The following is a 144,179-nucleotide window of genomic DNA, read 5'->3' as shown; positions in this document are numbered from 1 at the left end:
TTTGTGTTGAGTGTTGAGGCTAGGATGTTATGATATGGTGCTTAGTTTGTTTTAAATATTGTTGGCATGATGTGTTAGGGAGGTTGTCTGATAAAAAGGTCGTCTCTATGTGAAGTGCAGTTTGATTGCTCGAGGATGAGCAATGGTTTAAGTGTGAGGTGTTGATGGTAGGCTAGAATCTCATATTTTAGTCCTAGTTTGCACTCTAATTACTGCATTTTACTTGTGTTTGATCTTAAATGATGGTGATTTATACTTATTACATGTTTTATGCTTTGTAAGAGATGATTTCGAATTAAAAAGCTAAATTGAAGCTAAATAGAATAATCTCGAGCTTTAAAGTCTGAGTAAAAGCCAAAAAATTAAACCGAGATCGCGTCTAGGGCCCGTGGATCTGTGTTGCATACAGAAGTTGGAAGAAAGCATAAGGGTTATCACATTTGTACTAATGTTTTGCATAATCCGTAGCACAGTGTGTCGCATCAGTGCAAATGTGCGTCAGAAATTTGAGAAGTTCGGAGACTTGTAGTTTTTGGGTCTGACAGAAAAATACACTAATAAATAGGCATAGTGCATGGCATAGTGCGTATCAGTACAAAATTTTGTCACACAAGCTAAGTTCAAAGAGTTTACAACTGAGCAAATTGCACTAATGATACGCACCCTGCGTTTCATAGTAGGATGCATGAAGTGTAAAAAGTTTGTAGGTTTTTCCACTTCGGTTTAAAGAGGGTAGTTTCGTCCGGGTTAGTTCCTACTTAGTATAAATACACGAGAAACACATTATTTATGGGACTGTTTGACATACTTTCGATCGAAGGAAGCTAAGGAGGAGTTGAAAGAACACAAACACAAGGATTTCATCATTCCTTCCTCACTCAAGACCCAAGTTTGGATCAAATCTATATTTTCATATACTTTAATTATATTTGTGATAAATTTCTCCACGTCTATGGAGTAGTTCCTTTTAGGGTTTGATGAATTTATTGTATTGATGATTGTTTGTAAATTACAACTCTAGTTTTATGTATTGAATTAATTTGGAAGATTTAATTATTGCAGCTATATTCACAACTTTAGTTTTATGGTGGATGAGTTCATAGATTCTTCTAAGTAATCGAAAGAGGCTAGTTGAATCATTGATTAAACCTAGTTAGGAGAATAATCAAAAGATGTTTTCCTAAGGACTAATCCAGTACGCATTCTTGCATATCTTCACAGTGCTTAATTTGGTTCATCTCGTGAGATTGAGACTTAATCGAGAGAGGAGTTTCTGCTGAATGTTTGAACTAATAATTGAGTGAATTCGAGAGACTCACTTGAACATTAGAAGTGAATTATGTACAGTTAGAGCTCGAATAATTATCTTGCACATATCATGTCAAAACCCTATGTTCTCCCACTGATAACCTTATTTGCTTATTCCTTGTCTCGATAGTCACTAGTCAATAACTTTAGATTCTTAGTTAATTTTAATTATTAATCATATAAATCTCAATTATTGATCCTCCTGAAAAACAATAAAGCTTGAAACTACGAGAATACTGTTTAAATCTAATCCTTGTGGATACGATATTATACTATACTATCTTTCATTAGCGAGTATAATTTAAGTGTGTGGTTTTCCCTCGTTAGAAGGTAAAATTTCAAACTCTAAGGGCTGATTTTGATGTTTAAAACATAAAAGAATCCGAATGCATTTCGGATTATTGTTCAAAATTGAAGGTTGTTGTGAATAAATTAAGAAGATACGGTGAGGATATAGAAGTTGTCTGTATGGTAGAAAATATCCTTCACACTTTAACACCTAAATTTTATTTTGTGGTGTGTGCTATTGAGGAGTCTAAAGATTTAGACTTTATGATAGTGGATGAAGAGCGCAAAACACACACTTAAGTTGTGCTCGCTAGTCAAAAATAGTATTAGATTAATTATCATCTCAACAGGGATTGGAATTAAACAGTGTTTGAATAATCTTAAGTTGATTACTATCTAGAAAAATTAACACTTGATTGGATATCTATTACTACGATTAACTATTTAAGTTCAAGCAAATAACAATTTATCACTAAAAAGAGCAAGTGAGCACGAAGAAATATTTATGAGAAAAATACGGGTAATTGACTAGATAGGTGCATTATAATTGACTCGAGATCCAAGTCTTGAGTTAATCCACTCTATAGTATGATCGATTCTTACGAATTTAATCGATTATCAGATTACACTTGAAGCTAATATTCCTCTTTCGATTAAACACTAGTTTCAGTAATTAACCCAATTGAAACATGGTAAACAATTGCAAGAATAAAAATGATGTTTATGATCTAACGGATAATTTCTCACGAATATTCCCTAATTTCTCGTTCAATCAACAATTCAAGAGGCTCCTTCGATTACCTATTTGAATCATGAATTTAAACTAGAGCATAAGATGTGCAGAAATTTAATATCAAACTTCTCTTTCAATTAAGCAAAATACTAAATAACTCCACAATACAAATCAAGCTCCATCAATTAATTCTAGCAAGTATCAAGAATCGAATCCCTAATCAAGTTATTGAAACACCATATATATCAACACCCAAATGGAAATTACTCCATAACAATGGAGTAGGATATCTCAAATAAGTTTAAGAACAAAGAAACCATCAACTCTAAAGATTTGAAACAAACTCTCATATTGCACTGATTGTAGATTGAAATCTTGATGAATTCTTGAGTCTTCTCCCTCGGTGGCTCTCCAATCTTCCCTGGGTCAAAAGATACTGAAAAGGGGTATTTTTGGTGCATTTAAGTCAAACCCCCAACAACCCCAGGACAAAACTACCCTTATTTAGCGTAAATAGAAAGTAGTCTAAATATTTTGGGCTATTGCGCCGCACGCCAACCTCCTCGCTGGCTACTAGAGGCAGCTTCTGAGGAACCTGTGTTAGAACGTTTGCTAGGGTGTCGAGACATTGTACCTAACGGGAACGTGCATATGGTCTTCTCAATATCTTTTGGGCAACGGGTATCTGATTGTAGCCTGAGTACCTATCCAAGAAGCAGTACCATCCATGTCCAGCCACTTTCTCTAGCATTTGATCAATAAAGGGGAGTGGGAAGTGGTCCTTCCTTGTTGCATCATTCAGCCTTCTATAGTCAATGCACACTCTCCACCCAGTGACTGTTCTTGTAGGGATCAATTCATTATCTTCATTTCTCACCACTGTCATGTCGCCCTTCTTAGGTACAACTTGTACTGGACTAATCCACTAGCTATCAGAGATGGGAAAAATCACTCCCACATCTAGCAATTTGATAATCTCCTTATGCACTACCTCCTCCAAATTTTTGTTCAGCTTACGTTGGGACTACAAAACTAGTTTGCTATTTTCTTCCAATAGAATTTTCTGCATGCAAATTGTTGTACTGATTCCTTGAATATCTACTATACTCCAGCCAATGGCTTTCTTGTGGTTCTTTAGTAGCTCCACCAGCTATCGCTCCTGTGTACCTGTCAAATCAGCAGAAATAATCATAGAAAAATTGTGAGTTTCAAGAAAAATATATTTTAAGTGAGTGGGGAGGACTTTCAGTTCCACATTAGGTTTAGACGCCTCATCTTTTAATTTCTCCTCATCAACCACTTGATTCTCAATATCAAGAGTTTCAACCTCTCTCTTTATTTCTGTATCATCATCCTCCACTTTGCTAGACTAAGTAATACACCTCTCTAAAGTATCCTCCACAACCTTATCAAACTTGTAATTTTCAGCCAATTCTTCAACCACATCCAGCTTGAAACACGAGTAGGCGGACGCCTCATCACTGGGGTATTTCATCATCCTATTCATCTGAAATACCACTTTTTTACTACCAACTCTGAGCATAAGCTGCCATTCATAGATATCAAGGATAGCTCTGCCTGTACATAAGAATGGCTTCCCCATGATTAGAGGCACTTCCTTGTTCACCTCCATATCTACCACAATAATGTCTACGGGGAAAACCAATTTGTCCACCCGCACTAAAATATCCTCAATGATTCCCTCAGGCAAAATGGTGGTCTAGTTAGCCAGTTGTAGAGATACTGATATTTATTTAATCACTCCAAGCCCACCTTCCAGTTTTCTGAATACAGATAGAGGCATGAGGTTTATAGACGCACCAGAATCGCAGAGGGCCTTATCGAATTTTTCACTCCCCAACGAGCATGGTATGGTGAAGCATCCTGGGTCCCCACACTTTTGGAGAATTTTATTTTGTAATATGGCACTGCAGTGGGCATTCAACATGACAAAGGTTTTCTCTTCCAATTTTTTCTTGCTAGATAAGATTTCCTTCAAGAACTTTGTATAATCAGGCATTTGAGTGAGTACTTCCGTGAAGGGAATGTTCACATGGGGTTGCTTGAGCATTTCCAAGAATTGCCCAAAACATTTGTCAAGTTTTTCCCGCGTCATCCTTTAGGGGAATGGAAGAGCTGGCATATGTCTACTTTCTTCAATCTCCCTTTGTACCCCACTACTATGGCCTTTATTCTCTTCACCTATTTTCTACACTGGTGTTTCCGCCTGCTTGCTCACAATCTCGGGCCTATCCTTCACCACTAGATCAGCCAATGTTTTGCCACATCTCATAGATACAACTTTGATTGTTTCTTTTGGATTCTTTTCAGTGTCAGAGGGCAAAGTCCCAGGAGTCCTCTCAGATAACATATTTGCAATATGTGCCAAATGTCTTTCTAAATTCCGAATGGTCGTGACCTGCTCTCGAATGGTTGTCCCCTAAATTTCAAATTTTTCATCTGATTTGTTGATGAATGCCTTCATGAGATCTTCCATACTAGACTGATTTGGTTATTGTGGCAGGTATTGCTGCCTCTGCTGGTTTTGGAAACCTAGTGGTCCTTGACCTTGGGGCCTGGGATTATTTTGCTGCCATGAATTCAAGCTTTCACTTGGTGAACTCCACGAAAAATCTGGATGTCTTTGACCCATAGAATTATAGGTGTTCCCACCTTGGTAGTTTTCTCTATTAAAGTTCCCCACTGCGTTGACTTCCTCAGTTGTTGCTTGACAATCATGTGTAGGGTGTCCCAATCCACAGAAGTCACATTCTGTTTGTGTCTCACTTTGTACCTTAGTTAATGTCAATTTTCTTATCTCCTTAGCCATTATGTCTAAATGGCTTGTATAGATGTGTTAGAGTCCACCTAGTGAACCCCAACTGGTTTACTTCTGTCATTACTCTCGGTCGGCCACTGCTTAGCATCCTCAGATAATTCATCAAGGATTAAGACAACCTCCTCTGGCGTTTTCTTCATTAGTGGACCCCCACATGTCGTATTCAGAGTTCGTCATGAGGACGGTGTCAGTCCATCCCAAAATCCTGGAGTTGCATCCATAAATCAATTCCATTGTGCTGACACTTTTTTGACTATTTCCTTGAATGTTCCCAAGCTTCAAAAACCATTTTTGTCTCCTTCTGGCATAAATTATGGATTTCCCTTCTGAACTTTCCTGTTTTTGCAGCCGAAAAGTACTTATCAAAAAACTTGTTGGTCATATCTTCCCATGTCCTGATAGAACCTGCGGGAAAGCTACGAAGCCATTGCTTCACATCATCTTTCAGTGAAAAGGGAAATGCCCTTAAGTAGACAAAATCCTTTGATACTCCATTATATTGAAAGGTGTTCATTATATCGTCTAAGACCATCAAGTGAGTATTAGGATCTTCGTTCATCTTCCCACTAAAAGTGCAGTTGTTTTGGATAGTTTGAAGCAAGCCTTGCTTCAATTTGAAGTTGTTTGCTGCTAAGGGTGGGGGTCTGACACTTGACAATCCTTGATTATATATGGGCCTAACATAGTCACCTAATGATCTCCTAGTCCTAGGTGCTGCATTCTCGAACTGATCTTCAACCAAGGGTCGATTTAGATTAAATCTTAGAACCCATCATCGTTGACAGTCTCATCAGTGATTCTACGAGCTTCTTCTTGTTGTGGTGCTTCTCGTGCAGCTAAGTCTACTCCCTCGTTCTCTCGGTTTGCCATGTTATCTTGATTCAAAGGTTGAACCAAGAATTCTTCTGTTAAGTCTCTTTCTTTTGCCAGTTGTCGCAGCCGTCTTTCCAACTCTGGTTCATAGGGTATCAATTCCTTTGAAGAGGATCGCGTCATACACTAGATAAATCAACTTGTATCCTGCACAAAAGTGAGAAACACGTGAAGAACGAATTAAAAGTAAAAACAACAAAAAATTAAATTAAATTCCTGAATTAGCACTACAAACTATTTCAAACACTATTGATTATCAATCCCCGACAACGACTCCAAAATTTGACGAGCGCAAAACACACACTTAAGTTATGCTCGCTAGTCAAAGATAGTATAGATTAATTATCGTCTCCACGGGGATTGGAATTAAACAGTGTTTGAATAATCTTCAGTTGATTACTATCTAGAAACATTAATACTTGATTGGATATCTATTACTACGATCAACTAATTGTGTTCAAGCAAATAACAATTTATCACTAAAAAGAGCAAGTGAGCACGAAGAAATATTTATGAGAAAAATAAGGGTAATTGACTAGATAGGTGCACGATAACTAACTTGGGATCCAATTCTAGAGTTAATTCACTCTATAATACGATTGATTCTTACGAATTCAACCGATTATCAGATTACACTTGAAGCTAATATTCCTCTTTCGATTAAATACTAGTTTCAGTAATTAACCCAATTGATACATGGTAAACAATTGCAAGAATAAAAATGATGTTTATGATCTAAAGGATAATTTCTCACGAATATTCCCTAATTTCTCGTTCAATCTACAATTCAAGAGGCTCCTTCAATTACCTATTTGAGTCATGAATTTAAATTAGAGCATAAGATGTACAGAAATTTAATATCAAACTTCTCTTTCGATTAAGCAAAATACTAAATAACTCCACAATACAAATCAAGCTCCATCAATTAATTCTATCAAGTATAAAGAAGCGAATACCTAATCAAGTTATTGAAACACCATATCTATCAACACCCAAATGGAAATTACTCCAGAACAATGGAGTAGGATATCTCAAATAAGTTTAAGAACAAAGAAAACATCAATTCTAAAGATTTTGATACAAACTCTCGTATTGCATCGATTGTAGATTGAAATCTTGATAATTCTTGAGACTACTCCCTTGGTGGATCTCCAATTTTCCCTTGGTCAAAAGATACTGAAAAGGGGTGTTTTTGGTGCATTTAAGTCGAACCCCCGGATGAAACTACCCTTATTTAGCGGAAATAGAAAGTACTCTAAATATTTTGGGCTACCGCGCTGCGCCATGTGGTGCACTTATAACAGTTTCAACAACAAGTTGAAATTTCGATTTTGGGCATATTTTGCACTGTCGTGCCGCGCCTTGCAGCGCCCCATGCGGTGCGGCTGTGAATGTTTCTCCGAGTGATTCTGTTTTCTCCAATTTATTACATTCAGACTTGGTCTTCGACCCCGAACGTGATCCCGGCTCAGTTGTTTCGTCTTCTACTCACAGTTCAAAGCTCCAATTAGCTCTAATTAGCTCCACAATATCTACATAACTCGGAATCACTCCTATAAGGCATAAAACAAACAATAAGTACAAAAATACTACCAATTAAAGTTCAACACAAGTAAAATGCAGCAAATTTGAGTGCAATACTATGGATAAAACACGAGTTTCTAGCCTACCATCAGTGGAGAAATTTGAGGGTTCTTTATAAGCACATGAAGAAAAGATCAAGAGGAGACAAGAAGTGTCGTTAGAGAAACTTCTTAAAACTCAGGCATCCTTTAAGGAGTATGGAGGTGAAAAAAGCTATCGAGGAACAGACGAGGAGGAGGACGTGGCGGTCATGGAAGAGGGAGAAGTAACTGTAACAAATTTAACAATGAAGTTAAAATACACCAAACATTCAGAGATCGTGGTCATGAACAAAGAGGATGAAGAGGACGTGGCTACTACCAAGAAAATAATAGACAAAGGTATGACAAATAATAAGTTGAGTGATATAATTGTCATAAATTTGGCCATTACTCTTGGAAAAGTCATAGCAATGTTGAAGAAAAAGCTAACCTTGTTGACGGAAAGAAAGAAGAAGATGAGTCAACGTTATTGATGGCACTCAAGGAAGAAGGTAGGGATGATTGTAGCTCGTGGTATTTGGAAAATAGAGCAAGCAATCATATGTGTGAATGCAAAGAGAAGTTTTTGGAGATCAATAAAACGGTGAGAGGATATGTGTCTTTTGGAGAAACCTCAAAGATTCAAATTGAATGGATATGTATGATTATGATCTCCTGTAAAAACGGTGGCCACAAGTTAATTCAAGATGTTTATACTGTGCCAAAATTAAAAAGTAATATTTTGAGTTTGGGGACAACTTCTTGAAAAGGAATATGACATTCACATGAAAAATATGCATCTTTGGCTTAGAGATTCAAGTGGAATTCTAATTGCTAAAGTGCATATAATAAAGAATAGATTATTTTCTCTGAATCTTAAGACAATTTATGCAAAGTGTTTGAAGGCTAATGTGCAGGATGAATCATGGTGTTGGAACATGTAATTTGGGCACTTGAATTTTGAAGCACTCAAATCAATGGGATAAAAGAACATGGTGCATGGAATACCATCAATCAACCATCCCAATCAAATGTCTGAAGCTTGCCTTCTTGGAAAACATAAAGGAGGAGTTTTCCAAAGGAGGCCATGTCAAGATCAACCAGGCCGCTCCAGCTTGTTCACACTGATGTGTGTCGACCAATAAATCCACCTTCCTTTGGTAAAAGTAAATATTTTCTTCTCTTCATTGATGAAAATTTGAAGCTTTTGCTGCTTTTAAAATTTTCAAAGTACTTGTAGAAAAAGAAAGTAACTATGAAACAAAAGCTTTGAGGTCTGATAGAGGAGGCGAATTCACTTCAAACGAATTTAATGACTTTAGTCAGTCTCATGGAATTCATTGTCCTCTAACGGTACCTTATTCACCCCAACAAAATAGAACTGCAGAGAGAAAGAATCAAACGATTCTTAATATGGCTAGATGTATGTTAAAAGCTAAAGGTATGCCCAAGGATTTTTGTGACAAAGCTATTTCTTGTGCAGTTTATTTGAACAACAGATCTCCAACAAGAAATGTTAGAGATCAAACCCCTCAAGAAGCATGGAGTGAAATAAATTCAAGTGTCAAGCATTTGAGAATCTTTAGGAGCATAGCCTATGCTCATGTGCCACAACAAGGGAGAGCGTAGCTGTACGATCGAAGTGTCAAGCATGTGTTTCTTGGCTATGGTACGAGTTCAAAAGTCTACAAGTTTTACAACCCAAACAGAGGCAAGGTGGTGGTAAGTCGCGTTGTTGAATTTGATGAAGCATTTTCATGGAATTGGGAAGCTCAGGAATAAACTTCATATGATTTTCTTCCATACTTTGGTGATAAAGAAGAACCAGAGACCGTGGAACCTGAAGAAAGTTCAAATAAACAGCTGGAAAGGACACGAAGTCTTCAAGAGCTCTATGAGGACACAAAAGAAGTTACTAATTTTGATTTTTTATATTGTCTCTTTGCTGACAGTGAACCAATGAACTTTGATAAAGATGTTACAGAAAAAGGTAGATACAAGCCATGGAGGAGGAGATCGAGTCAATAGAGAAGAACAACACTCGGGAGTTAATAACTCTTCCCAAGGGCCATCGAGCAATTGGAGTGAAATGGGTATACAAGACAAAGAAGAATGTTGATAGAAATGTGGAGAGATACAGGGCACGACTTGTGGCTAAAGGCTACAATTAAAGACAAGGCATTGACAATGAAGAAGTCAACGCTAAAAAAATCAGGTTTTAGTGACGGACAAATTCTGTTGCTAAACAGAAAAATCCGTCGCTAATCTCATTTAGCGACGGATTAGTAATGTATTATCAAGAAATTGTGCTAGTTACGAGCATTTTAGCGATAGATTAGCGACGACGTTCATAGCTAATTCCAGTTTTTTTTGTAGTGAGTCACCTGTTGCTCGCATGGAGACGATTCATTTGCTGATCTCTTTGGCGACGCAAATGAAGTGGAATATCCATCAACTAGATGTCAAGTCAGCCTTATTGAATGGATATCTTAAAGAAGAAGTCTATGTTGAACAAACATTGGGATTCGTGGTCCAAAACCATGAAGATAAAGTGTTGAAGTTGAACAAAGCTTTATATGGATTGAAGCAAGCCCCGCGAGCGTGGAATAGTTGCATCGACAAGTATTTTCAAGAAAATGGGTTTACTCGTTGTCTCCATGAATATGCTCTTTACCTTAAAGTTCATATTAATGGAGATATCTTGCTTGTTTGTCTTTATATTGACGATCTTAGTTTCACGAGTAATAACCCAAGTTGGTTTGAAGCTTTTAAGAAAGATATGTCCCGTGAGTTCAAGATGACGGATGTAAGGCTCATATCATACTACCTGGGCCTAGAAGTAAAGCAGATGGAGGATGGAATTTTTATATCTCAAGAAAGCTATACAAAAGAGAAATTGAAGAAGTTCAATATGCTCAATTGCAACCCCGTGAACACACCGATGGAGAGTGTGACAAAATTGTCCAAGTTTGATGAAGGAGAAACCGTGGATCCCACAATTTTCAAAGGTCTTGTGGGGCATTTGGGGTACTTGTAACGACTCCACTTATCATTTTAAGTATTTACAACTCATTTAATGACTTAAGGTCTCGAGCAGCTTCGTAATATGAATTATGACCCGCGAGTGTGGTCGAGTTTGATTTTCGGAAGATTCAAAATTTAATTAAAAGAACAATTCTCATTTTTGAAGCTTAAATGAAAAATAATTGATCGGAGATTTGAATTATGTGTAAACGACCTCAGAATCGAATTTTGATAATGTCAATAGCTCTGTATGGTGATTTTGGACTTAGGAGCGTGTCCGAAAAATTATTTGGAGGTCCGTAGTGGAATTAAGCTTGAAATGCCTAAAGTTGAATATTTGGGAAGTTTTAGCGGGGGTGACTTTTTGATATCGAGGTCGGAATTCGATTATGGAAATTGAAATAGCTTTGTTATGTCATTTATAACTTGTGTGCATAATTTTAAGTCATTCTGTATTGATTTGATGTATTTCGGCACAAGATATAGAATTTGAAAGTTCATAGTTTATTAGGCTTGAATTAAGGTGTGATTCGTGGTTTTAGCGTTGTTTGATGTGATTCGAGGCTTCGACTAAGTTCGTATGATGTTTTAGGACTTGTTGGTATATTTGGTTGAGGTCCCAAGGGGCTCGGGTGAGTTTCGGACTATTTCTAGGCCATTTTAAATTGCTGGTTTCTGCCTACAGAGGTGTGCATCGCGATCGCAAACTTTTGGTCGTGTTCGCGAAGAGAAAACATCAGTTTGGGGCCTTGCGAATCGCGATCGCGGAAGCTCCTTCGCGATCGCGTAGAATAAATCTCCGTTGCACTGACCCGAATTTGGAAGCTTATATCTCGCAATCTATAAGGAATTTGGAGATGATCCAAAAACAACAGTTGTAGCCCTTGATGTCTCATTTTCAGAAAAGTAAACCATTTGTCATTTGGAGCTGTATAGCAAAAGTTATGGTAAATACACTGTAGGCTATCTAGGAAGAGTTTGGAAATCTCTTTTGCACATGGTTGACTTTGGAAGCTTATATCTAGAAATCTATAAGGAATTGGGAGATGAGCAACAAATGAAAGTTATAGCCCTTGGTGTCTAGTTTGCATAAAGTTAAACCATTTGCAATATGGAGTTTTGTATAAAAAGGTATGACCATTATACTAGACGTTGTCTGGAAGAGTTGGGGGAGTTTGTTCTTCGCGATCGCAATTGGTTTTCCGCGATCGCGAAGAGCAATTTTGGGGTAGAAAAGTTTTGCAGTAGCAATATTTTGAGGTATCAGCCATTTTTGACATATTTGGAGCTATGGAGCTCGAATTGAATTGATTTTTGAGGCGATTTTCACCATATGGATTAGGATAAGTGTTCTATATCCTAAAGTATTTATATTTCATGAATCTATGATTATATTCATCGTTTAATTCGGATTGTAATGGAAGAAATCAAGATTATTTTAAAATCTTTCAAAAATGAAAATTTAAGATTTGGAGGTCGAGTTGTTATTGGAATTCAATAAAATTGGTATGGTTGAACTCGTTTCGGAATGGGTGTTCTTATTTCATGAAAATTATGTAGGGTTCCGAGGGGCGGGTCCCGCGTTGACTTTTGTTGACTTTTTGAAATAAATTTTTAAGTCGACATATTATTATCCGAAATTATTTCCGACGAATTTTAATGCAGCTATACAATTAATTTGGATAGATTTGAGATGTCCGGAGGTCAATTCAAGAAAGAAGACTATTTTGGAATATCGGCCTAACTTTAAAAAGGTAAGTGTCTTGCTTAACCTCGAGTTGGGGAGTTACCCCTTAGGCATTGAGTCTTATGTGTCATTTGTGAAATGTGAAAAAGCCGTGTAGGTGAGATGACGAGTACGTACTCAGGCTTATACGTGTAAAATTCATTGACTTAAAGTCTTAGGCATTATTGTGTAGTAAATTGCAAAATTGTGGAAAAGTATTAAATCATCTGTTTGCCATGCCTAAATCCTTATTGTTGAATTTATGTTTATATGATAATTTGATGTGATTGTTACTTGTTACTTGAAATATTGGTTTAATATTTCTTGGAAATTAATTCCAATATGAATTTTCTTATGCAAATAATTAATTTAAGCGAGCTTAAGAATAAGTGTTAATATAAATATCTAAATTTGCATTAATGAAGGTTTTACTTTATGCTGAGTAATTTCTATCTCTATTGATTGTTTTTGGGTGTTATATACATTCTATGGAGCCTTGGGCTATTTATTGTGAAATTAATTAATTTTTGTTATATCTTTGGAATTTGGTTGTCGCCATTGGGTAAATTATGATATGAATTGATTTGATTATGTTGCCGTGTTTATTAGGTAAATTGTTGTGTTGTGTGAGTTGTTATTTTAGGGAGATAATGTGATGACCCAAAAGGTCATCTTATGATTTAGAACTCGAATTTGCGCTCTTAAGCCTTAAAAATCTTATTTTCTTTATCCTCCTCGATTTGTGTGCACAGTCTGGGCAGGTTTCTGGAAAGCTTTTATGTCGAAAACTAATGAAAATAAGAATTTTTGCCTTAAAAGTTGATTTTAGTTGACTTCGGTCAACATTTTTGGTAAACGGGCCCGGATCCGTGCTTTAATGGTCCCGGTAGGTCCGTATCGAATTATGGGACCTGGGCATATGCCCGGAATCGAAATTGGAGGTCCATAGCTTGAGTTATGAAGTTTTGATGAAAATTAAAAGTTTGGAAATTATTTGCTTTTAAGAATTGATTGATATTTGGCATTGTTAGTATCGGGTCTATATTTTGGTTCCGGAGCTCGGTACATGTTCATTATGATATTTAAGACATGTATGTGAAATTTGGTGAGAAATGGAGTTGATTTGAAGTGATTCGGACGTCTAGTTGAGAAATTAGAAGTTTTAAAGTGTTTTTGAGAATTTCATTTGATTTGGTGCTAAATTTAGAGTTATAGGTGTTATTTTAGTGATTTGATCGCGCGAGCAGGTCCGTATGATATATTTAGACTTGCGTGCATATCCAGTTGGCCCATTCCTTCTCTGTAGAAGCGCATATCTAGTCCGCACATGCGGATGCGCAGGTGAGATCAAAGCACTGCAGGTGCGAAGGTCGCTGGGCAGTGAGCATTTATTTCGTACTCCAGCCATATTTCTTCTTGTTTTCAAAAGGATAGGAGGCCTAGGGCGATTGTTCAAAGACATTTTCTTCCCTAAATCATAGGTAAGTGTTCCTTTACTCGTTTCTTTCAATCGTTTACTTCATTTTACTAGAATTCAACCTAAAAATCTAGAGTTTCATGGTAGAATTAGGGGTTAGGGTAGAAACTAGGGATTTCAGGAATTTGGAGATTTAGATCTCAATTAAAGGTCGGATTCCAAAACTAATTACATATTCGGGCTCGGGGGTGAATTGGTAAAAAGATTTTGGTCCGAATCTCGGGTTTTGACCAAGCGGACCCGGGGTCGATTTTTTGACTTTTTGGAGGAAAATTTGGAAAATTTAATTTATTCAATATAATTGATTCCTTTAGAAATATTTGATATTGTTGAGTCATTTCTGAACAGATACGAGTGGTTTGGAGGTGAATTCCAAAGGAAACGTTGTGATCGAGAATTAAGTGGCCTTTGGAGCGAGGTAAGTATTGTGTCTAACCCTGACTTGAGGGAATTAGGAGCCTTAGATTTCTTGCTAAGTGAAATCCATGTGAGCGGCATATATGTGAGGTGACGAGTACTTATGTGCCGCCAAATTTACCTATTTTTTTCCATGTTTCTCTATTTTTTCTTATATTGTCATTTCCTATGTCAAATTGATACGTGTTATGCTAGTATTGTTCAATTTATCGTTCTTATTATGTTTACGGATTTTTTAGGGATAATTGAGTTCTTATTTCAAGTTGAGATTGATATTATGGAACCAGGTATTGAAGTAAAGTGTGTAGTTATTATTCTGTCTCCCTGTTGTTATCTATGCATTGCATTATGGTAAGGGAAAGTGTTAATGCACGAAGGGTGATGTCGTGCCATATTGTGAGTGTTAATGCACGAAAGGTGATGCCGTGCCACATTGTGAGTATTAATGCACGAAGGGTGAGGTTGTGCCATGATATGAGAGTAAAAGCACGAAGGGTGATGCCGTGCCGTTTTTATTAATTTTATGGTGAGATTGAGAGTAATAGAATGAAGGGTGATGCCGTGCATTTTTTCTTACTGTATTCACTATTTCTGTTGATGCATGGTATATTGACTGCACCGGTGATCATTCTATTGTAGTTCTTTATCTTGTATTCCCCTCAGTATGTTCCACTCCCGACATTTCCTGTTTAGTTCTTCATTTCTGTTATTTGTATATACATTGTTGAATTGTACAGGTTGATTTGTAGGTGCCTTGCCTTAGCCTCGTCACTACATCTTCAAGGTTAGGCTCGACACTTACCAGTACATAGGGTCGGTTGTACTAATAATCCACTCTACACTTTCTATGCAGATTTTGATACCGGCTCTGGTTGATCGAGATTTTGCTATTGGTCCGCTGTCCGGAGACTCAAGGTAGATCTGTCGGCGTCCACAGACCTTGAAATCCCCGACTAACATTTCTGTTCTACTGTTTCTTTTATTCAGACAGTTATATTTCTTTCAGACTATTACTTGTAGTAAATTCTAGAATGCTCGTGAATTGTGACTCCAAATCCAGATGGTAGTAATTAATACAGTTTTATGATATTCCGCACATATTATTTTTTATTTGAGTTAATTATTGTTATTTACTGAATCGAAATAAGGAAATGGTTTAATGATTCTCTAACGTTGGCTTGCCTGGCAAGTGAAATGTTAGGCGCCATCACGGTCCCGTCGGTGGGAAATTTTGGGTCGTGACTGATAAGGGTGGCATTTCACCGTTGATATTATATGGGTATAAGGGTGGCATTTTACTGTTGTTGTGGTTGTTAGAATATTGTATGGTGGGAGCGATAAGGGTGGCTATAGGAGCGATAATGGTGGCAATAGGAGCAATACGGGTGGCTATTGATATTGTCTGGGCGGAGCGATAAGGGTAGCTATTATCAGGAATGATATGTGATGATGTGGGGTTGTGTTGTTGATAATTTTCATGTGATGTTGTGATTTTCTTGTGTTTACTTTTATACCTTGTGCAATTTGTCTTGTTATTGGTAAATTGATAACAATCTGATTTATGTTGAAATTGAGAGCATGTGGCTATTGCCAGGTAGATTATAAATTGAAATGTGGGCACGAGGTGCCGTGAGTAAATAATGAGGATATTTGGCACGTGAATTGTCCGTGCAGTTGTGATATGAAATATGGGCACGAGGTGCTGTGATGAAATGATGATGATAATTGGTACGTGAATTGTCCGTGCAGTTGTGAAATGATTTAATTATGGGCACGAGGTGCCGTGGAAATATAAAAATGGGTTGAGACCCGTGTTTACGAAAAATATGAAAATGGGCTGAGACCCATATTTTTTATGATTATGAAATGAGGTGTCACGTGGTGACTTTTTAATTGAAAGAATTATATTCGAAATATTTATTTGGAAGGATTTTCATTTAAAAATAATTATATGAAAGAATTGTATTTGAAAGATAATTATTTGAGGAAATTGTATTTGAAAAGATTTATTGAAAGAATTATGTTTGAAAAATAATTATTTGAGAAAACTACATTTGAAAGAGAGTTATTTGGAAGAATTTTATGTGAAGGATATTATTTTGAAAAACTTGAATTAATTGGGCGTAGATGTATTATTAATTGTTGAGTGATGTTTATGGTATTCTTGTTGTCTTGCTGCGCATACCACTGGCTGTTTTATCCTGCCCTTATTGCTATATGTTTCCTAGTATTTTGTATATTATATTGCACAGGTTATTAGACTAGTGAGTGTCTTGATTGTACCTCGTCTCTACTCCGTTGAGGTTAGTCTTGATACTTACTGGGTACCGACCGTGGCGTACTCATACTACACTTCTGTACATTTTTGTGCGGAGCCAGGTATTGAAGATAAAGGACTTGAGCAGAGTTAAAGCGGAATCGTAAGGATTCAAGGTAGAGTTGCTTGGTCATCGCAGTCCCTTGGAGTCTTTTCATTTCATTGTACTGTTAACTTGTAATCAAACAGTATTGTATATTCGGTCCTCGTGATCATTTTATGTATTCAGTTAGATTTCATGACTCAGTACTACCAGTATTGGGAGGATGTATATTGTAATTATTTCCGTTGTTAGTTTCATAAATAAAAAATGGCTTCAAAAATGTGATGGAAATCGCCTTACCTAGTCATAGAGACTAGGTGCCATCACGACTCCTGTGGTGGGATTTTGGGTCATGACAAGTTGGTATCAGAGCTCTAGGTTCATAGGTTCTACGAGTCACAAACGAGTTTAGTAGAGTCTTGCGGATCGGTACAGAGACTTCTGTACTTATCTTCGAGAGGCTACAAAGCTAGTAGGAAAAATTTGCTTCTTTCATTCCTTATCGTGCGACATTTATTCAGCTTGAAGCATATATCTTATGTTCTTTTGCATCCACTCGTGTATGAAATTGCACACTCGGTATCAACTATGCGCCAACGGTTTATGATACTACAGATTGGTTATAAGGGCACCAGGGTTGTTCAACCATTGTTACAACGTGTCATCCAGATCGAGGATGCGGAAGTATTTAGAGATCATTCAGTTGTGCACATGGGAATGCAGCAGGTTCTGACATCCGGTTAATAAGTATGATCTTAAGAAGGTTTAATTAAATGCCTAATCATCACAATTTTGGTATGGTCATGAGGTGGATGTAGATCTGAAATAGTTGGTGGTATTAGAGATTATGTAGTTCGTATGGGATTTCTATTTAGCGAAGGGTACATACCAAGGCACTGGAGGAAGCAAGTTTAACTGTCACGGAGATGACATGCGCCAAATAAATGGCTTGAGTTGTCTTATGACCAGTGTCCTACGAGCGATGAAGGTTAGTATTGTGGATCATCGGAATGTATCTTGTGGCTTCGCGCCAAGTGGGGGGAGTCCACTATCAACGATCAGATTGCGGGGTCATGTGCTATATCAGTTGGGACTTGAGATATATTTATGTGGTATTGAAAGGTTCTCCGAAACTTGTATATGATTAAGAGGTGAGATTGTATGGGATGATGTTGGGGCTTGAGACATTTCCGCGTCCTTATTAATTCTACATGTTAGTATCAGCGGGGTCACAAAAACAATTTCAGTAAGTTCTTACAATGCACTACCGGCACGAGATTCCTGTAATGGTTAATCCAGTTATCTGGCACATATTCAGTGTGAACATCCGAACTCGCAGAGGGGTTGTTATGAGTGTGGTGATACTAGGCACATCAGGAGAGATTGTCCCAGACTTGGGAGGGGTGGATTTCATCAGATCACTCCACCTACAAGCTTTATTCCAGTTAACACTCCATTTGCACAGTCAGCTAGAGGTGGAGGACAGGCGGGTAGTGGGCGCCTAAGAGGTGGAGGCCCGACCCATTGATTTAATCACAAGTACGATCCCGATTTTTATTATAAAAGAATATTTTCCTTAATTTGATTCGGTTCTGAATATTGAGGTGAGTCCTCCTATTATACTCCACTTATGGGTGAGCTTCGTAAATTTGTGACCCACTTATATGTTTATCCCTGTTGGGAGATTTGAAGGTGTGAGCCCGTGTATGTCATTTATTTTTGTACACCATTGAGGGCTATAAGTCCAAAAGTAATTTTTATTATTCATTATAGAGGGTTTAATGTGTTTCGGAATAATTAATTCTAATTTTTATGAATTATACGCCCTACCGGTATAAGGGTTCATTATGTGTTGTGAAAATTGTTTATGAAATATATTGAAAATAAGAAAGAAAGGAAAATTGAAATTTCAGTTGGCACAATGTGAAAAATACTTGTGATTCGGAGTTAAGGACGAGATCCTCGCATTTTATATATGATGTGAAATATTTAAACCGGGCTACAAGTCGCGGTGGAAGTTATAAGGATGATGTCCTTGTGGTGAAATATTTATGAGTTTAAAATTATCCCTTTGTGAAATTAATTTGTATAATAATATCAATAGGGAGTCATGCCTGTTAGGCTTATTTGATAATTCTTGTATATGTTTCTGTTCATATTCAGCCATTTTCGTGCAGTAAATATTGAGTTTTAGCCTATAAGGTGAGTGCCCAGGTGGCGTTAAATATGACTCATTAATCCGAGTAAGTAATCATGAGGTCTTCATGCCTCACATTCCGTTGTTAGTGTTGTGAAAATTAAAAATGAGGTGGTGGTTAATATGAGATTAATATATGATGCTGGAATTAATTATGAACAACTTTTATGACCAGAGATGTGGTGATGAGCATACATATGATGTGCTTCATGTCCTGATATCATTGTGATAATGCAGTGTTTGTAACGCTGAGATTGTATTTTTGATATATACATTGTGGATGTGTTGTTAGGAATTATTTTGGTGTTACTCTGGCAGGTGGTTAGGCCCAATTACGGGAGAGACTCTGCCGAAATTTCTGAAAAATTTGGGGGTTAGAAAATAATTTGGGAGATTGAGACGTGCAAAGAAGAGACAAAATTACGTTATGTGTTTGAGGGCGAATGATCCTAAGCGGGGAAGAATATAACACCCCGGAAAAATTTTAAAATACTTTAACACTATCAAGAATGATCCTAAGCGGGGAAGAATATAACACCCCAGACCTTTTGAAACGTTTGGAGTGTAAGAAATTGCTCTTAAAATTTACAAATATGGATAAAATAAATAAACTCAAAAGAGATGATGTTGTCAGGCTTATCTTAAATGCGGTAGCGTGGAATCAACCGTGAGTATATGTGTAAAAGTAAAATCATCAATTTGGTTACCTTAGAATAATTCTTAGAACGTTCGAGGACGAACGTTTGTTTAAGAGGTGGAGAATGTAACGACCCGACTTGTCATTTTAAGAATTTACGCCCCGTTCAGTGACTTAAGGTCTAGAGCATCTTCATAATATGTATTATGACCCGCGAGTGTGGTCGAGTTTGATTTTCGGAAGATTCGGAATTTAATTAAAAGAACAATTCTCATTTTACAAGCTTAAATAAAAAAATGACCGGAGATTTGACTTATGTGTAAACGACCTTGGATTCGAATTTTGATGATTTCATTAGCTCCGTATGATAATTTTGGACTTAGGAGCGTGTCCGAAAAATTATTTGGAACTCCGTAGTGGAATTAAACTTGAAATGTCGAAAGTTGAATTTTTGGAAAGTTTGACCGGGGGTGACTTTTTGATATTGAGGTCGGAATTCGATTCTGGAAATTGGAATAGTTGTGTTATGTCATTTATGACTTGTGTGCAAAATTTGAAGTCATTCCGGATTGATTTTATGTATTTCGGCACAAGATATAGAATTTGAAAGTTCAAAGTTTATTAGGCTTGAATTGAGGTGTGATTGGTGGTTTTAGCGTTGTTTGATGTGATTCGAGGCTTTGACTAAGTTCGTATGATATTTTAGGACTTGTTGGTATATTTAGTTGAGGTCCCGATGGGCTCGAGTGAGTTTCGGGGTGTTTTCGGACAATTTTTAGGCCATTTTTAATTGTTGGTTTCGGCCTACAGAGGTGTGCATCGCGATCGCAAACTTTTGGTCGCGTTCGCGAAGAGCAAACAGCCATTTGGGGCCTTGTTAATCGCGATCGCGTAGAATAAATCTCTATTGCACTGACCCGACTTTGGAAGCCTATATCTCGCAATCTATAAGGAATTTGGAGATGATCCAAAAACAACAGTTGTAGCCCTTGATGTCATTTGAAGTTGTGTACAAAAGGTTATGGTGGATACACTATACGCTGTCTGGGAAGAGTTTAGAAATCTCTATTTCACAGGGCTGACTTTGGAAGATTATATCTAGAAATCTATAAGGAACTGGGAGATGAGAAACAAATTAAAGTTATAGCCCTTGGTGTCTAGTTTTCAGAAAGTTAAACCATTTGCAATTTGAAGTTTTTTACAAAAGGTTATGACCATTATACTAGAGGCTGTATAGAAGAGTTGGGGGAGTTTGTTCTTCGCGATCACGATTCGTTTTCCGAGATCGCGAAGAGCAATTTTGGGGCTAAAAATTTTTGTGCTTTGCGATCGCGAAGAGTAAATACCTGAACAGTAACTATATTTCGAGATTTCAGACATTTTTAATATATTTGGATCTATGGAGCTCGGATTGTAGCGATATTTTAGGCGATTTTCACCATATGTATTAGGGTAAGTTTTCTATATCCTAAAGTGTTTATATTTCATGAATCTATGATTATATTCATCGTTTAATTCGGATTATAATAGAAGAAATCAAGATTTTTGTAAAATCTTTCAAAAACGAAAATTTAAGATTTGGAGGTCGAGTTGTTATTGGAATTCAATAAAATTGGTATGGTTGAACTCGTATCAAATGGGTGTTCGGATTTCATGAAAATTATGTCAGGTTCCGAGGGGCGGGTCCCGCATTGACTTTTGTTGTCTTTTTGGAATAAATTTTTAAGTCGACATATTATTATCCGGAATTATTTCCGACGAATTTTAATGGAGTTATACAATTAATTTGGATAGATTTGAGTTGTCCGGAAGTTAATTCAAGCAAGAAGGCTATTTTGAAATATCAGGCTAACTTCAAAATGGTAAGTGTCTTGCTTAACCTCGAGTTGGGGAGTTACCCCTTAGGCATTGAGTCTTATGTGTCATTTGTGAAATGTGAAAAGCCGTGTAGGTGAGGTGACGAGTACGTACTCGGGCTTATACATGCAAAATTCATTGAATTAGAGTCTTAGTCATTATTATGTAGTAAATTGGAAAATTGTGAAAAACTATTAAATCATATGTTTGCCATGCTTAAATCCTTATTGTTGAATTTATTTTTATATGATAATTTGATCTGATTGTTACTTGAAATATTTATGAAATTTCATGAGTATTGTTGGTTTAATATTTCTTGGAAATTAATTTCAATATGAATTTTCTTATGCAAATAATTAATTTAAGCGAGCTTAAGAATAAGTGTTAATATAATTATCTAAATTTGCATTAATGAAGGTTTTGCTTTATGCTGAGTAATTTCTATCTCTATTGATCGTTTTTGGATGTTATATACATTGTGTGGAGCCTTGGGCTACTTGTTGTGAAATTAATTAATTTTTGTTATATCTTTGGAATTTGGTTGTGGCCATTGGGCAAATTGTGATATGAATTAATTTTATTATGTTGCCGTGTTAATTTCCCGTGTAAATTATTGTGTTGTGTGAGTTGTTATTTTGGGGAGATAAGGGTGGCATTTCACCGTTGATATTATGTGGGTATAAGGGTAGAATTTCACTATTGTTGGGGTTGTTAGAATATTGTCTGGGCAGAGCGATAAGGGTGGTTATAGGAGCGATAATGTAACGATCCGGCCGGTCATTTCGAGAGTTATAGCCCGTTTTCCCCATTTCTACTTATTTTTGTGTTATTCAGCTATATTATGTTATATCGGGTTAGCTGGTTCGGGACCGGAGTGGTTTCAGAGTAAATTGAGACACATAGTCTCTTAAGTAGAAACTTAAGTTGGAAAAGTCAACCGGATGTTGACCTATGTGTAAACGATCTCGGATTTGAATTCTGATTGTTTCGTTAGCTCCGTTAGGTGATTTTGGACTTAGGAGTGCATTCATATTGTGATTTGGAGGTCCGTGGTAGAATTAGGCTTGAATTGGCGAAAATGGAAATTTGACGATTTCAGTCGGCAGTGGAAAATTTGATATCGGTGTCGGAATGGCATTCCGGAAGTTGGAGTAGGTTCATAGTGTCATTTGTGACGTGTGTGCAAAAATTTGAGGTCATTCGGACATAGTTTGGTTAGTTTCGGCATCGGTTGGCGAATTTGAAAATTAGAAGTTCTTAGGCTTGAATCTAAGGGTAATTTGGTGTTTGGACATTGTTTTGAGTGATTTGAAGGTTTGACTAAGGTTGTATGTTGATAGATGGCTTGTTGGTATTTTTGGTTGAAGTCCCGAGGCCTCGGGGTGATTCCGGGTGGTTAACAAATTTGTCGAAGTTGGACTTTGCAGCTAGAGCTGCTGCTTCTGCTATTTCTGCACTTGCGGAAGAAAGGGTCGCAGGTGCGAGGCCGCTGGTGCCCGTGGGTAGTGCACAGGTGCGGGAGACACTGGGCCAAGGCTGGGAACGCATGTGCGAAGAATTGGCCGCATCTGCGAGCCCGCAGGTGCGAGGCCTTGAGCGCAGATGCGAAGATGAGGAGTTTGGGCAAGTTTCGCAGATGCGCACCTGGGACCGCAGATTCGAGTCCGCAGGTGCTGAAGATGGGTGATTAAGTGAGTTGCACAGGTGCGGCTTCTTGGACCGCAGGTGCGGTCGCGCGGGTGCGAGAAAATGGTTGCAGGTGCGTAAAACCTAGGCAGAAACCATAAATAGAACCCTTCTCGAATTTTGGTCATTCTTCACAATTTCAACTCGGTTTTTGGAGCTTTTGGGAGAGATTTGAAGAGGAAATCAAGGGGATTTAGTTGAGGTAAGTTACTTGAGCCCTAATACTTGTATATATGGTGATTTCCCGTTGTTGTAATCATGGTAATTAGTGAAAATAAGGGGTTAGGGCTTGAAATTTTTGGAGAGTAATTTAAGGATTTGAAGGACCAAACGATGTTGAATTTTGATGAATTTGGTTTGGATAGACTCGTGAGTGAATGAGGTTTCTAGTTTTGTAAATTTGGTCGTATTTCGAGATGTGGTTCCAGGGGCCGGGTTTGAGCCAATTTTGGGTTTTGGTCTAAATTTGTAGTTTTTCTTATGGAATTCATTCCATTAGCGCGTATTGATGGTATTGTACTTATTGTGAATAGATTCGGAGCATTTGGAGGCCGAGTCCATAGGAAAGATCATTACGGGTTAGAGATTTGACCAGTTTGAGGTAAGTAACGATTGTAAATCTAGTCCTGAGGGTATGAAACCCCGGATTTTTGTATCATTCTACTATTTTTAGTGATGGACATGCTAGGTGACGGGCGTGTGGGAGTGCACTGTTGGGGATTTGTGACTTGGTCTGACCCGTAGCAACTGTAAAGTTGCATACTTTATTGAAACCATATGATACTTATATGTTTTAGAAAGAATTTCTGTAAATTAGGCTGAATGCCATGTTTGGGCCTTGCTCCAATGCTGTTTGGACCCTTAGGGGTTGTTTCTTACCATCCTCTCATTCTTTTCGATTGAAAATCTATACTCAGTCATGTTTATACTTGTTTATCGTATAACTCAGTTTTATGACTTTATTTTGATGTCCGAGTGGCTTGAGAGGTTTATGAGCGGGTGAAGCCGAGGGCCTGATTTGTGAAGATGTGTGTGGATCGGGGCTGCCCTCCTGCCGCATATTTATGACTGAGAGAGGCCAAGGCCCTGATTTGTGAGGATGAGTGTGGATCGGGGCTGCCCATCTGCAGCATAATTTATTATTATGGCACGTGAGTTATCCATGCAGATTATAGCGCTTGGGCTGAAGGAGCCCCTCCGAAGTCTGTACACACCACCAGTGAGCGTAGGTACCTACTGAGTGCGAGTGTCGAGTGCCGAGACCTGAGTGACTGGGAGGCACGAACGATTGTGAGGTATGCCCGAGTGGCAAGAGTGATTGTGAGGTATGCCCGAGTGGCAAGAATTATTGTAATGTATGCCCGAGTGGCAAGAGTGATTGTGAGGTATGCCCGAGTGGCACGAGTGACTGTGAGGTTTGCCCGAGGGGCTGTTTATGATTTCATCATTTTTGCTCACCCTTGCATTGAGCCTTTGGTTGAAAAACTGTTGGAAAAATGTCTTTAAATGATTTTTACTGGAACTGGGTTTAAACGAGATGTTTGATTCAAATCCTGATTGTTAAGAGCATGTGGTATTTTTTTGAGATTTTCTGATATGAACGTTATATGCTTTATTGCTCGTCACTACTGCTCAGTCTTTATTTATTGTTGTTACTTACTGAGTTGGCGTACTCACGTTACTCCCTGCACCTTGTGTGCAGATTCAGGTGTAGCTGGACATGGTGGCGGTTATTGAGTGTTCTGGTTACAGATTTTCTTGGAGATAGCAAGGATGTTGTTTGCCGATTACAGCCCCTGCTCTTCTCCCTCTTATCTTCCTCTAGTTATATTTAGCTATTTTCCAGGCTGAGTTAGCCTTGATATTGTTAGACAGATTGTAGCAGATGCTCATTACTAGTGACACCCTGATGTCGGGCTTTTCTTTTCCGCACTTCTATCTTTCTTTGATTTGAACTCTTTAAATAGAGGTTTTATGTTAAATAACCTTGAAATTATCTTTGAAATGAAAATATCGGTTTGTTTTGTAAATGAGTCAGCTTGCCTAGTTCCACGATAAACGCCATCACGACAGAGGTTAGTTTGGGTCGTGACAGATTGGTATCAGAGCCTAGGTTACATAGGTCTCACGAGTCATGAGCGGATTTAGTAAAGTCTTGCGAATCGGTACGGAGACGTCTGTACTTATCTTTGAGAGGCTGCAGAACCTTTAGGAAACTCCACATTCTTGAATTCTTGTCATGTGAATTTGTTGATTCTTATAACTAAACATCTGTTCTTTCATTCTCTCATAGATGGTGAGGACTCGTACTACCGATCAGGAGGGCCAACCACCAGTACCACCAGCCAGGGCCGCGTGAGGTTGAGGCCGCGGTAGAGTCCGTGGTAGGGGCAGAGGTGCAACCCATACAATAGTTGGGGAAGTACATACAGATCCACTGGTTGTCCCAGATCAGGACCAAGTTCTAGTTATTGATGCACCATCTCAGGCACCACATGTGCCTATTGTGATTCCAGGCCTTCAGGAGGCACTAGCTCAGATTCTGACACCGTGTACTGGCCTTGATCAGGCGGTCTCTATTTCGACGGCCGCAACCACTTCTCAGGCCAGGGGAGGCACTCAGACTCCCGTTGCTCGCACACCCGAGTAGGTTATTCAGGGACTTTAGACACCAGAGGCACCACCAGTCCAATCGGTTACTGTTGCTCAGGATTATGTGGTTCCTGCTATGCCTGAGGATGATCAGCGTAGGTTGGAGAGGTTTGGGAGACTTCAGCCACCACCTTTCAGTGGCACAAAGAGAGAGGATGCTCAGGACCTTTTGGACAGGTGTAAGAGGATACTCTGTACTGCTGGTATTTTGGAAACTTGTGGGGTCTCATTCACTACCTTTCAGTTTTCTGGGAATGCACTCAGATGGTGGGAGACTTACGAGAGGCGTAGGCCTGTTGGCGCAGCACCTCTTACTTGGCAGCAGTTCTCCGTGGTCTTTTTGGAGAAGTTCATGCCTCGATCTCGCAGAGAGGAGCTGCGTAGATAGTTTGAGCGGCTCTGCCAGGGTGATATGTCTGTGATGCAGTATGAGATGCGGTTCTCCGAGTTGGCCCGTCATGCTATCTGGTTGGTTCCCACGGACGGAGAGAGGATCATGAGGTTTATTGATGGCCTCACTTATCACCTACAGTTTCTCATGACCAGGGAGCGGGTTTCAGGTGCTACCTTTGATGAGGTTGTTGACATTGCTCGGTAGATTGAGATGGTTCGCGGTCAATAGAAGGTTGAGAGGGAGGCCAAGAGGCCTCGTGGTGAGGGTGGATTCAGCGGTGCTCCTTTTGGGGGTCAGTTCCAGCACGGTAGAGGTCGTCATTTCAGACAGGCTCAGTCAGCTCAGCCATTTCATTGGGGTGCATCATCTGGACATGGTTCTCACAGTTCTCATCAGGGCCACTTATCACTTAGTGTCCTTCCAGTTCATAGTTCGTCCTGTGCTCTACCTATTCAGGGCTCTTCCATGCAAGGTTCTTCTACCAGTCATCCCGGTGCTAAAGGTTCCCTTCAGTTTCCGCCGCCATCACCAGGGAGTTATTTTGAGTGTGGGGAGATAGGGAATATGTGGAGGCAGTGTCCTTGTCGTCATAGAGGTCTATCTCAGCAGAGGAGTCAGCCTCCGACTACAACACCAATTACCTCACCACCTGCCCAGTCAGCTCGGGGTGGAGGTCAGTCAGCTAGGGGTCGCCCTAGAGGGGGAGGCAGATCAGGGGTGGTCAGGCCCGTTTCTATGCTCTACCTGCTAGACCAGATGCTATTGCTTCATATGCTGTGATTACAGGTATTGTCTTAGTTTTCCATAGAGATGCCTCAGTATTATTTGACCCTGGTTCCACGTATTCATATGTTTTCTCGTATTTCGCCCATTTTCTGGATATGCCCCATGAGTCCTTAGTTTCATCTGTATATGTATCTACTCCTGTGGGCAATACTATTATTGCGGACCGTGTATATCGGTCATGTGTGGTGACTATTGGGGGTCTGGAGACCCGAGTGGATCTATTGTTGCTCAGTATGGTTGACTTTGTTGTGATATTGGGTATGGATTAGTTATCTCCATGTCATGTTGTTCTAGATTTTCACGCTAAGACGATGACGTTGGCGATGCCGGGAATTCTGAGGGTTTAGTGGAGCGGTTCTATAGATTATGTACCAAGTAGGGTGATTTCATATTTGAAGGCTCAACGCATGATTGAGAAGGGTTGCCTATCTTATTTGGCTTTTGTGAGGGATGTTAGTATAGATACTCCTGTCATTGATTCTGTTTCGGTGGTACGTGATTTTCTGGATGTATTTCCTGCAGACCTATCGGGCATGCCACCTGATAGGGATATTAACTTTGGTATTGATTTGGTGCCGAGCACTCAGCCCATTTCTATTCCATCGTATCGTATGGCACCGGCGGAGTTGAAGGAATTGAAAGAACAGCTTCAGGAACTCCTCAATAAGGGGTTTATTTGCCCTAGTGTGTCACCTTGGGGTGCACCGGTTCTATTTGTGAAGAAGAAGGATGGTTCCATGAGAATGTGTATTGATTACAGGCAGTTGAACAAGGTCACAGTCAAGAACAAGTATCTTTTGCCTCGTTTTGATGATTTATTCAACCAGCTTCAGGGAGCGAAGGTGTTCTTCAAGATTGATTTGAGGTCCGGTTATCACCAGCTGAAGATCCGGGATTCAGATATTCTTAAAAAAGCTTTCAGGACCCGATATGGCCATTATGAGTTCTTGGTAATGTCTTTTCGGCTGACCAATGCCCCAGCAACGTTCATGCATTTGATGAACAGTGTATTCCATCCCTATTTGTACTCATTCGTCGTTGTATTCATTGATGATATCCTGGTGTACTCTCGTAGCCAGGAGGAGCGCGCTCAGCATTTGAAGATTGTATTTCAGAGATTCAGGGAGGAGAAGCTTTATGCGAAGTTCTCTAGATGTGAGTTTTGGCTCAGTTCAGTAGCATTCTTGGGGCACGTGGTGTCTAGTGAGGGTATTCAGGTGGACCCGAAGAAGATAGAGGCAGTGCAGAGTTGGCCCAGACCATCCTCAGCCACAAAGATTAGGAGTTTTCTTGGTTTGGAGGGTTACTACCGTCGCTTTATGGAGGGATTTTCATCTATTGCATCGCCCTTGACCAAATTAACCCAAAAGGGTGCTCCATTCAGGTGGTCGGATGAATGTGAGGAGAGCTTTCAGAAGCTCAAGACTGCTTTGACCACAGCTCCAGTGTTAGTTCTGCCATCAGCTTCAGGTTCTTACACCGTGTATTTTGATCCCTCGAGGATAGGCATTGGTTGTGTTTTGATGCAGGAGGGTAGGGTGATTGCCTATGCCTCGCTCCAGTTGAAGACCCATGAGAAGAACTGTCCTGTCCATGATCTTGAGTTAGCATCCATTGTTCACGCCTTGAAGATTTGGCGTCATTATTTGTATGGGGTTCATTCTGAGATCTATACTGATCACCGAAGTCTGCAGTACCTGTTAAAGAAAAAGGATCTTAATTTGCGTCAGCGGAGATGGTTGGAGCTTCTTAATGACTATGATATCACTATTTTGTACCATCCGGGGAAGGCCAATGTGGTGGCCGATGCTTTGAGTCGTCGGACAGAGAGTTTGGGGAGTTTAGCATATCTTCCAACAACAGAGAGACCTTTAACATTGGATGTTCAAACCTTAGTGAGCCATCTTGTCAGATTATATATTTCGGAGGCTAGCCGAGTATTGGCTTGTGTGGTCTCCAGGTCTTCTCTTTATGACCGTATCAGGGAGCGTCAGTATGATGACCCCCACTTGCTCGTTCTTCAGGACAGGGTTTGGAGAGGTGATGCTAGGGATGTTACTATTTGTGATGACGGTGTGCTAAGAATGCAGGGCCGGATATATGTGTCTAATGTAGATGGGCTTCGAGAGTTGATTCTTGAGGAGGCCCACAGCTCGCGGTATTCCATCCATCCGGGTGCCGCGAAGATGTACCAGGATTTGAGGCAGCACTATTGGTGGAGGAGGATGAAGAAGGATATAGTTGGGTTTGTGGCTTGGTGTCTCAATTGTCAACAGGTTAAGTATGAGCATCAGAGACTGGGTGGCTTGCTTCAGAGATTAGAGATCCCAGAGTGGAAGTGGGAGCGGATCACTATGGACTTTGTAGTTGGGCTCCCATGTACTTCGAGGAAGTTCGACGCTATTTGGGTTATTTTGGATCGGCTGACCAAGTCCGCGCACTTCATTCCAGTTGGTACTACTTACTCTTCAGAGCGATTGGCTGAGATTTACATCCGAGAGATCGTTCGCCTGCATGGTGTCCCAGTTTCCATCATTTCAGATAGGGGTACTCAGTTCTATTGCAGTTTTGGAGGGCCATACAGCGAGAGTTGGGTACTCAGGTTTAGTTGAGCACAACTTTTCACCCACAGACGGATGGGTAGTCTGAGTGCACTATTCAGATATTGGAGGACATGTTGCATGATTGTGTCATTGACTTTGGGGGTTCATGGGACTAGTTTCTGCCACTCGCAAAGTTTGCATATAACAACAGCTATCAGTCGAGTATTCAGATGGCTCCATACGAGGCTTTGTATGGGAGGAGGTGTAGATCTCCGGTTGGATGGTTTGAGCCGGGTGAGGCTAGTCTCTTAGGTACAGACTTGGTCCAGGAAGCATTAGATAAGGTGAAATTGATTCAGGAGCGGCTTCACACGGCACAGTCTAGGCAGAAGAGCTACACGGATAGGAAGGTCCGTGATGTGTATTTTATGGTTGGGGAGAAGGTTTTGCTGAAGGTATCACCCATGTTGGGTGCTATGAGGTTTGGGAAGAGAGGCAAGTTGAGCCCCCGGTTCATTGGGCCTTTTGAGGTTCTTCAGAGAATAGGGGAGGTGGCTTATAAGCTTGCCTTGCCACCCATCTTGTCGAGTGTGCATCCAGTTTTTCATGTTTCCATGCTCCAGAAGTATATTGGAGATCCGTCCCATGTTTTGGATTTCAGCACGGTTCAGTTGGAGGGTGATATGACTTATGATGTGGAGCCGGTGGCTATTTTGGATCGGCAGGTTTGAAGGTTGAGGTCAAAGGATATAGCTTCAGTGAAGATGCAATAGAGACGTCAGCCTATAGAGGAGGCCACCTGGGAGACCGAGCAGGAGATGCGGAGTAGATATCCATGCCTATTCGAGACTCCAGGTATGTTTCTAGACCAGTTCGAGGACAAACAGATGTTTAAGAGGGGGAGGATGTGACGACTCGGCCGGTCATTTCGAGCATAATAGCCCATTTTCCCCATTTCTACTTCTTTTTGTGTTATTCAGCTATATTATGTTATATCGGGTAAGTTGGTTCGGGACCGGAGTGGTTTCAGAGTGAATTGAGACACTTAGTCTCTTAAGTAGAAACTTAAGTTGGAAAAGTCAATCGGATGTTGACCTATGTGTAAATGATCTCAGATTTGAATTCTGATGGTTCCTTAGATCCGTTAGGTGATTTTGGACTTAGGAGTGCGTCCGGAATGTAATTTGGAGGTCCGTGGTAGAATTAGGCTTGAATTTGCGAAATTGGAAATTTGACGATTTCAGTCGGCAGTGGAAAATTTAATATCGGGGTCGGAATGGAATTCTGGAAGTAGGAGTAGGTTTGTAGTGTCATTTGTGACGTATGTGCTAAATTTGAGGTCATTCGGACATGGTTTGGTTGGTTTCGGCATCGGTTGCCGAATTTGGAAATTATAAGTTCTTAGGCTTGAATCCGAGGGTAATTTGGTGTTTGGATGTTGTTTTGAGTGATTCGAAGGTTCGACTAAGTTTGTATGTTGATACATGACTTGTTGGCATTTTTTGTTGAGGTCCCGAGGGCCTCGGGGTAATTCCGGGTGGTTAACGGATTTGTCGAAGTTGGACTTTGCAGCTGGAGCTGGAGCTGGTGCTTCTGCTATTTCCGCACCTGCAGAAGAAAGGGTTGCAGATGCGAGGCCTCTTGTGCGCGTGGGGAGTACGCAGGTGCGAGAGACTCTGGGCCAAGGCTGGGAACGCAGGTGCGAAGAATTGGCTGCATCTGCAAGCCCGCAGATGCGGAGATGAGGAGTTTGGGCTGGTTTCGCAGATGCGCACCTAGGACCGCAGATGCGAGTCCGCAGGTGCGAGGAAGGTGTCCGCAGGTGCGGAAGCTGGGTGATTAAGTGAGTTGCGCAGGTGCGGCTTCTTGGACCGCAGGTGCGGTCGCGCGGGTGCGAGAAATTGGCTGCAGGTGCGAAAAACCTAGGTAGAAACCATAAATAAAACCCTTCTCGAATTTTGGTCATTCTTCATAATTTCAACTCGGCTTTTGGAGCTTTTGGGAGAGATTTGAAGAGGGAATCAAGGGGATTTCGTTGAGGTAAGTTACTTGAGCCCTAATACTTGTATATATAGTGATTTCCCATTGTTTTAATCATGGTAATTAGTGAAAATGAGGGGTTAGGGATTTGAAGGACCAAATGATTTAGAGAGTAATTTAAGGATTTAAAAATGAGGGGTTAGGGGTTAGGGATTTTAATCATGGTTAGACTCGTGAGTGAATAAGCTTTCTAGTTTTGTAAATTTGGTCGGATTTCGAGACTTGGGCCCGGGGGCGGGTTTGAGCCAATTTCGGGTTTTGGTCTAATTTTGTAGTTTTTCTTGTGGAATTCATTCCATTAGCGCGTATTGATGGTATTGTACTGATTGTGAATAGATTCGGAGCATTTGGAGGCTGATTCCAGAAGCAAGATCATTGCGGGTTAGATATTTGACCGATTTGAGGTAAGTAACGATTGTAAATCTAGTCCTGAGGGTATGAAACCCCGAATTTTTGTATCATTCTACTATTTTTAGTGATGCACATGCTAGGTGACGGGTGTGTGGGCGTGCACTATTGGGGATTTGTTACTTGGTCCAACCCGTAGTAACTGTAAAGTTGCATACTTTGTTGAAACCATATGATACTTATATGCTTTAGAAAGAATTTCTGTAAATTAGGCTGAATGCCATGTTTGGGCCTTGCGACAATGCTATTTGAACCCTTAGGGGTTGTTTCTTACCATCCTCTCATTGTTTTCAATTGAAAATCTATACTCAGTCATATTTATACTTGTTTATCGCATAACTCAGTTTTATGACTCTATTTTGATGCACATAAATGTATTGGGCTGAATGCCTTGTTTTACTGAAATGCCCGAGTGGCTTGAGAGGTTTATGACTGAGTGAGGCCGAGGGCCTGATTTATGAGGATGAGTGTGGATCGGGGCTGCCCGCCTGCAGCATATTTATGACTGAGTGAGGCCGAGGGCCTGATTTGTGAGGATGAGTGTGGATCGGGGCTGCCCGCCTGCAAGATACTTTATTATTATGGCACGTGAGTTCTCCGTGCAGATTATAGCGCTTGGGCTGAAGGAGCCCCTCCGGAGTCTGTACATACCCCTAGTGAGCACAAGCTCCTACTAAGTGCGAGTGCCGAGTGCTGAGTGACTGGGAGGCATGGGCGATTATGAGGTATGCCCGAGTGGCAAGAGTGATTGTGAGGTATGCCCGAGTGGCAAGAGTGATTGTGAGGTATGCCCGAGTGGCAAGAGTGATTGTGAGGTATGCCCGAGAGGCACGAGTGACTGTGAGGTATGCCCGATGTCACGACCCAAAACTAACCCTGTCGTGATGGCGCCCATCATGGAACTAGGCAAGCCGACTCATTTCTAAAACAAACTGATATATATATATATATATATATATATATATATATATATATATTTCATTTTAAAGATAATTTCAAGGTTATTTGACATAAAACCTCCATTTAAAAAGTTCAAATCAAAGAAAAACAGAAGTGCGGAAAAGAAAAGCCTGACATCGGGTTGTCACTAGTCATGAGCATCTACTATAATCTGTCTAATAATATCAAGGCTAACCTAGCCTTGAAAATAGCTAAATACAACTAGAGGAAGATAAGAGGGAGAAGAGCAGGGGCTGCGATCGCCAAACAGCTACCTTACTATCTCCGAGAAAATCTGCAACCAGAACACTCAATAACCGCTACCGTGTCCAGCTACACCTGAATCTACACACAAGGTGCAGGGAGTAACGTGAGTACGCCAACTCAGTAAATAACAATGATAAATAAAGATTGAGCAGTAGTGACGAGCAATAAAGCATATAACGTTCATATCATGAAATCTCAGTAAAGTACAACATGCTTAAAAATTAGTGTTTGAATCAAATCGTCTCGTTTAAACCCGGTTCCAGTAAAAATCATTTAAAGATATTTTTCCAACAGTTTTTCAAACAAAGGCTCAAAAAATGTGAGTAAAAATGATTTAATCACAAACAGCCGCTCGGGCAGACCTCACAGTCACTCGTGCCACTCGGGCATACCTCACAATCACTCTTGCCACTCGGGCATACCTCACAATCACTCTTGCCACTCGGGCATACCTCACAATAACTCTTGCCTCCCAGTCACTCAGCACTCGGCACTCGCACTCAGTAGGTACCTGCGCTCACTGGGGGTGTGTACAGACTCCGGAGGGGATCCTTCATCCCAAGCGCTATAATCTGCACGGACAACTCACGTGCGATAATAATAAAGTATGCTACAGGAGGGCAGCCCCGATCCACACTCATCCTCACAAATCAGGCTCTCGGCCTCACTCAGTCACAAGTATGCTGCAGGCGGGCAGCCCCGATCCACACTCATCCTCACAAATCAGGCCATCGGCCTCACTCACTCACAAGTATTTCAAGCCACTCGGGCATTTCAGTAAAATAGGGCATTCGACCCAAAATATTTATATGCATAAAAATAGAGTCATAAAACTAAGTTATGCGGTCAACAAGCATAAACATGACTGAGCATAGATTTTACAATCAAAACCAATGAGAGGATGGTAAGAAACAGCCCCTAAGAGTCCAAACAGCATTGGCGCAAGGCCCAAACATGGCATTCAGCCCAATTTCCAAAAATTCTTTCTAAAACATATAAGTATCAAATGGTTTCAACAAAGTATGCAACTTTATAGTTGCCACGGGACGGACCAAGTCACAAATCCCCAACAGTGCACGCCCACTCGCCCTTCACCTAGCATGTGCGTCACTTTAAAATAATAGAATGATACAAAATCCGGGGTTTCATACCCTCAGAACTAGATTTACAATCGTTACTTACCTCAACAAGATGAACCCAACGTCGAGCAAGCTAATCAATACTCAGGAAATTTCCACTCCGTGCGTATCCACCTCTGAATGCCTTCTTGTCTCCTCAATTCAATGCCAACGATCCGAAACTGAAATTCACCCCTTAATGATAATACAACGATCTACTACACTAAGAAACTTCAATCTACAATATCAACATCCATTGGGACCAACATTAGTAACCCATTCCATAGTTTCATTGTATTCATAAATTTCATCGCCAAGATTACCATTCACCTTCTCTTTTATTTTCTCAAAAGTACTATTCATGCCATGAACTAGAGTTTTATAGTCCAATCTTTCAACCATTAAAACTTGTAACAAATGCTTCAAATACTTCTAGCTACTCATAATAAACGAGTTTGAAGCATTGGAATTACCTCTAGTAGATCAATCTTGAAAAATCACAACTTTGGTGATTTTTGTGTTCTTGAGGATTTGATGATGAAATCTTGTATTTGGATGTAATAATGATGTTAGAAATCATGTATATTGAGTAATAATCAACCCAAAACATCATTAACAGCTTACCTTGGTTGATTGGACTTGATTTGAGCTCAAAATCGTCCCTTCACCTCAAGAACCCTAACCCCCAAATACTCAAAATATCCCCCTTCCCCGACCTTGTATTTATAGGCCCAGATTTCTGGGTTTCGGATGCGGCCCTGGATGGTTCGCATCCCCACTTCACTCCTCTTTGAAGGTCAGATGCGGACCTGGACGCTATGGCAGCACTTCACTGCCAGCCTTTTTTTCGGACGCGACCTCGGATGCTTCGCATCCGTAGGCTCCTCCGCTAGCCTTTGGTAATTTGGTCATAACTTCTTGTAGGAATGTCCAAATGACAAACGGTTTGAAGCGCTAGAAACTAGACTCAAAGATATTTCATTTGATAGGTAATAAACCATATAACACTTTGTATAATGAGAGTTATGCTCAATGGATCTTAGGTCTTATGCGAACTAACTTGAAACTTTAATCTTATGAAATTTCCAACTTCCAAACTTCTCATTAACCATCCAAAATCATCCCGAGCCCCTCGGGACCTTAACCAAATATACCAACAAGTCCTAAGATATCATACGGAGCTATTGGAATTATCAAAATTAAATTCCGAGGTCGTTTACACATAGATCCATATCCGGTCCACTTTTCTAACTTAAATTTCTCAATTATGAGACTAAGTGTCTTATTTCACTCCGAGTTCCTTTCGGACCCGAACCAACTAACCCGATACAACTCAACACAGCTGAACAACACATAAATACGGATAGATGGGGGAAACGGGGCTATAACTCTCAGAACGAACGACCGGGTCATTACATCCTCCCCCACTTAAACATACGTTCGTCCTCGAACGTGCCCAGAGTTGTTCCAAAAGCCATCAAATCACTGTGTAACTTTCCCATGCACATACCCAGGGCTGATCCCACGTCACCCTATCCCATACAGGTCCGATAGCACAGCATAACTAAAATTTCTCAATTCAACCTAGCGTACAAGCCTTCGAATCAAATTTCCAACATCCGAAATTTCCTATAAGATGAAAAGTTTGCATCTACATACCGTATAAGTCTGAACAATCTGTACCAAAAGCTGTAACCATAACTCAAATACTCAAATTCAAATACCGCATAGCTCGAATGCTCGAAGCAATGATTTCAAATTACAGTATCGACTCAAATCAATCTAGTGCGAGTAATAAACCTCGTATCAACCAAACCCTCGTTCTAAAACCTTCGTACAATGCCGATGATGAAAGAAACATACCAAATTCATAACCATTCATTAGACCATCAGGCCATGGAGCTTTCGTTCCTTCTACAAGAACTATAGCCAATTTCAAAGCCGACTTCCAATATTATCCTCCTAATTATACCACAATCAATCTGATAGCATCCATTCTAGGCCCAATGACCTCGTCTCCTCCAACACGACCACTCTAGTGACATGACACATCAATATAATTTAAAGCCATAACCCGTGCAATCCGTGCACCAGATAACAACATTCCAAATGTACCCAATCTTAATAATAACCCAAATAGGAGAACCGTTCCGCAAGCTCGACGAGTACCACCCTGACGCAATGCTAATAACCCATCACACACCGCAGAACCATAACATACGAATCTTACACAAGGGATCATATTTCCACATAACCCTGCTGCAATACGCGACCCTATCCAAATACTGGTCCATATGAAACACCTCAAGCCACCCTGCTAAAATCAATAACCATGCGCAATTCGACATCAAGTACCCAAAGTACATTACTATAACTACAGAGAAGCAAACGACACCATGCCACATAAAATCTGAAAGAGCATGACCAATACGTCATTAACCAAGCAATATCCAATACTATTCTCGCTCAAATTCCTCTATAAGGCCATAATAGAACCGCACCATATGTGCATATAACCAACGAATCACAACTCTTCGTAGCATAGAAGAGTAACTCACAGATCATTCCAGAACACGAATAAGCTTCACATCAACCGAATGGCACATCCTTCAACAATAGTAGTATAGAGCTAATCAATCCGGCTCGGTATAGAATACACATCCTAATTGGGCCTACCAATGGGCGCCGAATCAACTATGGTCAGCCACCAATAGATAAATAACCTCCGAACGTCCACAATGATGAAATCCTAACACCTTCTATCATCTGGCTAGCTCCGGCCACAACTTCACAGTCCACCACCATGAAACAATCTGCTCATGAGAACTCCCAATCTTCAATTCCATAGAATACATGAATCACCCTATTTGATTCCACCTCCATCGCCTGAATGCCTAACACCTCTCTCATACACAATCCTCCGACGAGAAATACTTTGAAACTTCTTCCGTGCCACCTAATCATCGGAAACCATTCATGCTGCCTAAAAATTTATGTCCTTCCCTTCAAAACTGAACTGTGACCTGGTACATGTAAATCATATTCCCGCACAACACACGACATTTGTTATGCCATCATGTGACAAGCATAAGAATTCCATTATCAACTCTGAGTCACTAGCAAATTACATACATTATTAGTCACAAACCTCTTTCTTGCTTCTTTCTAGGAGAAAATCATAACACATAACACGCTCCGTACATCGGTAGAAATTATCCGGCTTAAACCATGGTAGAACCCATCATGAACACTTTGAGATCTATTTGCACATAATCAAGCTATCTGAACCAAATTCCTCTAACTTCACCAAGCCACACAGGTTGCCAAATACGGGAGCAATTCCACGAAGCACCTATAGATACTAGCCATGTCATAAATACACAAATAACCGATCATACCCATTACTGTGCTACCCCAAACTACTTCTAAACTGTCCTATTTCCCCAAGTCCTTTCCAAATTGCCTTCAAATTGCTATTTTATTTCCTTATTAGAACACTACTATCCTTAACTAAACCTTGCCCCATGAACTCTAGCATAGAATCACACCGCCCTAAGGCTTATAAGCCGCCGAATTCCCTTTTTATATATTCCAAAGGTTCCACAATCAAAAATGCTTACCCCGAAGAGACTTTAGGTGAATCTAAAACAGTTTTCTTTACCTTCTTGATACTGAAATGCATAATTCACAATGATATAAGATACCACGAGTCTCAACACTGTTCAATGCAACTCCTTGTTTTCTAGCCATATTTATAAATCTTGAATCCATTGTAACCATTCTCGAATTAACCGACCAAACAGACCGAAACGACATGTGCCCCATTAGCACACTAACACCCAAGGGAATAAAGAGTAACCCACACTCCTACGTAACCGAGCAAATTCCCGCTCCATGTACACTATATTTTCTGTGAATAACCACTCAATTATTTTATGGTCCTCCTATAACCATAGAGCGTAATACAACTTATGTCCAGAAATTTCTTTACCTGAGTCATCCTCGACCTCGACCTCTACATGTCATAACTGATTTAACGGTATACCCCAAACCGAAACTAATACGACCTATAACCGTGCAATCAACTTGTCGATAGCAGACTCCCCCACTTAGCATTGAGCTGCAATTATATAAAATTAGAACCCGTAAGGATTTCTCCTTCTCTGTTACCAAGGTCTCGCACCGTTAACCTGCCAGACTTCTTGAAGTCTTTTATTAAGACTTTCATGAACATTCTGAATCTCCAACCAAAATCACATACGCGAACTCCTACCGGGTAGCGAGTAATATTCCTCGCAAACGCTTCATCAACATCACACCACCGCTAGCTGCACACAGGAGATAACCTATATGTGGAATTCCTTACTGACATCTTCCAATGACGCTGCACTGAGTGCAACGACCATTAAATCCGTAAATTCTCCTGAGTTCATGCTCGCCCACCATTTGTATAAGTCTGCACTTTCCATATTGACATCAATTGTACATCAACAATACTTTCCAAACTCAAGTCATATTGCACCTGACACGATAATCAGATCTTCACGCCTCTATTCATTTCAAACACACTCCTTTCTGCCATATTCAATTTACCTTTGTACACTAACCATCACTCCAAATAGAGTCCGCATGCCTATTCACATACTAACACGATTCCAAGCCATTCTACACTTCCTCAAGGCGCATGACTACCCTACTAGTGAATTCATATGCTAATTTGCCACTCTTACGTCGGTTAAATCATCTCTTTTAAGAAACTTCTCAACCGCTACTTCTCCTACTTGACCTGTTAGTACTTCAACCACAGCGAAATACTTACCGTCATGTCTTCCCTCATAATTTGCTACCCAACTGCTGCATCAAATCGAAATGTATCTCTGTCGCACCTGAACCAATAAAATGTTACCCACTCTAAGTCTCTTCGAAGATCAGCTTTCTCGAGCCATCAATATCAAAAATACCCATTGGCAACCACAATACACAATCACTTACTCTTCTTGAGTCCAAACTCATTGACAAGACGTGAGAATTTAATTTGCCCCAACATTTAACAACGTGAAAGATCCTTCAAACATCCACACACGAGACCGTACGTCACATCAAAACAAAAATCAAGCGCCCAATGGCCTTCCTTTACATTTCAAGGAAACACTTCTCATCACATTCAAATCGTCTTAACATATCCCGCAGTTACATCATACTCAACACAAAGCCATTCCACCGCTCATTGAGCCACGAATTACACTCGTAGGGGCATTACCGGACATATGAGTCCAAATGTACAGGTTACAACTGAAGCTACCGAACCAAAACTACGATTTAAACCTGGCCTCAAGTCCTCCAGACTAGCCCATCACCAAAACACATAATACACAACTCGAACCTCGTTCATTGAATCACAAACCGGCAATGCACAAAAGATACCGAGCGCTCATGTGCGCATACGAGATGCGAGGAAGGAATTAAAAGAGTTATGTCTCAAACTGAATAAATTTCGCACGATAGAATAAAAGAAAGTGAAATTTTCCTACTAAACCCGCTCATGACTCGTGAGACCTATGTAACCTAGGCTTTGATACTAATCTGTCACGACCCAAAACTAACCCTGTCGTGATGGCGCCTATCGTGGAACTAGGCAAGCCGACTCATTTCCAAAACAAACCGATATATATATGTATATTTTCATTTTAAAGATAATTTAAAGGTTATTTGACATAAAACCTCCATTTAAAGAGTTCAAATCAAAGAAAAACAGAAGTGCGGAAAAGAAAAGCCCGATATCGGGGTGTCACTAGTCATGAGCATCTACTATAATCTGTCTAACAATATCAAGGCTAACTTAGCCTTGAAAATAGCTAAATACAACTAGAGGAAGATAAGAGGGAGAAGAGCAGGGGCTGCGATCGCCAAACAGCTACCTTACTATCTCCGAGAAAACCTGCAACCAGAACACTCAATAACCGCTACCGAGTCCAGCTACACCTAAATCTGCACACAAGGTGCAGGGAGTAACGTGAGTACGCCAACTCAGTAAGTAACAACGATAAATAAAGATTGAGCAGTAGTGACGTCCAATAAAGCATATAACGTTCATATCATGAAATTTCAGTAAAGTACAACATGCTTTTCAGTGTTTAAATCAAATCGTCTCGTTTAAACCCGGTTCAAGTAAAAATCATTTAAAGATATTTTTCCAACAGTTTTTCAAACAAAGGCTCGGCAAATGTGAGTAAAAATGATTAAATCACAAACAGCCGCTCGGGCAGACCTCACAGTCACTCGTGCCACTCGGGCATACCTCACAATCACTCTTGCCACTCGGGCATACCTCACAATCACTCTTGCCACTCGGGCATACCTCATAATAACTCTTGCCTCCCAGTCACTCAGCACTCGGCACTCGCACTCAGTAGGTACTTGCGCTCACTGGGGGTGTGTACAGACTCCGGAGGGGATCCTTCATCCCAAGCGCTATAATCTGCATGGACAACTCACGTGCGATAATAATAAAGTATGTTGCAGGTGGGCTGCCCCGATCCACACTCATCCTCACAAATCAGGCCCTCGGCCTCACTCAGTCACAAGTATTTCAAGCCACTCGGGCATTTCAGTAAAACAGGGCATTCGGCCCAAAACATTTAAATGCATAAAAATAGAGTCATAAAACAGAGTTATGCGGTAAACGTTAACATGACCGAGCATAGATTTTACAATTGAAACCAATGAGAGGATGGTAAGAAACAGCCCCTAAGAGTGCAAACAGCATTGGCGCAAGGCCCAAACATAGCATTCAGCCCAATTTCTAGAAATTCTTTCTAAAACATATAAGTATCAAATGGTTTCAACAAAGTATGCAACTTTACAGTTGCCACGGGATGGACCAAGTCACAAATCCCCAACAGTGCACACCCACACGCCCGTCACCTAGCATGTGCGTCACTTCAAAATAATAGAATGATACAAAATCCGGGGTTTCATACCCTCAGGACTAGATTTACAATCGTTACTTACCTCAACAAGATGAACCCAATGTCGAGCAAGCTAATCAATACTCAGGAAATTTCCACTCCGTGCATATCCACCTCTGAATGCCTTCTTGTCTCCTCAATTCAATGCCAATGATCCGAAACTGAAATTCACCCCTTAATTATAAAACAACGATCTACTATACTAAGAAACTTCAATCTATAATATCAACATCCATTGGGACCAACATTAGTAACCCATTCCATAGTTTCATTGTATTCATAAATTTCATCGCCAAGATTACCATTCACCTTCTCTCTTATTTTCTCAAAAGTACTATTCATGCCATGAACTAGAGTTTTATAATCCAATCTTTCAACCATTAAAACTTGTAACAAATGCTTCAAATACTTCTAGCTACTCATAATAAACGAGTTTGAAGCATTGGAATTACCTCTAGTAGATCAAACTTGAAAAATCACAACTTTTGTGATTTTTGTGTTCTTGAGGATTTGATGATGAAATCATGTATTTGGATGTAAGAATGATATTAGAAATCATGTATATTGAGTAATAATCAACCCAAAACATCATTTACAGCTTACCTTGGTTGAGTGGACTTGATTTGAGCTCAAAATCGTCCCTTCACCTCAAGAACCCTAACCCCCAAATACTCAAAATATCCCCCTTCCCCGACCTTGTATTTATAGGCCCAGATTTTTGGGTTTCGGATGCGGCCCTGGATGCTTCGCATCCCCACTTCACTCCTCTTTGAAGGTCGGATGCGGACCTGGACTCTATGGCAGCACTTCACTGCCAGCCTCTCTTTCGGACGCGACCTCGGATGCTTCGCATCCGCAGGCTCTTCCGCCAGCCTTTGGTAATTTGATCATAACATCTTGTAGGAATGTCCAAATGACGAACGGTTTGAAGCGTTAGAAACTAGACTCAAAGATATTTGATTTGATAGGTAATAAACCATATAACACTTCGTATAATGAGAGTTATGCTAAATGGAATTTAGGTCTTATGCGAACTCACTTGAAACTTTAATCTTATGAAATTTCCAACTTCCAAACTTCTCATTAACCATCCGAAATCATCCCGAGCCCCTCGGGACCTATACCAACAAGTCCTAAGATATCATACGGAGCTATTGGAATCATCAAAATTAAATTCCGAGGTCGTTTACACATAGATCCATATCCGGTCCACTTTTCTAACTTTAATTTCTCAATTATGAGACTAAGTGTCTTATTTCACTCCGAGTTCTTTTCGGACCCGAACCAACTAACCCAATACAACTCAACACAGCTTAACAACACATAAATAAGGATAGATGTGGGAAACGGGGCTATAACTCTCAGAACGAACGACCGGGTCGTTACATCCTCCCCGGTTGGCTATGAGTGATGTTTTGCCCGAGGGGCTGTTTAAGATTTCATCATTTTTGCTCACCCTTGCATTGAGCCTTTGTTTGAAAAACTATTGGAAAAATGTTTTTAAATGATTTTTTACTGGAACTGGGTTTAAGCGAGATGTTTGATTCAAATCCTAATTTTTAAGAGCATGTGGTATTTTACTAAAATTTCCTGATATGAACGTTATATGCTTTATTGCTCGTCACTACTGCTCAGTCTTTATTTATTATTGTTACTTACTGAGTTGGCGTACTCACGTTACTCCCTGCACCTTGTGTGCAGATTCAGGTAAAGCTGGACACAGTAGCAGTTATTGAGTGTTCTGGTTGCAGATTTTCTTGGAGATAGCAAGGTAGTTGTTTGCCGATCGCAGACCCTGCTCTTCTCCCTCTTATCTTCCTCTAGTTGTATTTAGCTATTTTTCAGGCTGAGTTAGCCTTGATATTGTCAGACAGATTGTAGCAGATGCTCATGACTAGTGACACCCCGATGTCGGGCTTTTCTTTTGCGCACTTCTGTCTTTCTTTTATTTGAACTCTTTAAATGGGGGTTTTATGTTAAATAACCTTGAAATTATCTTTGAAATGAAAATATCAGTTTGTTTTGGAAATGAGTCGGCTTGCCTAGTTCCACGATAGGTGCCATCACGACAGAGGTTAGTTTGGGTCGTGACTGATAAGGGTGGCAATAGGAGCGATAAGGGTGGCTATTGATATTGTCTGGGTGGAGTGATAAGGGTGGCTATTGAAGTGATAAGGGTGGCAATAGGAGCGATAAGGTTGGCTATTGTCAGGGACGATATGTGATGATGTGGGGTTGTGGTGTTGATAATTTTCATGTGATGTTGTGCAATTTGTTTTGTTATTGGTAAATTGATAACAATATGATTTATGTTGAAATTGAGAGCATGTGGCTATTGCCAGGCAGATTATAAATTGAAATGTGGGCACGAGGTGCCGTGAGTAAATAATTAGGATATGTGGCACGTGTATTGTCTGTGCAGTTGTGATATGAAATATGGGCACGAGGTGCTGTTATGAAATGATAATGATAATTGGCACGTGAATTGTTCGTGCAGTTGTCAAATAATTTAATTATGGGCACGAGGTACCGTGGAAATATGAAAATGGGCTGAGACCCGTATTTACGAAAAATATGAAAATGGGCTGAGACCCGTATTTTTTATGATTATGAAATGAGGTGTCACATGGTGACTTTTTAATTGAAAGAATTATATTCAAAATATTTATTTGGAAGGATTTTTATTCAAAAAGAATTATATGAAAGAATTGTATTTGAAAGATAATTATTTGAGGAAATTATATTTGAAAAGATTTATTGAAAGAATTATATTTGAAAAATAATTATTTGAGAAAACTACATTTGAAAGAGAGTTATTTGGATGAATTTTATGTGAAGGATATTTATTTGAAATAATTAGTGTTTATGGTATTCTTGTTGTCTTGCTGCACATACCACTGGTTGTTTTATCCTGGCCTTTTTGCTATCTGTTTCCTAGTATTTTTGTATATTATATTGCACAGGTTATTAGACTAGTAGTGTCTTGACTGTACCTCGTCTTTACTCCATTGAGGTTAGTCTTGAGACTTACTGTGTACCGATCATGGCGTACTTATACTACACTTCTGCACATTTTTGTGCAGAGCCAGGTATTGAAGATAGCAGACTTGAGCAGAGTTAAAGCGGGATCGTAAGGATTCAAGGTAGAGCTGCTTGGTCGTCCCAGTCCCTTGGAGTCTTTTCATTTCATTGTACTGTTAACTTGTAATCAAACAGTATTGTATATTCTATCCTCGTGATCATTCTATGTATTCAGTTAGAGTTCGTGACTCAGTACTACCAGTCTTGGGAGGTTGTATATTGTAATTATTTCTGTTAGTTTAAAAAAATGGCTTCAAAAATATAATGGAAATCGGCTTACCTAGTCTGAGAGACTAGGTGCCATCACGACACCTGTGGTGTGATTTTGGGTCGTGATAGTACTTGACTTGTACCAGGCCAGATATACTCTTTGCACTTGGAGTAGTAAGTCGCTTCATGGAAGCTCCTACATCCACTCACTTGAAGGTCACTAGAAGAATTCTTTGTTACCTAAAAGGTACGATCGACTTTGGGTTATTTTATTCCTCTTCTAATGATTTCAACCTTGTGGGATTTTGTAATAGTGATTATGTGGGAGATATTGATGATAGAAAAAGCACAACCAATTTTATATTTTTCTTGGGTGACTGTGTTATTTCTTGGAGTTCAAAGAAACAATCAATTTCTACTCTCTCAACTTGTGAAGATGAATATATAGCAGCAACAACTTGTACGTGTCATGTTATTTGGATGAGAAGATTATTGAAAGAGCTCAATTTGCAACAAATTGAAGCTACATAGATTTGTGTTGACAACTGGCCAAGAATCTAATGTATCATGATTGAATCAAGCATATTGACAAAAGGTATCACTTCATTACAGAATGCATTTCCAAGAAATAGCTTGACCTCAAATATGTGAAATCTCATGACCAAGTTGTAGATATCTTTACAAAGCCTCTCAAGTTTGAAGACTTTCATAGATTGAGATCAAGTCTTGGAATGAAAAAGAAATATCAAAATTAAGGAAAAGATTTGTGGGGTCAGCCTCACTAAAATAAGGAAAAGAAAAAATAATGAAAAATTATGATTGGAGGAAGTAAAAGAAATTGTGGGCGCCTGACTTCCTTGGAGCAAGTTGTGAGCAATTTGCATTTTGCAATTGCAAAGGTCAAATTTCATTGGTTGTTTGGGGCGACAACTTTCCCTATAAAAGGGAGTCTCTCGTTCCATCTCAAACACACCAAAAACAGAGAGAAGCAATAGAAATTAGAGAGAGTAATCCACCTATTATAGTCTGTGAGATAAATAGTGAGTGTGAGTAATATTGTAGTGAGGTGATTAAAATAAAGAGTGTTATTTCTTTCAAAATTGTAGTAGTCTCTACTACAAAGTTGTAATATTATAGTGGTATTATATTTCTTCTCCCTCCAAAGTGCATTATGTTCTCGTAACACTATAATATATCTGAGTGGCATATTGTTAGGCTTCTCAATGCTACTTATCAATAACAACAGGTCCAATTGCAGGTAGGGGGGAGCTAGAATACAAGTTACGGGTGTGGCCAAACCTAGTAACTTTAATATAAACCCTATATTTGTCGTAAGAAATTTATTGAATATGTGTAAATTATTAATTTACAACCCAATAACTTACACATACTAGATTCTCAAAATCATAAACTTTAAATTCTAACTTTGCCTCTTATTGTATGCCTTCGCTCTTTGTTTCTTATGAGAAAATTTCCTTATACAGTTTCACGACCCGAAATTCACACCTTCAGGACCGTGATGGAACCTAACATTTTACTTGCTAGGCAAGCCAACGTTAGAATAATATTAGCCATTTTAAAATAATTTTTAAAATTTAATTAATAACAAAGAAACAATGCGGAAATAAAGTATGAAATAAAGTGAATAATCCATAATAATAGTGATATTTGAATACCATCCCAAAACTGGATTAACAAGTGCACGAGCTTCTAGAATAATACAAACAAGGTCTGAATAAAAATAAAGTTGCCTGGAAGAAAACACATAGCCAAAATAAAGTAGAAGGGGATTTCAGAGTTGTGAACCCCGGGCAGCTATACCTCAAGTCTCCACTGGTAGCTGAATCCGAGCACAATCTACAGTACGCCGCTGAGATCAACTCCAGAATGTGCACAACAAGTGCAGAGCGCAGTATGAGTACAACCGACCCCATGTACCTAGTAAGTGTCGAGCCTAACCTCGATGAAGTAGTGACGAGGCTAAGGCATGTCACTTACATTAACCTGCACGCAATAATAATAATAACAACAATAATGGAAATAAATCAGGTAACTCATTTAAACAGTTGAATCCACTCGACGATCATAACCAATTATTATTTCAATCAATTTCCGTTGCGGTGTGCAACCCGCTCCAACAATATAATTCTTCAATAAATTTTCATTGCGGAGTACAACCCGCTCCAACAATATAATTCTTCAATAAATTTTCGTTTCGACGTGCAACCCGCTCCAACAATATTACTTAAAAATATAATTTATTCCGGCATGCAATCTGATCCCCCAAAATATTCCTTTTCATTTCCGTTGCGGCGTGCAACCCGCTCTAACAATATAATTTAACAAATCTTAAATATAATACAAATACTCCCATAAATACCACATTCAGTAAGAAATTATTTGGCAACAAAGCACACAATATTTATAAATTATTTAGGAAACAGTAATGACAAGTAGCAATTAATTGTGAAAATCACAGAGAAAATAGGCAATTTCATATTTAATATGCTAAATGTCAAGTAGCAATTAAGACACATAAATCAATTAAGCATGTAACAATTATTGCATGAAACAATAATGAATATGAGAGAAACTTATATTATAACAATTAATTCGTGTCTTAAAATAATGAATTCACGGATTCATGATGTAAATGAGTATGGAATCATGAAATATAATTAATAAAGAATAAAGAACACTTACCCCAATAAATTTCTTCAAAAATCCACGAAACATCGTCACAAACCGAGCTCCGAAAGTCCAAAATGTGAAATAATACCCAAACCCTCGGTTATAAAGTACAAAATTTGATCCCCATTGTGCTGACCATGCATTTTCTTGTGCGGTCGCACTCCAAATTGCGCGGCCGCACTTCAACACTTTACACTACCAGGCTTCAGTAAAATACCCATATCTTTCTGTATAAATGTCCAAATAATTAATGTTATACCTTTCTGGTAACTAGATTCAAAGCGCTACAACTTTCGTTTTTGTATCATCTCCAAATTCATTGTAGATTAAAGGATATAAGCCTCCGAATTCGAACTATCGAACCTACGGAATCCCTGAAGTGCGGCCGCACTCAAAATTGTGCGGTCCGCACTTTTCCTCTGAAGTGTCGTCGCGTCAAGAATTGTGCGGTCCACACTTTTTCTCTGCGGTCCGCACTTTTCCAAATGTTGTGCTGAAATGCCCGAACTCGCTCAAAACTAACCCCGAAACTCACTGAGCCACTCGGGATCCCATTCAAATATACCAACAAGTCCCGTAACATAATACAGACGTACTCGTTATTTCAAATCATGTCAAACAACATCGAAATTATAATTCACACCTCGATTTGGACTTATGAGTTTCAAACTTTTCAATTTACAAAACTCGTGCCGAAACATATTAAATGAATCCAGAATGACTTCAAATTTGGCACACAAGTCAATAATGACATAATGGAGCTATTCCAATTTTTGAAAATCTCAATCTGAGTCCTATATCAATAAAGTTAACTCTGCGGTCAAACTTTGAAAACCTTTAGCCTTAATATTTCTAGTTTCCGTTAAATGACTATAACTTGAGCTAGGGACCTCCGAATTCAATTTTGGGTATACGCCCAAGTCCTAAATCAAGATACGGACCTACCCGAACTGTCAAAACATTGATCCAGATCTGTTTGCTCAAACTGTTGACCGAAGTCAACTCAGTTGAGTTTTAAAGCTATATTAAATATTTTAATCAATTCTTCATATAAAAACTTTTCGGAAAATTTACGGACTGTCCACGTAAGTCGAGAAAAGTTGAATGGTGCTATTTGAGGTCTCAGAACACTAAAATAATTATTAAATTTAAAGATGACATTTTGGGTCATCATATTCTCCACCTCTAAAACAAACTTTCGTCCTCGAACGGAATTAAAAAAGTACCTGAGTTGGTGAAAAGGTGTGGACATTTACTCCGCATGTCTGACTCAGACTCCTTGGTAGCTATCTCAATTGATTAACCTCTCCATTGCACCCGAACTGAAGGAGAACTCTTAGACCTCAACGGTCGGACCTTCCACGCTATAATAGCTATCGGCTCCTCTTCGTAAGTCAAATCCTTATCCAATTGGACTGAGCTGAAATCTAACACATGGAACGGATCACCACGATATTTATGGAGCATAGACAAATGGAACACCGAATGAACCGCTTATAAACTAGGTGGTAATGCAATCATGTAGGCTACTTCGCCCACCATTTTCAAGAATTTTGGAGGGTCCTATATTCCTAGGGTTCAACTTGACCTTCTTTCCGAACCTTATTACACCTTTCATAGGTGAAACCCGAAGCAATGCTCTTTCTTCAATCATGAATGAAATATCACAAACTTTACGGTCGGCATAACTCTTTTGCCTTGACTGAGCTGTGCGAAGTCGATCCTGAATATTTTTGACCTTATCCAAGGAATCCTGTACCAAATCGGTACCCAAAACCCGAGCCTCTCCCGGTTCAAACCAACCAACGGGCGAACGACACCGTATTCCGTATAATGCCTCATATGGAGCCATCTGAATGCTCGGCCGGTAGTTGTTATTATAGGCAAACTCCGCAAGTGGCAAGAACTGATCCCAAGAACCTCCAAAGTCTATAACACAAGCACGAATCATATCTTCTAATATCTGAATAGTGCGCTCTGACTGTCCGTCTGTTTGTGGATGAAATGTTGTACTCAACTCAACCCGCATTCCTAACTCACGATGTACACCCCTGCAAAAGTGCGAAGTGAATTGCGTACCTTAATCAGAAATGATAGACACTGGCACACCGTGAAGGCGGACAATCTCATGAATATAAATTTCAGCTAACCGCTCTGAAGAATAGGTAACTGCCACTGGAATGAAATGTACTAACTTTGTCAACCTGTCCACAATGACTCAGACTGCCTCAAATTTTCTCTGAGTCCGTGGGAGCCCAACAACAAAATCCATAGTGATATGCTCCTACTTCCACTCAGGAATTTCTAACTTCTGAAGAAAACCACCAGGTCTCTGATGCTCATACTTGACTTGATGACAATTTAGACACCAAGCTACATACTCCACTATATCTTTTTTCATTCTCCTCCACCAATAATGTTGCCACAAATCTTGATACATTTTGGCGGCACTTGGATGAATAGAATACATGGAACTATGTACCTCTTCAAGAATTAATTCACGAAGCCAATCCACATTAGGCACAAAAATATGACCCTGCATCCGCAGAACTCTATCTTCCCCCACAACAACCTGTTTCGTATCACTGTGTCGCACCATGTCCTTAAGTACAAGTAAATGAGGATCGTCATAGTGTCGCTCTCTGATGCGCTCATATAAAGAATACCGAGCGACTGTACAAGCTAGAAACCGACTGGGCTCTGAAACATCCAACCTCACAAACTGATTGGCCAAAGTCTGAACATCTGCAGCTAGCAGCCTTTCACCAACTAGAATATGCGCAAGGCTGCCCATACTCACAACCTTTCTACTCAAAGCATAGGCCACCACATTAGCCTTTCCGGGGTGATACAAAATGGTGATATCATAGTCTTTCAATATCTCCAACCATCTTCTCTGCCTCAAATTGAGATCTTTTTGTTTGAACATATATTTTAGGCTACGATGATCAATAAATACCTCACACAAGACATCATAAAGGTAATGCCTCCAAATCTTCAATGCATAAACAATGGCTGCCAATTCTAAGTCATGAACAGGATAATTCTTCTCATGAACTTTCAACTGTCGCGACGCATAAGCAATCACTCTGCCATATTGCATTAATATTATACCAAGTCCAATACGAGATGCATCACAATACACCATGTAAGATCCCGAACCTGTAAGTAATACAAATATTGGGGTTGTAGTCAAAGTTGTCTTGAGTTTTTGAAAGCTATCCTCATACTCTTTGGTCCTCCTAAACGGAGCACCCTTCTGAGTCAATCTGGTCTTAATAGTTGTTTATAATCAGTTACAGAATCGTCAATTAACTCCATGTTAACAAAAATCTAGTTTCAAACCTTCACAATACTGATAACGAGATGCGAGGCATGAAGACCTCATAATTATTTACCCGAATTAACGAGTCATATTTAACGCCGCCTGGGCGGGCACCTACCTCGTAGGTTAAAACTCAATAATTATAATACGAATTTGGCAAGTATGCACAGAGAATTTCATACAAGAATTTTTAAATAAGCCTAACAGGCATGACTCCCTATTAGTATTATAGTACAAATTTAATTTCACAAGGGAGAACTTAAACAAAAGAATTATCATCACAAGGATCTCGTCCTTATATAACTTTCATCGCAGCTCGTAGCCCTATTTAAACATATCAATTTATATTAAAATGCGAGGATCTCGTCCTCAGTTCTGAATCACAAGTATTATGCACATCATGCCAATCAAAACTTTCCATTTTATCCTTTTAAATAATTTCCATTAAATAAAATCAGAACACATAATGAACCTCACACCGGTAGGGCATATAATTCATAATTTGTAATTAATTATCTGGAAATTACATCAAAACTTACCGAAATGAGTAACAGAAAGCCACATTTAGCCTCGCAACTCTTATTAGTGACCAACACATAATGATAGGTGTAGTTATCTCCATAGAATCTTCCAATATGAGTAAACACATAAGTAGATTATAGAATTACGAAGCTCACTCATAAATGGAGCACAATAGGAGGACTCGTCTTGATACTCAGAAACGAATCAAGTTAAGGAAATTATTCCTTTATATTAAATCGAGGTCGTACCTATAATGAATGTAGCGACCTCAGTCATACCAATATATATATATATATATATATATATATATATATATATATATATATATCAACGGCTGGGCTTCTACCGCTTGGACGCCCTCTACCCGCCCGTCCTCTACCCCTAACTGGTCATGTGGATGGCATAGTAACTGCAATGGGGCACGTAGCATGAGTGCTTTGATGAAATATGTCTCTCCCAATTCGGGGACAATTTTTTCATGATGTGCCCAGTATCACTATATTCATAACAACCCCTTTGCGGGTTTGGCTGCTCATACTGAGTCTGTGCCAGATAACTGGAATAACCATTGTAGGAAACTCATGTCGGTAGTGCATTAAAAGAATTTACTGGAGCACCCCGAGTAAGCAGATGTGCGGACTGGGCAGGCCGACTACCCGAGCCCCCGCCATAATGATTCATACTTGCAGAGTAGAATCCACTGAATCCTCCAGAATGTCGAGACCTCTTGGTCTCCTTAGTTTCCTTTTTTCCTCACCCCGAACACATACAAATATCTTGGCAATTTCTACCACTATCGGAAATGAAGTATCACCCTGTAGCTCCCGAGTCATACAAAATTTTTACGATCATAATTGAGTCCTTTAATGAGTCTGTAGACTTGCTCTTTGGCTGTAGGAAGCAAAGTAGGAGTATGACGGGCTAACTTATTGAACCTGCTGGCATATTCTGACACCGTCATGGTGACCTGACGCAATCGTTCAAACCCTATGCGCCACGCATTACGGAGAGTCTGGGAAACAAACTCTTTCAAAAGCGTTTCTAAGAACTGAGCCAAGTGGGCGGTGTTGCATTGGCTGGTCTGCCCTCTTCATAGGCTTGCCACGAACACCAGTAGAGAATTATCTCTCCCAAGGCTAATTTCTTTTGTTGTTATGCTGACTCAACACTGCTAAGCAGACTCATTTCTTAACATACTCTTCGATTCTTCTATTGGGGTAACCCTTACCCCTATTTATACACAACGATCACAAAAGTAGAGCTCTATACAGACAAATCTTGGCACGAACCACATAGTCCAAAATCTCGTCAACCACTGTAATTCCTTCGAAGCACCCCAAAATCCACAACCATGACGTCCACGCTGAGTAGACCTTCTGTAAATTTAAAGTTGTTTCTCTAACTACTTTGGTACTGAAGTATCGGATTATTAAGGAGGCGGACATACCGTAAGTCCCAACCTTATCCTCTACAAAATCTCAGGCCTTAAACATGTGTAAATTTTGGGGAACCTTTCAGTACCACATATATACATTTCAGGCCAAAACTGATATAACAGATGACCCCGCAATCTATCCATTGATAATAGACTCCCCCACTCAGCGCGAAACCATAGGTCACAACGTCCGATGATCCACAATATTAACCTTCATAGTTCGTATAAATCAACCAGATGCCAAGGTCCGTTGCACCCCCACATGATTCACTGGGTGATCTCTCAATAAGTCTGCATCTTCAGTCGAAACCACACGTTGAGGCAATGATTGAGCATCTCTGGCTCCCTAGTAGTCCATCTGCGGCATCACAAACCGTCGACGCATAACTGATACCAAGTGCGCAATGTCATACACGAGTGGACACAAAGGAATATGAGATATATGTTTCAAGGTAAATCAATGTCGCACGATAAGGAATGAAAGAAGTGGAATTATTTCTAAACTTTGTAGCCCTTGGAAGATAAGTACAGACGTCTCCATACCGATCCTTCAGACTCTACTAAGCTTGCTCGTGACTCGTGAGACCTATGTAACCTAGTGCTCTGATACCAACTTGTCACGACCCGAAATTCCCACCTTCAGGACCGTGATGGCGCCTAACATTTCACTTGCTAGGCAAGCCAACGTTAGAATAATATTAGCTATTTTAAAATAATTTTTAAAATTTAATTAATAACAAAGAAATAATGCAGAAATAAAGTATGAAATAAAGTGAATAATCCATAATAATAATGATGTTTGAATACCATCCCAGAACTGGAGTCACAAGTGCACGAGCTTCTAGAATAATACAAACAAGGTCTGAATAAAAATAAAGTTGCCTGGAAGAAAACACACAACCAAAATAAAGTAGAAGGGGACTTCAGAGCTGCGAACGCCGGGCAACTATACCTCAAGTCTCCACTGGTAGTTGAATCCGAGCACAATCTACAGTACGCCGCTGGGATCAACTCTGAAATCTGCACAAGAAGTGCAGAGTGTTGTATGAGTACAACCGATCCCATGTACCTAGTAAGTGTCGAGCCTAACCTCGATGAAGTAGTGACGAGGCTAAGTCATGTCACTTACATTAACCTGTACGCAATAATAATAATAACAACAATAATGGAAATAAATCAGGTAACTCATTTTAACGGTTGAATCCACTCGGCCATCATAACCAATTATTATTTCAATCAATTTCCGTTGCGGCGTGAAACCCGCTCCAACAATATAATTCTTCAATAAATTTTCGCTCCAACAATATAATTCTTCAATAAATTTCCGTTGCGGCGTGCAACCCGCTCCAACAATATAATTCTTCAATAAATTTTCGTTGTGGCATGCAACCCGCTCCAACAATACAAACTTAAAAATATAATCTGTTGCAGAGTGCAACCCGATCCCCCAATATATTCCTTTTCATTTCCATTGTGGCATGCAACCCGCTCCTACAATATAATTTAATAATTCTTAAATATAATAAAAATACCACATCCAGTAAGAAATTATTTGGCAACAAAGCACACAATATTTATAAATTATTTAGGAAACAATAATGACAAGTAGCAATTAATTGTGGAAATCAGGGAGAAAATAGGCAATTTCATATTTAATATGCTAAATGTCAAGTAGAAATTAAGACTCATAAATCAAATAAGCAAGTAACAATTATTGCATAAATTCAAGAATTAATATTTGACAAGGAATATGGGAGAAACAAGCATTGTAACAATTGATTTGTGTCTTAAAATAATTTATGACGTTTAAATAATTATGCAAATAAATTTGACGATGTATAGACACTCGTCACCTCGCTTATACGTCGTTCACATGAATTTCATATAACAAATCATTCAAGGGTTCTATTCCCTCAAGTCAAGGTTAACCACGACACTTACCTCGTTTTGCAACCAAATTCAAGATTCCAATACGCCCTTGCCTCGTGAATTAGTGTCTGAAATCCTCAAATCTAGTCATAAACAATTCAATATACTCAACACAAATCGTAAGAATTAATTCCATATGAATTTACTAATTTTTCGGATTAAAATCTGAAATTCATCTCAAAAAATCAATAGTGTGGCCCACGTCTCGAATCTCGGAAAAACTTACGAAATCCGTACACCTGATCCGAGACGAGTTCAACCATACAAATATTGTTGAATTCTGACATCGGATTGACCTTCAAATCTTCATTTTACATTTTTGGAAGATTTTATAGAAATATGATTTTTCTTTCATAAATTCACGGATTCATGATGTAAATGAGTATGGAATCATTAAATATAATCAATATAGGATAAGGAACACTTACCCAATGAATTTCTTGAAAAAACTCACGAAACATCGTCACAAACCGAGCTCCCAAAGTCCAAAATGTGAAATAATACCCAAACTCTCGGTTATATAGTACAAAATCCGATCCCCATTGTGCTGACCGCACATTGTATTGTGCGGTCACACATCCCAGGAGCTGCAGTCGCACTCCAAATTGCGCGTCCGCACTTCAATACTCTACACTATCAGGCTTCAGTAAAATTACCATAACTTTCTGTACAAAGGAATACAACTTTCGTTTTTGAATCATCTCCAAATTCGTTGTAGATTAAAAGATATATGCCTCCGAAGTCGGATCATGGAACCTACAGAACCTCTGAAGTGCGGCCGCACTCAAAATTGTGCGGTCCGCACTTTTTCTCTGAAGTGCGGCCGCACTCAAAATTGTGCGGTCTGCACTTCTCCTCTGAAGTGCGGCCGCGAGAAGAATTTTGCGGGCCGCACTTTTACAAAAGTTCCAGAACAACATCAGAGTGCCAAAATGCCCGGACTCGCTCAAAACTCACCCCGAAACTCACCGAGCCACTCAGGATCCCGTTCAAATATACCAATAAGTCCCGTAACATAATACGGACATACTCGGAGTTTCAAATTATCTCAAACAACATCAAAATTATAATTCACACCTCGATTCGGACTTATGAGTTTCAAACTTTTTAATTTACAAAACTCGTGCCGAAACATATTAAATGAATCCGGAATGACTTCAAATTTGGCACACAAGTCATAAATGACATAATGGAGCTATTCTAATTTTTGAAAATCTCAATCCGAGTCCGATATCAATAAAGTTAACTCCGCGGTCAAACTTTGAAAACCTTTAGCCTTAAGATTTCTAGTTTCCGTTAAATGGTATAACTTGAGCTAGGGACCTCCGAATTTAATTCCGGGCATACGCCCAAGTCCCAAATCACGATACGGACCTACTGGAACTGTCAAAATACTAATCTAGATCTGTTTGCTCAAAATATTGACTGAAATCAACTCAGTTGAGTTTTAAAGCTATATTACACATTTGAATCAATTTTTCATATAAAAATATTTCGGAAAATTTACAGACTGCGCACGCAAGTTGAAGAAAGCTGAATGGTGCTATTTGAGATCTCAAAATACATAAATAGTTATTAAATTTAAAGATGACCTCTTGGGTCATCACATGTAGTGACAAAGCAAGTAAGTGAGAATGTGAAGAAACCATCACAGAAGTACTTGCAATTAGTTGTAGAAGATAAGTTTGAGTTTGCCTCTCGACATCCTTGAATAGGAGTACAGTCAAACCTCTTTATAACAACCTTGTTTATTCCGAAATATTTTGGCTGCTATAGTGAAGTGTTGTTATAGAGGGCATATATTATAACTTAATACAATAATAGGTTCCGAGAAATACTCAGCTTTTATAGAAAATGGCTATTATATATGCATATTTTTATAGAGAGGTCTGATTGTACATATCTTATTAATTGTTTAACTTTCGCTTTTTATATTGTTCATTTGTTGATTGTTTTTTTCAATCCATAGAGACGAGAAAGGAACAAAAAAGAAAGAGGAAACTAAAGACGATAATACATTATCTATACTATATTAAAATCACGAAGGCCCTTAACTAAATGTTGTTCACCTTTTTTACTCTTTAAACATAGAGTTTATAACGGATAAAATAGTCATTTAATAAATTTTTCCTAATATATAGGACATTGAAAACAACTAAAATCGTAATTACTATATCCTTCCTTGTTTGAATTATGTACAAAAAAGTTTTGAGGTCTTTAAAATCAATAAAACAAATTCCTTATTTAAAGTATGTTATCACAAACTATATTTACGAATCCTCATATTACGACTTTGAAGTCAATTAAGATGTTTATTCAAAAGAAGCTTTATCTATCGTATATTTATATTTTTCAATATTAAGAATCAATTATATTCCTTAACAAAATAATATCTCGACATACAATATTCTAGATTAAAAATTAAAGTCCAAAAAAGTCGTACAAAATCTAAAAGGACTTACATAATCCGAAAGTATTCCTACTCAATCTTTTTTTAAGAACTTGTTTTGTACTAGAATAATGCAGATCCCATATATATATATATATATATATATATATATATATATATATATATATATATATATATATAATTACCATAGCGAAATTCATAAGTACATTTTTGGCTAGATAAAATTGTAAATAGAAGTACACGTTTACTTTTACAAAAAAACAAAATTGCCATATGACAAAAAATGAAAAAGAAGAAGAGAATAAGTGTAAACTTCTTCAATAACTATATCCCTAACAAAGAGCAATTGTAGTTGGTTTAAAAAGGGAATAGAAACTAGTTAACATCCCTATTAAGAAAATTCAAAATTGTCGTAGGTTCAAACGGGAAATTGAATAAGAGAACAAGAAGATAATTTACATGCATTATATTTATAAAATATCTTCATAGAAAATCGTCGGTTGATATCTCAATTTTTAATTTGCTCTCCATGCATGGACACTAAGGTTTAGTTTCCTTGTTGGTTAATGCATTCATCAACTTAATTTGATTTTTAATGAACTTCTTAAATTAGGATTTTAAAAACGTTATCTGCCGAAATTGCGAAGGAAGAATGATAATTTTTGGATTTTAAGTGATGAAATTATAAAATTAGAACAACTTTTTAACTGAATACATTGACGAATTACTAAGAACTTACATGGAGCAACTTCTTCTTTTATTGAGCTAAGTACATAGGATCTAACATTTATTATTTTCAGGAAAATAAACTTTTATTTTATAGCTTAAACAAAATATTTCAATATAATACCTATACGCCTTTTTAGAATTCTTTTATCCATTGAGATAGTGCGCGTATCGTAAGACTAGTTGAATTAAAAATTATGCATCTATCATCTCTGAGCTTTAAATCTAAGATTCTCAAATGATGAAAAGGAGACAATTTGAAAATGACGGGGTTGTCTCTCCCGAAGAAAACAAGTTTGTTGTAATATCCTTAGTAAAATGTTAACAACACAATAAATTTGTAATAATTAGACTGCAACCTCAATATTTCTTACACGATGTTCGATATACGTATTGAGGGTCGATTAAAAGTTGAATTTTCACTAGAAAGCATCACATTTGGGGATAAAGTACACCCTAACAAAGGCGACTCAAAACGCAAAGTTCGACCTCCGAATTTAAGGATGAAAGAGTACTTGCTACTCTATACTACCAATATTGCTTATGCATGTTCGCGTGTATATATCTAGCAAGTAGTGAAATAAGAGAGCACGGGACTCATCCCCCAAGCCTCCATACGAAAATAAATCATGTGTTAAATCAAGTTAAATACGACTTACCTTGAAATCGAGAAGAAGTGAGTGATTTCATCTTCTTGGACCGAGTTTGAAGTGTGGGAGTTGAGAAAAGTGATAAATTGTTATAGTTGCACATCTGAATAGCTTTGCTGCGATCGCAAACCTTATGCAAGGAACTCAGCACAGGAAGAAAGCCATGATCCCGGTCCTTGGCGCACATTCGTAATTTTGTGAACTGGGCCCACGATCGCTATCGCGATTTTACAATGGAGAAATCACTAATGTTGTGATCGCGGCTCCCTTATTGCGATCATAGCACCATGCTCACGGATGCCTTGTGCAAGATGTATACGGTCGAAATAGATTTCGGCCTTCGTACATCCGATCAAGTTCGAACGATAATCTATCGAAGTAAGATCCCGAAGATGGAACAAACTAACCCCGAACCCCGGGGGGTCGATCCGTGTCGAGTTCGATATCGTTATCTAGCTCGAGTCCAAATCGAACCATGATGCAGATCTATCATGCTTGTAATCCAGAGACCAACCAACATTAACCTCGAACCAATTCGAGGGCTCGAACCAAGATCAAGAGCTCGAGTCGAAATCAAGCTCAAACCAAAATCGAGGGCTCTAAGCAAGATCGAGCTCGCAGACAAAAGCCGTTGCAATCCCACTAGAGAGAATCTTGACAGAAATTGTGGAAAAGCTGGCCTATCATGGGTCTCCCACTGGATGTTTATTTTATTATGCTTAGAGCCAAATCCCTCTACTATAAAAGGGCTTGGTTACCATTTTTGTAGGACAGGTTTTTTCTGAAGCTTACATTGTAATAAAAACGCTATATTCCTCTACCATAAAGAATCGTTCTTTCAGATTTCTTAAATTGATTCTATTTGTTGAGTCCTAAGATTCATTGTTCCTTACAACCTTATCTACTTCGCATTCTCTGCAATCCATATTTACATTTATATTTATCCTTACAATTTGTATTAAATTACGCCACATATCCTCGGAACTACGTATAAATTCAACTCTATCTATTTTTCGGGTAAACAATTTAGCTCCCACCGTGGGGCCGAGGATAACAGTGGTAATTTGATACAAATCTGAAAAATACGCCATTGTGCTTTGCGCTTATTTTCGAAAACATCTTGAATTTCGGATCTGCTATGAATAACCATCAATCAAATGGCTTCACTGATCGATAACGGGGCCGGTCTTCAAGACGAAAACAACTTAACACCCAGTACCGGAAGACCGCTTGTGAACACCGTTGGAGTTCGAATCGGAGCACCAATTGATATCAATTCTCATGTAGCCATTGAGGCGAACTTACATGCTGAACCCGAGAATAGCATCCATGGTGGGACTCGGTCTGCGGTTCGAGATACTCATAACATCGATGAAAATGGTGTTAGCTTGCGTATGATTTTTGAAATGTTGCAAGCCCAACAGGCAACAATAGCCCAGTTGCAAAGCCAAACCCAGCTACAAAGCAGGCCGGAGCCCAATCCACCCCGAGAAATTACCCACAGAATGGAACCAGCCATACTGAAGTCAATTGAGCAAGAATCGGGGACTACTCCCGAAATTGCTAAATTGCTCGAGGAACTCACAAGCGAGTCGAAGGCAACGATAAAGAAGTAGAAACTTATAACTCTAGGGTCGATCAGATCCCGGAAGCTCCATCAATGATAAAAGGGCTGGATTCGAAAAAATTCATACAAAAGCCTTTTTCCTCGAGTGCGGCCCCAAAACCAATCCCTAAAAAATTCTGTATGCCCGAAATTCCCAAATATAATGCTACGACCGATCCTAAAGAACACGTCACCTCTTACACATGTGCCATCAAGGGTAATGATTTGGAGGACGATGAGATCGAATCCGTCTTGTTGAAAAAGTTTGGGGAGACCCTCTCGAAGGGAGCAATGATCTGGTATCACAATCTACCGCCAAATTCCATCAATTTTGGTGCCATAAAGGTTGCAACAAGGAAACTAGACCTCTTCAAAGTAAAGCAAAGGGGTAATGAAATGCTAAGGCAATTCGTATCCCGATTTCAAATGGAACGCATGGAATTGCCACCGGTCACAGACGATTGGGTCGTACAAGCTTTCACCCAAGGGTTGAACGAGCAAAGTTCGACAGCATCACGTCGGCCGAAGAAAAATTTGATCGAGTATCCAGCAATAACTTGGGCAGATATACACAATTGATATCAATAGAAATTTAGGGTCGAAGATGACCAGTTGGGAGCTCCGTATGGACCCGTGCATCAGAACAGGACAGCTACTAAAAACCAAAGGGAGATCGACAGAGAATAAAGGTTGAACAGATACCGATTTCAACCGTACGTCGCAGATCGAATGAACAATGGTTCAACACGCAATACAGTTCGGAACAATCAAAGGATTGATCGAGGGCAAAATTCTCGGGGACTTATGAGCAAGAAAGGCTTTGATAAATATGCAGATCCTATAGAAGCACCTCGGTTATTAGAGTATAACTTCAGTGTTGATGCATCCACCATCGTGTTGGCTATCGGATACATCAAAGACACTAAATGGCCTCGACCTATGCAGACTGATCCTGCCCAAAGGAATCCCAATCAAATGTGCGAATATCATGGCACCCACGGCCACAGAAAGGAAGATTGCAGGCAACTAAGAGAGGAAGTAGCCCGCTTATTTAACAAAGGGCACCTTCGGGAATTTCTGAGTGATAGGGCGAAGAACCATTTTTAAAATAGGGATTTCGGCAAGAAAAATGAGAAAGAAGAACCGCAACACGTCATTCACATGATCATCAGCGGCGCCGATATGCCTCAGAGACCAGTGCTTAAACACACTAAAACATCGATTGTGAGGGAAAAGCGATCTCGAACTCAAGATTACGCACCTATAGGGACTTTGTCCTTCGATGATAAAGATGCATAAGGAGTCATCCAACCTCATAACGATGCACTGGTAATATCCGTACTTATGAATAAAGCTAAAGTTAAGAGTGTGTTAATCGATCCAGGTAGCTCGGCCAACATCATCAGATTGAAGGTCGTACAACAGCTCGACCTACAGGACCAGATCGCACCCGCAACTCTGGTTCTAAACGAATTCAATATGGCATGTGAAACAACCAAAGGCGAGATAATCCTACCAATAAATGTGGCCGGAACCATCCAGGAAATGGAGTTTCATGTGATCGAAGGTGACATGAGATATAACGCCCTTTTCGGAAGGCCATGGATCCACAACATGAGAGTTGTACCTTCGACCCTACACCAGTTCCTCAAATTCCCGACATCGATAGGTGTCAAAACAGTGTACGGAGAACAACCAGCCGCAAAAGAAATGTTTGTCATCGAGGAAGCAAAATCAATATCCTCGCCTTTGCCGATAAAGGGATCGGGCTCAGATGGAGAACGGGACACCAAATAGCAATCACAGATGTCAGCTTCAACCCAGCTAGATAACCAGAAGATCGAAGAAGATGATGATCAAATGGTCCCTCGATCTTTCATGGTTCCCGATAACTCCGACGCCACCAAATCAACAATTGAGGAACTAGAGCAAGTCACACTAATCGGGCACTGGCCCGAGCGAAAGGTATAATTGGGGACGGGGTTGAGCCCCGAACTCAGGAAGAAACTTGTTTAATTTCTTATCGATAACATTGATTGTTTTTCCTGGTCCCATTTAGATATAACAGGGATCCCACCAGACATAACGACGCATCGGCTAAGCTTGGACCCTAGGTTCAGACCGGTGAAGCAAAAGAGAAGACCCCAGTCCGAAGAAAAGTACACATTCATAAAGGACGAGGTAACCAAACTTCTCAAGATAGGGTCCATTTGGTAGGTGAAATATCCCGAATGGTTAGCCAATGTAGTTGTAGTACCTAAAAAAGGGAACCGCTGGATCACAAAAGGAGGAGTGTCGATGAGAGAAGAAATTAAAGAACAAAGTAGAAGTAACAGCAGGATCACACTTACATTTCATATTCCACTCCTCGGGAAAGGGCATCTTTTCAGTCGGAATCAGGTCCGAAGTCCTTACCCGAACGAACCTGCTCATCCAACCCCGATCCCTGTCATCGTCAATACTCAAGAACAGAGCCTTGGTAGCCTGACGCTGAAGTTTTATTAACCCTCCTCGAAAAAGTCGAGGACGGTATAATCGTATAAGATGGTCGAGGGTGAACGTATCCCCTCGATTTTGCTCACAAAATATCGGATCAGGATAACAATCCGCCAAAAAGTAGGATGGACTTGGCCTAGGATTATTTGGTATTGACGACATAAATCAATGATAACGGACTCGAGGAGACCCAACGTGAAAGGATAAGAATATACATTCAAAAATCCTCACGTGCGAAGTGATATCTTCGTCAGAAGAAAGAATCATTATTTCTTTTTTATCCCAATTGCAATCTTTCTTTAGCTGTTAGAGGTGCTTCTCGGTTATCGAACATATATACCTCGATACCGGTTCATATCGACTAGGGACCGATGAGCCTTTATCGACCATTAAATCAGAAGTAAGGACGCATGCCCCGGGAACGCACTCCTCAGGTCGTGGTTCTGCTAGCGTATCATCGACGGCACACTGAGAAGATGAAGCTTTCTCTTTCTGAGGGATGGTTTGCGACGTTTTCGCCATTTTCGAGATCAGAAGTGAGGAATAGAGAAAATTGACAAAGATTTGGTAGAATTGAAGAGGGGCTTTAGCAAAAAGAAATCACAGATTTACTGGTAAGTTGGAGAGTACGAAGAAGGACTTGAAAAATTTGGAAGATAGAAGATGTAAAAGTGGTAAAGGATAAAAGAAAGGGTTATTTATAGGTTCAAGCGATGGCGGTTCAGTATCAGCAGTAGCCGACCACCGCCTGGCATGCATTAAATGTCTTGAAAGATTAAACCAACGGGACAGCTACCAGATGCATCATGGTCGAACCCGATGGAAACGTCAGGTTATAATCCGATCGAGCCGTTAAAAAATTATATCGTTTCTCACCACATTCTTTTTGAGAAACGAGGGGACTATCTGTATACGGTCGAAATAGATTTCGGCCTTCGCACATCCGATCGAATTCAAACGATTATCTATCGAAGTAAGATCCCGAAGGTGGAACAAACTATCCTTGAACCCGGGGAGAGGGGGGTCGATCCGTATCGAGTTCGATATCGTTATCAAGCTCGAATCCAAATCGAACCATGATGAAGATCTATCATGCTTATAATCCAGAGACCAACCAATATTGACCTCGAACCAATTCGAGGGCTCGAGCCAGGATCGGGCTCAAACCAAGATCAAGAGCTCGAGTCGAAATCAAGCTCAAACCAAAATCGAGGGCTCTAAGCAAGATTGAGCTCGTAGAAAAAAGCCGTTGCAATCCCACTAGAGAGAATCTTGACAGAAATTGTGGAAAAGCTGACCTATCGTGGGTCTCCCACTGAATGTTTATTTTATTATGCTTAGAGCCAAATCCCTCCACTATAAAAGGGCTTGGTTACCATTTCTGTAGGACAGGTTTTTTCTGAAGTTTACATTGTAATAAAAACGCTAAATTCCTCTACCGTAAAGAATCGTTCTTTCAGATTTCTTAAATTGATTATATTTGTTGAGTCCTAAGATTTATTGTTCCTTACAATCTTATCTACTTCGCATTCTCTGCAATCCATATTTACATTTCTATTTACCCTTACAATTTGTATTAAGTTACGCCTCATATCCTCGGAACTACGTATAAATTCAACTCTATCCATTTTTCGGTTAAACACAAGACAATCCATCCTTTCTCCAAGTTTGTTCATCTTATCAATTACAGATTTTCCTGCACATACAAAATATCCTTCTTAGTGATCTCTTCATTCATTAATAGTATATCCCTCCGTTCCAATTTATGTGAACATGTTTGACTGGGCACGGAGTTTAAGAAAAAAATGAAGACTTTTGAAATTTGTGGTCCTAAACAAATCAAAAAGGAACCTAGAGTGTTTGTGTGGTTATAAAAGCTTCTCATTAAGGATATAATTGTAAGTTCACGTAAACTGGAACGGAGGTGTACTATTTATAAATACTGAAATAACAGGGGAATTACTCACTTTGCTTTATTTTAGACAAGTTCTTTGAAGATCGTTGCAGATGGACGAATATGGTCTTGGCAAGCAGATATGGACAGTAGTCTTTTTGGCTGCCTTTCGAATGAGCATACTGCGGAACTCATGGGAATACCACCCACCACATGTCCACTGAGTAAGTTCTTCATTGTGACTTCCGATTTTGAAGAGGATTACTGTATTGTGAAGGTCGGTGAGAAATAAGTCTTTGGTTGATGGTTTAAGAACAATCCTTGTATCACTGTATATATATGTAGGAGTTTGGTAGAAGTTGATGAATCTTTTAACTAATTGTTGCATCCATGAGTCAGCTATGGGTCATCAGAAACAACCATAAAAGAAGATCATGTGCTTTTTTAGAGTATGTCAGGAACATGTAGTGTCTACTAATTTCAAAAGTTTCAATTTCTTTGATAATCCTTCTGTTGTTTGATATTTGAAATTGTCAAATATCAAAGTGCAGTACATGTGCAACCTCTCCTTTCTTTTCTTTGTTTTTACCCTTTGCTTGCGATCCATTATAACGGTCGTGTTTGGGGAAGTTTGTGCACACCTTTACTATTTCACTAGGTATCCGCGACCTTCCACTAGAACATGCATTATGTAACTCTGCCCATCAAAGCTTAGGCAGTTAAGAAGAGATCACCTTATATTTTCTTACTTCTGCTGAAATTTGAATGCTGCATGATTTTAGTAATCCATGTCTTTCTCTTGCTGAAAAGGTTTCGGAAAATGTCTTTCTTTTAGTTGTCTGGGCAATTACAGTAATTACAGTATAACTAATCTCACCATTTGGTGATCAAGATTTGTGTGGTGTTTTCAACTTTTGACTTGGCAGATTTGCTTTGTGATGCAACCTACTTTTATAAGTTTAGCAATAGTAAGAGAAGTCTTTGCTTTTTGAAGTCATCTTGTCAAAACTGGTAAGGTAGTTTGATTCACCCTAAACGTCCTTTTTCCTTTTCTACGCAAATAGACTCATGCATTCCATTCATGGGCCACGTTTCTCGACAGTCGCATGTAATTTTTTTTTATAACCATAATCTTATCTAGTTTCTTCTAAAACTTAAAGTTTCAGTTGGTATTATCATATGGCACTTTATTGGTTCTGAGTCGATAATTTTTATATAGAAAAGGATTGAAAAGCATTTTCTATATAGGGACGATGTTATGACTCTGAACTTGAAATTGCTAGGAGAAAGTTGAACTATCTTTATTGAGAAGCAAACTATAAGATTGATGATCGCATAACTATTTATGTATATTATTTATGAAAAACTTTTTTTTATTAGATTAGGTTAAAATTACCTCCCAATATTGATACAACAGCAACAACAACAAACCAGTGTTACGTTGGTCGGTGAGAAATAAGTCTTTGGTTGATAGTTTAAGAACAATCCTTGTATAGCACTATATATATATGTAGGAGTTTGGTAGAAGTTACGTTGATGAATCTTTTAACTAATTGTTGCATCCATTAGTCAGCTATGGGTCATCAGAAACAACCATAAAAGAAGATCATGTGCTTTTTTAGAGTTTGTCAGGAACATGTAGTGTCTGCTAATTTCAAAAGTTTCAATGTCTTTGATAATCCTTCAGTTGTTTGATATTTGAAATTGTCAAATATCAAAGTGCAGTACATGTACAACCTCTCCTTTCTTTTCTTTGTTTTTACCCTTTGCATGCGATCCATTATAACGGTAGCGTTTTGGGGAAGTTTGTGCACACCTTGACTATTTCACTAGGTACCCGCGACCTTCCACTAGTACATGCATTATGTAACTCTGCCCGTCAAAGCTTAGGCAGTTAAGAAGAGATCGCCTTATATTTTCTTACTTCTGCTGAAATTTGAACGTTGCATGATTTTGGTAATCCATGCCTTTCTCTTGCTGAAAAGGTTTCGGAAAATGTCTTTCTTTTAGTTGTATGGTCAATTAGAGTAATTACAGTATAACTAATCTCACCATTTAGTGATCAAGATTTGTGTGCACATGTGGTGTTTTCAACTTTTGAGTTTTGTGATGCAACCTACTTTTATAAGTTTAGCAAAAGTAAGAGAAATCTTTGCATTTTGAAGTCATCTTGTCAAAACTGGTAAGGTAGTTTGATTCACCCTAGACTCATGCATTCCATTCATGGGCCACGTTTCTCGACAGTTGCATGTAATTTTTTTTAATAACCATAATCTTATCTAGTTTCTTCTAAAACTTAAAATTTTAGTTGGTATTATCATATGGCACTTTATTGGTTCCGAGTCGATAATTTTTATATAGAAAAGGATTGAGAAGCATTTTCTATATAGGGACAATGTTATGACTCTGAACTTGAAATTGCTAGTAGGAAGTTAAACTCTCTTTATTGAGAAGCAAACTATAAGATTGATGATCGCATAACTATTTATGTATAGTATTTATGAAAAAGTTGTTTTCTTATAGATTAGGTTAAAATTTCCTCCCAATATTGATACAACAACAACAAAGTGAAATCCCACATGTGGGGTTTGGGAAGGATAGTGTGTACGCATACTTTATCCCTACCTTATGAGGGTAGAGATTATTAATATAGGAGGGAAAGACAAAAGTCAATCCTTCTTGAATATTAAAAAGTATACAAAATTACCTCTTTCACAAGCTTTTAGTGCATAGTAAAAATACCTCAAGCTAGTTTTTCTAGTCTTATATGATTAAAGTTGACAGGATAACTATTCGAATTTATGACATTACAGTTTAGTAGTGATCAATATTTAATCACAAATTAACTAGTTGATTGTCCCCTTTGAAACATGAGTGTGTCATCCATTAACTTTAAAGTGTTGCTTAATACATTAGGCAAGGGAAAGTGGGTAGTCATTCAAAGATTTCAATCTGCTATGCAGGGCCAACTCTGGATTATGTATATTGCATTCTCTTTTAAGGCAGTTGTCTCATCTTGCTTTTTCGTCCATGTCAAATGATTCAATTTTTTTGAGTAAACTAACTTATTTTCTTGATACTTTGACCAACTTTTGGCCTTTGGTTGTCGACAATACTTTAAAAAAATTAGAGAAATAAAAATATTTAAAAATGAAGCACAAAACATAATTATATTTTCTGATACATTTTCATATGTTTCATTCATATTACTTAGCAAGTTTTTAAGAAATTATTTTTAATACTCCCTCTATTCCATAATTATGTGGCATTATTCTTATTAGTCCTTTCCAAAAGAATGACACCTTATATTTGGAAATAATTAAACTTAATTTTTTTAATGTACCCCTAGTGTCATGTTTTTATAGTCTAAAAATCTTATGGTAGGTTTAAGACTCTTAAGTTCCAAATGTTCAGTCTTTCCTAAATTTAGTGTCAATTCAAACTCCATCGCATAAATTGAAACGGACAAAATAATACTTTTAGATTTGTGTAATGTGTTATCATTCGTTTTAAGAATTATATTATCCAACAAGCTGTTTGGTCATTTTTTGTTGGAAAGTGAGTTTAGCTACTCAAAACTTAAATAAAATGAATAAACCTCTGTTATGTCCAAAACGAGAAGAGCGATAACTGTTACAGGAAAAATCTCAAGAAAGAAGTAGTTTTACTCAAATCAAAATATAAAAAGCCTTATGCTTATTCTTTTTTTGGATTGTAGAGTTTAGGGGTATGGTGGCCTACTGGCCTACTCTCTTGCTTTCACTAGTTCATGTATATATAAAGATATATGAGAAACACGTGAAGCAGTGAATTCAATCTGATAATTTGATTTGATTGAGGTTTCAGTCTAATTGTATAACTTCATCATGATGTTAATATTTTACTAAGGATATTATGACGAACTGCTTGTTCAAAATTGTATCTCTCTATGTTGGAGGCATTTGAGATGTTGTATGCATGCTTGGGACTAAATTATAAGTTAGTTGGAGTGTTTTAAACATGGCTACAAGTATTGCCTTAAGGTTGTTCGCTCGCTCGCTACGGGGATCAAAATGGACTGTGGGTGAGAAAAGGGCAACACTGGTCAAAATAAACTAGTGTTGTGATCGCAGTTAGGGAGCCATGATATTAGTGATTTCCACATGGTATAGATCAATACAGAGAAGCTGCGATCGCGACACATGACTCACGATCACAGCAGGCTAGGGCCGGGAGACAATAATTAAGCCCAAGCTCAAAAATAACGATTGTGAGCCTGGTTGCTGCGATCGCCACTCTATGGGGCTGTTGAGGTGAGCTCTTTATAGATTATGGTTGGCGTGTGATTATGCTGTGGCCTGTGGGAATGATGTGAAGGGGATTTGATGAATCAAGCCTAGCTTTCATGAAAATGGTTGGATGACTATGGCCAAGAACTAAAACATGAATTAGCCTTCCGTTTACTTTAGTTTTACAATAAATCTGTACATCCGTATTAACTACCAAGGCTCAAGGCCTACAAAACCTAAAACCTTCTCCGAGAAATGGAACTAGTTACAAGTTTGAACAGATCCAATTCGTTTTCCATCAACATTTTACATTGATGAAAGGCCAATTTGGAAACAAAATGAAAAAAGAAAAGGAAAAAAAGCTATCTTCTTAGCTTGCTTGAAGAACTAGAAATTTCCTGCTGCAGATATTTCAGAGTTTTTTGATGATTAAGGAATCCCATAAACCAGAACTCAAAATCATCCTCTGTAACTACTTGTATATACTTCTGTGATGGAATTTTCATATTTTCACTCTCTTTTGCTTTCTTTATCTTACTTATTGGGATCGATACCTGCAATAGTGAACTGGGCTATTAGATTATGCTTTACATGGCTAGAAAATTAGAGATGAAAGGAAAACAAAGCAGATAGGTACCTTGTAACAGATTCTAAGAAACTTTCCTGTTGGAGATAAGAGCTTTATTGATAGCTCGCTGCAGAAAGCAATCTTATGTGTAAAGATGAAGAGAAGGCCTGCTACTGGACCGGTCCAGCTGTCGTTGATAAATAGCATTGAGAAACCTTCAATAGCTTTTCATCATCTCTAACATTAAACTTCTGCTTGAATATTCTCTCCAACCCTCCTACTTGAAGAATTTTTACCTCTAGGCTCAATTTTCCTTTCACAATTTTTATCCCGATCCTAACAAATTGGTATCAGAGCCGGATCTAACCGGGTTAGTTTCAATAGCCAAAATGAATCTAACAAAGACATATATTGAGAAATTTAACCGAAGTGCAAACTTCGGAATATTGTGGCAATTAAAGATGAAAGCTATCCTAATTCAGGATGGCTTAGACTTGGCGTTGCAAGGAAAGGAGAAGAAGCCGGGTAAAATGACGGACGAGGAGTTTACCGTCATAGATAAAAAGGTAAAATCATGTATCATCTTAAATCTCTCAAATGAGGTTTTACGTAAAGTTTCTAAAGAAGCCACAGCCAAAGGCGTGTGGGGAAAATTGAAAACCTTATATATGAAGAGGACAGTGAAAAATAGACTTTACCTAAAGCAGAAGCTTTATACAGTTCGTATGGGTGAAAGTACCTCTATTCTCTCTCATCTTGACACATTTGATTCCATTCTTATGGATTTGAGCAATATAGATGCTGAAATTAAAGATAAGGATCAAGTCGTGTTACTGCTTTATTCTCTACTCCCATCTTTTAAGCATATAAGAGATACTATGCTTTATGCAAAGGATAATATTTTTTATAAGGATATTAAATCTATCTTAAAATCAAAAGAACAGATAGATAGTGATATTACTAGGGAAGCTAGTGGAACTCAAGCGGAAGTTGGCTTGTTTGTTAGGGGCAAATCCGACTCCATATCCAGACACAACAATTTAGAGTGTCACTATTGTCATAAGAAATGTCACATTATCTCTAAATGCTATAAACTAAAAAATAAAGAAAAGCATAAAGAAAGAAAAAATGAGCACAAAAATATTGACACCGCCGAAACTAGTGTAGTAACTGATGAGATTGAGGAAACTATATTTTTAGCAACTGAAACTAGTTTTAGATCAGAAAATGAGTGAATTTTAGATTCCGGTTGTTCATATCATATGTGTCATAGCAGAGACTTATTTTCTACATATGATTCAGTTGAAGGTGGAATTGTCCAACTGGGTAACAATGTTACTTGTAACGTTATTGGAAAAGGTACAATTCGGATCAGAATGCACGATGGTGTGGTGAGAACTCTCACCGATGTTAGATATGTTCCTGAGTTGAAGAAAAATCTCATCTCTTTGGGCACTTTTAGAATCCCTTGGGTGCAAATTCACTGGTGAAGGTGGAGTTCTAAAATTTTTTCAAGGTGCTCTTATGATCATGAAAGCACACAAATCTGGTTTGTTGTATACTTTATTGGGATCCACTGTTATAGGCCCTACTACCGTTTCGGTATCAGACAACTTATCGGATTTTGATGGCATTAAATTATGACATATGCCCATTGGGGCTTTTGCAAAAAAAGTGAAATAAATTTACTATATCACCCAAAATTAGGCCAAGATGGAGATTTGTAATTATGGCCAATATTTTGGCTAGTGGAGTTCATCTCACATAAGCATAAGCCTATTTTCAAAACATAAGCATAAGCCTATTTGCAAAGTCGACTTTGTTGGCAATATTCTTTGGGACCCAAAAATATTGCATTGTGTGGTGGATATCATTTGCACAAGTTGTATCTTTTCTTTTACAACAAAGAGGCCAAAGCTTTTTTGCCTATAAAAGGAAAGACCATTAGTTCATTTTAAACACACCAACAAGACTTGAGTCTTCATTTCTTGTTTCTTCTCCTCCTTTAGTAATTGAGAGTATTTTGTAAGAGAGTTGAGTGTTGGAAAACACTTGTGTGATCCCCTTTATTTGGAGTGATTTTGTGAGGTTATTCTCTCGGGGGTATTTGGGATTAATTAGAGTATTTACTCTAATTTTGTACGCTCTTTTGTACTCTTGTTACTATAGTGAATTTGGTCCTCTCCGCTTGTGCACGTATGTCACACTAACCGAACCACGTTAAATTAGTGTCTTCTTTTTATGCTTTAATTGTCATTGTTATTAACTTGCATTGTCTTTGTTATTGTCATTATAACATTGTTTGGCTAAATTTTGTACTACCCAAGTTCCCGATCCTAACAAATCTGATAATTTGATTTGATTGATGTTGCTTCCTAACTATTATGACTTCATCAGGATGTTACTATTGTAATGAACTTGTTTCTTTTTTATTTTTTTATGTGTGTTCAATTAGTGCCTATGATGTGTAGAATACTAAGTGTTGATTGTATTTGTTGAAAATTGTATCTGCCTAAGTAGGAGGCATTTGAGATGTTGGATGCATGCTTGGGCCTAAATTGAGTTAGTTGGATGGTGTGAGTGTTTAAAACGTGGCTATAAGTTTTTCCTTAAGGTTGTTCGCTGGCTCGCTATGGGGATCAAAATGAAGTGTGGGTGAGAAAAGGGCAACGCTGCTCAAAATGAACTGGTGCTATGATCGCAATATGGGAGTCGCGATCACAACATTAGTGATTTCTGCATAGTAACAAAGGAAGTTGCATCACAACACGACTCGCGATTGCAGCAAGGCAAGGTCTGGGAGGCAGTAAGCCCAAGCTCAAAAATAATGATAGTGAGCCCGGTTGCTGCAATCGCCACTCTATGTAGCTGTTGAGGTATTGAGCTCATCTTCATAAATTGCAAAGGTAGGCCGAGGACAACGATCGCGGTTTTCTTCCAGTGCTCCCAAATCTTCAGTGCTGCGATCCCTGCGGTCCCTGCAGAAGGCCTGCGATCACAACAAAGCTATTCAGATGTGCAACTACAATGATTTATAACTTTTCTCAACTCCCACACCTCAAACTCGATCCAAGAAGATGAAATCATTCCCAGCTTCTTCTTCATTTCTAGGTAAGTCGTATTTAACTTGATTTAACCTATTCCTTTTATAATAACATATCCAAAATATTAGCCTTTTGTTTACATTAGTTTTACAATAAATATGTTCATCAGTATTAACTCCCCAGGATCAAAGCCTACAAACCTAAAACCTTCTTTGAGAAATGGAGCTAGTCACAACTTTGAACAGATCTGTAAATTCATGTTGCATCAACATTTTGCATTGATGAATGGGCGAATTTGGAAACAAATGAAAAAAGAAAAGGAGAAAAAGCTATCTTCTTAGCTTGCTCGAAGAACTTGAAATTGCCTGCTGCAGATATCTCAGAGTCTTTTGATTATTAAGGAATCCCATAAACCAGAACTCAAAATCATCCTCTGTAACTACTTGTATATACTTCTGTGATGGCTTTTCCGTATTTCCACTCTCTTTTGCTTTCTTTGTCTTACTTATTTGGATCGATACATGCAATTATGAACCGGCCTATTAGATTATGCTTTACATGGCTAGAAAATTAGAGATGAAAGTAAACCAGAGCAGAGGTGTACCTTGTAGCGGATTATAAGCAACTTTCCAGTTGGAGATAAGAGTATAACGACCCGGCCGGTCGTTTAAACTATTACAATCTTGTTCCTCCATTTACTACTCAAATTGTGATTTACGGTTGTTATTTGGCTTGCCAGGATAATTGGTTCGGGTCCGGTGAGGTTTTGGAATGATTTGGAACACTTAGTTCCAAGGTTTAGAATTTAAGTTGAAACGGTTGACCGGATGTTGACTTATGTGTAACGACCCCAGAGAAATTTTGCTAAGGAAATTAAGGTTTTGTGATACCGAGGTAGATCAATTAGTACAAAGATTACAGAAATTAAGGCTCGGACTTTTTGGGTTGAACAATGCACTGATGTGTAAAGAAAACATTTTGCCGGAAAAAAAGGTCATTTCTGCGACCACTATGTGGTCGCAGAATCACTCTGCAGACCGCATAATGGTCGCAGAGTGGATCAGGAGAGGGGAAAGATTTGAGGAAAATCTACAGTGCACTATGCGACTGCAGACCTGTTTTGCGGTGCATTATGCGACCGCAGAACAGGTATGTGGGCCGCATAATGACCGCAGACCGGGTTAGTCACGCCCAGTTTTAGAGGCCAAATTATGCGGCAGGTATGCGGACCGCATACCTGTTATGCGATCGCATATGCGATCGTATAACTGCGTCGGAGCTTCCATTCTTTTTAATTTTTGACCCGACCCAACTTTGATTTATAGCCCTTGAAGCTCATTTTTTGAGCCAAAATCTGACATTTTAGAGAGAGGTGAGAGCATTTTAGAGAGAGAAAGTGAAGACTTAGTCATTTATCCATCAATTCTTGTTCAAGGTTTGAAGATTTCATAAGGATCTTGTTAGGGTTTCAAAGAGGTAAGAATTGCTTTTCTCAATTCTTCAATTTCGGGTCTAAAGTAAAGATCGGTAATTAAAAGTATGATTCTTGAGTGTTAGAGTATTATTTATACATATACATACCAATAAGGTTTATGGAAAGATTATTAAGTTCAAATGGGTAAAGATTGGGTTGAAAATGGTAGAAATCTTCAAAGACTTTAATTGAAGATTTGAGGGTCGAGTTGATGTCGGAATTTGGTGAAATTTATATGGTTGGACTCGTGGTTGGATGTGCGTTCATGTTTTGTAAATTTTGTCGGGTTCCGATACATGGGCCCCACGGGCGATTTTTGAGTGAATTTCGAATTTTTATTGGAAAATTAGTATTTCCTAATGGAATTAATTACAATAATTGGTATTGACTGAATCAAATTAATTGTGGTTAGATACGAGGCTTTCGGATACCAATTCTCGGGGCAAGGACATAACGGAATAAAAAATTACACGGTTTGAGGTAAGTAACAGTTCTAAATTTGGTCCTGAGGGTATGAAACCCCGGATTATATGTTATGTGATTGGTTTTGAGGTGAGGCACATGCTAGGTGACGGCGTGTGGGCGTACACCGTAGGAATTGTGATTTGATCAAATTTCATGGGACTGTATAGTTGAATAATCTATTGATATTCGTACATTCGCTGCGTGTTAGAGAAAATTGAGCTGAGACTCGTATTAAAAATCATGCTTAGCCATATGTTGTTATTTTTGGTACCCATTGGGGTTATTTTTGTAGTTGAATAATATGTTCAAATTGTAATTTTTCACCCAGTCATGTTTATTCATTTTATATCATACCTCAGTCTCTTAATTATTATTGATACATCATATCTAGGGCTGCATGCCCATTATATCATACATTCATTTTTAGGCTGCTTATCATGATTTCTGAGAGATCGAGAGACTGGAGAGGTTGATGACTGAGTAAGGCCGAGGGCCTAATTGTGAGGATATTTATGGATCAGGCTGCACGCCGCAGCGTGTTTATTGATTTATGCCATGATTGGCTTGATATAGAGCTTGGGCTGAAGAAGCACCTCCGGAGTCTGTATACACCCCTAGTGAGAGCAGGTACCTACTGAGTGCGAGTGCCGAATGCCGAGTGATGAGTGACTGTGAGGAATGAGTGACCGTGAGGAAAGAGTGACTGTGAGGTTGAAGTGAATGGGAGGACTGAGTGACTGTTACTCTGAAAGGATGCATTGATTTCATTATTTGCTGCACTTCAGCTGTCATATATCACTATTTTGAAGATTTTGGAAAAATATTATTTTCAGTTTCGGTCAAACTCGATATGAAATTTCAGTGAAATCTTAAATGTTGAACCTACGAGCATGCCTACTCTTTTATATTGGAAAGTACTGTATTTGGACTTAGCTGAGAAGCTCGTCACTACTTTTAGTTCTTTATTTATTATTGTTACTTACTGAGTTGGTTGTACTCATACTACACCGTACACTTCGTGTGCAGATCCAGGTGTTCCCGAACATAGCGTGTGTTGATTCTCTCGCACAGTTGATTTTTTAGAGATTTAGAGGTAGCTGCCGTGTTTCGCAAACCTTGTCTCTCCTTCCCTATTTCCTTATTTACAGTATTTGGTCTCAGACTATTATGGACCATATTTTCTAGATTTGTATTCATATTAGATGCTTATGTACTCAGTGACACCGGATTTTGGGAGTGTTTATATATGTATTTATGAATTTTCTTTCGCTGAATTTAATCATTTTGTTTTTAAACATAAAAGATATGGGAGTTTATTGAGATTGTCGGCTTGCCTAGTATTGAAATAGACGCCATCACGACAGGTGAGATTTTGGGTCGTGACAAGTTGGTATCAAAGCCTACGTTACATAGGTCTCACGAGTCATGAGCAGGTTTAGTAGAGTCTTGCGGATCGGTACAGAGAAGTCTATACCTTTCTTCGAGAGGCTGCCAAACCTTTAGGAAAATTTCACTTTCTTGTAATCTATCGTGCGAACTTGTTGATTCTAGAAAACTAAAATTTTGTTATTCTATTCTCTCACAGATGGTGAGAACACGTACTACCGGATCAGACGATCAGCCACCAGTGCCACCAGTTAGGGCCGCGAGAGGTCGGGGCCGTGGTAAAGGCCGGGGCCGATGTAGAGATCGAGGTCTCACTCGTATAGCAGTTGGAGCAGCACCTGTAGCACCACCAATTGCTCCACCTCAGGAGCAGATTCCAAATGTAGTTGAGCTGGCGGGACCCACTCAGGCACCAGCTGTGCCCATTGAGATTCCAGGCCATCAGGAGACTTTGGCCCAGATATTGACAGCTTGCACTGGTCTTGCTCAGGTGGTTTCGGCTCAGGCCGCACCTGCCACTTCTCAGGCCGGGGGAGGTACTCATACCCCTGTTGCCCGTACTCCAGACTAGGTAGTGCAGGAACTTCAGATACCGGGGGCACTACCAGCCCAGCCGGCTACAGCTGCTCAGGCCCAGGTATTTCCTATTATGGCAGAAGATGAGAAGAGGAGACTTGAGAGGTTTGGGAGGCTTTGACCTCCATCATTTAGCGGTGCTAAGCCAGAGGATGCTCGTGAATTTTTGGATAAGTGCCTGTCACAACCCAAAATCCAACTAGTCATGATGGCACCTAACCCATCCCATTAGGTAAGCGAATTACCAACAAACCAATTTCAATAATAATTATTAAAGCAATTTAAGTGAATAAATATCATGATCTTATACAATCCCCAAGAACTGGTAGTACAAATCATGGGCTTCTAAGAATAGAGTATACAAAGCGGAAATGAAATAAATACATAGTCTGTTTGAATAATACATAAACAGAGCTTTTATAAATCTAAGGCTACCCTGAACAAGAGGCAGCTACAACAGGAATGCAGGTACATCTTCAAATCCCACAACCATCGAGCACAGCAACAACAGCAGCCAACATCTGCACGCAATGTGCAGAAGTGTAGTATCAGTACAACCGACCCCATGTACTGAGTAAGTAACAAACCTAGTCGTAGGTTGAAAGTAATGACGAGCTTCCACCAAGGTCGGGTCCAAAACCAATAGTCCACAACAATCCATAATAACATAAAGCAAATAATACCAGAAGTAACTCAGGGATAAAATACTCATCCAAATCATGATTTTAATAAAATAGTAGTTCTTTTTTTCAAATACATCACTGAAAACCCAAATCGTTTGCCGAAGTTGCCAATAAAATGAATAGTTTGAAAACAATAAATTTCTCCAAAAATCTTTTCAATAATAAATAGGATGTTTCATTTTCCTTCCGGATAACCCGTGTAAAACAAAAGCATCATTATGCCCATCTGTCAAAATGTGTGAGAAACCATGAATGATGTGATATTGTACAGCATGAGGAAATATACATCTCTATGCTTGTATGTCATGTGTTCATGCCAATGTGATGCAACTCAGTAAAGCAAATCATAAACACCCCCTCGGGCAGAACATCATTCATATACAGCCCCTCGGGCAAACCTCACAGTCACTCGTGCCACTCGGGCATACCTCACAGTCACTCGTGCCACTCGGGCATACCTCACAATCACTCTTGCCACTCGGACATACCTCACAATCACTCTTGCCACTCGGGCATACCTCACAATCACTCATGCCTCCAAGTCACTCAGCACTCGGCACTCGCACTCAGTAGGTACCTGTGCTTACTGGGGGTGTGTACAAACTCCGGAGGGGCTCCTTCAGCCCAAGCGATATAATCTGCACGGACAACTCACGTGCTGCATGGACAACTCACGTGCTATAATAATAAAGTATGCTGCAGGCGGGCAGCCCCGATCCACACTCATCCTCAAAATCAGGCCCTCGGCCTCACTCACTCATTAATCTCACCAGTCTCTCGGGCTCACAATGTCATAAAAAATAGCCCAAAAATAATGGTATGATGTATCAATAAATAACAACACGGACTGAGATAGTATATGCAATGAAATGAATATGTTTGAGTACGAATTTTCAATTTAACACAATAATTCAAAGCAATATGACCTCTGTGGGTCCTAATAATACTGGCACATAACCTCAACATGATTTTTAATATGCTTTTCATCTCAATTTCTTTAACACATAAAACCGCATGGAAAATGCCAAGATTATTTAACTATAAAATTCCACATAAATAATTATGTCACAATTTCTATAGTGCACGCCCACACGCCTGTCACCTAGCATGTGCGTCACCTCCCAACAATTCACAAAATACATATATTCAAGGTTCATACCTTCAACCCCAAGATTAGAAGAGTTACTTACCACGAACAAGCCAAATCCAATGTCGAGCAAGCTAAGTAATGCTCCAGAAATTCCATTCTGCGTGTATCAACTTCCAAATGGCTCGAATCTAGTCACAATAATTTGACTCAGTCCACACAATTTATAAGAATTAATTTCATATCAAAATGCTAATATTTTCCATAAAATTCGAAATTACGCTCCAAATATTACTTGTGGCGCCCACGTCTCGAAATTCGACGAAACACACAAAACACGACAACCCATCCAATTACAAGTTCAACCATACTAATTTCATTCAAATCCGACTCCAAATCGGTATTCAAACTTGAAAAAGTCATTTTGTGACATTATAGAAATTTCCTTCTATTTCTCTTGAAGATTCAATAATCTTACACCAAAAATGAAGATTATTTCATGGAATATAATCACAAGGGAGTTAAGAATACTTACCCCAAGTTGTGTGAAAAATTTCCTCTCCAAAATCGCCCAACCCGAGCTCCAAAATACGAAAAACAAATAGGCGAAAATGTCGAACCCTTGAATTTAAGGTTCTGCCCCAGTGATTTCCGCATCTGCGGACAAGATTTGCGCACCTACGCATCCGCTTGTGCGAGCAAAATGTCGCATTTGCGGACTCCACTCGCCTGCCCAGTTTCCATTTCTGCGCGCATCCGTCCTCATCTGCGCTCACGCAGGTGCGGAATTGTCCCTCGCACCTACGACCAATGCCTCACAGTCCTCTGCCCGCATCTGCGCTCCTTCTAGCGCAGGTGCAATTCCGCACTTGCGAAGCATCTTTCGCACCTGCGCACCTCGCTTCAACGCACCCCTGCTTGCACCTGTGACTACTTTTCTGCATGTGCGATTACACCAGAAAGCTTCAGTTCCAGCAGTCTTCCAAATTCAAAAATCAATCCGTTAACCCTCCGAAACTCACCCGAGGCCCTCGGGTCCCCGTCCGAACATACCAACAAGTTCCATAACATAACACGGACCTACTCGAGGCCTTAAATCATACCTAACAACCTCAAAAATACGAACTACACACGGATTCAAGCTTAATAAATTTTCAAATTTTCAAATTCTACAAATGACGCTGAAACCTATCAAATCACGTTCGATTGACCTCAAATGTTGCACACAAGTCACATTTCACATTACAGACCTATTCAAATTTTCAGAATCGGATTCCGACCCCGATATCAAAAAGTCAAACCCCCGGTCAAACTTCCCAAAAATTCAACTTTCAGCAATTCAAGCAGTCTTCCAAATTCAAAAATCAATCCGTTAACCATCCGAAACTCACCCGAGGCCCTCGGGTCCCCGTCCGAACATACCAACAAGTTCCATAACATAACACGGACCTACTCGAGGCCTTAAATCATACCTAACAACCTCAAAAATACGAACTACACACGAATTCAAGCCTAATAAATTTTTAAATTTTCAAATTATACAAATGACGCTGAAACCTATCAAATCACGTTCAATTGACCTCAAATGTTGCACACAAGTCACATTTCACATTACAGACCTATTCAAATTTCCGGAATCAGATTCCGACCCCGATATCAAAAAGTCAAACCCCCGGTCAAACTTCCCAAAAATTCAACTTTCAGCAATTCAAGCAGTCTTCCAAATTCAAAAATCAATCTGTTAACCATCCGAAACTCACCCGAGGCCCTCGGGTCCCCGTCCGAACATACCAACAAGTTTCATAACATAACACGGACCTACTCGAGGCCTTAAATCATACCTAACAACCTCAAAAATACAAACTACACAAGGATTCAAGCCTAATAAATTTTCAAATTTTCCAATTCTACAAACAACGCTGAAACCTATCAAATCACGTTCGATTGAGCTCAAATGCTGCACACAAGTCACATTTCACATTTCACATTACAGACCTATTCAAATTTTCGGAATCGGATTCCGACCCCGATATCAAAAAGTCAAACCCCCGGTCAAACTTCCCAAAAATTCAACTTTCAGCAATTCAAGCAGTCTTCCAAATTCAAAAATCAATCCGTTAACTATCTGAAACTCACCCGAGGCCCTCGGGTCCCCGTCCGAACATACCAACAAGTTTCATAACATAACATGGACCTACTCGAGGCCTTAAATCATACCTAACAACCTCAAAAATACAAACTACACACGGATTCAAGCCTAATAAATTTTTAAATTTTCAAATTCTACAAACGACGCTGAAACTTATCAAAATCACGTTCGATTGAGCTCAAATGTTGCACACAAGTCACATTTCACATTACACACCTATTCAAATTTCCGGAATCGGATTCCGACCCCGATATCAAAAAGTCAAACCCCCGGTCAAACTTCCCAAAAATTCAACTTTCAGCAATTCAAGCCAAATTTCACTACGGACCTCCAAATAATTTTCTGGACACGCTGCTAAGTCCAAAATCACCATACGGAGCTATTGGAATCATCAAAATTCGAATCCGAGGTCGTTTACACATAAGTCTGCATCCGCTCACTATTTTAACTTAAGCTTTAAACCTTGGAACTAAGTGTTCCAATTCCTTCCAAAACCTCACTGGACCCGAAACAATTACCCCGGCAATTCACACAATAACTATAAAGTACAATTTGAGAAGTAAATGGGGAACCGGGGTTGTAATACTCAAAATGGCCGTCCGGGTCGTTACATTCTCCCCCTCTTAAACATACGTTCGTCCTCGAACGTGCCAAGAGTTATTTCCAAGCCATCAAATCACTGTTCCATCTTACCACACATGTACCCGGGTGTGAACCCACATCACCATATCCCATATAGGCTTGACTACACAATGCGACTGAAAATTATTAATTTAACCTTAGCCCATAAACCTTGAAATTTAATTTCCAACCTTTAAAATTTCTTTCAAGACACAAATCTTACATTTACACACCGCATAAGTCCGAACAAGTTGCATCGAGCTATAACTATAACCACAGATATAATTAACCAACATGTTACACAACTTGCATGCTCGTAACACCATTCTTGATCGCAGTGACTACTCCAAAACCAACTGCATACTAGTATTAAACCCATATCGAACCAAACCTCATCCCAAAACCCTTGTACAATGTTGATAATAAAAGAAACACGCAAAATTTCATGACCACTTACCAGATCAACAAGTCACGGAGCCCTCTCGCCCCAACCAGAACCATAATCCTTTTCTGAGCCGACTTTCAATATTATACTCCCGAATATACCAAAATCAAACCTGATAGTACCCATTCTAGGTCCAATGACCTTATATTACTAAACACAACTGTTCCATAGACATGACTCACCAATACAACTCAGAGCCACAACTCGTGCCATCCGTGCACCAATACCCAACAATTCAAATGTACCCAGTCATGGAAAATAACTCAAATAAGAGAACTGCCCTGCCAGATTAACAAGTACCTCCACAACGAAATGCTGAAAATCCATCATACACCGTAGAACCATCACCCGATTCTTACACGAGGTTCATGTTATATACTCCGAGCCACCCTGCTCCAAATTAATAACGACGGAGAGGTAAATGACAAAAATACCACACAAAACCTGAAAGGACATAACCACTACGCTATCCATCATGCAATACCCAAGTACTCATCACACTCAAATTCCGCTATAAAGCTCAATAGAACCGCACCATCTGTGCACATAACCAATGAATCACAACTCCTCGTAGCATAAAGGAGTAACTCACAGATCATTTGAGAACACAAATAAGTTCAACATCAATCGAATGACACATCCCTCAATAATAGCAGTATGGAGCCAACCATTCCGACTCGGTGTAGAATGCACATCTTAATTGGGCCTACCTATGGACACCCAAATCAACTCGGGTTACCCACAAATAGATAAAAATCCCTCCAAAAATCCATAATGACTGAATCATAACACATTTCATCATCTGGCTAGCTCCGGCCACAACTTCACAGTCCACAACCATGAAACTATCTGCTCCTGGGAACTCACAATCTCCAAATCCATAGAACACGCGAATCACCATATTTGATTCCATCTCCACCACCCGAATTCCTAACACTTCTCTCATGCACGATCATCCCACGAGAAATACTTTAAAAGTTCTTCCGTACCACTTGACAAAATTTGAATATCAACAGTCTATCAACCATGTGAGTACCGCAATACTAATTTATACATCCGTAAGTCAAAATACAATGCGCCTTCTGAAGTCCGCCGATTTCTCATACAACACCAAGTAGTAATAGTATTCATCTAGTTATTTGAAACCGTCCATGTTGTCCAACATTCTTTACCTTTTTTCAAGATTGTACTGCCACCTTGTACATGAAAATCTAGCTTTCGTACAACACATAACATCTATCTTGCCATCATGTGAAAAACACAAGAATCTTATTATCAACTTTGAGTCACCAATAATTTACATACCATTTTAGTTAGAAACCTTTCTCTTGCTTATTTTCAGGAGGAAATCACAATACACAACACGTTCTCCACACCGATAGAAACCATCAAGAATACTTTGGAATCTATTTGCACATAATCAAGCCCTTAAAACTAAATTCGTCTAACTCGACCAAGCCACGCAGGTCGCCAAGTCTAGGTGTATTGCCACAAAGCACCTGTAGAAAACCCCCCACATCATATGCATCCAAAGAATCGATCTTATCTGTTACCATACTGATCCAACCTACTACCCAGTTGTCCTATTTTCTCTGAGTCCCTTCCGAATTTGTCTTCAGATTGATACTTCTTCTTGCTAAAATACCATGATCTTTAACCACAACTTACCCTACAAACCTTAGCATAGAACCACAATGCCCTACGGCCCATAATCAACTGTATTCTTCTTAAGCACCTTAAAAAAATACCACAACTATAACACTCACTCTGAGAATACATTATGTGAATTTTAAATTGTTCTTCTTACCTTCCTTATACAAAAATGTAAAATCCATAGTCATATAGAATTTTGGCAAGTCCAGGCACCATCAAACGCAAATCTCATATTTTATCCATACACAAGTCCGGAAACATTCTCAATTGCTATATATAATTCTCAAACCCACTAAACTTTTCTCGGGAGTCACCCACTTTGCTCAAATTTAATTGTACCGCCCAAATGGGCCAAAAGACATGTGCCCCATTAGCACCACAACACTCAAAGAAGTAACTCTACTTTAACATCACATATCAAATTCATACTCCTGCGCACTACATCATTCACTAATAACAACTCACTCATCGCGCGAATTTCATTTACTCATACGTGCAATATAATCCTTAACCAGGAATTTCCTTATTCGAGTCATCCTCGATCTCAACTTCTGCAAGTCATAGCTAACCCACAAGTATGCCTCAGACCAAAATTAAAATTTACTATATAACCATGAAATTAAGCCATCTGCAGCAGGCTCCCCCACTTGGCTCAAAGCTATAGATCATTTCATTCAATAAATCACAACACCCATACCGTATTACTGCCATGATACTAATTTGAGTTCAACAAAAAGTTTTCTCAAGCTCATGCAACACCAACCATAAAATACCTCAATCATTCGCTAAGCATGCGTTTATTTCTCTTGACAGTCAATTCAACTTTCTCAACCAGTTTCAAATTCAAATCTAAACACATACCCTCAGCTGGTAGAAAAGAAACTCTCCACTCAACATTATAAGGAACACACCTACGTAGATTACTCTGCAGGAGATAACCCCCCTGCTCAGCCTCAAATTGGCATCTTGTTATACCCTTTCGCAACCATAATTACTATGCAATCACTTAATCTTTCTGAGTCCAAACTCATTAACAAGAAATGAGAATTTAATTTGTCCCACAATTTAACAACGTGAAAGATCCTTCACAATCCAAATAACCCGAGACTAATCACAACACCCATACCGTATTACTGCCATGATACTACATTGAGTTCAACGAAAAGTTTTCTCAAGCTCATGCAACACCAACCATAAAATACCTCAATCATCCGCTAAGCATGCGTTTATTTCTCTTGACAGTCAATTCAACTTTCTCAACCAGTTTCAAATTCAAATCTGAACACATACCCTCAGTTGGTAGAAAAGAAACTCTCCACTCAACATTATAAGGAACACACCTACGTAGATTACTATGCAGGAGATAACCCACCTGCTCAGCCTCAAATTGGCATCTTGTTATACCCTTTCGCAACCACAATTACTATGCAATCACTTAATCTTTCTGAGTCCAAACTCATTAACAAGAAATGAGAATTTAATTTATCCCACAATTTAACAACGTGAAAGATTCTTCACAATCCAAATAACCCGAGACTAATCACAACACCCATACCATATTACTGCCATGATACTACATTGAGTTCAACAAAAAGTTTTCTCAAGCTCATGCAACACCAACCATAAAATACCTCAATCATCTGCTAAGCATGCGTTTATTTCTCTTGACAGTCAATTCAACTTTCTCAACCAGTTTCAAATTCAAATCTGAACACATACCCTCAGCTGGTAGAAAAGAAACTCTCCACTCAACATTATAAGGAACACACCTACGTAGATTACTATGCAGGAGATAACCCACCTGCTCAGCCTCAAATTGGCATCTTGTTATACCCTTTCGCAACCACAATTACTATGCAATCACTTAATCTTTCTGAGTCCAAACTCATTAACAAGAAATGAGAATTTAATTTATCCCACAATTTAACAACGTGAAAGATCCTTCAACATACTCATAACCCGAGACTATAAGTCACATCTAGACAGAAATTAAGCACCCAATAGTCCTTTTAACATCCCAACAAACTCATCTGGACACATTCTGTAGTCACATCATGCTCATCATATAGCTATTCAACCGTTCATCAAGCCACAAATTCCACTCATAGGGACACTACTGGACATATGAGTCCAAATGTATAAGTTCACACAACTAAAGCTACCGAACCTAAGCTGTGGTCTAAATCTGGCCTCAAGTCCTCCAGATTGGCCCATCACCAGAACACAGAATACACATCTCCAACATCGTTCATTGAATCACAAGCCGGCGATACACAACTGATACTGAGCGCTCATGTGCGCATACGAATACGTGGAAGGAATTCAAAGATTTTTTGTCTCAAGTTGAATCATTCTCACACCATAAGGAAAGAAAGATGGGAAGTATATATCCTAAGTGCCCTGTAGCCTTTCGAAGATAAGTATGGACGTCATCATACCAATCCGCAAGACTCTACTAGACACTTTCTCATGACTTGTAGAACCTATGAACCTAGAGCTCTGATACCACCTTGTCACGACCCAAAATCCAACTAGTCGTGATGACACCTAACCCATCCTGTTAGGTAAGCCAATTACCAAAAAACCAATTTCAATAATAATTATTAAAGCAATTTAAGTGAATAAAGATCCTGATCTTATACAATCCCTAAAAACTGGTAGTACAAATCATGAGCTTCTAACAATAGAGTATACAAAGCGGAAATGAAATAAATACATAGTCTGTTTGAATAATACATAAATAGAGCTTTTATAAATCTAAGGCTACCCTGAACAAGAGGCAGCTACAACAGGAACGCAGGTACATCTTCAAATCCCGTAACCATCGAGCACAACAACAACAACAGCCAACATCTGCACGCAATGTGCAAAAGTATAGTATCAGTACAACTGACCCCGTGTATTGAGTAAGTAACAAACCTAGTCGTAGGTTGAAAGTAGTGACGAGATTCCACCAAGGTCGGGTCCAAAATCAATAGTCCACAACAATCCATAATAACATAAAGCAAATAATACCAAAAGTAACTCAGGGATAAAATACTCAGCCAAATCATGATTTAAAAAAAAATAGTAGTTTTATCTTTCAAATACATCACTGAAAATCCAAATCGTTTCCCGAAGTTGCCAATAATATGAATAGTTGGAAAACAATAAATTTCTCCAAAAATCTTTTCAATAATAAATAGGGTATTTCATTTTCCTTCAGGATAACCCGTGTAAAACAAATGCATCACTATGCCCATCTGTCAAAATGTGTGAGAAATCATGAATGATGTGATGTTGTACAGCATGAGGAAATATACATCTCTATGCTTGTATGTCATGTGTGCATTCCAATGCGATGCAACTCAGTGAAAAAAAATCATAAACAGCCCTTCGGGCAGAACATCACTCATATACATCCCCTCGGGCAAACCTCACAGTCACTCGTGCCACTCGGGCATATCTCACAATCACTCTTGCCACTCGGGCATACCTCACAATCACTCTTGCCACTCGGGCATACCTCACAATCACTCATGCCTCCTAGTCACTCAGCACTCGACACTCGGCACTCGCCCTCGGTACTCGCACTAACTAGGTACCTGCGCTCACTGGGGGTGTGTACAGACTCCGGATGGGCTCCTTCAGCCATAAAGCTATAATCTACACGGACAACTCACGTGCAGCACGAACAACTCACGTTCTATAATAATAAAGCATGATGCAGGCGGGCAACCCCGATCCACACTCATCCTCACAATCAGGCCCTAGGCCTCACTCAGTCATCAATCTCTCCAGTCTCTCGGGCTCACAATGTCATAAAAAAAAGCCTAAAAATGATGATATGATGTATCAATAAATAACAATAGAGACTGAAATATGATATGCAATGAAATGAATATGAGTGAGTATGAATTTTTAATTTAACACAATAATTCACAGTAATGTGACCTCTGTGAGTCCCAATAATACTGGCACATAGTCTCAACATGATTTTTAATATGCTTTTCATCTGAATTTCTTTAACACATAAAACCGCATGGAAAATGCCAAAATTATTTAACTATAAAATTCCCCAGAAACAATTATGTCATAATTTCTATAGAGCACGCCCACATGCCCGTCACCTAGCATGTGCGTCACCTCCCAACAATTCACAAAATACATATATTCAGGGTTCATACCCTCAACTCCAAGATTAGAAGAGTTACTTACCTCGAACAAGCCAAATCCAATGTCGAGCAAGCTAAGCACTGCTCTAGAAATTCCATTCTGCCCGTATCAACTTCCAAACGGCTCGAATCTAGTCACAATAATTTGACTCAGTCAACATAATTTATAAGAAATAATTCCATATCAAAATGATAATATTTTCCATAAAATCCGAAATTACGCCCCAAAAATCACCCGTGGGGCCCATATCTCGAAATTCGACAAAACTCACAAAATACGATAACCCGTCCAATTATAAGTTCAACCATACTAATTTCACTTAAATCCGACTCCAAATCGGTATTCAAACTTGAAAAAGTCATTTTGTGACATTATAGAAATTTTCTTCTATTTCTCTTGAAGATTCAATAATCTTACACCAAAAATGAAGATTAATTCATGGAATATAATCACAAGGGAGTTAAGAAAACTTACCCCAAGTTGTGTAAAAAATTTCCTCTCCAAAATCGCCCAACCCGAACTCCAAAATCCGAAAAAGAAAATGGGTGAAAAAGTCGAACCCTTGAATTTAAGGTTCTGCCCCAGCGATTTCCGCATCCGCAGACAAGATTTGTGCACCTGCGCATCTGCTTGTGCGAGCAAAATGTCGCATTTGCGGACTCCACTCGTCTGCCCAGTTTTCGCTTCTGCGCGCATCTGTCCGCATTTGCGCTCACGCATGTGCAGAATGTTCCCTCGCACCTGCGACCAATGCCTCACAACCCTCTGCCCGCATCTGCGCTCTTTCTCGTGCAGGAGCGATTCCGCACCTGCGAAGCATCTTCCGCATCTATGCACCTCGCTTCAGTGTACCCCTACTCGCACTTGCGAGGTCGCACCTGCGACTACTTTTCCGCAGGTGCGATTACACCAGAAGGCTTCAGTTCCAGCACTCTTCCAAATTCAAAAATCAATCCGTTAACCATCCGAAACTTATCCGAGGCACTTGGGTCCCCGTCCGAACATACCAACAAGTTCCATAACATAACACAGACCTACTCGAGGCCTCAAATCATACCTAACAACCTCAAAAATATGAACTTCACACGGATTCAAGCCTTATAAATTTCAAAATTTTAAATTCTACAAACGACGCCGAAACCTATCAAATCACGTCCGATTGACCTCAAATTTTGCACAAAAGTCACATTTCACATTAAAGACCTATTCAAATTTCCGGAATCGTGACCCTGATATCAAAAAGTCAAACCCCCGGTCAAACTTCCCAAAAATTCAATTTTCGGCAATTCAAGCCAAATTCCACTACGGACCTCCAAATAATTTTCTGGACACGCTCCTAAGTCCAAAATCACCATACGGAGCTATTGGAATCATCAAAATTTGAATCCGAGGTAATTTACACATAAGTCTGTATCCGATCACTATTTTAACTTAAGCTTTAAACCTTGAAACTAAGTATTCCAATTCCTTCCAAAACCTCACTGGACCCGAACCAATTACCCCGGAAATTCACACAACAACTTTAAAGTACAATTTGAGAAGTAAATGGAAAAATGGGGTTGTAATACTCAAAAAGACCGGCCGGGTCGTTACAGTGCCAACGGATGCTACGGACAGCGGGTATTCTGGAGACCTGTGGTGTCTCGTTCGCTACATTTCAGTTTTCTGGGGCTGCCTTCAGATGGTGTGAGGCTTATGAGAGGTGCATGCTAGTTGGTGCAGTACCACTTATATGGCAGGAATTCTCCGTTCTCTTTTTGGAGAAGTTCGTGCCGCAGTCTCGCAGAGAGGAGCTGCGCAGAAAGTTTGAGCAGTTAAATCAGGATGGCATGTGTGTGACACAGTACGAGATGAGATTTTTTAAGTTGGATCATCACACAATTTGGTTGGTTCCCACTGATAGGGAGAGGATTAGGAGGTTCATTGATGGCCTTACATATCAATTGCAATTATTTATGAATCGGGAGAGAGTACCGGGTGCTACGTTTGATGAGGTAGTTGACATTGCTCGACAGATAGAGATGGTTCGTAGCCACGTACGTGGAGTGAGGGAGGCCAAGAGGCCTCGTAGACCAGGTGATTTTAGCGGTGTTCCTTCAGAGGGTCAGTTTTACTGCGGTAGGGGTCGTCCTTATAGATACACTTAGACGGGTCATCCAGTTCACCATGGTGCATCATCTAGCCATGGTTCATACAATTCTCATTAGGGTCAGCCATCCCTCAGTGCCCTTCCAGCCCAGCGTTCGTCTCGTGCCTCTTCAGTTCAGGGTTAATTTGCACCGGGTGCTTCTAGTAGTTATCCTGATTCTTAGGGCCCGATTCAGTCTATACCACCATCAATACCGGGGAGCTGCTTTGGGTGCGGGGAACTTGGGCATATGTGGAGACAGTTTCCTCGTCACTCGGGAGGTCCAGTGCAGCAGAGGAGTCAGACTACGACTTCAGCACCAGTTACTTCACCACCCGCCCAGCCAACTCGGGGTGGGGGTCAGTCAGCTAGGGGTCGCCCAAGAGAGGGAGGCCGATCAGGTGGCGGTCAGGCCCGATTCTATGCTTTTCCTGCCAGGCCAGATGCTGTTTCCTCAGATGCAGTGATCACATGTATTGTCTCAGTGTGCCATAGTGAGGCTTCTATATTATTTGACCCTGGTTCTACTTATTCGTATGTGTCATCATACTTTACTCATTATCTGGATATGTCCTGTGAGTCCTTAGTTTCACCTGCTCGTGTATCTACGCCGGTGGGCGATACTATTATTGTGAACCGTGTGTATCGATCATGTGTGGTAACTATTGGGGGACTGGAGACTAGAGTTGATCTGTTATTGCTCAATATGGTTGATTTCAATGTAATTCTGGGTATGGATTGATTGTCTCCGTGTCATGCTATTCTGGACTGTCACGAAAAAAACTATGACGTTGACAATACCGGGGTTGCCAAAGGTTGAATGGAGAGGTTCTCTAGATTATGTTCCTAGTAGGGTAATTTCTTATTTGAAAGCCCAACATATGGTTGGGAAGGGATATTTGTCATATTTGGCTTTTGTGAGAGATGTTGATGCACATACTCCTACTATTGATTCAGTACCGGTAGTGAGAGAATTTCCTGATGTATTTCCTGCAGACCTGCCGGGTATGCCGCCTGATAGGGATATTGATTTCGGTATTGACTTGGTGTAGGGCACTCAGCCCATTTCTATTCCCCCGTATCGTATGGCACCAGCTGAGTTAAAGGAATTGAAAGAGAAACTTCAGGAACTTCTTGATAAGGGGTTTATTAGGCCTAGTGTGTCGCCTTTGGGTGCACCGGTTCTATTTGTGAAAAATAAAGATGGTACTATGTGGATGTGTATCGATTACAGGAAGTTGAACAAAGTGACAATCAAGAATAAGTATCCTTTGCCGCGTATTGATGATTTATTTGACCAACTTCAGGGAGCGGGGGTATTCTCCAAAATTGATTTGAGATCTGGGTACCACCAGCAAAAAATTCGGGATTCGGATATTCTAAAGACGACATTTAGGACTCGTTATGGTCACTATGAATTTCTTGTGATGTCTTTTGGGCTAATAAATACCCTAGCAGCATTCATGCACTTGATGAATAGTGTATTCCAACCATATATTGACTCATTTGTCGTAGTATTTATTGATGATATCCTGGTGTACTCACGTAGCCAGGAGGAGCATGCACGACACTTGAATATTGTACTATAGAGACTGAGAGAGAAGAAACTTTATGCCAAATTCTCTAAGAGTTCTGGCTTAGTTCGGTGGCATTTTTGGGACACATAGTGTCCAGTGAAGGGATTAAGGTGGATCCAAAGAAAATAGAGGCAGTTCATAGTTGGCCCAGGCCATCTTCAGTTACTGAGATTCGGAGTTATCTCGGCTTGGCCGGTTATTATCGTCATTTCATGGAGGGTTTCTCGTCTATTGCATCTTCTATGACTAAATTGACCCAGAAAGGTGCTATGTTCAGGTGGTCGGATGAATGTGAAGGGAGCTTTCAGAAGCTCAAGACAACTTTGACTACGACTCCAGTATTGATGTTGCCTACGGGTTCAGGGTCTTATACTATTTATTGTGATGCGTCGCATATTAGTCTTGGCGCAGTGCTTATGCAAGACGGTAGGGTGATTGCCTATGCGTCCAGACAGTTAAAGGTACATGAGAAGAATTATCCGGTCCACGACCTTGAGTTAGCAGCTATTGTTCATGCCTTGAAAATTTGGCGGCATTATTTGTATGGGGTCCATTGTGAGATTTACACTGATCATCGGAGTCTACAGCATTTGTTTAAACAGAAAGATCTTAATTTGCGGCAGCGAAGGTGGTTGGAGTTGCTTAAGGATTATGATATCACAATTCTCTATCATTTCGGAAAGGCCAATGTGGTGGCCGATGCCTTGAGTCGTAAAGCGGAGAGTTTGGGCAGCTTAGCATATTTACCGGTAGCAGAGAGGCTTTTAGCCTTGGATATTCATGCCTTGGCTAACCAGTTTGTTAGATTGGATGTTTCGAAGCCGATTCGAGTTTTGGCTTGTGTGATTTCTCGGTCTTCTTTATATGATCGCATTAGGGAGCGCCAGTTTGATGATCCTCATCTGTTTGTCCTTAAGACATGATTCAGCACGGTGATGCTAATGAGGTCACTATTGGGGATGACGGTGTATTACGGATGCATGGAAGGCTATGTGTGCCTAATGTAGATGGTTTGCGTGAATTGATTCTCCAGGAAGCTCACAGTTTGCGGTACTCCATTCATCCAGGTGACGCAAAGATGTATCAGGATTTGAGGAAGCACTATTAATGGAGGCAAATAAAGAAAGATATAGTTGGGTTTGTAGCTCGGTGTTTAAATTGTCAACAGGTAAAGTACAAGCATCAGAGACTGGGAGGATTGCTTCAAAGACTTGAAATTCCAGAGTGTAAATGAGAGCGTATTACCATGAACTTCGTAGTTGGGCTTCCACGGACATTGAAGAAGTTTGATGCGTCTTGGGTGATCGTGTAGATCGGTTGATCAAATTCGCGCATTTTATTCTAGTTGGTACTAATTATTCTTCGGAGCGGTTGGCTGAGATTTATATTCGCGAGATTGTTCGCCTACACGGTATGCCGGTGTCCATCATTTCATATCGGGGCACGCAATTTACATCACAGTTTTGGAGAGCAGTGCAACGATAATTGGGCACACAGGTTCAGTTGAGTACAACATTTCACCCTCATTAGACGGGCAGTCCGAGCGCACTATTCAGATATTGGAGGATATGCTACGTGCTTGTGTCATTGATTTTGGAGGTTCTTGGGATATATTTCTGCCACTTGCGGAGTTTGCTTACAATAACAACTACCAGTCGAGTATACAAATGGCTCCGTATGAGGCATTATATGGGAGACAGTGTCGATCTCCGGTTGGTTAGTTTTAGCCGGGTGAGGGTAGGCTATTGGGTACTGACTTGGTTCAGGATGCTTTGGAGAAGGTTAAAGTGATTCAGGAGAGGCTTCGCACGGCGCAGTCTAGACAGAAGAGTTATGCCGATAGAAAGGTCCGTGATGTTGCTTACATGTTCGGGGAGAAGGTTATGCTCAAACTTTAACCAATGAAGGGTGTGTTGAGGTTCGGGAAGAAGGGCAAGTTGAGCCCTCGGTATATTGGGCCTTTTGAGTTACTTAAGAAAATTGGAGAAGTGGCTTATGAACTTTCTTTGCCTCCCAGTCTATCAGGTGTTCATCCAGTGTTCCATGTATCCATGCTCTAAAAGTATGTCAGGGATCCGTCTCATATTTTGGATTTTAGTACAGTGCAACTGGGCAGTAATTTGACTTATGATTTGGAGCTGGTGGTCATGTTAGACCGGCAGGTTCGAAAGTTGAGATCAAAGAACATAGCTTCAGTGAAGGCGTAGTGGAGAGGCCAGCCTATCGGAGAAGCTACTTGGGAGATTGAGCAGGAGAAGCAGAGCAAATATCCACACCTATTTGAGACTCCAGGAATGATTCTAAGCCGTTCGAGGATGAACGTTTGTTTAAGAGGGGGAGAATGTAATTTACTACTCAAATTGTGATTTACGGTTATTATTTGGCTTGCCGGGGTAATTGGTTCGGGTCCGGTTAGGTTTTGGAATGATTTGGAACACTTAGTTCCAAGTTTTAGAATTTAAGTTGAAACGGTTGACCGGATATTGACTTATGTGCAACGACCCAGAAGAAATTTTGCTAAGGAAATTAAGGTTTTATGGTGCCGAGGTAGATCAATTAGTACAAAGATTGTAGAAGTTAAGGTTGCCATTTTTGGGTTGAATAATGCACCGATGTGTAAAGGAAAATTTTTCCCGGAAAAAGGGTTATTTTTCGGTCGCAGAGTGGATTAGGAGAGGGTCAAGATTTGAGGAAAATCTGCAGTGCACTATGTGACCGCAGACCTGTTTTGCGGTGCATTATGCGACTGCAGAATAGGTATGCGGGCCGCATAATAACCGCATGCCGGGTCAATCACGCCCAGTTTTGGAGGCTAAATTATGTGGCCGGTATGCGGACCGCATAACTGTTATGCGATCGCATATGCGATCGTATAACTTCGATTTATAGCCCGACCCAACTTCAATTTATAGCCCTTGAAGCTCATTTTTTAGCCAAAATCTGACATTTTAGAGAGAGGTGAGAGCATTTTAGAGAGAGAAAGTGAAGACTTAGTCATTTATCCATCAATTCTTGTTCAAGGTTTGAAGATTTCACAAGGATCTTGCTAGGGCTTTAAAGAGGTACGAATTTCTTTCTCCAATTCTTCAATTTCGGGTTTGGAGTAAAGATGGGTAATTAAAAGTATGATTCTTGAGTTTTAGAGTGTTATTTATATATACACATACCAATAAGGTTTATGGAAAGATTATTGAGTTCAAATGGGTAAAGATTGGGTTGAAAATGGTAGAAATCTTCAAAGACTTTAATTGAAGATTTGAGGGTCGAGTTGATGTCGAAATTTGGTGAAATTTTTATGGCTGGACTCGTGGTTGGATGAGCGTTCATGTTTTGTAAATTTTGTGGGGTTATGATACTCGAGCCCCACGGGCGAGTTTTGAATTAATTTCGGATTTTTATTAAAAAATTAATATTTTCTTATGAAATTAATTACAATAATTGGCATTGACTGAATAAAATTAATTGTTGCTAGATACGAGGCTTTCGGAGACCAACTCGCGGGGCAAGGACATAGCGGAATAAAGAATTACACGGTTTGAGGTAAGTAACAGTTCTAAATTTGGTCCTGAGGGTATGAAACCCCGGATTATGTGTTATGTGATTGGTTTTGAGGTGACGCACATGCTAGGTGATGCCGTGTGGGCATGCACTGTAGGAATTGTGATTTGGTCAAATTCCATGGGACTGTATAGTTGAATAATCTGTTGATATTCGTATATTCTCTACGTGCTAGAGAAAATTGAGTTGAGACTCGTATTAAAAATCATGCTTAGGCATATGCTGTTATTGTTGGTACCCATTGGGGTCATTTTTGTGGTTGAATAATATGTTCAAATTGTAATTTTTCACTCAGTCATGTTTATTCATTTTATATCATACCTCAGTCTCTCTTAATTATTATTGATGCATCATATCACTATTTTTGGGCTGCTTATCATGATTTCTGAGAGCCCCAGAGACTGGAGAGGTTGATGAATGAGTGAGGCCGAGGGCCTAATTGTGAGGATATTTATAGATCGGACTGCACGCCGCAACATGTTTATTGATTTATGCCATGATTGGCTTGATATAGCGCTTGGGCTGAAGGAGCCCCTCCAGAGTCTGTACACACCCCCAGTGAGAGCAGGTACCTACTGAGTGTGAGTGCCGAGTGCCGAGTGATAAGTGACTGTGAGGAAAGAGTGACTGTAAGAAAAGAGTGACTGTGAGGTTGGAGTGAATGGGAGGACTGAGTGACTGTTACTCTGAGAGGATGCATTGATTTCATTATTTGCTGCATTTCAGCTGTCATATATCACTATTTTGAAGATTTTGGAAAAATATTATTTTCAATTTCGGTCAAACTCGATATGAAATTTCAGTGAAATCTTAAATGTTGAACTTGCGAGCATGCCTACTCTTTTATATTGGAAAGTACTGTATTTGGATTTAGCTGAGAAGCTCGTCACTACTTTCAGTTCTTTATTTATTATTGTTACTTACTGAGTTGGTTGTACTCATACTACACCCTGCACTTTGTGTGCAGATCCAGGTGTTCCCGGACATAGCGGGTGTTGATTCTCTCGCACAGTTGATTTTTCAGAGATTCAGAGGTAGCTGCCGTGTTTCGCAGACCTTGTCTCTCCTTCCCTATCTCTTTATTTACAGTATTTGGTCTCAGACTATTATGGACCATAATTTCCAGATTTTTCAGTGACACCGGATTTTGGGAGTGTTTATATATGTATTTATGAATTTTCTTCCGCTGAATTTAATCATTTTATTTTTAAACATAAAAGATATGGGAGTTTATTGAGATTGTCGGCTTGCCTAGTATTGAGATAGGCGCCATCACGACAGGTGAGATTTTGGGTCGTGACAAAGAGCTTTATTGATCGCTCACTGCAGAACGCAATCTTATCAGTAGAGATGAAGAGAAGGCCTGCCATTGAACCAGATGTCGTTGATAAATAGCATTTAGAAACTTTCAATAGCTTTTCATCATCTCTAACACTAAACTTTCCCTTGAATATTCTCTCCACCCCTCCAACCTGAAGAATTTTCACCCCAAGGCTCAATTTTCCCTTCACAGTTTCTGTTAGCTTCGGGCTTAGGCTCACTGCATAATTTAAGTTGAAACGTTAATGTCATTACAATCAATACCTTCTATCGTATATACATTTAAATAGTGCTTTCTTGCCTGGTTTTGTACATCATGACTCACCAATCTGTGTTCTTTATATTTACATTCTTTGCGTTTGGCCATGCTTCACTTGCAACTACTGAAATCATGACATGCAAGTTGAAATTTGATTACCAATATTTCCAATATTGAAAAACTTGGTTTGATGAGTATGTCAAGTGAAAATTGGTTTTAAGACACTAAACATCAATTTTTTTCCAAGTTCGTTTATGTCCAAACACAACTGAATCAAATGCTCTTTTTCATCTTCAATTTTTAATACTTTTTTTACTGTTATATATCAAAAATATAACTATGTAAGTGCTTACCATGTTCGAGGATGCCTTGTGCAAGACAGTCCATCCTTTCTCCCAGTTTGGTCATCTTACCAATCACAGATTTTCCTGCATATTCAAGAATATTTATCTTTAAGATTTCTTCGTTTGAGGGTTATTAATACTCCGTACTAGTACAAGAACAAGTTGATTATTCTTCCTCAAGAGACAACGTAAATGCTCACTTTGCTTTAATTTAGATAAGATCTTTGAACATATGGTCTTGGCAAGAAGATAGGGATAGTAGTCTTTTTGGCTGCCATTCAATTGAGCATACTACTGAATTCATTGGAATATCCACCACATTTCCACTGAGTAAGTTCTTCATTGTGACTTCTGCTTTTGAAGTGGATTGCTGTATTGTAAAGGTCACTGATAAATAAGTCTTCCGTTGATGGCTTAAAAACATTCCTTCTAGACTATGTATAGGAGTTTGGGAGAAGTTTATAGAATCTTTCAACTAATTGTTGCATGAGTCACCTATGGGTCACCACTAACAACCATAAAAGATATTGCATGTGCTTTTTGGAATTTTCTTTTGTTCCAAGAAGAAAAGGTTGTCTGGAAGGCTGAGATTTACAAAAGTTGTAGTGTTTTCCATAATCATTTTTTATATTGAAATTTGAAATATTCAAAAATCAAAGTGCAGTGCATGTTCAACCTCTTCTTTCTTTTCTTTGTTTTTCCCTTTGCTTTCTGTCCGTTAATCTCTCTCTCTTTCCCATAACGGTGGTGTCCGTGTTAGTTTGTATGCACCTTGACTATTCCATCAGGTACTTGCGATCTCCCATCAGTATAGGTATCGGATAACGCTACCCATCAAAGCTTAGGCTTATGAGAAGAAATCACCTAGCGTTTTTACTTTTTGCTTGAATTAAACCCTTGTCTCTCATGGTTTTTATCTATGTCTTCTATTGCTGCAAGGTTTGAAAATGTCTTTCTTTTAGTTATCTAGTCAATTACAGTAAACTAATCTCATTGCTGACTTATTTTGTTATCAAGATTTGGGTGCACATGTGGTGTTTATAACTTTTGAGTTGGCACATTTGCTTTGTGATGCAACCTACTTTTGTAAGTTAAGTAAGAGTAACCTATGCATTTTGAAGTCATCTTATCAAAACCTAAACGACCTTTTTACTTTACTATGCAAATCGACTCATAAATTCCTTTCATGGGCCACATTTCTCTACAGTCGCATGTAATATTTGTTTTTCTAACCATAATCTTATTTAGTTTCTTCTAAAACTTCCCTTCCAGGAGTAGGGGTAAGGCTGCGTACATCTTACCCTCCCCAGACCCACTTATGGAAAACTATTGGGTTTTTTGTTGTTGTTGTAGGTTCTTCTAAAACTTAAAATTTCAATTAGTATTATCGTATGTCCCTTCTTTGTGGTTCTGAGTTGATAATCATTTATGTGTAAAAGGATTGAATAAGCATTTATTTAAAATAAAGCTAATAGTTGGATTGTTTTCATACTACTGAAGTAAAAAAAAGTGACATTTCTTCTCCAATTAATCTTGCAATTCCAAGTAGGAGGCATTTGAGATTGGATTGCATGCTTGGGCCTAAATTGAGTTAGTTGGATGGTGTGGGTGTTTAAAACATGGCTATAAGTTTTGCCTTAAGGCTGTTTGCTGGCTCGCTACGGGGATCAAAGCGGACTGTGGGTGAGAAAAGGGCAACACTTGTCAAAATGAACTGGTGCTATGAGCACAATTGCGGAGCCACGATCACATTATTAGTGATCTTTGCATGGTAACAAAGGAAGTTGCGATCACAACACATGACTCACGATCGCAGCAAGGCAAGGTCTGGGAGGTAGTAAGCCCAAGCTCGAAAATCACAATCCCGAGCCCGGTTGCTGCAATCGCCACTCTATGAGCTGGCTGAGGTATTGAGCTCAGCTTTATAAATTGTGAACACGGCCCCAAGGACCGCTATCACAGCTTTCTTCCTGGGATCTCAAATCTTCAGTGTTTCTATCACTGCACAAGGCCTGCAATGGCAGCAAAGCTATTCACATGTTCAACTATAACGATTTATCACTTTTCTCGACTCCCACACCCCTAACTTGGTCCAAGAAGATGAAATCACTCCCCACTTCTTCTGAATTTCAAAGTAAGTCGTATTTAACTTGATTTAAGCTATTCCTCTTATAATAACAGTCACGACCCAAAATTTCGTCAGTCGTGATCACGCCTATCTCAATCTTAGGCAAACCTACAATCTTTCTTTTAAATTTGAAAAAAAAATAATTAAATTCAGCGGAAGAAATCTCACAAATACAAATATAACACTCTTAAAATCCGGTGTCACTGAGTACATGAGCATCTAATATGAATACAAAGTCTGACTGATAAAATCACTGTCTGAAAATATAGAACAATACAATAATTAAACAGGAAGGGAATCAAGTCTGCAGACGTCAAGCAGCTACATTGATAGTCCCCAAAAGAATTAACTTCGAAATCTATCAGCCGCCGTATCCGGGAGTACCTGGATATGCACACGAGGTGCAGAGTGTAGTATGTGTACAACTAACTCAATAAGTAACAAGACTAACCTCTGCCCTGAAAGTAGTGACGAGCTCCGCAGGTACAGTCCAGTATAAATAATGGTACAACAATGTAGGCATGCTTTCAAGTTCAACAGTTAAACTCAGTACAAGTGAAATAGATCAATACTTCATGATATGAGGAATACGGCATCTCAGTAGAAAGACCTCAAGTAAATACTGGTCACCAATTATTCGGTCACTCGGTACAGTTTATGGCCAATCTAGCCCAGGGGTGTTCCAACCCGTACATATATACACATCGACTGACAGTGAGTTACTCGGTACCATATAAGGCCAATCCAGTCCTGGGGTAATTTATCCCCAAATGTAAATGATACGGACAAGATCCATGTCCAGGTGAATTCATTACAATATAAATAAGTAACGCAAGTCCATGCCCTGGGAAATCCATCCTGAATATATATAATCATCTACGCTCACTGGGGGTGTGTACAGACTCCGGAGGGGCTCCTTCAGCCCAAGCGTGATATAAAGCCTATATGGCCTACTGCAGGCGGGCAGTCCCGATCCGTATAATAACAAAGCCTATAAGGCCTGCTGCAGGTGGGCAACCCGGATCCATAAAATATTAAAGCCTATAAGGCCTGTTGCAGGCAGGCAACCCCGATCCATATAATAATAATGTATAAAGCCATTCTGGACTGCTGCAGGCGGGCAACCCCGGTCCATTTATTGATAACATATATAAAGCCAATATGGCCTGCTGCGGCGTGCAGCTCGATCCCATAAATATCCTCACAATGGACGAATATGACTGAGTGTGAAATGTATATTTTTGAAACAATTAATTCAACAGGAACACGGCCTTATGGGTCCCAAAATATTGGCACATAGCCTAAACACGATATTTAATAAGAGTCTCGGCTCAATTTCTCTAACACGTGGAACATGTTCAGATAATAACATGATTCATTAATTTTACAACTACACATGATTTATTCAAGACATAATTTTTGTGGTGCACGTCTACATGCTCGTTACCTATCGTGTGTATCACCTCCAAACAATTTATATCATACCAAATTTCGGGGATTCATACCTTCAGAACCAAGTTTAGAAGTGTTACTTACCTCAAACCGTGTAATTCCGCTATGCCTTTGCATTGTGAATTGGCCTCCAAACGCCTCGAATCTAGCCACAATTAATTCGATTCAGTCAATAAAATTTATTGGAATTAATTACATAAGAAAATGCTAATTTTTCATAAAAATCCAAAATTTAGCTCAAAAAACGCCTGTGAGGCCCACGTCTCAGAATCCAATGAAACTCACAAAATCCGACAACCCATCCAATTAAAAGTTCAACCATACTAATTTCACTCAAATCCGACTCCGAATCGGTGTTCAAATCTCGGAAATTTATTTTATAAAATTGTAGAAATTCCTCCGATTTCTCTTGAAAAATCAATAATCTAGCGCCAAAAATGAAGATTAATTCATGGAATGTAATCACAAGGGAGTCAAGAACACTTACCCCAAGTTGTGTGGAAAATTTCCTCTCCAAAGTCGCCAAATCCGAGCTCCAAAATCTGAAAATGGAGAAAAAAACAAAAACCCACGATTTTACCTTCTGTCTAGTCTTTTACACTTCGCGATCGCGAAGCACAAAAATTTCCAACCCAAAATTTGCCTTTCGCGATCACGAAGAACAAGGGCCCAGCTCTTCCAGATAGCCTCTAGTATAATGGTCATAACAGTTTGTACAAAACTTTAAATTATAAATGGTTTAACTTTCTGAAAGCTATACACCAAGGGCTATAACTTTCATTTGTTGCTCACCTCCCAATTCCTTATAGATTACGAGATATAAGCTCCAAAAATCAGCCCTGTGCAACAGAAATTTCCAAACTCTTCCCAGACAGCCTATAGTATATCCACCATAACCTTTTATACACAACTCCAAATGACAAATGGCTTACCTTTCTTAAGACTAGACACAAAGGGCTACAACTTTTATTTTTGGATCATCTCCAAATTCCTTATAGATTGCGAGATATAAGCTTCCAAAGTCGGGTTAGTGCAGCACGATTTTCCTCTACGCGATTGCGAAAAGGCTTCTGCGATCGCGATTCACAGTGTCCAAACAACAAAATTACTCTTCGCAATCGCGATCATTTGTCCGCGATCGCGATGAATACCTCTATGGCCAAAAACAAACAACTAAGAATGGCGTAGAAATGGTCCAAAACCACTCCGAAACTCACCCGAGCCCCTCGGGACCTCAACCAAATATACAAATAAGTCCTAAAATATCATACGAACTTAATCGAAGCCTCAAATCACATCAAACAACGCTAAAACCACGAATCATGCCCCAATTCGAGCTTTATGAAACTAAGAAATTCCAACTTCTACATTCGATGCCGAAACCTATCGAATCAAGTCCGATTGACCTCAAATTTTGCACACAGGTCATAGTTGACATAACGAAGCTATTCCAATTTTCAGAATCGGATTCCGACCCGATATCAAAATGTCAACTCCCCGGTCAAATTTTCCAAAAATTCATCTTTCGCCATTTCAAATCTAATTCCACTACAGACCTTCAAATATTTTTCCGGAAATGCGAGGTCGTTTACACATAAGTCCACATCCCGGTCAACTTTTCTAACTTAAAATTTTCAATTATGAGACTAAGTGTCTCATTTCACTCCAAATTCCCTCCGGACTCGAACCAACTAAACCGGTAAGTCTTAAAACGACTATGAAGCATAAATTGAGCAGTAAATGGGGGAACGGAGCTGTAATACTCAAAACGACCGGCCGGGTCGTTACAATAACACATGATTTAACTCTCAAATCTTAGATTTTTGTTGGATACCCTATTCTGCCAAATTTCACCCAAGTACTAGGGTTTGAACTATTGAGGTAGTTTGAGATATTTGACACTACCCAACTATTAGATAGACTCTGTATAGATTATGGTTGGTGTGTGATTATGCTGTAGAGATGATGTGAACGGGATGGTTGAATCAAGATTCACTCTAGGTTTCATGAAAATGGTTGGATGACTATGGCCAAGTCCCAAAACATGAATTATCCTTCCGTTTGCATTAGTATTACAATAAGTCTATACATCCGTATTAACTCCCAATGCTCAAAGCCTACAAAACCTACGACCTCCTTTGAGCAATGGAGCTAGTTACAAGTTTGAACAAATCTGTAAATTCGTTTCTGCATCAACATTTTACATTGATGAATGGGCGAATTTGGAAACAAAATGAAAAAAGAAAAGGAGAAAAAAACTATCTTCTTAGCTTGCTTGAAGAACTTGAAATTGCCTGCTGTAGATATCTTAGAGTCTTTTGATGATTAAGGAATCCCATAAACCAAAACTCAAAACCATGCACTGCACTTTGATTTTTGTTAGTTTCGGGCTTAGGCTCACTGCACAAATAAAGGACATTACAACCAATACTTTCTACGGTATATACATGTAAATTGTGCTTCTTGCACGAATTTGTGTACTTCATTGACTCACATATCTGTGTTCTTTAGATTTACACTAGTGTTTGGCCATGACTTCACTTGCAAATACTGAAGGTGAAGTTTGGCCATCCGTATTTGCAGATAGTGGAACTTTTTAGCATTTGAAAGACGGGTGAAATATTGAAAAGCTTGTCTGAGTAGCATTTCAAGTGAGATAATTGTTTTTTACTCACAAAACCGTAATTATTTTTCCACGGAGAACTAATGTCCAGACACAATTAATCTTTTGAAGTATTTAATGGAGAATATAAGTGCTTACCATGCTCCCGGATGCCTTGTGCAAGACAGTCCATCCTTTCTCCGAATTTATTCATCTTACCAATGACAGATTTTCCTGCATATTCAAGAATATTTTTATTTTTATGATCTCTTCATTCTAGGGTCATACGACAAGATCAAGTTGATTCTTCATCATGAGACAGATGAAATACTCACTTTGCTTTATTTTAGATAAGTTCTTTGAAGTTGCATATGGAATAATATGGTCTTCACTTGCAGATAGAACCAGTAGTCTTTTTGGCTGCCTTTCAAGTGAGCATACTGCTGAACTCATGGGAATACCCACCACAGTTCCACTGAGTCAGCTATGGGTCATCAACAACCAAAAAAAAAGATCATGCATGTGCTTTTTAGAATTTTCTTTTGTACCAAGAAGAAAAAGGTTGTCAGGAAGATGGGAGTGTTTTCAATAAATCTTTTTATTGATTGAAATTTGAAATATTCAAAAATCAAAGTGCAGTGCATGTTCAACCTCCCCCTTTATTTTCTTTTTTTTTTTTATCCCTTTGCTTGCATCAGTCCATCAATATATATCTTTTTTTCTTGCTCTTAAAGGTATTGAAAATGTCTTCTTTTAGCTGTCTGCTCAATTACAGTAAACTAATGTCATTGCTGACTTATTTCTTTATCAAGATTTGTGTGCATATGTGGTGTGTTTAACTTTTGAGTTGGCAGATTTGCTTTATGATGCAACCTACTTTTGTAAGTTGAGCAAAAGTAAGTGTTCTGATGCATTTTTCATTTGTTTCTTCCAAAATACTTAGCAAGTTATAAAGAAGTTATCTTTAATACTCCCAATAATACATATTATGTGGCATTATTCTTATTCGTCCGTTCAAAGAGAATGACACATTTTTTTGGAAATAATACAACTTAAAAATTTTCATTTTATGCTAAATGGCAATATGCTTTTATGGTGACAAAATTTTTGTTGTAGGTTTAGGACCATAAGTACAAAAAAAATTTTTTTCTTAAACTTCATGTCGAGTCAAACTCTATCACATAAACTGGCTCAGAGAGAATAATATTTTTGGAGGTTTGCACTGTGTTTTCATTCGTTTTTCGAATTATACTATCCAACAAGCTAGTTGGTCATTTTTTGTCAGAAAATGAGTTTAGTTACGGAGAACTTAAATAAAATGAAGTGAACCTCTATTACATGCAAAACGAAGAGCATACATGTTACACGAAAAAAATCTCAAGAAGGATATTATAATTAAATTAAAATATAATAAGGTATATGGTATCCTACTCTCTTGGTTTCACTATATATGAGGCTGCTGAGATATTGAGAATGATGTGAAGGGGACGGATGAATCAAGATTCACCATAGATTTCATTAAAATGGTAGCATGACTATGGCCAAGTCCCAAAAGATGGATTAGCCTTTCGTTTGCATTGTTTTTACAATAAGTCTATACATCCATATTTACTATTAACTCCTAAGGCTCAAAGCCTACAAAACCTAAGACCTCCTTGAGCAATGGAGCTAGTTACAAGTTTGAACTGATCTGTAAATTCCTTTCTTCATCAACATTTAACATTGATGAATGGGCGAATTTGGAAACAAAATGAAAAAAGAAAAGGAGAAAAAAACTATCTTCTTAGCTTGCTTGAAGAACATGAAATTGCCTGCTGTAGATATCTTAGAGTCTTTTGATGATTAAGGAATCCCATAAACCAGAACTCAAAATCATCCTCTGTAACTACTTGTATATACTTCTGTGATCGCTTTTCCATATTTTCACTCTCTTTTGCTTTCTTTGTTTTATTTATTGGGATCAATACCTGCAATTGTTAACCGGCCTATTAGATTATGCTTTACATGGATAGAAAATTAGAGATGAAAGAAAACCAGAGAAGAGGGGTACCTTGTAACGGATTTTAAGCAACTTTCCAGTTGGAGACAAGAGCTTTATTGATCGCTCACTGCAGAAAGCAATCTTATCAGTAGAGATGAAGAGAAGGCCTGCCATTGGACCAGCTGTCGTTGATAAATAGCATTGAGAAACCTTCAATAGCTTTTCATCATCTTTAACCTTAAACTTCTGCTTGAATATTCTTTCCAACCCTCCTACTTGAAGAATTTTGGCCCCAAGGCTCAATTTTCCCTTCATAGTTTCTGTTAGCTTCGGGCTTAGGCTCACTGCACAATTTAAGTTGAAACATTGTCATTAAAATCAATATTTTCTATCGTATATACATGTAAATAGTGCTTCTTGCATGGTTTTGTACATCAACACTTTAGATTTACATTCTTTGCGTTTGGCCATGCTTCACTTTCAAATACTGAAATCATTATATGCAAGTTGAAATTTGATTACCAGTATTTCCAATATTGAAAAACTTGTTGGATGAGTATGTCACGTGAAAATTGGTTTTAAGACACTAAACATCAAAAACAAATTCCAAGTTCGTTCATGTCCAAACACAACTGAATCAAATACTCTTTTTCATCTTCAATTTCTTATACTTTTTTTAATGTCGTATATCAAGAATATAACTATATAAGTGCTTACCATGTTCGCGAATGCCTTGTGCAAGACAGTCCATCCTTTCTCCCAGTTTGGTCATCTTACCAATCACAGATTTTCCTGCATATTCAAGAATATTGTTATCTTTAAGATTTCTTCATTCAAGGGTCATTAATACTCAGCACTAGTACAAGAACAAGTTGATTATTCTTAGTCAAGAGACAGCGGAAATACTCACTTTGCTTTAATTTAGATAAAATCTTTGAAGTTGCAGATGGAATATGGTCTTGGCAAGGAGATAGGGATAATAGTCTTTTTGGTTGCTTTTCAAATGAGCATACAGCTGAATTCATTGGAATATTCACCACATTTTTACTGAGTAAGTTCTTCATTGTGATTCTGATTCTGCAGTGGAATATTGTTGTATTGTAATGGTCAGTGAGAAATATTTAAGTTTTGGTTGATGGTAGAACATTTCTTGTATCATTATATATAAGGGTTTGAGGAGAAGTTGATGAATCTTTTAACTAATTGTTGCATGAGTCACCTTTGGGTCATCAACAACCATAAAAGATAATGCATGTGCTTTTTTAGAATTTTCTTTTGTACCAAGAAGAAAAGGTTGTCTGGAAGATGAAATGTCGGCTGAGATTTTCAAAAGTTACAGTGTCTTCCATAATCTTTTTGTGAATTGTAATTTGAAATATACAAAAATTTAAGTGCAGTGCATGTTCCCCCTTTCTTTCCTTTCTTTGTTTTTTCCTTTGCTTTCTGTCCATCTCTCTCTCGTAATAGTGGTGTCCCGGGCAGTTTGTCGGCACCTCAACTATTCCTTCGACTAGTACCTACAATCTCCCATCAACATAAGTACTAACTAGTCGTTTGGTACCTGGACTATATTATTCCAAGATTATCTCACCTAGACTAATTTATCTAACCTCGGAGGTGGGATAAAATAATACCAAGTTTGATGGGATAAATGTGGGATAAGATAGGATATCTAGGATTAAGTCTGTGACTAAGTTTATACTATGTTTGATTGACGGTATAAATTTATGCCGCATATCAAACGACCCTAATGCTACCCACCAAATAGCTAGATGAGAAGAAATCAAGTTGCGTTTTTAGTTTTGCTTGAATTAAATCCTCGTCTCTCATGGTTTTAATCTATGTCTTATTATTGCTGCATATGTTTTGAAAATGTCTTTCTTTTAGTTGTATGATCAATTACAGTAAACAAATCTCATTGCTGACTAATTTTGCTATCAAGATTTGGGTGCGTTTCTAACTTTTGAGCTGGCAGATTTGCATGCAACCTACTTTTGTAAGTTGAGCAAAAGTAAGAGAAACCTATGCGTTTTGATGTCATCTTGTCAAAACCTGAGCGATCTTTTTACTTTTCTGTGCAAATCGACTCGCGTGTAATTCATTTTTTAACCATAATCTTATTTAGTATCTTCTAATGTTTAAAATCCCAATTGGTATTATCATAAGGCACTTTAACTTTTATGGATCCGAGTTGATAATTTTTTATATGTAAAAGGATTGAATAAGCATTTATTTGAAATAAAACTAATAGTTTGACTTTATACATGAGTGGCGGAGCCAGAATTTTCACTAAGAATGTGAAAATATAAATAAGTAAATTCACGAAAAAATTATGGGGTGTCAATATAATATATATACATAAAAGTCTTTTATCTATCTATACAATGTAATTTTCCTACGAAGATGTTGAATTGTCTTTAGTGAGAAGCAAGTTGTTTTGGTTGGATGTTAATGTTATTTTATCCGTTAAAACTTACCCGTACACAGTGTTATGACACATGTCTTCACATATGTTGTTATCATTAAACCGTAGTTGATTAATGCACATTATCAACAACAACAATAAATTCAATGTAATTTTATAAGTGAGGTAAGAGGAGAATAGTGTGTAGGCAGATTTTATCTCTATAGTGTGAAGTTAGAGAAACTGTTTTGAATAGACTCTCGTTACACATTAAAAGATTTCAATCTGTGCGTAGGGCCAACAGATCTTGTGCTTGTCTGTATTATATTAACTTCTCTTTTAAGGCAGCAGTTACCTTTTTTTTATATCATCTTGTTGAGGTGTAAAGGCAGATCTGTAGGCCATTGTATGCTGACTTTATGTTGAACCACGTACGCATGACTAGTGATTTGAAATTTCTGAGTAATGCTTTGTAATTTGACGTACTTTTGCCTTTGGACGACAATAACTTGTAGAATCTAAAGAAACAAAAAGTATTTAGAGGTGAACTTTATGCACAAAAAATAAGTATATTTTCGGATGCATTCTCATACGCCTCTTTCGGCATAATTAATAAGTTACTTTAAAAGTATTTTTATTGTTTTGCCATGTGTTTGGATTTGTTTTTTCGAATTATGTGTTATCCAACAAGCTAGTTGGTCAAACTTTTATCGAATGTGTAAGTTACTCAAAACTTAAAATAATATGAAATCAACCTCTATTATGTACAAAACGAGAATAGAGATACACAAGTGTCATAGGAGATAGTTATTAATTCATAATTTAGTAGATCTTATAATTATTTATTTTCGACTGTGGGGCCTTGGGGATGAGTTCCCTTCTCTCTTATGTCACTACTTGCTAGATATATACAAATGGACATGCATAACTATTTGATAGAGTAGTAAGTACTTACTCATTCTTAAATCGGATGTCGAGTTTGGGTGTGGAGTCGCTTTTGTTAGGGAGTAATTTACCCTCAAATGTGAAACTTTCTGACTTCCGGTACAAATTCAACTTTTAGTCGAGTCACAATACAAATATCAAACGCCGGATAGAAAATATATCGGTCCCAATACTAATATTGGTTGAGTTGAGGTTGCGGTCTAATGATTGCAAATTTATTGTGTTAGTTAACATTTTACTAAGGATATTACAACAAACTTGTTTTCTTTGGGAGAGACCACCCCGTCATTTTCAAATTATCTCCTTTTCCACACATCTTGAATGATCTTTTCACAATTTAAAAGTGGTTCCTTTTCTCTTACCAATTTATTAAATGAGATAAAGCTTAGTTTAACGTTTTAAAATTTTGATATAAGATCATTTGAGAATCTTAGATTTAAAGCTCTTAGATGATAGATGCATCATTTTTTATTCAATAATGTGTTATCGTTAGGAGGCCACAGGTTCGAGCCGTGAAAATAATCTCTTTCAAAAATGCATGTAAAGGTTACGTACAATAGATCTTTGTGGTCCGGTATTTACCCGTACCTAGCGCATAACAGGAACTTAGTTCATCGGGCTGCCCTTTTAATGTGTTATCGCCTTTAGTTTCGGTTTTTTTCCCCTTTCTCGTCTCAATGGATTAAAAAAACATTCAAGAAATGAACAATATAAAAAGCGGAAGTTACACAATTGATAGGATATGTGCTCCTATTCAAGGATGTCGAGTGGCTGGTTTCTTCACATTCTCACTTGCTTTGTCACTACAGAAGGCAATTTTCTCATAAGAAACAAAGAGCGAAGGCCTATGAAAGCAGAGCCGGAATTTAAAGTTTATAGGTTCAGGAATCTAGTCCGTTTAATTTACTGAGTTCTAAATTAATAATTTACACATATTCAATAGATTGTACATATTCAATGGATTAAAGTTACTGGATTCGGCCAAACCCGTAACATGTAAGTTCTAGCTCCGCCACTGCCATGCAATTGAACCTGCTGTTGTTGATAAGCATTGAGAAACCTTTAACAATATACCACTTAGATATATAGTAGTGTTACGGGAACATAATGCACTTTGGAGGTGTTTTTTTTTTTTGGGGGGGGGGGGAGGCTACATGATGCACTTTGGAATTGTAATCTGTGATGATTGTGCTTGTGCTCACCATATTCCAAAATTCCAATTTTATTTTTGAATTAATAAGGATTTAGTTGGATGATTTTTAAGTGATAAAATTAAAATAGTGATTTTTGTGTGATAACAGATGATTTTTTATCCACAAGCATGGCAAATATTTTTTGTATACTTGATCACGCCCAAATATGCCTCCTAAAAGGTCTGGCGGTCGTTGCAAATATAATCCGGTTTACAACTCCGAAGTCGAATGTCACAGGGAATTAACCTACTAATTACAACCACTAGTTCCGCACGAATTCAAGTATTCAACCTTCAGAAATTTTAAATAACGATTTGAATGTTTACTAACTAAGAGCAAAGTAATTAAAATGCAGTAGTTTATAACTAACAGAGTAAATATTATAGACAAGAATTGGAAAAGTCTAGGGTTATAATTTTTTCTATTGTCGGAATCTCCCCCACCACGTTACCTATAAATTCATCTAAGTATTCTCTACCAATCGTGAGTACTTTGGGTGTCGTAGCTCTCTCTCGTGTAACTACCACAATTTAATAGACGTATTCTCTCTAACTACGCTAGCTGACTCTAATTCACCGCTCACTGTGATCACACTAAGGTTTTGTTATCTATAATCCCGTCTTTAAACCCTCTGTATTGATCTCTCAAATACGTTAGGAGTGGTGTTATTTGACAGCTACCTAAATGTGTACTCTCTCTCTCGAGCAATATACACACTAAATAGGCTCAGTTAATTGAGAGTTCTTCAATCAACAATAATGAAAATATAGTTGAAAAAGTAAAGAAAAATCAAAGGCAAAAATATATTAAATGTAGTAGAAATCATCGTCCAATTAGTTCCATCAAACCCTAGATTAGAAAGTTTAGCTACTCATAAATGTATCAACAATCAACATGATGTTTAAAGGCATTAAACTATAAAGTATAGAGATGAACGGAAGGGAAACTCGTTTTGCTTCTTGCTCCACCGTACTATCTCGCCTTTTTCTTCTCCAAAATAGTGTACCGCCCTTTCTCAACTCATATGGAAAGTATTTATATGTTAGGGTCAAAGTCCTTGAGTCCAAATCCAGGTCAGAGTCTTTTAACCCGCGACTTTTAATCACCTGGCTATAGACCTCGCGAAGCCTGGTCTATAGCGCGGTCTACCTGGCTATATACCTCGCGAAGCCTGGTCTATAGCGCGGTCAACCTGGCTATAAACCTTGCGAAGCCTGGTCTGTAGCACGGTTTGGGTACTTGATACTTTTTCACTCTTTTCTTGTATTTTTGTCCTCTTTTTGTGCAACTTTCATTCGACTATTTCTTTCGATATTTCTACACATAAAATAACACAATTTAGTTCAAATGTCGCACAATAATTCACTAAATCAACAAAATATAGGGCGAGTAATGTGCTAAAGGTATAGCATTTTGGCCGAACATCACTACCCCACACTTAAACGTTGCTCGTCCTCGAGTCAACCACCAATTCACACTAACATTGAGCACTTTATTTTCTTTTAGCACATCTGAAGCACACCATACCTATGACTATGGTTGATAGCAACAATTAAACTTTAGAATATGCCTTCAATACACACTTCCCTTTACTTTATGCCATACTTTAAAAATTTATTCAACAACAAGACAACATGCTTATAACAATCATAACCTCACACACCGACTTAATATTACAATGCATTCATGACTTGAACACTTAACATCATAGAGAAATCTAATTAATAATGTCACTTATCCCTTGCAAAATCATGTGCCCTCACAACAAGAACAAGAGAGTAAGTTGAATCCACACATTCGAATCAAATGGTCAAATATATTTTAAGGACTCACATATATCAAAAACACCCCGCACTCTCGCAAAGAAGTCACATGCAAGCACAAAGTACCATACACGTGCCCATTATGTAAACTTCTACTAATGTAGGCTTGCTCGATATAAAATCAATTAGGACTTTTTCTGATTATAATGTGGGCTAAAGGACGGGTAGGATAAATTTGAGAATAGTGACTGACCCTCCTAAGTATTTTAACACATCACAAAATTAACTTAAGCGAATATTTCTTCAACCCAACTGCAATTTTACAAATAATATCATGCCCAAAGTATTTCCTCTTTCTTTAAGCACTACTTTACTTTATACCCACTAACAGGGGCAAGATATTCTTATTTTCTTTTGCTACATTTATTTTCTTTTCAACAATACTTTTTTTCTCTACCATTCCTGCTAGTGGTGTATTCTTTACAATATAAGTGTACCTTTCATTCATTCATTGGTTCCACTCAAAAGCCACCCAAATTCCCTCCTAACTTCTTTTAGCGCTCATTTTACAATTAAAGTACTTTAAGAGGTAAAAAGATCAAAACAATGATAATTAAGAACAAAGGGGTATAGGCTTGTAATGTGGTTGCCAAATAAAAGTTTATAGGCTTAAAAGGGTTGACTATGGATAAATATTATTTGTGGTAAGCATTAAGCTCAAACAAATCAAAGAAAACCTAAAATTATTTTTCAAACCGAGGAAAACCTAAAGTTTCGCTTCAACTCACATACCGGACAAGTTCTAGACTCTAATGCAATGATACATACTATACAATTTCTCACCACACATGGCACATGACTCGCTAAGGACGGTTCCATTCTGATTCTCAAACAATTGCAAGTATTCACAGAGCCACAAAATATTAAGCATCAAGCACAAAGTGACACAAGCCAAGAAAACGAGATATAGGCGTTAATAAACATGTTATCTACTTAACAAGGCATCATAAGCATTTTCAAACCATAGCGAAGGTACTACACATGCTAGAGCCTAAATATGCTACTATCAAACTAGTCAAAGGCGCCTAGTACATCTCATTTTCCCCATCCTTTTAATCCCTAAATCCTACTCTACTCTAAAGATAAAAAACTACTATCGGGTTCAACTACATCACGTGAAAAAGAACCGAGGCACAAACAAAAACCATAAGGGATTATTACTACCTAAAATAATAAAAATATATACTTTTGGATTTTTTATTTTTTTGTTAGACTTTAGTCCCTCAAGAAAACTGTCAAGGAGATCCATCGTCGGTAAAAGTCCAATCATTTCTATTTTTTTAAAAAGATTTATATTCTATGCTAAAATAGAAAAGATGTAGATAAAAAAAAAAAAAAAACAAGAAGTAATTAGTGTATCTAATATTTACAAGTCACAGAGAATATAACCTCCCACCCCACACTTAATTCATGCAACGTCCTCAGTGCATATATAAATTCATAAAGAAAATCAAGTAGGGTGGTAGGAAAAACTCCTTGATCAGTCATCGTCATCGCCTTCATCTTTGAAGGCCCCATCTGCAGCTGTCCAATCTTCATCCTCTGCTCCCTCCTCCACATCATCATCATCCTCCTCCTCGGACTGCTCTGGCTCGGCCTCGGAACACTCTGGCGCATTGACATCCTCATCCTCTGGGAGTCGTTGGCCATCGCCAAGCCCAACCAACTGTTGGGCATGAGCATTGGGCGGGAAACGCTCCTCCAAGATGGCCCTCTCCTCCGTAGTGGCCGTCCTCCCTCCAATCCTAAGCTGCAAGTCCATCATCGCATATAAATGGGCCATAAAGCTGTCATCTCGAGCATTGCGCTCGGCCCCTGTCAGTGAGGCCATTGCACTCTCCTCTTTCGCCCGAATGCTGGTGATGTCTTTCAGTTAGAGGGGTGGTGGAATGACTACATCAAAAGCTTGCTCCTCCTCCACATCCTTTTTTCTCAGATACTGAGTCAGCATGTTACCGAAGGACAATCTATCAATTCTCTTGCTTGTTCTCACATGCGCCATCTGGTAGCGTATCAAGCGGCACACATTCACTTTTTTGGCCAGTCATTAGGAAGTACAAATGCATACCCTTTCACGGCTAATAAGAGTCTCATGGTTGCATGGTAGTAAGCATGTGTTGATCAATTTCAACCACACTTGAGCTTCCGGCTTCATTTCTTTCTTTGGAAATTTCATATGACCTTTGGTCTTCTTGTCACGAACCCAAGCGGCCACATAATTGACACTACAAAGAGTGTGTCTCAGTGCAAGATATGTTGGTCGGGTAATGAAGTTATCCAGGGGCTCCTGGGGAACATCCGGATCTCCCAACTAATTGCATATAGCTGATGCAAAAAAATCAATCAACTTCCCCCGAATAGGCACTAGCTGCTCAGGATCATTCGGATTCGGCGTAAAATTCATGGACAAGGTTTACATTGATATCCTCAGTATTTATAAACACGTAGCTCAATCCAAGATCATGAATACCCTTCCAAATTGAGTGATACTTAGCTTTTAGACGGCGCTCATGAACAGCCAACTCAAAGTGTATATGTTTCGGCTGACAAAGCTTGTACCAGTCCTTGGCAGATATGGGTATACTCTTAAGACCAAATTCTCGTTGTCCTGCCTATTGTGGGATGTGAGGCTGCTAGAGCTGCAACTGCTTGCAATCCCTCAACTTGGCTTGAAGTGGCTTCCCCTCCTTTTCTTTTTTTCGGTGGAGGTGCGGAGGAAGCCTTAGCTTTGGTGGGAGCAGTGGCTTTGCCCTTTCCTTTACCGTTATCCTTCTTAGGAGGCATATTCGTACCTACACAAGTAGACATTAGTCAGACATGGAAGCATTGAATCACTTCAAAACATGGTCTTGCGACCCCACACTTAAGAGTTCATCACATGATGTTCAACAATTTTCGAGGCTACTCAGACTTCACCTCTTTATTTTAGCATGATAATCAAGTAATGATACAATGATGTCTACTACAATGGCGAAGCATATGGCTACCAGTAAGCCATTCCAAACTTAAAATTTCAAGTGGTGCAAGGCGACATATCGCTATTATTACAATCCTGGAGACTCGGGCAAGGCGACATATCGCTATTATTACAATCCTGGAGACTCGGGCTCCAATGGGGACAAAGAATGCCTTTGAGGCATTTTGACAAACACTTAGCGTGCACTAGTGCCATGGAAGTACTTGTAGGAATGAGGGATTGCCTCACCCTCCCAAATCGGCTTGGAAATTCCGTGCTACCACTTTTTGTACATAACAACAATACCATTCCTACGGGATTTATGGGGTTAGGACAAACAAGCACATTGTTACTATGAATCACAAACCCAAAAGTTATCTGATTTCATTACTTTCCACAATTCGAAATTTGGCAAAGAAAAGAGTTAGAGACCATACCTTAGATACTTAGGAGGAGAAATTGCTCTTCAATTTATGTTGCTGGTGAGTGAATGAATGGATGAATGAATGGCTTTAATGGAGTTTGTGTGTGAATGGGAGGGGAAAATTGGAGCGGGCAGTAGGGTGATTTATGAGATTGAGGAGTAGGGTGTTTTGTGAGATGGGAGATTAGGGCGGGCAGTGTTGTTTAAATTAAGGTGTGCGTGTGTGGTGTTTTAGTAAAAAGAAAAGCAAACTAAAAAATAAATAAAAAATTACCACTTACCTGGCGTCGCGAGGTCTGCAGCGAGGTAGATCTCGCTATAGCCCAAGCGACGCGTGCTTTACAGTGTGGTGGAACATTGGTGACGCGAGAGACAAAGCCTGGCCTAGCGCGCTAGGAACCTGGCGCCGCGAGGTCTGCTGCCCGGTCCACTGGTGCTGCATGCTGTGCGACACGAGGTAGGAAGTGCGGTCCGGAGCATACTAAAGTGATTTTTTTATTGCATTTTGTGAACGACTCCAAGCACTACGACCTCCCAGTGTGCTCTAGTACCTGTTCACACACCAAGACTTAACTAAAAACTTGTTAGTGTCCGCAAACGAAAAGAAAATTCTAGTTACGCTAAAATAAACTACAAGTTGGGTTTCCTCCTAACGAGCGCCTTAGTTAACGTCACGACATGACGAATATAACATTACAATAGGTTGCCTCCCACAAAGCGCCTGATTTAACGTCGCGGCACATCGCAGGCTATCGAACTTAAGGTTCACTCAACATTTGAGGCTCCTACAAATGAGTAACGGATACAACCTTTTCCTCATCCATGCCGAGGTATTATTTCAACCTTTGCCCATTGACTTTAAACCCGTTCGTTCCATCCTCAGATTCAATTTCTACAACTCCACTTGAGTATACTTGTACAACTCTAAATGGTCCCGACTATCTAGATTCCAGCTTACCCGGAAATAATTTTAATCTTGAATTATACAACAACACGACATCTCCGGGTTTGAAAATCCTCTCTTGAATATGCTTATCATGCATCATCTTCATCCTTTCTTTGTACAACCTGGTGCTCTCAAAAGCATGGTAATGGAATTCATCAAGTTCATGAAGCTCTGTGACTCTACTCGTACCAGCGGCCTCCATGTCAAGATTTAATTGCCTTAATGCCCAAAATGCTTTATGCTCTAACTTCACCGGTAAGTGGCACACCTTTCCAAACACTAATTTATAAGGTGACATACCAATCAGAGTTTTGAATGCAGTGCGGTAGGCCAATAGTGCATCATCCAATTTTTTCGTCCAATCAGTTCGAGTAGCATTTACATTCATGGTCAAAACACTCTTGATTTATCTGTTCGACACCTCCACTTGCCTACTTGTTTGTGGGTGATACAGAGTGGCGACCTTATGGCGAATGCCATATATTTCCAACAACTTTGCAAAGGCCAGGTTGCAGAAGTGGGTGCCTCCATCACTGATGATCACTCTTGGAGTACCAAATCGGGTGAAGATATTCTTTCTTAGAAAACCAATAACTCCATTTGCATCATTTGTTAGGAGTGCCACGACTTCTACCCATTTGGAGACATAGTCCTTAGCTACAAGTATGTACTTGTTGCTATATGAGCTGACAAATGGTCCCATAAAATCGATTTTCCATACATCAAATACTTCCACCTCTTGAATTGGGTTTATGGGCTTCTCATGTCGACGGGAAATATTCCCCGTCCGTTGGCACTCATCACATCTTTTTACCCAAAAGTGTGCATCTTTAAACAATGTCGGCCAATAAAAGCCCGACTCCAGCACTTTAGCACCTGTCCTTACTCCTCCAAAATGGCCTCCATACGAGGAAGCATGATATGCCTACAAAACAGAAGGTTGGTCTATCTCGAGAATGCATCTCCAGATCATGTTATCAATATAAATCCTAAACAAATATGGTTCATCCTAGAAATACATGCGACAATCACAAAAGAACTTCTTCTTTTGCACAGAGGACAAGTCATAGGGAACAATACCGCTCGCCAGGTAGTTTGCAATATCTGCATACCATGGCGCTACCTCAAGGCTTGTGGCTAAATGTTGTTCATCTGGGAAAGTCTACACGATCTCTTCCACCTCAACCCTCTTTTCAGCTCCTTCAATCCTGGACAAATGATCAGCAACTTGGTTTTCCGTTCCCTTTCGGTCATGGATTTCCAAGTCGAACTCTTGCAGCAATAGCACCCATCGAATCAGGTGCGACTTTGACTCCTTCTTCTCAATTAAGTACCTGAGAGCAGCATGGTCAGTATAAACAATTACCTTTGAGCCTATTAGATAGGACTTGAATTTGTCAAATGCAAACACAACTGCTTGCATCTTTGTCACGACCCAAACCGTAGGGCCGCAACGGGCACCCGATGCCTAACTCAACCGAATACCAACGTAACATATCATTCTTATCATACTATCATGGGTAAATGAACCAGAAAGGCTGTCATGAGATAACTAGAATAAAACATAAGGGAATACTAGACATAGGACGACCCAACATGATATAGAAACTTATACATGTGACATACGAGCCTATAAGGACGACATAATCATTTGTATACTCAAGACATAGGTCGATAAGGCCATAAAAGTATCCATATACATGTCATCTCTCTACAAGCCTCTAAGAGTACATAAATTTCATAAAGGCCGGGACAAGGCCCCGCCATACCAATCAATACATATTCAAATTATATTGACCAAATAGGCAATTTCGGAGCAAGTGGAGTGCACAAACACCTTCTGCTGAGCTGATAGCCTGCTAGGAGAACTCTCAACCTATCTATCGGGACCTGCGGGCATGAAACGCAGCGTCCCTAGGAAAAAGGGATATCAGTACAAATAAAGTACCGAGTATGTAAGGCATGAAAGAAACATGGAGTAAGGAACTCAACCTGTAAGTCTGAATAGCTCTATGAATCATGAAAATATTTATAATGTCATGCATGTGCGTATAAATGCCATACCATGCATAAGTATATGCGTACATAACATCATCAAGCCTCTGAGGGCATCCCATCATATTATCTCAGCCACTGTGGGCGAAATCATCAACTTATACCAGCTGATCAGGTGGTGGTGCGTATATAATTCCATTACCTTTCCCCCATAAACCATATACATATACTATATGCGTATATAACGATATCTGGTCATGGATCAATATACATGTATAAATGAATGCAGTGCATAATGAAATAAGTCAATAGATCTCTCGGAATGTCATGAGACCCATGAACAGACGATATGATAGTAGGACATATGGGTAATCAAGAACATAGGTAACCCTAGTACTTCTAGGAATAGAATCATTCGTGAAAGTGGCGTGCTTGCTCGTTTCGTTGTATCATATAGATCATGCCAAAAGGAAAGAAGGGAAAGCCTTAACATACCTTATCACAATCTTTCCAATCACTAAGTTGAACTCTCCTCTTCGTACTTTAATCTAAAACAACAATAATTATACTATCATAAAGTTACGAAAGATACAACTATCGCACAACGAACGACAAACTTATTTCGTATTAAAACAGGCAACATCTCCCCTATAATCCTTACTTCCTTAAAATTCAAGATAACACCAATCACAACAATATCAAAATGTATACATTATTTTCCAACCTTATATATACCACAAAATACTATAAAATAGCCCAACATACCCCAATCTCTTCATACACAAAACGACCACCGTAGTAGTGTCAAACGGCCCGAAAATGTTACGACCAGCCTACCACCCTGTATTTATGTAGTGTTTATCAACCACCTTACTCCTCCAAAACTCAACAAAATAGTAGTAAAACATGCATACCAACAACAACACAAAACAATCCACAAAACAGTTCGCTACAAGTGAATAACTCGAACTCACGGCTTCGATCACCGTTCCGTGAGTTCTAACTATTAGGAAACGAATTTATCAACCTTCCTTGATATTTAAAAACTTAAAAACAGAAAGTACATATTTTCTTAACTATGAAATACCTTCCAAAACTCAAAATACAAAGAAAATGAGAGGCGATATAGCGATACTTACGTCGTAGGAATCGTTTTAATGTTATCGCTTCTTGATTCCATGCCCGGGATGATAATCTTATTTGAAGCTCTTGAAGAGAGCTTAAGAGTAAATTTAGGGGTCTTATTGGGTTGTGTGTTCTGTAAAATAGAAGAAATAAACGAGATAAGGATATAAATATGCATTTTGTTTGAAAAGTCAAAAGGTGCTACTTGGCACCCTCGCATTGGTTCTTCTTTCAACGTTTATAACTTTTTATCCGGGTGTCATATGAATAAATGGTTAAGAGAGTTGGAAACTAAATTCCAAGACCTTCAATTTGGTATATAATATGTCCCAAAAAGACCTCATATAGAATACAACTTTTATTTCTCAAAAAAGTCTGTTACAAGGCAAATCCTTAGTCGTTTTTCCGCAACTTTAATCTAATTTTTCCCAAACTTCATATTTTCTATACAAACATAATATATAGCCATATTATGAATTTAAAATTATTTAAATCATGATTAACAAGTCTCATATTCATTACGTCACCTTGGGATGAACATGGTGTAACAATCTTCCCCCCTTAGAAACATTCGTCCTCGAATTTTAAACTCCCAGAAATCTATATAAATTTTGGCAGAGTCTCCTCTGTAACGATACTAGTACCAACTTGTCACATAGCAAACCCAACAATACAAAGCCAAACAGTGCCACAATTATCAATAACACCAATGGCCTCACACGACCAATAACAATAACTAACATAAGAATCAAGTATCATATACGTACCTAAAGGCTGTGATGTCTCAGTCTGATCCTCCTTCGGAAGTGGAAACAAGTGAGGATACCTAGTCTTCATTTCTTCTTCAGCTTCCCAAGTCATCTCCTCCACATTATTGTTAGTCCAAAGTACTTTAACCGAAGCTACATCCTTAGTTCTTAATCTTCGAACTTGTCTATCTAGTATAGCAATGGGAGCTTCCTCATATGATAGCTGCTCTATAACCTGAACATCGTCAACTGGAATGACTTTATAGGGATCTCCAATACACCTATGGAGCATAGACACATGAAATTCTGGATGTACAGACTCCAATTTGGAAGGCAAGTCTAACTCATATGCTACTTGGCCTACTCTGCGTAATATCTTATAAGGTCCAATGTACCGAGGGCTAAGATTTCCTTTCTTACCAAATCTCATAACACCTTTCATCGGTGATACCTTTAGGAATACCCAGTCATCTACCTGAAACTCCAAGTCTCGTTATCGATTATCTGCATAGGACTTCTGATGACTATGAGATGCTAATAGCCTTTCCCATATAAGCTTAATCTTCTCAACTGCCTGTTGTACCAACTCTGGTCCTACTAACTTAGTTTCCCCAACCTCGAACCATTCGATAGGTGACCTACACTTTCGTCTGTAAAGATCTTCGTATGGAGCCATCTGAATGCTGGAATGATAACTATTATTATATGCAAACTCAATAAGTGGAAAATGATCATCCCAACTACCCCTGAAGTCCATCACACAAGCCCGTAGCATATCCTCTAGTATCTGAATAGTACGTTCAGCCTGACCATCTAACTGGGGATGGAATGTTGTACTAAGACTTACCTGAGTCCCCAATCCTTTTGGAAGGACCACCAGAAATTAAATGTAAACTGAGAACCTCTATATAAGATAATAGATATAGGGACACCATGAACTCGTACTATCTCCCTAATGTAAAGCCTTGCATAATCCTCTGCTGAGTAAGTAGTCCTGACAGATAGAAAATGGGTTGCTTTTGTAAGTCTATCGATAATAACCCATATAGAATCGAACTTATGTTGGGTACGAGGTAAGCCTATGATGAAATCCATATTAATCACTTCCCATTTCCAAGTCGGAATCTCTATAGCTTGTAATAATCCACAGGGTTTCTGATGCTCAATCTTAACCTGCTGACAATTTGGGCACTGAGAAACAAACTCTGTTATATCCTTCTTCATTTCGTCCCACCAGTATATTCCCTTGATATCATGATACATCTTCGTCGCTCCTGGATAAATAGAATAACGAGAATAGTGAGCTTCTCCCATAACCTGTTGGCGCAACCCTGCCACATTAGAACACATAATCGACCTCGATATCTGAGAACTCCATTTCCTGTAATCTCAAATGGTGTATTCTCCTTTTGAGGGGATGTATCTCTATAATGAGATAGCACATGATCCTCATACTGGCGTTCCTTCACTTCAGTTACTAAAGAGGATGTTGTCGTGTCCTGAATAGTAACTCCAGAAATACCTGAGTCCAATAATCGAACTCCAAGACAAGCTAGCTGATGAATCCCATGGGCTATCCCACACTTCTCTAGCTGTAAATATGACAGGCTACCCATAGATCTACGGCTGAGGGTGTCGGCTACTACATTCGCCTTCCCCAGATGGTATAAAATATCAACGTCATAGTCTTTCAGTAGCTCCGACCATCTCCTTTGGCGTAAATTCAATTCCTTTTGATTGAAGATATATTGAAGGCGCTTATGATTAGTATAGATATCAACATGAATGCCATACAAATAGTGCCTCCACATATTTAGTTCATGAATCACAGCGGCTAACTCTAAATCATGGGTCAGATAATTCTTCTCGCGCTTTCTTAGTTGTCTTTAAACATAAGCAATTACTTTTCATGGTCGTTCTGCCACTTGTTGCATGAATACATGGCTTATCTCATTGCCCACAAATACTAGAATTTTCTGTAACCCATATGATCTCAAATTTCATCTTTTGATTTTTTTTTATTCCCGTTCATTAGCCACGATAGGTGCCACTTTCTTATGGAGTGCATACAATATTGTTGTGAGGCTATTGTTACAAGACCATTTCTTCCTTATGTCACAATACCTAAGTTGAAGCCTTCTTCCTTATTCCCTTAGCTAGTCTTTCTTTGTAGTACTTAAGAGAGACTGCGAGCTTATTACATCGTATAACCGAAAGAATTTTTGACGTTCTTACTCTCCTATAATTATCCTTAATTACTTACCTCCGTACCCTTGTGCTCGTGAGGTTGATTCTGAACTAAAATTTTGATTGTCTTCTCAGTGGCACTATTTTTTTCTATTTTCGTAACACTTATACGGTACCTTTAACAACCCCAACTCCTATATGAATATTTCTCAAGGATTACGATGTCATCATATTTGTGAGACTGAATTCCCTATGTTGGGTTTCGCTATGTTTATCTTGCACAACCTGCTGATTTGTCGGTACCCTCTTCTTTAGCCATGGTTAGGCTCTTCCTGAATCAACCACTAACTACACGTTAGTCCATTATCATATCTATATTCTGCATAATCTCTCGTGGGTTATATCATTTATCTTAACTTACCCCGCACACTGGCTCCTTATGTATCTAGTGTTCATTTGCACTTATTTATCAATAACATCTAGTGATGGAACCCTTTCTACCTCTCCCCGTCGTCATGCTTACATAATGTTCTGGAGTCGTATTATATCCGTAGGATCTGAATAAATGCAATCTCATTCCTTTCATCATTCTACCACATTATTTCTTTACTATTCCATAGTTACCTTAACCACATAACTCTGACTTAATACCATATCAAACCATCTTCCCCTCTTTAGGGGAGTACTAACATTTATTGCTATGAAGATTTACCTATAAATGTTTCACCTCTTCATATTTGGCGTCTTTTCACATCTTCATGGACTCTTACTTGTCTTGCGGTAACCCTTCTGTACTAGGAATAATTGAATTTCTTACACACAAAGGTGACACCTAGTATAACTTGTACACTTAGTCCCTTAAGCTTAACTCTGCTCATAATGCTTGTTTTAGGGAAACGTCTTCCTGAATGACCTTTAAAAGTTATTCTTCTGTTGTCCATTCAATTATCGCCCCTAACGCGATCTCGCAAATTCTCACAATGTCAACTATTATCAAATCCTTCGGTCCCGAATTCATGTTCAGTTTATCTTATTCACCAGCCCATACTAATTTCTATTACTCCGGGGGTCTAACTTTTCCTTCAGGTACTCACGTATGAGTCACCAACTCATTTCTCGAAATGGGGACATGAATTTATGGCTTATACTCTTTTATTGTCTCAAGGCATGTAACTTCTTGTCTTTTCCTTCACTTGACTATAGAATCTGTAGTCCTGTCATATTTTGATTTATCTTTATCATCCATTTATCACATCTTACTTATAATGCTTTATTTACTTTCTTCTTATTCTCCTGCTAATATTTTTGTCTATCACCTTATTATGAAAACTTCTTCAAAACTTTCTGTCACTTTTAGCCCCCATTGATTCAAATCACTGGCTCTTCGGGTTTCCTAACACTCTCTCTTTACTAGGGACGAGAGCCATACAAAGGTAAATATTTATCCCTTCTAGGATTCCAATGCTAATCTTCTGAAATTTTTGAACATTCTAGTATTCATATCTGATTGTACTATTCTAGAGTGCACCATCTGGGTGTCTCACAAGGAGAACCATTACCACATTTGCAATATCCCTCGGAAATATGAGCTAATGATAACAATCCATCCACAATTTTGGGTTACTCTAACCCCAGCTGGATGCTGATATCCCATCCTTGTCTTAAATTATAACTGTTATCTCCCACAAGGCATAATTGAAATGGGTGCTGTCAAGTAATATATATATATATATATATATATATATATATATATATATTTGTTATTATTAAAGTAACTCAGAATACTTATATTTCTCTGCCTGAATTGTAAATACATATAATCTTCATTAACTGGGTACCTCGTATCCTTCTTCACCTAGCTTCTTTTACTTATTGAAACTTATATCTACCTTCTGATTCTCTCGTTGCTTTTAACCATAGGGGTAGATAGATATTCATGCCTTAGGCCCAAAAATGTGGGCAAAATCATCAACGTATACCAGCTGATCAGGTGATGGTACGTATATAACGCCATAACCTTTTCCCCATAAACCATATACATATACTATACGCGTATATAACGCCATTTGGTCATGGGTCAATATACATGTTTAAATGAATGCAGTGCATAATGAAATAAGTCAATAATATCTCTCAGAATGTCATGAGACCCATGAACATACGATATGATAGTAGGACATATAGGGAATCAAGAACATAGGTAACCCTAGTACTTCTAGGAATAGAATCATTCGTGAAAGTGGCATGCTTGCTCATTTAGTTGTATCATATGGATCATGCCAAAAGGAAAGAAGGGATAGCCTTAACATACCTTATCACAATCTTTCCAATCACCAAGTTGAACTCGCCTCTTCGTACCTTAATCTAAAACAACAATAATAATACTATAATTAAGTTACGAAAGGTACAACTATCGCACAACGAACGACAAGCTTATTTTGTATTAAAACGGGCAGCATCTCCCCTATAATCCTTACTTCCTTCAAATTCAAAATAATACCAAACACAATAATATCAACATGTATACATTATTTTCCAACCTTATATACACCACAAAATACTACAAAACAGTCCAACACACCCCAATCTCTTCATACACAAAATGACCATCGTAGTAGTGTCAAATGGCCCAAAAATGTTACGACGAACGACCAGCCAACCACCCTGCATTTATGTGGTGTTTCTCCACAACCTTACTCCTCCAAAACTCTACAAAAAAAGTAGTAAAACATGCATCCCAACAGCAACACAAAACAATCCACAAAACAGTCCGCTACAAGTGAATAACTAGAACTCACGGCTTCCGATCACCGTCCCGTGAGTTCTAACTATTAGGAAACGAATTTATCAACCTTCCTTGATATTTAAATACTTAAATACAGAAAGTACACGTTTTATTAACTTTGAAGTACCTTCCAAAACTCAAACTACAAAGAAAAAGAGAGGCGATATAGCAATACATACATCGTAGGGATCGTTTTAATGTTATCGCTTCTTGATTCCATGCCCGGGATGATAATCTTGTTTGAAGCTCTTGCAGAGAGCTTAAGAGTAAAGTTAGGGGGTCTTATTTGGTTGTGTGTTCTGAAAAATTGAAGAAAGAAACGAGATAAGGATATAAATATTCATTTTGTTTGAAAAGTCAAAAGGTGCTACTTGGCACCCTCGCATTGGTCCTTCTTCCAACGCTTATAACTTTTTATCCGGGTGTCGTATGAATGAACAGTTAAGAGCGTTGGAAACTAAATTTCAAGACCTTCAATTTGGTATATAATATATCCCAAAAAAATCTCATATAGCACACGAAATGTATTTCTCAAAAAGCTCTGTTACAAGGTAAATCCTTAGTCGGTGTTTCCGCAACTTTAATCTGATTTTTTTCAAACTTCATATTTTCTGTCCAAACATCATATATATCCATATTATGACTTTAAAATTATTTAAATCATGATTAACAGGTCTCATATTCATTACATCACCTTGGAACGCACATGGTGTAACAATATCTTTCTCTGTCACAGTAATTTAGTTGGGCACCACTCAAGGTTTTACTTGCATAGTAGATTGGGTGCATGACTTTATCTTTTCTCTGCCCAAGAACTACTCCCACAGTATAGTCGCTTGCATCACACATCAGCTCCAAAGGTTGTACCCATATCTGTGAAAATGGCCATCATGCACCTTTGGAATGTGGCGGGTGCATTGCATAGGCCAAACGGCATTCTCCGAAAGGCATAAATTCCATACGGACAGGTGGACGACGTTTTTTCTCTATCTTCTAGGGCAATAGAGATCTAGTTATACCCCGAGTATCCATCCAGGAAGCAAAAGTGGGACCTCCCCGCCAATCTATCTAGCATATGATCAATGAATGGCAGCGAAAAATGGTCTTTTCGGGTGGCCTTGTTTAATCTTTTGTAATCCATACAGATTTGCCATCTCGTGACTGTTCTTGTTGAGATTAACTCGTTGTTCTTATTTTGCACTAAAGTCATTCCACCCTTCTTTGGCACACATTAAACTGGGCTGATCCAGTTGCTATCAGAGATGGGGAAGATGATTCCCGCATCTAAACACTTGATCACTTCTTTCATATTGGGATTCAGCCTTCTTTGATGTTATCTGGAAGGTTTGTGCCCATCTTCTAGTATAATCCTATGTATACAAAACGTTGGGATGATACCCTTTATGTCTGCAATGGTCCATCTAATTGCAGTCTTGCACTCCTTTAGAACCTGCAAAAGTTGTTCTACTTTCACATCTAACAAACCAGATGAGATAATAACATGCAATGTCGAACTAGGTCCTAAGAAAGCATACCTGAGGTTGGATGGCAAGGATTTCAGCTCCAACTGTGGCGGCTCTTTGATTGATGGCTTAGCTGAAGGGGTCGTTCTTTCTTCTAAGTGTGGAGGCTTGAATTCGAGCTCTCTTTTCCAGTACCCTTGGCCTTTAAGGGCCAACACCCACTCCGCCAAGTTCTCACCATCTACCTCTTCTAGGTTCATCAGGCAGGCTGCTAGGGGGTCTTTTGCATTCAGTGCCTCATTTTTCTCCTCCAAAATCACATCCACAACTTCTATAATAGAGTAGTCAGCAAACTCACTGGGTCGCCGAATAGACTTCTGTACATTGAACGTTATCTCTTCATCGTTCAGTCTCATCTTTAGCTCCCTAGTTTCATAATCAATCAAAGCTCTCCCAGTAGCCAAGAATGGCCTTCCCAAAATTATGGAAATCTCCTTGTCAACCTAGCAGTCTAGAATGACAAAATCTGTCAGAAACACAAACTTTCCAACCTGCACAAATACATCATAAAATATACCTGATAGCCTCTTCACCGTTCGGTCGGCTAGCTGTAGTAACATGGATGCGGGTATTGCTCTTCCAATGCCTAACATTTTATAGATAGACAAGGACATCAAGTTTAAACTCACCCCCAAATTAGTCTCATCTTTGTAGTGCTGGCGGTCGCTTCTTTCCTGCGACTTGAGTTTGATCCTTCTCGGGCACTTTTTCTAATGCCTTTCTCTCGCACTTCCTCAGCCTCCTTAGCAACCTCTTTTTCCTTGTTTATTTCCTTCTGGGCTGGCTGGATTCTTATTTATGTTAGCTTAGTTGACTCATCTACCTTAATTGGTACTGGCACGAGTATCTCAGTTGGTCGGCTTTCACGAGCAATTTCTTGCTCTAGATCAAGATCTCTACCATTTCACAAACTCATAGCCATCAGCTACTTCGGGACTTGCTCTTTCGGGTTAACATGTGTGTCCGCAGGTAATGTCACGTGAGGACGATTATTAAGGGCCATGGATATTTGCCCTAGTTGAATCTCAATGCCCTTGATAGCTGAGTCGTGAGATACTACCTTTTCGTGCATCTGGTGGACCATTTCTTTCATTTTCCCGCTGGACCCAATGAGTTGTTGCAGCATTCCTTTTATTTCAAAAAACCCATCATCTTGTCGTACTATCTGTTACTGTTGAGGTTGTTGATAAACTAGTTGATTCTGCTGATTGTACCCTTGCTACCTTTGTTAAGGCACAGCCTGACCCTGTGGTCGTGCAGCTCCAAGATTATTGCTATTATTGTACTGCTGGTGTGCTGGTCTATACTGCTGGCCCCAATTCTGACCACCTTGCCTCTGTCCTCCATAGTTTCCCACACAGTTCATATTTTCCTGATAGTTCTGGTTGTCACTTTTACCACTCCACGAGCACACATATGGTTGGTTAATGCATGGTGTACATAAGCCCCCATTAGTTGTATCAACTATGTGTACCTGCTTCTGGCCTGATCATCAATCTTCTTGGTAAGGATACTCATTTGCGTCATCAGAGTGGCCATATTCTCGGCTATGGAGTTGTTTGGGTCCAAAGCTACCGAGTTAACTACAAGGGTGATTGTAGTGTCTCTTGTCATCCATCCTGAGTTTTGAGCCATTTTATCTAGCAGGACCTTACACTCTCTAAATGATTTTCTCAAATATGCTCCACCTGCTGAAGCATCAATATTGGCCTTCAAGCTATCTGCCAATCCCATGTAAAACCTTTGTCCCAATATCTCATCTGGAATGCCATGATGTGGACACTTAACCAGCATCCCCTTTAACCTCTCCCACGTTTCTTGTAGTGTTTCAACTGGTTTCCGCCTAAACCTCAATATCTCATCAACTTGCTTGGCAGTCTTATTGGGTGGGTAGAACTTGTTCAAAAATGGCTTGACTAATTCCACCCAAGTGGTGATGGAGTTTATGGGGAGCGAATTTAGCCAAGTCTAAGCTTCTCCAATCACTGAGAATGGAAACAATAACAGTCTAATTGCTTCCAGTGTCACATTCGGTTGCCTTTGAGTGACACAAATTGACAAAATGTTTTTCATATGCTGTTGTGGATCTTCAATGTAAGACCCGGAGAATAGTCCCTTGTTCTGCAGCAGATGTAGCATGTTGTTTGTGGTTTGGAAGGACTCCGCTTGTATCTGAGGGACTGCAATAACGGATGCCATATTTTCAGAGGTGGATTTTGCCCAATCATACAAAGCCGCTTCTGGCACAAGAGGTACCACACTCTGATTGTTCGGGTCATTCACATTATTTTGGTTGTTTATTACGTCACCCATGTCTAGTTCGATTCGTTCCGTTGAGTTCTGTTGTCGTTTGTCTTTCTTGTTTGCTCGATTTAGTGCCTCAAAAACTTTCTCAGGGTCCGGTAATACTTCGCACAATTCACCAGTTCTTGAGGAGTTTCTAGGCATGCACCTGTAACACACAAACCTACAAACGTTAGAGTTTCAATATAATGAATTTCAGTCAAGAAAGTGAAATAGACTACGAATTCTAACAATTCTTTTAGCCGTGTTTAATAACACCATTAATTTCCCGGCAACAGTACCAAAATTTGATCACGCTCAACTATGCCACCTAAGAGGTCTAGCGGTCGTTGCAAATATAATTCGATTTACAAGTCCGAAGTCGAATCTCACAGGAAATTAACCTACTAATTACAACCACTAGTTTCGCACGAATTTAAATATTCAACCTTTAGAAATATTAAATAACGATTTAAATGTTTACTAACTAAGAGCAAAGTAATTAAAATGGAGTAATTTATAACTAACAGAGCAAATATTGTAGACAAGAATTGAAAAAGTCTAGGGTTATGATTTTCCCTAATGTCGGAATCTCCCCCACCATGTTACCTATAAATTTGCCTAAGTATTCTCTACCGATCGTGAGTACTTTGGGTGTCGTAGCTCTCTCTCGAGTAACTACCACAATTTACTAGACATATTCTCTCGAACTACGCTAGCTGGCACTAATTCACCGCTCACTACGATCGCACCAAGGTTTCGTTATCTCTAATCCCACCTTTAAACCCTCTGTATTGATCTCTCAAATATGTTAGGAGTGGTGTTGTACAACAACTACCTAAATGTATACTCTCTCTCAAGTAATATACACACTAAATAGGTACAGTTAATTGAGATCTCTTCAATCAAAACCAATAAAAATATAGTTGAACAAGTAAAGAAAAATCAAAGGCAAATCTATATTAAACGTAATAAAAAATCATCCTCCAATCGGTTCCATCAAACCCTAGATTAGAAAGTTTAGCTACTCATAAATGTATCAACAATCGTCATGATGTTTAAAGACATTAAACTACAAAGTATAGAGATGAACGGAAGGGAAACTCATTTTGCTTCTTGCTCCATCGTGCTATCTCGCCTTTTTCTTCTCCAAAATAGTGCCTCGTCCTTTCTCAACTCATATAGGAAGTATTTATATGTTAGGGTCGAAGTACTTGAGTCCAAATCCTGGTCGGAGTCTTTTAACCTGCGACTTTTAATCACCTGCTATAGACCTCGCGAAGCCTGGTCTATAGTGCGGTCAACCTAGCTAAAGAACTCGCGAAGCCTGGTCTATAGCGCGGTCAATCTGGCTATAGACCTCGCGAAGCCTGGTCTATAGCGCGTTCAACCTGGTTATAGACCTCGCGAAACTTGGTCTATAGCGCGGTCAACCTGACTATAGACCTCGCGAAACCTGGTATGTAGCACAGTTTGGGTAATTGATGCTTTTGCGCTCTTTTCTTGCATTTTTGTCCTCTTTTTATGCAACTTTCATTCGACTAATTATTTCGATGTTCCTACACATAAAACAACATAATTTAGTTTAAATGTCGCACAATAATTCACTAAACCAACAAAATATAGGACGAGTACTGTGCTAAAGATGTAGCATTTTGGCCGAACACCAATACTATGAGTGTAACTTGTTGTACTATTTTTACTATCTATATTTTTCTTTTGTTCAATATTTTCATCTTAGATTTTATACTTTTGTATTTTTTATATCTGTTTTGAAAATGCTTTTTTTGGGACCGAGGGTCTAAGAAACAATATCTCTACCTCACACAAGGTAGGGATAAGGCTGCGTACACCCTATTCTTCTTAGAGCCGATTTGTGGAATCACATTGTGTATGTAATGATTTTTGTTGTTGGGTGTAACTTGTTGTAATAGCTTGACTTATTTTCTGGGTTGTTATGAATATAAGTAGTAAGTAATAGGAAAAATGACTGTATAGCCGCTCTCAAATTAATAACCGAAAATATGTATAGTTTTTGTGTGTGTATATATATATATTATATATTCTGTATATTATATACAAAAATTATACATATTTTATATACTTTTTTGGCTACCAAATATAAATAGTTTCTGATGCGGGCTAAAAGTGATAATATCCCATAGTAATATGTAATTATGTTATAAGTGACATGATACTAGGAACGGATAAGAGAGCGTTGTACTTTCAATGCGGGTGTTTTTCACGAATTCAGATTTTGTCGCTCCAATGTGGATATTAAATACGTAATAAAAAAGCAAAAAAAAAAAAAAAAAACCACAAAGCCTCGAAAAAAATTGAGGAAAATAATCATTGAGTTTTCTCATTCTCTATTAGCTTCTATCACCGGAGACCATTGACGGAAACAAGGAAAATAACCATTGACTTGGGGTCAACGGATTTCTCATTATCTTCTCTCACTGGCCAACAATATTTTGTGTTGAAAGTTCAAAACAAGGCCATATATCAGATATTTTCGATTATCTGTATTATATAATATGAATATTTGATTTGATTCCTCTTATAACTTTGCAGGCCAGCTCTCATCATTTAGGAGAAGCAAGAGATCGAACCAACGAAAGAAAAAACAGCCAAATCAAAAAAGGTCATTTGTTTTTGCTATTTTCTCGTTCTATGCTAAACATATAAATAAGTTATATTCTTTGGTCAAGTATCTGATTGGCCAAAAGTATTTTTTTAAAATGTTTTAAAAACCACTTACTTTAGACAATGAAGGTGTTGGCCAAGTTTATGGTGAATAAATAAATGCTTTTGAGTAGTAATAAAAGTTATATTTTAGTTTTTAAGTGGAAGCTAAAAAAGTAACTTCTCCAAAAATAAGTATTTTTAATTTCTTTTAGAACAAGATTACCCAAATAAAAAATTCATCTTTACCAAATTAACTAGTAGTAACTTCCTTTTTCATAATTTGACGATTAAAAGCACTTTGCAAAAATGTTGGCCAAACCATTGACTGACGAAAGTACTTCTAAAATGATTTATCCAAACATAAACAACTACTCTTTCAAATAACCTTTTGACAAGCAATTTTGATTAAAAAAAAATCTCAAAATAAGTTACTTTCGGCGGCTTGGCGAAACAAGCCCTTAATGGATATATTTCGTCTCATAATTTTGTTTTAGATTTAAGACTCTTACTCGTCGTCAGTTTGTGTGTTCTTTCTAAAATGCTGTTACAATTTTAAATTTTTTATACAACATCTACCTTATTGAAATCGTTTGTGCTTTTAGTTTCTCGAGACTTTATGCATTAATTAATATTCAAGCTAAACTAACCGTAGTTACTGACCGAATAAACTGAAACTCAAAGGAGAAAAGTCGAATCATACCAAATTAATTAGGTATAATATTGATATAGCATTTTAAGAAATCAAATACCAAAAATACTGAAACGAAATGTTTAAATACAATATCGTATTGACCTCTGTTTTAAAAGGCGTTTCTGGGGCGTGCTCCGGGGCGAGGCGTACCAAAAACGCCCCGGGGCGATGGTGTGGGGCGAAAGTCTCAAGAGGCGTACGCCCCGCAATTTGGGGCGTACGCCCGGGCGTTCGGGACGCGTTTTTTTAGTAAGGAGTAAGCCCCAGAGACTTTTTCAAATTAAAACAAAATTTGTTGAATTAATCCTTCATATAATACCCAAATTCTCAAAAGTGAGTTTGGTAATTACTCAAAAGGTTTAAAAAGGAACTCAAAAGTATTAAATTTAAAAGTAAAGACCTTTTTTATTGATTTAAGCCCTAATTCATGATTTTCCCACATTTTTATCTTGTCCGCTAGTCTGCTAATATCTCCCAAAAGCAACAAATATTTAATTTTTTTTACAAATACAAAGAGAATTATATTTTTCTTCATAGCAGCAAATTCAAAGTTCAAATTGCAGGTTAATCATCCTTTTTGTTCCTCCATATAGAAAATTTTATTCTTTTAGACTCAAATTACTTGTGCTTGTAAGTAACGTATAATAGATTGTTTTGATTAGTTTTTTGTGGGGATGGAGCACACATATATATAGTTTTCTTCAATTTTTATGCAATTTTACCTGTTTATAAATATTAATTGTCATTATATTATTTTATAAAATATTAAAAATTAAATACCTATGGGGCTTACGCCCCGCTGAGGCATATGTAAAACGCCCCGCCTTACACCCACGCCTTTTAAAATACTGGTATTGACCGACAAATACCCCACTCTCTAACATACATATGATAGTTTTTATTACTCCCACGTGTTTTCATTTTCTTAAAGAGTAGAAAAGTCTAATACTCCATCAAATTCCCATTAATTTGGGATGATATAAAAAGACAAAGTGCATAAAGTTTCAGATATGGATAATAGAGCTATGTGCTTTCAATTAATTAACAATTAATGTACCCTTCCCGATGTTTTTATTTTTTTATAGAACCATTTAGTTCTTTCAATCTAAGAACTAAAATTTCTAACAGGTTATGGCAAGTCATTTGATTATTAATAATAATAGCCATCTATGTCTAGAAAATTAAAAAGAATTTGATACCATACCATTTTAACCCGACCTGTCTTTAATAGGAATTACAGTTCAAGAAAGTTATTTAAGAGGGATGGCACACTCTATTGAGATTACCCCAATAAATCATCGAACTCGGCTGCTTCATCAAACTACGGAACATGAGGTATCCCCCCCCACACACACACTCTCTCCCTCAACATGTACAAGCATTACGTTGTTACTTTATTTTTGTGAAGGAAAACCTTAGAGCAACGATAAAGTTGTCTTTATATGACTTATATGTCACGGATTCGAGGCATGAAAACAGTCACTAAGGCTGATATTAGGGTAGATTGTCTACATCACAGTGATCACACTCCTTAGGGTGTGACCCTTCCCTGAACCCTGTGTGAACATGAAATGCCTTGTGTACTGGGCTGCCCTTTTTGTTTTGTTGTGTTTTCGTACAAAAAGTAGGAAATGTTTAGGAATTTGATTTTTGATTTTGATTTGGTTTATAGATTTAGCAAACGAACATAATTCGTTTGGTTTGATAAATGAAAAAATTTCACCAAACCGACCTATGTACATCCAACTTTGTCATATAAAGAAGTTTTGCTCATACTTCTTTTTCACGCAGTTTTAACCTCAAACTTTTGTAATTTAGCTTGAAACTCCTATAACTCTTTTCCATTAATTTGAGATAGAAGAAGGGAGGAATGTGGATCAATTCGAGACAAATCAAATTCTTGATGAAATATATTTAGATTTGTACCATTCATCTACCAAATCTTGTACCATATTCATAGTAAGTGTGGGGCTAAGTGAATCAAATCCAGATGCTTATAAGTCAATGTTGGTCTCTATTGGTCCTTACCATAAGAAGAATTCACAACTATGCTCAATGGAGAATTATAAATTGCGTTACCTACAACGATTTCTCAGGAGAAAAGTAGGGCTTGATGTGAAAACTTGCATTAGTGAATTGGAGAAATTGAAGGATGAGGCACTAAAGTGTTATGATGATATAGAGGATATTTATAGTGATAACAATACTGGTCAATTTTTGAAAATGTTGTTGGTTGATGGTTGTTTTATAGTTGAGTTTATTCGGGAGCGTTGTGGAAGGAAGCCAACAGAAAAAGATATTATTATCCCCTACAGTGGCATAGATGGTCAAGTACGTCGAGATTTGTTATTACTAGAAACCCAACATCCTTTCTTTGTCCTCACTAAGCTTCACAACATGACTATGGATCCAATCAGGGGCGGATTTAGGGGCGGAAGCGTGTTCACCCGAACCCCTTTCGTCACTGGATCCAATAGTACCATTCCTAAAATTGGTGAAAGAGACCTTTAATTCTTCCTTCTTGAAGATGAGTCATGCATCCTTTCTTGAGATTGAAAGTGATGCCAAAAACATCAAACATTTACTTCAACTAGTACATATGTCATGTCATCCTTTGGAGAAGAAAACTAGCCTTACTCTTGAAAACCCTAGTTTGGAAATGGAACATTGCACGAAAGGCTTATGTTGGAATCCTTTACAAATGGTTAGATTGAAAAATATGCCAAATGGTAAGGACCACCAAACATGGGATGCTAACATGCCGAATGCAACAGAGCTTCGCGAAGCTGGAGTTACATTTTCAAAAATTGGAAAAATTTATAGAAGATTGGAAGATCACGACCTTGGAGATAACACAAGTTTATTTGACATTAAATTTGAGAATGGAGTGATGACAATCCCTTGTTTTGAAGTCTTTGACTGTACAGAGACGATCCTGAGAAATCTTATAGCATACGAGCAACAATCATCTGATGTACATCCTAGATATTTCAGTGATTTTTCCATTTTTATGGATTATCTTATCGACTCGGACAAAGATGGGAGTTTGCTTCGTCAGAAAGGAATCATCAAGAACGAGATAGGAGAGGACAAAAGAGTGGCTAGCCTTTTTAACAAAATTGGGGAAGGGGTTGCCATTTCTTATGACTTCTATTACAAACAAGAATACTTGATGTTAGTTCAACATTGTGAAAAACCATGGAATCGAATGAAGGCAAGTTTGAGGCACAATTATTTTAACAGTCCTTGGGCGGGAGCTTCAACTGTGGGAGCCGTCATACTCCTCATACTCACAGCTATACAGACTGTTCTAGCTTTCACAGGTGGTGTTAAGTAGTTTGAATGTCTCCATTGTAGAGTTTCCTCACAACTCCAGACATGCAATTTACTGCATCAAAGCTTGTGCATTAATGGCGTGAGAACTATAATAAAATGAAGGTCTTTTCTTTTCTCTGATTGTGTCTTCGTAGAAGTAGCAGATTTTCAATTATCAACCTCTTCTCTCTTTGTAACAAAAATATAAACAACTATTATTACACCTCAATCTCAAACTAATTGGGTCAGTTGTATCAATCCTTACCATCTATTTTCGTTACTGATAATAAGGGTCTCGCAATGTTTAGGGAAAACAAGCTTATGTGAGCATACTTTATCTAAGGGAAGTTGTTTATGATGACTCAAAAATGACTCATGCAACAGAGGATAACTAACCACATTATAATGAAGATAACGATGCAAACTCAAGATAATTTCAATGTGAGCATACTTTTAAAGAATAAATTACAGTAACACATCAAGTATTAATCAAACTCGTGTATTAATCGAGTAATAGAGAGTGAGAAATGGGCCTTTCGTTAGCAAAAAATTCCTCAAACGCTAAAAACCAATAATCTATAAAAATGTGTGTGCTGTCAATGTGAGGGAATCTTTGTTGGAAAATATCAAAATCAAAATGTGCTAGTGTGTGAATGTAAGGTTATTACGGGTGGATAGGGCGGAATATTAATTGGGAGGTGGAAGAATTTTATTGATTCTCTTGCTTTTTCATCATCATTAGTTTTAATTAGACAAACATGAAATAACGAAAAACTAACTAATTACTTAGATGCAACGACTGTATATCCCAACAGTTCACTTTTTTCTGGTGAAATCTATAGAATATTTTTTGCTAGAGTTCCATTATTCTTAACAAAAAATAGGAGCAATGAAATAGTTTTTAAACGTGTATTTATTTTATTCACCTTTAGATGCAATGAGGATTTGTTTTATGTCACGACCCAAAATCCCAACCTGTCGTGATGACGCCTATCTCAATACTAGACAAGCCGATAATCTCAATAAATCAAAACTTCTCTTTAAGGTTGAAAATATAATATTTAAATATAATATAAAATTCCACAATTACTAATACAAACACTCCCCCAAAACCTGGTGTCACTGAGTACATGAGTATCTAATATGAATATAAGTGTGGAAAATACGATCCATAATAGTCTGATACCAAATACCGTAAATAAGGAGATAAGGAAGGAGAGGCAAGGTCTGCGAAATACAGCAGTTACCTCTGAATCTCCGGAAAATTAACTGTGCGAAAGAATCAACACCCGCTATGACCGTGAATACCTGGATCTGCACACGAAGTGCAGGGTATAGTATGAGTACAACCAACTCAGCAAGTAACAATAATAAATAAGGAACTGAAGATAATGACGAGTTACACAGTTACATTTCATTTCTAGTAATTCCAGCAAAGAATAGACATGCTTTCAAATCCGACAATTTAAGCCAAATCAATTTTATATTGTTCAAATTCATGTAATCCGGATAGAAAATCTTTCAGAGAATTTCACAACAATGACAGATAGCAACTAAGTACAACAACAAATGAAAAGCAAGTACTGCCTCTCAGGCCAATAATTACACCACTCGTCACAACAACTCATACACTCGGCTCTCAGCCCTTAGCACTCACACTCAATGGGTACCCGCGCTCACTGGGGGTGTACAGACTCCGGAGGGGCTCCTACAGCCCAAGCACTATAATCTGCACGGACAACTCACGTGCCATAATATAAATATCTAGATCTGCACGGCCAACTCACGTGTTGCACGGCCAACTCACGTGCTATAGTATAATATAAGGATCCGCACAGCCAACTCACGTGCTGCACGGCCAACTCACGTGCAATAGTATAATATAAGGATCCGCACGACCAACTCATATGTTACACGGTCAACTCACGTGCAACAGTATAATATAAGGATCCGCACGGCCAACTCACGTGCAATAGTATAATATAAGGATCCGCACGGCCAACTCACGTGCTGCACGGTCAACTCACGTGCAATAGTATAATATAAGGATCCGCACGGCCAACTCACGTGCTGCACGGCCAACTCACGTGCTGCACGGCCAACTCACGTGCAATAGTATAATATAAGGATCCGCACGGCCAACTCACGTGTTGCACGGCCAACTCACGTGCTATAGTATAATATCTCACAATCAGGCCCTCGGCCTCACTCAATCATAAAGCTCTCCAATCTCTCGGGGCTCTCAAAAATCATAAAAATCAGCCCAAACAACAATGATATGATACATCAATAATGAACAATAGAAACTGAGATAAAATAATCAAGTAAGCTATGACTGAGTACAAAACAATAATTTAAACAGATAATTCAATATGTACACGACCTATGTGGGTCCCAATAATACCAACATATAGCCTAAACATGATTTGTAGCAAGACTTATAGTCAGGTTTCCATAACACATAGAGAGCACATAACTATCAACAAGTTATTCAGCTTTACAGTTTCCACGGGTCGGATCAAGTCACAATTTCCTCGGTGCACGCCCACACGCCCGTCATCTAGTATGTGCGTCACCTCCAAAATAATTTCATGATACCAAATTCCGAGGTTTCATACCCTCAGGACCAGGTTTAAAAATGTTACTTACCTCCAACCGTGAAATTCTTATTCCTCTAAGCCTTTGCCTCGTGAATTGGCTTCCAAACGCCTCGAATTTAGTCACAATTAACTCGTTTCAGTCAATAAAATTCATTGAAATTATTTCCATAAGAAAATGCTAATTATCCATAAAAATCCGAAATTTAGCTCAAACATCGCGACCACATCTCAAAACCCGATAAAAGTTACAAAACCCGATAACCCATTCAATTACGAGTTCAACCATACTAATTTCACTCAAATCCGACTCCATATCGGTGTTCAAATCCCAAAATTTTATTTTTATGAAATTTCTACAATTTTTCCCAAATTTCCATCTCAAAGTACTAATTAAATGATGAAATCAGTCATATATTCATGTATATTAACCAGATCCGAGTTAGAATCACTTACCCCGATGAATTTTTTGAAAACCCCACGAAAAAGCGTCTCAAACCGAGCTCCCAAAGTCTAAAAATGAAATAATAACCTAAACTTCGGATATATAGTACATCCTCTGAACTTCCAAGGTGCGTTCCGCACAAAAATGGCATGGCCGCACATCCCCAGCTCCTGCGGTCGCACAAAAATGGTGCGGCCGCACTTCACAACCTTCTCCTCTACCAGGCTTGAGTAAATTGGTCATAACTTTCTCTATAGATGTTTGAATCATTTTGACTTTTAGAACCCCGTTCCCTAAAATAAAACTTTTCGTATGTGCTTTTAATGATTTATGACTTGCGGGGATGGTTGGTTAGAGATTTGGAAGTGTTTGGGCTGAAATCGAAACACTTGGTTCCTTAAGTTAGCCTTAAAAGGGCCAAGTTTGACTTTGGTCAACATTTTGAGAAAACGACCCTGAAATCGGGATTTGACGGTTCCAATAGCTCCGTATGATGATTTTGGACTTAGGAGCGTATTCAAAATTTAATTTGAAAGTCCGTAGTTGAATTAGGCTTGAAATGGCTAAAACAAGAATTTAAACTTGAAAGTTTGACCGGGGAGTTGACTTTTTGATATCAGGGTCAGAATCCAGTTCTGAAAATTTTTGCAGCTCCGTTATGTCATTTATGACTTGTGTGCAAAATTTAAGATCAATCGGACTTGATTTGATAAGTTTCGACATCGAATGTAGAAGTTGGAAATTCTAAGTTTCATTAAGCTTGAATTGGAACATGATTCGTGATTTTAGCGTCGTTTCATGTGATTTGAGGTTTCAAATAAGTTCGTATGATGTTTTAGGACTTGTTGGTATATTGGGTTGAGGTCCCGAGGGCCTCGGATGAGTTTCGAATGGTTAACGGATCAAAAATTGGACTTAAAAAGCTGCTGCAATTTTTCTCTTTTGCTGAATATTCTTGGCTGTGATCGAGCCCAAGATCGAGCCCAGGGTCGACGGCCAGGGTCGAAGCCAGGGACGAGGCTCAGGATCGAGCCCAGATATCGAGCCATGATCGAGGCCATGATCGAAGGCCCAGGCTCGATGCCATGATCGAGGCCATGATCGAACGCTCAGGCTCGATGCCATGATCGATGCCATGATCGAAGGCCCAGGCTCGATGCCATGATCGAGGCCATGACCAAGGCCCAGCCTCGATGCCATGATTGAGGCGACGATCGAGGCCAGGCTCGAAGCCACGATCGAGGCCCAGTTCCGAAGGCTGCTTGGGAAGATCTATAAAGGAGGAAATTTCGTCCCATTTGCCATTTTTGACGAACTTGAGCTTGAGCAGAGGCGACTTTTGTCAGATTTTCAAGGAAAGACATTGGGGTAAGTTATTCTAACTCGGATTTGGTCTTTATACACAAATATATTATTATTTTCACCATTTAATTAGTGTTTTGAGATTGAAATTTTGGAAATTTTTAGAAATCTCATAGAAATAAATTTTTGAGATTTCGGTATCGATTCAGAGTCGGATTTTAGCAAAACTGGTATGGTTGGACTCGTAATTGAATGGGTTATCGGATTTCATAACTTTCATCGGATTCCGAGACGTGAGCCCCACAGATGAAATTTTAATTAATTTCGAAATATTTATTGAAAATGTAGTATTTTATTATAGAATTGATTCCTATAAATTTTAGTAATTGTATCAAATTATTTTTTGTTAGATTCGAGCCAATCAAAGTTGGATAATCAAGGAAAAGGCCTACTAGTGGACTAAACTGGAGCAAGACAAGGTAAGTCTTTTGTCTAATCTTGTAAGGGAGAAATTATCTCATAGGTAATTAAAGTAATAATTGTTGCTAATTGTGGGAGCTACGTACGCACGAGGTGACGAGAGTCCGTGCGTAGCTACTATTAATGCTAAAGTCCGGGTAGTTTAGGACTCAAAGCATGAATTACTTGTGTAAATTGTATTCTTTGTTTAATTAATATTATTTGATATATATATATATATATATATATATATATATATATATATATATATATATATATATATTGTGAATTGTTAGATAAAAATATTAAAGGATGGAAATCTCATATGCTTAATGTTCTGTGTAAAATAATTAATTGTTAAGAGAAATTGTTCATCCTCTCGAATTGATCTTATAATAAATATACTCTCCTTCCGGAGGTACATAAGAAAATGTCCTCCTTTCTTGTGGAGCGGGCCGAATGCCTCGGCAGGATAGATGCATTTATGGATCATGCGGCACGTCCCTCGGCAGTGTACACGACACTCTGGATTGGGCCGTACTACCTCGGCAGAAATCGTGCCTAATAATAATTATTACATGATACTTTGATAGTTTATTGCAGCTTGTGAAGCTACTTGATAAATTGAAAATCCTTGGAATTTAAAGAATTATTATCCCTGCTTGCTAAGGAATGATTGTTATTCCTGTAAATGAGATTATTTTTATAAATTATAAATTTATTGGAATTGAAGGAATTTAATTACTTCTGCTGGTTAAATAAATTATTGTTATATTCTGTGAATCATGCTGATTTAGATATTCTAGTTTTATTTAAATTATTATTATTGACCCATAGTGAGTGTCAAAGTTTGCCATCTCGTCTCTACCACTTCGAGATTAGGCTTGATACTTACTGGGTATACATTGTTTACGTGCTCATACTACACTTGCTGCACTTTTTGTAGAGGACCTGAGGCAAGTACTAGTGGGGGACTTATTGTCTTACACCCACGTTATCTAGAGGCATAGTGGTGAACTGCCTTTTTGAGCTGTTCTGCATCTACCAATGTCTCTTCTTGTATTTACATTCTGTCTATTTTATTTCAGATATTATTTAGAGTTTTGTATAATCTACTAGATGCTCATACACTTGTGACACCAGGTCTTGGCACACACATTTATAGAATTGGGAGTTGATTATTTATCTTGGATTTAAATTAATCGGTATCTTTTCTATTTTCATTAATATTGCTAGGAAAAAGAACAAAATTACTTGGAATTTTTTTAAAGAATGATTGATATACGTTTAATTTATTAGTTGGCTTGCCTAGCTGTAATGTTGGGTGCCTTCACGACCTATAGGTGAAATTGGGTCATGACAACATGGTATCAGAGCACTAGGTTCATACAGGACTTACAAGTTATGAGCAGACCTAATAGAGTCTTGCGGATCGGTACGGAGATGTCTGTACTTATCTTCGAGAGGCTATAGGGTGTTAGGAAACTACCTTTCTTCATATTCCATCGTGCAATTAATATAGTACTAAATATCCTTATCTTATTCTCTCACAGATGGTGAGAACGCGCTCTAATAGGGTTCCAGACTAGGGAAGAGCTACTCCCCCAGTTGCTAGAGGTCAAGGCCGAGGCCGAGGGAGGGCTCCAGCCCGTGGTAGAGGGAAAGGACATCCCAGGACTGTTCCAGTTATGCTGCCAGTAGGTCTAGCAGAGAACCCCATTGTTGAGGAACAGGGTGAGGTTCCGGTGGCAAAGCCAGTTCCGGTAGATTTTACATCTGCACCGGGATTTCAGGATGTCATGGGTCGTATGCTGCGGTGCATGGACAATATGACTCACACCGATTTATTTCCAGCAGACCCAGCCACATCTCAGGCTGGCGGGGGAGCATAGACCCCTACCGTACAGGCTCATGGATAGGAAGCTGTTGTATATCAGACCCAGGGTGCACTACCCGTGGGTAGAGCCCAGCCAGTGGCAACAGCTACACCTGAGCCCAGGCCAGTTACAGCCGCTGATCCTCAGAAACTATTGGACAGATGGACTAGACTACATCCTCCTATCATTGGGGGTGAGCGACATGAGGATCCCCAGGATTTCATTGATCGATGCAAGGATAGACTGTACAACATGAGGATATTGAAGTCTCATGGGGTAGACTTTGCTACTTTTCGGCTAGAAGGCAGAACCCGTAGATGGTGGCAGTCTAATGTTCCAGCAGATTCTCCTCCCATGACTTGGGACAGGTTCACCTGAATCTTCCTGGACAGGTATATTCTACCCTCCCAGAGGGAAGAGTTGCAGTTTCAGTTTGAGCAGCTCTAACAGGGTCAAATGTCAGTAACCGATTATGAGGTTTCTGAATTATCTCGCCATGCACGTATGATACTCCCTACTTAGGCGGAGAGAGTGCAGAGGTTTGTTGCAGGTTTACATACTGGCATTCAGGCCACTATGGCTCGACAGGTTGAGATGGGTACTTCTTATGAGCTAGTCGTAGAGATAGCCCGCAGGATTGAGGGTGTACGTTAGTGTAGCCGAGAGCATGTTACTAGAGATAAGTGGTTTAGGTATTCTGGAGAGTTCAGAGGTGCTCCGTCTGGGGGCAGAGGTCAGTTCGTGAGAGGGCAGTCCAGCAGGCCCCCATATCCAGTACCACCGCCTCCTTGAGGTGCTCCAGTGCAACCCTATCTCAGTGCTACACCAGAGAGTTCTTATCGTCCACCGGCTATTCAAGGTCCTCCCAGTGGGTATTCAGTTCCCCAGGGCCAGACTCTTAGTCAACAGCCCATCACACCAAAGAGTTGTTACGGGTGCGGGGATCCCTGTCACATACGGAGATTTTAGGGTCAGCAGCCTATGATTACCGGACCAGTTGCTCCACCAGTTGTCCGACCACCAAGAGGTGGAGGATAGGTGGGTAGGGGCCGTCCTAGAGGTGGAGGTCAGCCAGGTGGAGGCCAGCCAGGTGGCGCTCCAGCTCGGTTCTATGCTTTTCTGGCCAGACCAGATGTAGAGGCCTCAAATGCCGTGATTTCAGGTATTATTTTTGTTTGCGGCAAAGATACCTCAGTATTATTTGATCCAGGATCTACGTATTCATATGTGTCATCTCTATTTGCTCCATTCCTGGGTATTTCTCGTGAGTCCTTGAGTACTCTTATTTTTGTGTTCACTCCTGTGGGCGATTCTGTTGTTGTGAACCAGATCTACTAGTCCTGTATTATTACATTCTGTGGTTATGAAACTAGAGCAGATCTCCTATTTCTTGAGATGACCAATTTTGAAATTATTTTGGACATGGACTGGTTATCTCCATATCATGCTATTCTAGATTGTCATGCCAAGACTGTTACCTTGGCTATTCCAGCATTGCCTGAGTTGGAGTGGAAGGGTTCGTCTGTTAGTGCATTTAATCAGGTTATTTCTTTTATAAAGGCTCAACACATGGTTGAGAAGGGTTATTTAGCTTATCTAGCTTATGTTCGGGATATTAATACAGAGACTCCTACTATTGATTCAGTGCATGTAGTTCGGGAGTTCTCTGATGTATTTCCTTCAGATCTTCCAGGTATGCCACCTGATCGTGATATTGATTTCTGTATTGACTTGGCTCCAGATACCCAACCTATATCTATCCCACTGTATCGCATGGCTCCGAAAGAATTGAAAGAACAGCTTGAAGAGTTACTAGCCAAAGGGTTCGTCAGACCGAGTGTATAGCCTTGGGATGCACTGGAATTATTTATGAAGACGAAGGATAGAACAATGCGGACTTGTATTGATTATCGCCAATTGAACAAAGTCACTATTAAGAACAAGTACCGGTTGTCATGTATTGATGATCCATTTGACCAGTTGCAGGGTGCTAGGTTGTTCTCTAAGATCGACTTGAAGTCGGGGTACCATCAGTTGAAGATTCGGGATTCGGATGTTCCGAAGACTGCTTTCTAGACTAGATATGGTCATTATGAGTTTCTGGTAATGTCTTTCAGTTTAACTAATGCCTCGGCAGTGTTTTATGGATCTGATGAACATGGTATTCAGGCCATATATTGATTCGTTTGTCATTGTCTTCATTGATGACATTTTGCTCTACTCGCGCAGTAAGGAGGAGCATGAGCAGCATATGAGAGTAGTGCTTCAGACGTTGCGGGAACAAAAGCTATATGCTAAGTTCTCTAAATGTGAGTTTTGGCTAGAGTCTGTAGCATTTTTGGGGCATATTGTATCGGGCGAGGGCATCGTCTCACTTCGGCGAATGGCATCGTCCCACTTCGGCGACTGAGATCAGGAGTTTTCTGGGTTTAGCAGGTTATTATCGTCGGTTCGTGGAAGGTTTTTCATCTATTGCAGCACCTTTGACCCAATTAACTCAGAAGGGTGCTCCGTTCCGATGGTCCGGTGATTGTGAGGTGAGCTTTCAGAAGCTCAAGACAGCATTGACTACATCACAAGTGTTAGTGTTGCCTTCCGGTTCGGGGATGTATACAGTGTATTGTGACGCTTCACGCGTTGGCTTGGGTTGTGTATTGATGCAGGAAGGGTGAGTTATTGCATATGCTTCACGTCAACTGAAGCCCCATGAGAAGAATTATCCAATACATGATTTGGAGTTAGCTGCGATTGTTCACGCTCTTAAGATTTGGAGGCATTATCTTTATGGGGTGTCTTGTGAAGTTTAGACAGATCATCGCAGTTTGCAGCATTTGTTCAAGCAGAGGGACCTAAATTTGAGACAACACAGATGGCTTGAGTTACTAAAAGATTATGATATTACTATCCTGTATTATCCGAGCAAAGAAAATGTGGTTGCAGACGCCTTAAGTAGAAAGGCGGAGAGTATGGGTAGTTTGGCTTTCATTTCAGCAGAGAAGAGGCCGCTAGCTTTAGATATTCAGTCCTTGGCCAACAGACTTGTGCGGCTGGATATTTCAGATCCCAGTCGATTTCTTGCATGTGTTGTAGCTCAGTCTTTACTATTTGAACATATCAAGGCTCGCCAGTATGATGATCCACACTTAATGGTTCTTCGAGAAACGGTACTACGGGGTGGTGCCAAGGAAGTTACTATTGGCATGGATGGTGTTCTACGACTCCAGGATCGTCTATGTGTTCCTAATGTGGATGGACTGAGCAAAAAGATCCTAGAGAAAGCACACAATTCCCGGTATTCTATTCATCCAGGTGCTACAAAGATGTATCGTGATTTGAGGTATCATTATTGGTAGAGACGAATGAAAAAGGACATAGTTGAGTATGTAGCTAGGTGTCTAAATTGTCAGCAAGTTAAATATGAGCACCAG

The 144,179-nt window shown here is 39.0% G+C and overlaps 2 protein-coding genes, 5 long non-coding RNA genes, 1 other non-coding gene and 1 pseudogene across 12 annotated transcripts; 4 read left to right on the top strand and 5 right to left on the bottom strand.

Moving 5' to 3' along the window:
- Positions 1-63,658: 63,658 nt before the first annotated feature.
- Positions 63,659-64,421, bottom strand: LOC138908894 (uncharacterized). The gene is made up of 2 exons (XR_011415295.1): positions 64,190-64,421; positions 63,659-63,918 (listed from the first exon to the last, which is right to left on the bottom strand). It is a non-coding gene; the product is annotated as an uncharacterized lncRNA (long non-coding RNA).
- A 4,111-nt stretch (positions 64,422-68,532) lies between these two features.
- Positions 68,533-69,122, bottom strand: LOC138891395 (uncharacterized). Its single transcript, XR_011415294.1, has 2 exons — positions 69,022-69,122; positions 68,533-68,938 (listed from the first exon to the last, which is right to left on the bottom strand). It is a non-coding gene; the product is annotated as an uncharacterized lncRNA (long non-coding RNA).
- Positions 69,123-69,233: 111 nt separating this feature from the next.
- LOC104121513 (uncharacterized) lies at positions 69,234-102,750 on the bottom strand. Of its 4 annotated transcripts, none has more exons than XR_011415288.1 (4): positions 102,394-102,750; positions 102,218-102,292; positions 95,441-95,493; positions 69,234-69,248 (listed from the first exon to the last, which is right to left on the bottom strand). It is a non-coding gene; the product is annotated as an uncharacterized lncRNA (long non-coding RNA). The 4 variants fall into 4 exon arrangements; XR_011415289.1 differs by lacking the exons at positions 69,234-69,248; positions 95,441-95,493 and adding exons at positions 98,167-99,601; positions 99,944-99,998; XR_011415290.1 differs by lacking the exon at positions 69,234-69,248 and having other exon boundaries at positions 95,370-95,493; positions 102,394-102,741.
- On the top strand, positions 70,931-95,144 carry LOC138908892 (uncharacterized). 2 transcript variants are annotated; one of them, XR_011415292.1, is made up of 5 exons: positions 70,931-72,063; positions 74,962-75,028; positions 75,521-76,129; positions 93,868-93,935; positions 94,921-95,144. It is a non-coding gene; the product is annotated as an uncharacterized lncRNA (long non-coding RNA). The 2 variants fall into 2 exon arrangements; XR_011415291.1 differs by lacking the exons at positions 75,521-76,129; positions 93,868-93,935; positions 94,921-95,144 and having other exon boundaries at positions 74,962-75,255.
- LOC138908893 (uncharacterized) lies at positions 97,357-105,078 on the top strand. Its single transcript, XR_011415293.1, has 2 exons — positions 97,357-98,010; positions 104,986-105,078. It is a non-coding gene; the product is annotated as an uncharacterized lncRNA (long non-coding RNA).
- Positions 103,533-105,383, bottom strand: LOC104121512 (putative GEM-like protein 8). Its single transcript, XM_018766682.3, has 4 exons — positions 104,950-105,383; positions 104,757-104,831; positions 104,109-104,383; positions 103,533-104,025 (listed from the first exon to the last, which is right to left on the bottom strand). The coding sequence occupies exons 1-4, from the start codon at positions 105,101-105,103 to the stop codon at positions 103,834-103,836; spliced, it is 696 nt and encodes a 231-aa protein (XP_018622198.1). The 5' UTR covers positions 105,104-105,383; the 3' UTR covers positions 103,533-103,833.
- A 9,753-nt stretch (positions 105,384-115,136) lies between these two features.
- LOC138909319 (uncharacterized) lies at positions 115,137-126,888 on the bottom strand. Its single transcript, XM_070200504.1, has 6 exons — positions 126,670-126,888; positions 124,970-125,537; positions 119,957-120,121; positions 119,447-119,873; positions 115,911-116,064; positions 115,137-115,655 (listed from the first exon to the last, which is right to left on the bottom strand). Exons 1-6 carry the CDS (start codon positions 126,886-126,888, stop codon positions 115,137-115,139), a joined length of 2,052 nt encoding a protein of 683 aa, XP_070056605.1.
- LOC117273714 (small nucleolar RNA R71) lies at positions 126,860-126,966 on the top strand. Its single transcript, XR_004503741.1, has one exon. It is a non-coding gene; the product is annotated as a small nucleolar RNA R71 (small nucleolar RNA).
- Positions 126,967-131,911: 4,945 nt separating this feature from the next.
- On the top strand, positions 131,912-134,207 carry LOC138908891 (UPF0481 protein At3g47200-like; annotated as a pseudogene).
- Positions 134,208-144,179: the final 9,972 nt, after the last annotated feature.

Source organism: Nicotiana tomentosiformis, chromosome 4 (genome assembly GCF_000390325.3).
Source record: "Nicotiana tomentosiformis chromosome 4, ASM39032v3, whole genome shotgun sequence".
Classification (NCBI taxonomy): domain Eukaryota; kingdom Viridiplantae; phylum Streptophyta; class Magnoliopsida; order Solanales; family Solanaceae; genus Nicotiana; species Nicotiana tomentosiformis.
The sequence above is the reverse complement of the archived record's forward strand: the minus strand, read 5'-3'. Positions and strand labels throughout refer to the sequence as shown.

Bases quoted from the DNA above. Each gene is read 5' to 3' on its own strand.
- LOC138909319 (XM_070200504.1), bottom strand. From the start codon at position 126,888: ATGCTGGTTAAGTGTCCACATCATGGCATTCCAGATGAGATATTGGGA. The intron at 125,538-126,669 runs GTAGCTTTGGAC...CTAGACTGCTAG, and splicing joins TCACCCTTGTAGTTAACTCG to GTTGACAAGGAGATTTCCAT. The intron at 115,656-115,910 runs GTGGAAGAGATC...TCTGTTTTGTAG, and splicing joins GAGCTGAAAAGAGGGTTGAG to GCATATCATGCTTCCTCGTA.
- LOC104121512 (XM_018766682.3), bottom strand. From the start codon at position 105,103: ATGAAGAACTTACTCAGTAAAAATGTGGTGAATATTCCAATGAATTCA. The intron at 104,832-104,949 runs GTGAGTATTTCC...TTGAATATGCAG, and splicing joins TTTATCTAAATTAAAGCAAA to GAAAATCTGTGATTGGTAAG. The intron at 104,384-104,756 runs GTAAGCACTTAT...TAAATTGTGCAG, and splicing joins ACAAGGCATTCGCGAACATG to TGAGCCTAAGCCCGAAGCTA.